The sequence below is a fragment of the Falco biarmicus genome, chromosome 1 (assembly GCF_023638135.1).
Source record: "Falco biarmicus isolate bFalBia1 chromosome 1, bFalBia1.pri, whole genome shotgun sequence".
Lineage (NCBI taxonomy): Eukaryota > Metazoa > Chordata > Aves > Falconiformes > Falconidae > Falco > Falco biarmicus.
In genome coordinates this window covers 23,286,198-23,403,011 of record NC_079288.1, presented here as the reverse complement: position 1 = coordinate 23,403,011, position 116,814 = coordinate 23,286,198, and the positions used below count along the sequence as shown (strand labels likewise).

At 45.2% G+C, this 116,814-nt stretch overlaps 2 protein-coding genes across 11 annotated transcripts; one reads left to right on the top strand and one right to left on the bottom strand.

Annotated features, from left to right (window-relative positions):
- Positions 1-6,527: 6,527 nt before the first annotated feature.
- CLIP2 (CAP-Gly domain containing linker protein 2) lies at positions 6,528-107,584 on the bottom strand. 10 transcript variants are annotated; one of them, XM_056337978.1, is made up of 19 exons: positions 107,370-107,584; positions 102,377-102,520; positions 86,759-86,892; positions 69,823-70,044; positions 47,997-48,535; positions 37,328-37,452; positions 32,660-32,873; positions 31,498-31,695; positions 30,346-30,449; positions 27,881-27,941; positions 24,151-24,255; positions 21,636-22,580; positions 19,520-19,564; positions 19,041-19,098; positions 16,910-16,993; positions 16,324-16,480; positions 15,666-15,825; positions 14,896-15,081; positions 11,478-14,447 (listed from the first exon to the last, which is right to left on the bottom strand). In XM_056337978.1, the coding sequence occupies exons 4-19, from the start codon at positions 69,932-69,934 to the stop codon at positions 14,271-14,273; spliced, it is 3,270 nt and encodes a 1,089-aa protein (XP_056193953.1). In that variant the 5' UTR covers positions 69,935-70,044; positions 86,759-86,892; positions 102,377-102,520; positions 107,370-107,584; the 3' UTR covers positions 11,478-14,270. The 10 variants fall into 10 exon arrangements, 9 of the variants coding, with proteins under 9 accessions (XP_056194119.1, XP_056194272.1, XP_056194355.1 ...); XM_056338144.1 differs by lacking the exons at positions 11,478-14,447; positions 102,377-102,520; positions 107,370-107,584 and adding exons at positions 6,528-10,782; positions 11,409-11,471 and having other exon boundaries at positions 86,759-88,963; XM_056337897.1 differs by lacking the exon at positions 107,370-107,584 and having other exon boundaries at positions 102,377-102,856.
- Positions 107,585-107,727: 143 nt separating this feature from the next.
- Positions 107,728-115,340, top strand: RFC2 (replication factor C subunit 2). Its single transcript, XM_056338513.1, has 11 exons — positions 107,728-107,959; positions 108,798-108,867; positions 109,541-109,582; positions 109,964-110,070; positions 111,251-111,352; positions 111,950-112,050; positions 112,754-112,911; positions 113,288-113,353; positions 113,835-113,915; positions 114,242-114,355; positions 115,033-115,340. Exons 1-11 carry the CDS (start codon positions 107,844-107,846, stop codon positions 115,141-115,143), a joined length of 1,068 nt encoding a protein of 355 aa, XP_056194488.1. The 5' UTR covers positions 107,728-107,843; the 3' UTR covers positions 115,144-115,340.
- The last annotated feature ends 1,474 nt before the right edge of the window (positions 115,341-116,814 follow it).

Sequence of the window (116,814 nt, the reverse complement as noted above, 5' to 3'; positions counted from 1 at the left end):
CATTTTTTGGGGGGGGCACAACAATGAGCCACCCAAGCCCACCCAGCAAGGTGGCTGGCATGAGAGGGAAGGTGCGATCTGCTCTATCTGCAGCAATAAAGAAGTTCCTTGTCACAACGCTGACAAAAGAAAAGGCAGCATCACCAGAAAACAATCCTATCTGCAGAAAGATTTCTTCTTTTTTTTTTTTTAATTTGTTAATTAGTGACTGCTGGGCATCACAAGAATCGTTGTTTTCTCTGATATGCTGATTTCTTCTGTCTCTCAGTGGAATTGGAGATCACAAAAATAAAAAAAAAAGAAAAGCTGCTTCTAAAGAAGAGGGAATGGGGAAAAAGTTTTAGTAAGGTCAGAAGAAATTTAATTGAAGGAATGAGTTTATTTCTTCTTTCCTACAGGGGTATTATGTTCTTTTGCTATAGCAAATCGCTGGTTAAAACGACCAAGGCAAAACAAAATGGTTTTTAAATTATAGATCAAAGAGCGGGACATTTCTGGAAGCCCATCATGGCTCGGTGCCGCCGGGCACATCTTGGTGAGCGGAGGAAAAGCCTGGAGGAGAAAGTCCTTGGGTCTGCAGCTCCGGGTGGGAAGTTTCAGGGCTGGGGGGGGGGGGGCGGGGAGAAGCTTTCCAAGCCATCGCTCACGCCTGTAGGAACCAGACTTTGCAGGCAGCAAATGCCGCTTTCTGCGCTGCGGTTTTGGGGAGTCCACCCCGCACCAAAGCCGGCTGCTGCCGGGAGAGCTGTGCACCAAACGCGTTCTCCTTTCTTTTGCAAGATACGTGCTGTCGAGTAAAACCGGCAAGGATTCCCTGGAAAACCCGAGCTGATATCTATTGGTGCCAAACATATTTGTAGAAACATCAAAAAAAAGCCCCCCTCCACCCCCCACCCCCTGCCTGCTAGGGCATAGCAGTAGCTTCTAGCGAATATTTACTCTGCCCGTCCGCGTTTAACGTATCTGCGGTGCCAGCTGCCTGCAGCCCTGCCGTCCTTTGAATGCCGCGCTGCAAAAAAGTGTTTGCTCCAGCACAACAGATAAAATGTTTTTCTTTGAGTGCATCCCTTGAATTATTTCCATGCTAATGAAGACCCTGGCGAGGTGCTTCCAAACCAGAGCCTCCGGACAGCGACAGCATCCTGGGGAGCAGAGCTGGGAGATTTCTGGTTTCTGCGCTCCCCCAGCCATCCCAGCTCCACGCTGCCTGGCAGGAGGAAAATCAGCGCCTGGCTAGTGCTGGAACCTGGGGCTCATTTTGGCTCATCAGTGCCAGGGGTTCCCCAGCTCAGGAGGGTGCAGCAGGTACCCCAGCATCCCTGCCGGGGGTCCGACAGCCCAACCCTCAGCCCTGGGATCCCCTCCACAGACTTCAGCACCCAAACAGGACCGGGGAGGCCCCACCTGTGGAAATCCCACTCCCTGGCACCGGGGTCAGCCCTGCACCGCGTTTCGGCCAGAGCATCACCTGCTCCCGCCGGTGGGGGACAAGGGGCAGCCGGGGGAGCGCTGGCCCCGAGCCCTGCCCAAGGTCGGGCTCCTGCTCATACATTTTTAACGGAACCCGCAGCTGAGGTTACAGCACCAGCCTTTGAAATCGCCGCGTAATTTTGCAGTGAGGCTCCAGCTTTGCCCGCCAGCACCTTCCCCCCGAGGCCACAGCCCAGCAAAGCTCCTCAGCCCCATTCCCTGCCCAGGCCCCTTCCAGCCCCCGATTGCAACCCCCAGCTCACTGCCCGGTGATCCATCCCCACGGGAGACCCCGGGCCCCCACAGCCTGACCTCTCCCAGGGTGGGAATGCACTGCTCCCCTGCAGGCGTGGGGGCTCGGTGCCCCCCTGGCGCTGCCAGCCCGGCACAGCCCCCCCAGTGCCAGCCAGGGCGCCCACCCACCCACGCCCTTGCAGCACCGACACCAAGGGCAGGAGGCATTGACATTCCCGTTGGGTCCGCGCAGAGCAAAAGTAAACTTAACGACGTTATCCACTGATCTGGTAATTAATACCCTGGATGCTTTTTATTGGAACGAACGAGGGCCAGGACATGCCAGGGGTTTTAATGAAGGGCCGTGGGGGAGAGGCGCAGCCCCCTGTTTCCCCTGGAAGGGGCTGTGCTGGGGGGGGCTGGGGGCTGCGTGGGGTGCCTTGTGCCCCATGTCAGGTGCCTCTGGGGTGGTCCCAGCCTCGCCCCCACCTCACCAGCCCCTGCAACCTGCTCTCTCTGCCCAGGCGCTACAGCTAAGCGCCGCAGCAGACCCCACTGGGTCTTTTTTTTAAATGAGATACTTTTAAGATCTTTAAATATTAGACGAGAAGTGTTTTCCCAGGCTGTCACTGTGCCGCGCTCCACTGTGCCCATCAGGGGCAGGGAGCGGGCAGGAACCTGCTGCCCGACAGCGCCGGGGACACCGGGACCATCTCACTCCAAAACTGCTGTATCTTTAGTTGATCCCACTGCTATTTTTAATACAGATGCCTTATTGAGATTCAAATGAATGTTTCAAATCCTCGCTCCTTTGCATAATTCTTTTTAATTAACACTTCAAAGGTTTGAACACAAGATCCATGCTATTTCCCTAACGAAGTTGACTGAACCTCCTTTCCCCCAAAGCTCCCCTGCCACATTTCCGAGGGCTAAAGCTGGGGACGGGTCTGTCCCCTGTGTCCCCTGCGTGGGGGGATGACGGCGTTTGGGATCGGGCTCTGCAGAAATGGGAGCTAAGGGACCAGAGGGGGTTGACGGCTGCAGCACTGGGGAGGGGCTGCTGTGCCATCACCCATCACCCACCGCCCTGGCCAGCTTGGCACATGGCGGGCGGCAAAACAGCCCGAGCTTGGCACAGAAATGTGGCATTTGAAGTGGATGCGGTCCAGGTCACCACTCCTTCACACCCTGCCCCAGCTGCACCTCTAACACAGCCGTGCCCCCCGAGGTCAAACAAAACCTCCCCGAAAAGGAGCATCCCGTCTCCACTGCGGTCACATTTTCAACCTTCTCAGCACCCAAAAGGCTCAGAGGCACCCTTCTTCCTTCTGAAATGGTACTTTAAAAATAAACCCTGAAATTGTCACACAGTTGCAGTCACTAGTAAAAGCTGGAGCTTTTCCCCAGCTATGCCAAGAGCAGGGAACGATGCAAAGCCCCAAGGTTATAACACAGACACAGGAGAGAAGGAACAAGGCCAGGTCCCTGTCCCACCTTCCCCCCATCCCTGTACCCACAGGGTCCCCCTGTCCTAGCAGGAGCTGCCTCGCTTTGCAGCACCGGGACCCTGAAAGCACCGTTGGTGCAACAAATGGGAAAATGAGCTGCAGTTTTAATTCCTGCAAGTGAAGAAATGATTAGACACAACAAAATTGTATAATTAGTGGGATTTAATAAGAGACTGTCCCAGACATGCCAAAGAAGTAGGCCTTTGTTCAGCTACAAAAGACGTTAATTTGCAAATACTCTTAATATTCATTTTTTGTTATTTAGACTGATATTTTGAAAGTCTCCGATAAAATGAGAAATCTGGACTAAGCATTCCAGTTGCATTTCCAAGCACAGGAATCCAGCTTTGATGTTCCCCTTGATAACATCTTTTTAGAGCTTTGACTGCATCAAATTAAATTCTGATTACCCTGATAGTGCAATACAGCTTCCAAATGTATTCAGGTGACTTTTTGTTCTGGAAGGAAATTAGCCATTTTGACAAGGACACTTGTTAGGCAGCAAAGAGATGGGGAGGAAACAGCTTTGCCAGGGAAGCAGCACGTTCCCGGCCCCGATTTCAGCCCTGGGGCTGCTGGGCTGGGATGCCCCTTCGAGCCAGGCTCGCTGGCACTGGGGCTGCAGGGGGGAGGGGACATGGGCAGCCCCTCCAAAGCACAGTTGCACCTTTGGTGGCCCACAGGGCTCCCAGCACCGAGCAGAGTCCAGGTACATCCACCCCATCCGGAGGGGACATCCCAGAGGGACGTGCCCTTGGGCGGCAGATCCTGTGGGAGCATGGACCACGGGTGGCCACAGGATGTGAGGTTAGAGCAGGGTGGCCACATCCATGCAGAGATGTCACCTCGGGTCTCTGTGGGGGCACAGACAATTTCATGTCCCGCCGCTGGATTAAACACATCCCTAAAGCACCCATCCAGCTCCTGGCACGAGCCAAGCATCCCAGGGGGATGAGGTCCCTAGCACGGATGACGAAGAATGTTCTACCCGTCACCTCTTCCGAGCCACCCGTGATGCCAAGGAGGAGGCAGGGATGCCTGTGCCACCCTCACCCTGTCCATCTGCATGCAGCAGTGCCCAGGCTCCGCTCCTTGGCTGGATGCTAGGATGAAAATAAAGTACAAATATTATTGTTGGCAGAGATTACCTGCTCCCCCACTGTGATTTAGGCATCTTTAAACTTCATGTTTTATTAATCCTCACCATACAAATAACAGCACTGAAATGGGATGTCTGCAAACAAAGGCATGCGCTACAGTGTTATCGCTCTGAGATACCAGGGCTTGGGCACTCGATTGCAAATGTGGACATTAATGAATTATATAATAGAACTAAACAAAAAATGGAGCTGGAGTCACCCACCCTGAGCAGGGATGCAGTGCTCATGGCCTTTGCCTCCTCCCTGGGCAGCCCAGCCCCTGGGAAGAGCATCTTTGATGGAAAACTCGCTTTGGCTGGATAAAGCCTCTTGTCCCCCAAACCCATTTTTCCCATGTACATCTCCCTCAGGGAGCGTTGGCTGCAAAAGGGGACTTGCTTGGGGGGGGGACGACAGCTCGACATGCCACTGGAGTGGTCCTCCCCCTCGGGCTGCAGAGCCGGGACCAGTGGAGCAGAGGGTCACAAACCTCCTTGAAGCAGCTGGCCAGGGCCAGGGCCGAGCCATGCCAGCGGGATCGCACACGGGAGCCACTGCCCAGCCCCCCACGCCAGAGCTGTGTGGCTGGGAGAAGATCCCAGTCTCCGGCGCTGCCCACCAGCAGCATCTTGGGACCCGACGTGAGCGAGCAGCAGCACCTTTGGAAGTGAAGGGCAGGGAAAGTAATGACTTCATCAGCTCCCTGCCCAGCACCGATGCTGGGCTGAGTCCCAATGGACCTTCCCGTGTCCATAGGTTTCACAAGCAAAGCTCAAATAAATTATTCTCCCTCCAGCCACTGGAGGACGGGGTGACTCAGGGACCCAGCTACGATGGGAGACCCTGAGACCCTGGAATGCACAGGGCCAAGGAGCAGAGGGGGATACAGAAAGTCTCAAGTTACTTGTTTTTGACAGCAACTTACACACTTTGGAAAAATAAATCAGCAGGCTAGCACGGACCACGTTACAGCTCCGCAGGATGGCTGCACGGCCAGTTTTCACACTGTTCTTATCAATCACCTGTAATTTTCTTGGGACCTCACTCTGGAACCAACCCGTCACCTGCAAACCTCACCAGCTATTCAGAAAGAGTTAAAAGCTTTCAGGTAATCCCAGTAATGGAGAACGTTAAGCCTAGGAAAACAAGAAGCCAGGTAGCAAGGAAAAAAAAAAAAGCATCTCAGTTTTTTTCCTGTATCTTAAGACAGATGGCAACACTGGGAAAGCTCTGCCTTTCCGTAAAGGATCTACAGCCCAGGGGAGCATTAAAACACGGCAGGAGAGATGGATGTTTCGCGGCTGTATGGGGTGCTGCTGTGCTGGGCCATGGGCAGTCAGGGCAATTCCCCATGAAGAGATGCTGTGCCATGGAAGGAGCACCCAGCCCTGGAGCAAATTCCCCCAGTCCTGCTCCATGGGGGACACCATAACCCCACGGTGCTCAGAGCATCTGTACAGGCACGTGTGGTGGGAACACAGGGGAAGAGGGGCAGGAGGCTGGGGGGCAGCGTGGCTTACCCAGACCCACACATGGGGCAGGCACCAAGCACAGCTCTCCCCCGGGACTGATCTGCAGCGATGGCCATTTCCCTGGGCTCTGAAGGGCTGCACTGGGTCAGCTGGAAGGGATGAGGGTGACCCAGCTGCTGTCTCTGCACCTGTAAAATTAAGGTGACATCACTCAAACGAGTGGGTGCCAGTCTCAAAGCGAGGGGAGAGGGGTCTGGCGCACACGCTGTGACACTGGGGGCGTTCTGGATGCACCAAAGGAGGGACTGGGGAGACTAAGAGGGAAAATCATCATGGATTAATGAATAGCACCACCCCCCCGCAGCCTGGGAGGTACCTGACAGCAGCGAGCCGGGGGAGCTGCCCCAGGAGTGGGTGTCTGGTCAGGCTGTCACCTCCAGCACAGGGGTGCAGAAAAGTAAAGACCATGTGCCAGCTCCCCGGGCACCTCATCGGCTGTTTGCAAACCCTGCTCTTGGCAGGGCCCAAGCGCTTATGGCTCCAGGTCACTGCTGGGGATCAGGGCATGGGGGGACTTGCCAAAGCCCCATATTTGAGCTGTGAAGGGAAAGCCCCCCCTTGCCCCCCAGCCGTTGCCATCTCATCATGGCTCGTGCACTGCAAAACACCCTTAACACGCCCCCAGCAGCCCCGGGGTGCCCGACTTCAGCCACAGAGTTTATTGTTTAGTAACGAGCTCACCACACCAGCAAGCCAGGACAGGGGTGGATGGTACATGAATACATATCTGTAGTAGTTACACAGACTGAGATTTGTACAGCTTTTGTACAGAGGAAGAAATAAAATGAATCAAATAACAAAATAGACATTAGCAGTCAAACCTTTTTTTTTTTTTTTTTTTATATCATACTAACAAAATCTGATAGCCAAAAAATGACTAAGCTACAAAATTGTAATACATACTGTACGGGTAAAAGGTTATCATCCATTTATACATCTAGTATCATCTTTATTCTGGTAACTTACATGAGGCCTATAGGATCTTAGTGTATTAATAACTCCCTACGAGATAGTGCTGAGCTGCTAAAGCTGCCGAACAACGGAGTACTGGAATTTCTGTTAAGACTTTTACAGTGTTACTTTGCATCGTTTTGTTTTAATGAAACCCTCATGCATTTGGTACTGGCAAGCCAGAGGAACCGCTGGTGCTGGGGGTAGGCAAGAGCTGGAAAGCCTTGGCTGGCAACGTGGCAGCTGTCGTTTGGTCCGGCACCGGCACCACGCTGCCCCTTGCTCCAGCTCTCTGGCTGCTGTAGGAGGGATAAAGCTGAAATCACCAAATCAACACCGATTCCTGTCCCTTTGGTCTAGAGGGTTAGAGAAGAACTCGCTGAACATGGAGCAGTCTCCATTTCAAAGACTTTCTTCACTGGATAACGTCTCAGCTTTCAGCAGAAAAGCATCACTAACCGTTGGGATAACACAGCTGGCCGGGAGGGCCAGTCTCACAACAGGGGTGCTGGTCCTTCCCTTGGTGCCGAGGGATCCAGCAGTGGGATCTCCTGCTCCCCGCCCTGCACCCTGCTCCGAAGCGTGATGCTCAGGGCTCAGCTCCAGATGCAAAAGCAGCATGGCACGCACAAGCTGGGAGAGGGGCTGGGCAGAACACAGCCCCCCCTGTACCAGCTCCCGGGGATCGAGATAAAAGCAAGGCTGAAGCCGAAGGGGAAGAGAAGGCACAAACAGGAACCAGCCCCTGACCGACAACAGGAGATGGGTGCATCAGTGCTCCAATGCCCTTGGAAAATCTCCCCCCAAGAACCAAGCCAGTAAGACCAAATATCGTGAAATACTTTATACACCACCACATAGGCAAAAATAGCACTTAAAACTTACAAATAAATAGAGGGGCTGGGGAATCTCCTCCTTGTCCTTTCCAAGTTTGTCCCTAGTTTGGTCCCGTACAACCTCAGAAGGGCAGGCAGTGGGAAGTGCCCTTGGGAAGCCTGTGCCAATTTCAGAGAGGGAGGACACAGTTGGTGTCCAAACGCCTCCTGGCCACTGCATACAGCGTTGAGCTGAAACCCAGATGACACACGTGATAGCACGTCCTGTTGACACTGTTGGTCCTGTTTGGGGAGCAGCTCCCACGGACCTGCACACCAACAGCGGTGGGGACACAGGGGACCTGGCTTTGCCTTGCTGCCCCTTTTGGTACAGCCCCGCAACACGAAGACCACACAGCCTCCACAGAAAGCCAAGAAGTGCCATCAGCTCCTGGCTGATCCTTAGGGACCAGCACAGCTATTTACAGCCAAAGATGACCATCAGCACTAACTTCAAACCTGCTCTGACGCATCGGCTGCTGTTCTGCATTGTCACCTGAGCTGACTGGGAAGACCACAGGTCTGAGCTGCTCACAGGGGATGGTCCCTGGAAGGAGCCAGGAGCCAGAGACTCCTCCACCCCAAACCACTGCACCCTGACAACTTTGGGTCTGATTGAAGGAACCATATACATGGTCCCCATAACCACTCCTGAGGAATCCTACCCTGTGCCAAGCCAAAGGTTCATCAGGGGAGGTGGAAAAGGCAGGTATTTTTCCTCTGCAGATGAAGGCAGCTGGTCACCAGTCACTAGAAGAATCATCAGGGAAAATAAGTTACAAACCAGAATGGACTCTCCCACCTGCAGGCGCCCGGGCAGCCCTGGGCTTGGGAACAGGTGACACTGGAAGACGACCCCTACTAAAGGAGCAGGAGCTGCAGGCATGACTTCAGAGACCATCCAGCCAACAGGAGCACTTTGGGAAACAACAGCCCTAAATCCTTAAAACCAGCAGCTCCCAGCGATGTGTACACAGTTGCAGGCTGTAACAATGGACACTGATTCTGGGATTTTCCTAAATCACCAAAGAGACGAATAAGCCAACCAGGAGGATTTTGGAGTCTACCACTACGATTCCCTGGGAAAGTCCCACCAGAGCTAGGTATAGATGCGGCAATCTTCCTGGTGATTAGTAAGAGCTGAAGCACTTCTACAAGGCAGGATGGGATCCCACTTGAATTATTTCCAGCCAATTCAATCCCAAGCTCTGCCTGCCCCTGCCGTGCCCCAGATTTAAGCTGTGTTTTCTGACCTGCTTCGCTCCCCTGAAGTCGCCTTCCCTTCTCACCTTCCCTCGGAATGGAGGCAGATCACCAACTCTGCAGCAAGTGAGCAGGGCCCAGTGTTGTATCACAGGCCCAGGTCCATCAGCATCCTCCTTACGGCAGAATTGGAGCCACGGAGCCCAAGTCTTTCCCAGGTTGCTTCTGCCTGCCCATCCTTCAAGGAAGCAGGAGTCTGGCAACCCACTAAGAAGTAGCAACACAACTTTGTAGGAAATCAGGGCAAAAAGCAACAAAGCTGACACACTGTGACGTTCATCTGCCTGTGGTATGGCTCAGATCTCCTCCCTCAGTGGTCTCTTCTGTCTTGTTCTCTTTCATAGGTGCCCCATCATAACAAAGAGCTTCTGAAGACTGGAGGAGCTGGGTACAAACTAGAGGAAGCCTGGTAAAAATATTGCTGTGATAGTGAACAGTGAACCTGAACTGGACTCTCACACCCCTTTAAGAGCATATTATCCCCTTCCTCCACCCTACTGTCCCTTGGGAGCTGTGGGGCAAAGTTCAAGAGAAGAGGAAAGCCTTCAGAAGGAGGAATAAGACCCTTGCCTGGGCCTGCACTGCTGTGTACAGACACAAGAGCTGCATGTGCTCCAGTCTTGAATTCCTTCTGCTCCAAATGCTTGTACTCAGGTCACGCACAGAGGATTGCTGTACCCATCAAATACAGCCAGCCACTACTGCATGAATGCTTACAGCAGCATCTTAACCTCCTCCATTCCTGGTGGCAGGGGACAGGCACCATACTGAAGAGCCAAAGGCGGCTCCAGAGAATGGCCAGGTAATCCCCGATTAGCTGTTAAACAGGCAAGGAGGGAACCATCTCCTCAAGGCATCTGCCCTACACTGACTGCAGCCAGCACAGAGCTCTCAGGCCAGCGATGCTGAGATCTAGCTGTCTGCGCTGTCCTGTGCTCAAAAAAGACCCAATAAACCAGACCTGGGTGAGGGGCAGCAGGCCGGGCAGCCTGGCCGTGGCCCAGGGCATCGGCAGGCCTGCTCAGCGACCTCTCTGCAGCAAGAAAGGCCAACCACACCTGAGCAAGGTGTGTCTGTCCTCAAACTCAGAGCCACCACAGCTCTTTCCCCAAACAGCAGTGGGTGAGAAACGAAATAAATACCCCTCTGCAATCAGATTACTTCCCACAACATGCTATGATACAAGTGCAGGTTCTGTGCTCTAGAACAGCAATGTCTTCTACAAGGCGAGAAGGGAAACGTGTCCCCACACCCTGCCTTTTTTCAGCCCACGCATGCCAGCACGAACAGTCAGCCCAGCAGGTTTCACTCGCTTGCGCAGGTCTTCGGGACAGCAGGGTGGGTGGAAGGGACAGACCATGTGGGAAGCGTGCAGCCTCTGGGCACGCACTTTGGAGCTGAACACCACAAGCAAATCCCTTGGCAGCTCCTGCGGGGTTACTGGGACTCGCTGACACTTTGGCCACTGTTTGGGGCAGCTGTTACCCAGACCACGTCAGCTGGTGGGACAAGGGCAGCTCAAGCAATACAGATTCCACAGTCAAAACCAATACAAGTAAGAAACCAAACCCAAAGAGATCTTTCTGCTCCCTCCTGGAACAATGGCTGTCTTGGAAAACTGGACTCCAGGATTGTCCTGATTACATCCGTTAGTATATTATAAACATTGTCCTGCTTTAAGGTGAAAATACTGTGTCTGGTCTTTTGGAGGTGCTAAAGCCAGATGTGGTATCGTTTTTCCTGACTGTGCACAAGGAGCTGATACTGGCGTGAAATGATCCTCTTCACCTCTTCTCTATCAGAGCTTTTCCTGGAAGAAAACAGACCTTGTGAGGCAAAATGAGGGCAAGCACAGAGGTCTTTCTACAGAAGAAGAAACAGAGGCACAGAGAAGAATGCCACCAGGCCTGCTATGTCCTGACCTATTGATCTGCCCAGATCTGCCTCTTCCTCAGGCCGGCCATCCTGCCTGCAAGGAGATGAAGTCTGAGGCTACGGGTCTTGCCCTACATGATGAAAACCATGGGAGAGCAGGACAGTCTGTGCTACAAATGCCACCCAAGTAAAGGGGACAGAAGAGATCTGAGACCAAGCAGGTTCTAGCTGAGACTGCTGGGAGAAAAGTGATACAGGCACCGACACAGGAGACTGAGGGGAAGCCCCTTTCCCGCTGCTTCTCCCAGAGCAAGCACCCATTAGCACCTCAGTGTGTATCTCACTAGCACCTTCCTGCTGGCTTCAAGCGGTTTTAATGGTAAGGGGAGGATCCCCCCACACTGGGGAACTGGGCACAAAGCCCCTTGCTTTGCTGTGGGAATGACGGAGTCAAGCTTTGCTGGCAGAACTGCTTCCAGCCCTGAGCTATCCCCAGCACAGCAGGCAAGAAATCACAGAAAGCAATCACTGTTTTTAAACAGCGTTCAGCTTGTAACTTACCTCTTGCTTGTGGGATTTCTCCTGCTGGTGAATCCCGTTAGCAGAACCAGAATTTCCAACAGTCTGCAATGGAGAACGGACAATACTTACTCAAGAGGGACACAGAGCCTAGTGGTTTTGCCTACAAGTGCTGAAATCTGCCAAGACTGCAGTCTCCTTCCCTAGCAGCCCACTCCACACAAGGAAAGGAGAATGCAGAAATCCCACCCCGCTTCTGGCAAGAAGCTTCCTGCCCTCTGTGCCCTGGCCCAAACCCCACATGCCAGATTGTGTCTTTCCCAGCTATAAAATATCCCCCAAGTTTCTTATGGACACGGACCCGCTCTTCACTTCTGACTCTTAAATCCCAATAAACAAGCCAGGGGCAGCGTTAGCTGCAAAACACAGCACAGTGCACATCCCAGCAAGGAAAAGGACATTTGCCATTCCTCATTTCCCATCTCTGGGGATAAGTCTGGCAGCCAGGATAGGCGGTTCTATCTTTAGAAAACTTAAGAACTTTTAAACATTTATAATGTTTCTTTAGCAGGGATAACACGGAGCCCTTCAGATTCAAAATGACAGTACAACCAGCACAAGCAGAAGAAACCTGCAGCCTAAAGTCACAGCGTGCCAGATGTCAGTTGCTTGGGTCTTGGTAATCAGATTTTGGCGAGTTGCAGATGACAGCAAAACCAGACATTATGGGGAGACAAGACTGCAAGGTTTAAACCCCATCATCAGAGGAGTCCCAGCTACCCAGCTTCCATTCTTACCATCACCAGAAAGGTGCATCACCAACCCTAGTACAGAGGTTTAGTCTGGGCAGGAAAGACAGGCAGAGATTCAAACAGAGCTCTGCTTTGAGAGCCTGAACTCTTTGCCAGGTAGCGGTACCTGCGCGGACGGTAAGAGTGCTGCTGTAGTGACTCACCTTTGGGTCTGCACCCACTACCACGGGTGATTCAGGCCTTGCACAAGGCAACATATCCTACCCTGGCCGCAGCACATCCAATCTGTGCACTAAGCAGCTACCAGATACCAGGAATTAGGTTTGAAATTTGGTCTCAGTACGTGGTCATTATAACGAACAAAGTGGTGCTATTCGCTTGAAATTAAAATAAAAACGCTCCTGGAGCAATCGCTACAAATTTTCCAGCAAAAGGCTTGAGTGCCAAAACCCTTGTCATTTCTGGTAAAGCTGCAGGATCAGGGTCTCCCAAGACATGGAGAAGGCAAAGATCCTCTTCCTCTATTACAGGACAAATACTTCGCAGCTGCAGGCATGGAAACAGCATGGCAGCAATTACTCGACAATGAGATGAAGACACAGTGCCATTATGCTCCCCCAGCTCCTGCACCTCCTTGTTTAACAGCAGGGCCAGCCATGCACATCAAGGACTGCAGAGTGTGGTGGCTGATGAAGCCGGGGAAGGGAAAGCAGCAGCAGCTTGTGGTAATTAGAGATTTCCTTCCTGAGCATTCTGCAGAGTGAAGGCTTTACAGACAAAGGGAGAGAGATGCCAAGGCAGATCCCTGGGCAACAGCTGCTGCTCTCAGAGAGGAGATGGGGGGTCAGAAGGTAGTGCAGAATGGGTTACAGTGGAAATGCGGCTTGTAGGGAAGAATCATCAATTCCCTAACTATCGCACCAGAATGTCTTTAGGCCAGCAATGTCCTTTGGCTCAGCCCGAAAGCCCCTAGTTAACAACTCCCTTTCACGAGGGGAAGGAAGAACAGATATCATACCACAACTAGGGAGCTTTGATCCAGACTTCCTTGTAACTAGGCACTTTAGCAATCTGACATCAATAGAAGTTTGAAGCCTGGCTTCCTGCAATAATCCTCTGTCTCTTAGTACCATGGTTTGTCGTTGAAGGCATAATGCTATCTTGTCGTATCTCTAAGATTTCTTAAGCATGAAGGTATCAAAGTAATACCAGGGACAGATTAGCTGACCTCATATGATCCATTCCGACTCACTTTATATAAGATTAGTTATTTTCTACAGTTGGGGAAGGAATAATCACCACCTGCACCACCTCTGGAGACAGGAATGCGAAGGGGAAGATTTCCTGTTCTCAAGGGACTTAGCATTAAAGCAAACAGAATAACTTTCCCCACCCCTCCCATAGCTTCCAACAGATGAGGTTGTCATGATGCATTTTGACACGCAGCAATTACAGCAGAAGCTAAAGTCACTCTGGAGGTACTGACAGGATTATAGCACATCTTGGACTGCCACAAACTTGTCATCATGACTACAGCTGTCCTGCCTGGAGCTGGCAGACGGCTGCTGCTGCTGCACTGCGGGATACAAAAAGACTTGTCTGCAACATACAGATGCTCAGCTGAGCGAGCAGAGCTTTCAAGGCTGCAGTTTTTACCATGCACCCTCCTCTATACTGCCTCCTGCAAGTACTGCTGCAATGCAAACAGCCATTCGGTGTACCTGCAGACTGTGCAGAAGACAGCGTGATGGGACGAGAAGACTTGATACCCCCCAGATTATCTACCACAACATATCTACACTTGCATCAGGGAAAGCAAGCTCTCTGCCCGTTCTCCGTGTCTAGTGGCTTGTTCTGTACTATCCTAAGGTCTCTGCTTGACTCTGAATGGTAGCTCGTTACTGCAAGAGAAAGATGTTTTTCAGCTAAGAATTTAAATGAGCAAGTATGAGAGGAGCACTGGTGCACCCGGGCTCTCAAAGCCATGACCTGGTTGCAGACACGAGAGGCAACACAAGCTAGAAGGGCAATAAAGGACACGAAGCACAAAGCTTGGCGCAAGGGGCAGGGCACTTCACAGGAGGAATCAGTCCTCCTGTGATACCTCTCTAGACACCACAGAGATGGAAAAAACAAAATGTGGAGAGTCAAGTTATTTGTAGCCTTCAATTTCACAAAGATACAAGGCAAACAACAGAAGCAGTTTTGCTTTTGTCAGAAGAAACAAAGCAAGAGCAAAGGAAGTTGGGAAGAGAAGACAATAACTGGAATAGGAACAATCATGGTCCATCAGCAAACCCAGATCAGATACCAGCTCCTGGAGACATCTCTGTAAGAGAAAGGGAAAACGTTTTCCCAGGGTCACCTCCAAAGTTTCTGCTTATAGACTGCAAGGAAATAAACCTTTTGAAGAACAGGGATGGCAGAAACCCTCAGCTTTCATATTATAAAGGGCTTGTACCACAAGGATACGTGGCTACACATCATTGTACACGTAAAGAACAGTTGTTCACACTGCAACCTTCCCCAAAACACCACATTTAGCCACCATTCTTGCGAAGCACAGAAGGATCTGTAATTACCAACTAGCATGGCTTTTCTTAGTTTAAAGCTCCATTTGACAGAACAAAGTCTTGCCAGGCTGTTTCTAGCAGAAAGGAAGGGAGCCAGCTGACTGCATCACCTCCCGACGGCACAGGGCAAGATCGGAGGAGATTGCTCAAGACAGTTGATCACCGAGGGCTGAGTGACCCAAGAAGTGACTGCTGATGCTGTACCTGTGTTTTCTCAGAAGACAGCCTCATTGCTTCCATGAGCTTTTCCATCTGGTGGCCCTGCTCCAGCGCATTGCGCAGCACATCCTCCGTGCTGACAAGCCGATGCTGCAGCCGGATCACTTCTGACTCTGATGAGGGATCAATCAGGGAATATCGCCGCTGATCCGTAACTGATTTTTCCTTGTCCTTATGCAGCAAAGGGAAAATAGAAGCATGTTAGATTAAAACGGGTAACTACAGAAACTAAGTAGAAATCCACAGTAACTCATGTAACTGTGTTTTGATTTCAACAGTAGATGGGGTCAGAGCACAACTCTGAAGGCAATCGTATCAAGTACAGCCAGCAGCAGCTCCAATTTGTTCCCAGCAGAGCTCAAATAAATTATTCACATTTCAACCACTGGAGGACACCGAAGTACACAGGAATTAGAGGACATTGCTAATTCCTAGATGAGAGAATGTGTAAACCAATGTGGGGTAGCTGACTGACCTTCAGTTTCTCCCACTAATTTTAGCCCTATTTAGCCATGGATCTAAAAGCTGTGGGAACAGAAAAACATTGGACAAGGACACCTGGACATTTTTGCTCTTTAATGAGGCACCACTAAGACAGGCCACAGCTCACAGGTGCCATCAAGAAAGTTCCCATCAGATGCTCAGCAGCCCCAAAGAAAGCAAGAAGACTTGGAGCAAGAGTGAAGGGCTAGGCCCTCCCACGAGCAGCTCAGAGCCCTCCAACCCACAGCCAGGAGGTGTTTTAGTGCCCTCACCAGCACAACCAGCTTCTCTCGAAGCCCCTTGATGTCATCTTTGAGCTTCTGTTCTTTCATCCGCCACTCAGCTTTGTGCACTTCCCGGCTAAGGTCCCGCTCTGGCCCAGGCGAGTGCCGGTTGGCCTCCAGTAGCAACGCCCTCAATTCATTCAGGCTCCTGGAAATAGCAGCGTGAAAAGGTGAAGACATTTCCAGAGCCCACACACCACTGGACTCCTGCTGTGCTCCCTCCCACCTTTGCTACAGATCCAAAGAAAGGCCAGCGAGCAAACCTCACCCAACTCTCACCAGTTTGGGGCCTTCAGACCTCCTGCCCTCCCCACTGTGCCAGCTTTAAGGAGCCTGGGACCTGCACAGGGCACCGTATTTCAGCGCAGGGCAGCAGCCAGCTTGGCTAGCTTGTCAATGACTTCATTCAGCACCTACATAGCACTGAGCTGTCTTGTAGCTCCTGGCAAGCAGTGAAAGGGCAGTCCCTTTGATAATTCACAGCCCAATTTTAACCAAATGCCCACATGAGTATCTCTAAAGAACGGGAAAGCTGGGGGCTGGACTTCAACAATTCACCCTCTAGATTTCTTTTGGTGGTAAGTTACAGCACCCTGAATGAACAGACACAGAGTCCCCTGCCTCCAGCTCCGTCCTTCAGACTGACCTTTCCTTCTTGAGTAGCTCCTGGCTAATCAGGACCAGTTGCCCTGAAGCATCGTGTGTTTTCTTGCTCAAGGCTTCCAGTTCACCTTCCAGCCTCTTCTTTTCTTTTAACACCAAATCAGCCTTCTTTTCTGCCATTTTGCATTTATTTTCCAAAGCTATGAGAGGCAGAGGATACAGGGGGGAAGAAAGGTCACTTAGTCCTTTACTTACATTTCTGCTTTTTGCCTTTCCCCAGTTCCCACTCCTAACAGAACAGACCTGGTTAGCTCTGAATCTAGCCCTGTTTAAGGGGATCTCTCTGAAACAACATGCCCATCTCAATTTACTTCTGCCTCTTTCAGCTTTTGACATTCAATGAGTCCAAATATTCCTAGGGTACAAATATCTTCTGCAGTGTTTGTGTTCAACTCCTGAAAAGAGACTGAAACCCCTGAATGAATTTTACCAACAATATCCATTAAAAGACAGGCAGTGTCACATTTTACACCAGACCATTTCAGCACCTGGGCCCTTGTTCACCACCAGTACAGAGGACGAGCAGGGAAACACCTGGTTCCTACCAGCATTGGATTACGGAAACTTACCACTTACTTGGGCCCTTAGAGTTTCAGTCTGGGACACGAGTGATGACACCTCTTTGTCTCTTTTACTCAGCTTGTCTTGGAGGTCTGTGGGAGAATGAAAAGACAAGAAAAAGATGAGAAGCTCGGAAAATGTTTTGTGCAAATCAGGAAGGTATAGAGTGTATGGCACAGGTCAGGGTGTGACAGGGGCATGGTGGTGGCACCCCACAATGGCAGAGAAACAACAGGAGACAGACAGTAGGTGTTTCTCACTGCACCTCCCCACCATCCAGGCATTAGGAGACAGGATATGCAGCTGGGAAGCCATATCAGCCAGGCTTCAGAAAGCAGCCGCAAGGAAGCGGTGGGTAAAGAAGACAGAATAAAATGTTAATAGAAATATAGAAAGGAACTTTCAGCATGATTAGTGAGGTAGGTGTTGATCTCTTTTCCCAGGTAACAAGTAATAGGACAAAAGGAAATGGCCTCAAGTTGCACTAGGGAAGCTTTAGACTGGATATCAGGAAAAATCTCATCTGATAACTGAATTGCCTGATAACTGAAAGGGTTATCAAGCACTGGAACAGGCTGCCCAAGGAAATGGTTAAGCCACCATCTTTGGAGGTATTAGAAGAAATGTAAGGTGGTGCTTAAGGACCTGCTTTAGTGGTGGACTTTGTAGTCTTAGGTTAATACTTGGACTCAATGATCTTAAAGGTCTTTTCTAACCTAAATGATCCTACGATTCTATTTCTTTGTGTTACCTCCTACATTGGGAGGCAGAGACAGTTTTTAAAAACATTTTCTGGAAGTGATGCGTTTCCACACTCAGAGCTGTGGACGTGAAGTATGATGCTTTTGTGGCTCAAGTCCAAACTGTTGGGTTTAGTACATCTACATATGGCTTATTCAGTGTGGAAACAACACACACATGGACTGAGTGGTCATTTTAAGAGCAGTGGCTGCTGAACCTAGTTACTCTGCCCTCACTAGGCAAGAATACCTGCCAATCGGCATACAATTTGGTATAGCATATATGTAATCTTGTATCTGTGAAGACAGTGACGAGGTCAACTGACATTGCCTAGCTAGCATTGAGGGCAGATAGAAATGGACAAAACACTTATGTCTGGATCCACAAACAGCTGGACAGACACTCAAACTAAACAAAATTTCTATTAACTGAAGTTTAAGCCAGTAAAATCCCCAGTAACCTCCGTTTAGTTTGCTGCATCCTCAGGTGGACTTTAACAAGGGCTTTGCAGAGAACAGACTCCTCAGAAGCAAATAACTGAGAAAAAGATATGCTGTCATAAGCCAAATGGCACTTGAAAAGAGAAGTGACAAGTTAGTTCTTTAGAGATCACCTTTGTGATCTACACTGATAATGTTTTCTGCTAAAAAACACCCCAACCCTAAGGAAAAATGAAGAAATATGACCCTCCTGGGAATGAGCAAGGGAAGATGTCATCTGGAAGCACCTTGGGTGTCTTGCAACAGCCCCAAATCTTTCACAGACCCCAAAAGCACATGCCACGCACAGCAATGTGGTAGGACATTGCCCCTAACAGAGACTACCTGGGCCATCCAGCTCCAGCCTTGCCAGCTCTGCTGTTGCTCAGCCCAGGGGTTACTGCTCACCCTCTTTGTCAAGAAGGCTGAGTGCAGTTCAATCCCAAAGCTACTTTACACAAAATTTCTGAGTGCACAAATTTTATGCTTTGTTAAAAGGATGGATTTGATTTATAGTAAGCTTAATTAATAAAAGTAACCCCCATTATTTTAAGCCATTAATATCTACCATTAGCAGTCCTCTCCTATGAACAAATTACATTTAATGTCTGGATTTCACCTGCTGTAAAAACCAGTGATGGGATGGAATTGTGCCCATCTCCCCAGACCTGGCTCCAACCTTCACCATCTACATGGGGATAGTGTGTAACACAGGTGAAAACATCCACCCTTGCATATGCTCAGCCACATTAGAAGATGAAAAAAAACCCAGACAACAAATGCCATCCAGCAAAATCTGAAAGTTTCCTAAGCCCCTTCCACACAGCCATCGCTGCAAGAGCAGAAAGTCAGAGAAAGGGAAGGCACCCAAGTCACTAGAACAGGGTGTTCCAAGAAAAAACCCAAGAAAATTCCATACCTTCCATAGTCTGCTTCATCTTTATCTTTTCTTCTGAAATATCATTAGTTTCAATCATCTGAAATAAATGTAAAATATGAGATGTAAACCAGCCCTTTACCCAAAGATTCAAAGCAAAGTTAACAACCACAAAAGCCCATCCAAACCAGAAGTGTATCCAGTACTCTGGTTACCACGTTTTACGTCCTTCCTGAGAAGGAAACAAAAGCTTTTGAAGAGTCACTTCTACAGCTGGGTACTGCTGAAAGCTAACTGGTACCATCGGAGAGCACCTGCACACAACAGGCACTGAGCACAACGGTGAGATTCGCTCTGGAGGGAAAAGAGATCAGGTTTTCCTGGGAAGCCCTTGTCCCGGCTTTCACATGCTCTGAGTTTGCACACAGATGGAAAAGCTGCTCTAATAATCATGGCAAACACTCAGGGGCAAAGGCTCTTCAGCATTCAGCTTGAGACCTATCACTCAACAAGTTCCTCACCTTCTGAAAATCTGTGTCCAAAGTTATAGAACCAGGAATAAAACACTGATAAAAGAATATTTATAAGAGAATGAATATATTAATACAAATATTAACAAGCAAATGCCGGTCCATATAGAGGATTCTGCCTTTTTCCCATTCTGTCTATACCACAACAGAGACCACCGAGCTCACGGCCAAGCTTTCCAGTGCAGAGGCCACAATTCAGCCCTTCAGTGGGACCTCAGCACATGCCCCAGGTCAGGCAGCTGCTGCTGAAAGCCCCACAGTCAGTCCCCAAGAGCTTCAGTGGCCCACAGGATTTGTCTAACAGAAGCAGGAGCACACCCAAAGGGGAAATACACTGCCTGATATACTTCTGGTGCGGGAAACCCCCCCCCCCCACTATTTAACTGCTTTTTGGAAGCACAGTTGTGGTTCTCACTTTAAAGGTCTAGGCAAGACTGTCACAGGACACATCTGTTTAAAATACTTGGATAGTCAATACTGCAGTCACATTAAATTAGCTAAGACATTTAAAAATAGAATTTGCACTGTGATACTCAAAGGCTTTCACCCATGCATTTCTTCCCACATTTTCCTGATTTTAATTGACACATAGTTAAAATAATTATTTCAAGACTCCCCAATTCTAATCCAATGTCAATATCCCCCAAAGGCTTCTCATTTAATCTAAAAGGCTCTGGAAAAGCCTCCAGCTTCTTCTTTTACAATCATTCCTGTTTGAGTATTTGCTATAACATGTGACATATTGTAATAACAACCTCCTTTTCCCAGGGTCCTGGCTGTACTTATTGTTCACAACTGTCTTTACCAGATGAAACCTGTTGGAGCAACCCCTGAAACACCATTAAAGCTGTGGATTCCTCCTTCAGCTCTTGCCTCTCCTGTCCAGTTCAGTGTGCCTTTTTGCAGGCAGGAAGCTCTGATTTGACCAAAAGTAATTCATGGGCTTAACTGTGCTGCCTAGAGGTGCAACTGGTCTCTATGGGGCTGTTCACCTGGGCAAATGAAACATAGGCATTACATTCACTTCATTGACACCTCAGCCTAGAACGGTGACTACGTTGCCAGCAACAGATTTCAAATGAGCATTCTTAAAATGTGTACATTTCATGGCTTATTTTCATTTTCTGCACCCCCACAGGGACAACTTGTAAGTTGGGGTTTTGCTCATTGCTCATGCAAAATCCATACACAAATAGGGGTTCAGCCTAGAGCCATGAGTAGCCATCTCACTCTAGTGCAAAGCCAGCCACATGACCCTGTGCCATGCACAAAGGCAGGATGGCATCCTGTTGCAAACAGTAAAAATAATGAGGATAACTTAAAAAGACAACGGCTGCAGAAAACAGACCTCTTCATATTATTACTGCTTTTATTCTGTTCTTCCCTGGGAGGCTCAGGACTAGTATGCAATCAGGCATTTTATTTCCCCAGCCTGGTGCCACCCTGACCTGTGCCAGCAGCTCTTCCACTATAACCCTCAGAGTCAACATACCTCTGTCTCCCACGTACATGCCGTGAAGCCTCCCCACTGCCTCTGCTGCATTGCTGGCACACACTGCCCACCCAACGCCACGAGCTCAGTCCCTGAGGCTCTCAAACCACGCTCCACGTGCTGAGCAAGCTATGTGCTCCATCTCAGCATGTGCAATGACTCTTCTTCCACTCTGCCCTCCACCCACCCCTAAAGGCCCTTGCTCAGTAACGCACTAAGGCTGCTGCAGCTCCTTGGAGGACAAGAGCTCTATTGTAGAAATGATGCTTTTTCAGCTATGAACGCTGCTTGCTCAGGATGAGAGCCCAGCCCTGACAAACCATGATAGCCCTATTCTGCTGCCACTGCACTCATGTGCCTTCAAGCCCAGATGGGGCCCACTTGCTTCTCCTGACTCTTATTTCTTCTAATTGTGCCACTGTACTGACTTTCAAAAGTGGGAAGACAGCATAGAGATGCCGTGCAGAAAAAGCACTATCAATGGGAGGTAAAAACATTCAGATACTCTGAGGCATAAAAGTCTCAGAAAACTGAACAAGGCAGCAGCTGAGGGCTACTCCAAGAACGTGTTACTAACAGCGATGATAAACAAGCAAAATGACCCAGAAGTCATACGTTTGCATGCTGAGAAGGATGCAGGGCCTCCATGGACTGTAGCTTGTTCTCTAAGACAAGCACTTTTTCCTGCAGTCTGTGGATCTCCTGTTTGCTCTGGGCTTCTGTTTTCTGTAACGTTTCATAGTCCAACATCTTCTTCTCAGCCAAAGAAATCTGCTCTTTCAGGAAAGCTATCGCTTGTGTCTGATCTTTATATTCACCATGAAGTTTCTCCAGTTCATGCACCCTCAGCTCAGCATCTCGACACTTGTCCTTCACATCCTGCAGCTCAAGAAGGTGCTGATTGCTTTTTGTTTCCAGTTGCATTTTCCAGTTGCTGTTGCTTTTTTCCACTTCATCCACAGCCTCCTGCAACTTCAGTTTCAGACTCTCTTTCTCCTTTATATGAACAGCCGTCTCAATGTCATGCTTTGCTTTCAGGTTTTCCAACTCAAGTTGGTGCTCCATCTTTATACTCTCCACCACTGCCTTGAGTTCCACGATCTCCTTGTGCTGAGTGTCAGGGCCTGTGTTCAGTGTGGCTTTCAGGTCCTCCAGAGACTTCTGGTGGTCAGAAGCTAACGTGTCCAACTTGGACTTCCAGTTGTCCATGAGCCCCATGTTCTCATTAGTGGCTTGCTGAACTTTATGCTTTAGGTCAACAATTTCCTGTGAGTACTTCTCATTGACTGATTTCAGCTTCTCCATCTCCTGCTGGTACTTCTTTAATGTCTTCTCATACTTCTCCTTTAGCTGGCTGCTCTCCTTCTGATGCTCCTTGTTGGCAGACAGCAGCTGATCTCGTAGCCGAAGAGCTTCTGACTGCAAGCCAAGGTTATGTTCTGGGGTCTCTGCTTGGTGAGAACTCCTGAGGCACTGCCGAAGCTCATCCACCTCACTGCGCCGGAGGCTCAGCTCCTCCTCCAGCTGCAGGATTCTGGACTTCTCTGCTACCGTCGTTAACTGCAACATGACAGAGAAGACAAAGTCAGTCCCCACCTCTCATCCTTGCATCCTTCCTTTTAGAAAGTGTGCTCCAGTGGAAGTAAATCCAAAGTACATTAGTCAGAGTTCAAATAAACAGGAAAATAATACCCAGCACCCTCCAATCTGAGTACAGTTTTGCACCAGGGTAACCATCACCGGTCACTCTAACAGTTATGTCTTTGTGCCAATTGCAATTTGTTTTTTCTCATATGAACCTCTCATATTCCACAGAAAAACACACGTCTTTGAAACAACCCTGGAAATTCGCTAGAGAGCAACAGGAGTTTATGAAAAAATAATGTCCTGAAAGGGCATTACATTTCCAGCCTAGGCATCTTGCCAGATGATGCACAGAGGAAATGTGACTACACATGCAGGAATATCACAAGCATTGAAACCAGCATCAAGCACATCGTGTTTCCTTTATTGCTCAGCAATCCTCAGCCTACAGACCTCTCTTCCGCATTGTAATTTGTTTACCCTGGTGTAAAAAGGAAAAGGGATTTTTACACATGAGTACTTGTTAGATTTTATTAGTAAAGTGAAAATAAGGTAGAAGGCTAGAGGATGCAAGACAATAAATCTGGCCACGGTTAACATTGAGCATAAGGGCTATGGATCAATGTCTTACAATCTGAATGCAACCGAACAGGGCTGAACAACCTGCTCGTCACAGGGAGTTCAGGGTACTGCAGCTATGGATGGAGAAGAAGAGATCTGACTAGATGAATCAGAAAAAAGCAGAAGACACAAGGAAACCAAGCCAAAACACAAGCGATCAATTCCATTTCACTTCAATTGCCATTTTCCCCACTAATCATCAGCCCAGGAGGCTGGGGGATTTTTATTTTAGATGGGCACGGGGGCATTCAAATCATTTAGCCCTTTTGGAGAACCTCACCTTTGTGTTTTCTACAGCTCTAAAAACCATTGGTGAGAAACAAGCTCACTGTAGCAAGTTTGCCCCTTCCCACACCACACCAGGATGAAAAAGCCCTTTCCACATCTGGCTGCTCTTAGGATCGGGTGTGCTGTTCACCTGGGCAGCCTGTCCTGTTGCAGGCATGGCCAAGGATCAGAGCTGGTCCACCTGCCCTCACCAGTATCTTCTGTTTCAGGTGGCAGCTCCCACAGCTGGAGGGGGGACAAAGGGAATGCTGATTGCAATGTTATTTCCCATTACAGCCTGGGAAAGCCTCAAGGCAGGATGAATTGTGCAGAGTGCAGATATTATTCTAGCATGTTAATTGAAAAATGAATTGTGAAGAGCTCATGTGTCAAATGGTGGCATGGGGCAGAGAAGCAAACTCAATCTGAGAAACAAGTCCCCACACATGAAGCAAAGCTAGAAATTATATCATACTACTATTTCCAGGAGAGAGAGCAAACAAAAACCAAACAAAACATCAGGGAAGCTTAAAACCAAGCCAAAATCAATTAACCCCACAAGACCCAAAAGAAAAAAACCCCAAAGCAAGGCATCATGAGCATCAACGCAGGGGGCAAGCGCGCTGTTCTGCAGGCAGGGCAAGTAGGGGTCGATTACCCTGGTGTCCTCTAATTCTCTGAGGAGTTTTTCAGCCTGTGCCTTCTCAAACAGCAGGCTCTGCTCGAGCTCCCGTATTCGGGCATGCTCCAACTGCGTCTGAGTCTGGTCACACATAGGGAAAAAACAGAATAGCGGAGATGGGAAAAGGGGGGTGGGAGAGAGAGAAAGAGAGGGAAAGAGAAGGCTGCAACATCATCTTCCGTGTACAAGACAAGGAAAGGCAGTTCACAACAGGAGGAGAATAAAGATCGAAACAAGCAGGAAAAATCCAACCAAACAGAAAATGGTCACTGCGGGATTTTACATGGTACTCATAGTGGCTATTCACAAGAAAATTGAACCTGTGATGGGAAAACGATCCTCTGCATTAGAAAGCTGCTTCAGTGTTTCCCTGCATCAAGACTATACAGAGGGCTTTTCCTAAAAAGCAAAGCTCCCACCACTGCAGACCACCAGCACAAGACCTTTGCACCACATGAGAAAATGCAAAGATCTTGCAATGATTCTCTGCATCTCTCCTCAAGAAGAATCACGAGGTAGACTGAAAAGAGTTCGAAGTTCCCATCTTCTTTTTGCTCCAGAGACAGCTTGAACACTGCACTAAGCAGGGGGGAGGGGAAAGCAGGTCATGCTGTACATAGCACGTTGCTAAAACCCAAAATACACTGCACAAAGCAAATCAGAGAAATTTAGATACCAAACCTGTTACGTAAATCAGCGCTTTAGGTTTGAATCAGGCTGCTATAAACTTCAAAGTGATTTTTGCACACTAAAACTCTAACAGCCTTGCACAAAAGAAAACAGAACCACCGTTTTATATTTGGGTTTTTTTGTTTTTTTTAGACAGATGGTTAAACTATGCACAAGGGAAGCATTGACTCGGGGCGTTGCTTCAGTGCCCATCACTTTTAAAGCAGAAATACCATATAGCTGCACTCGGTGGCAAACCTCAGGACTCCACAACAACCACTGTAATATCATGTAAAATTTCCCATAAATAATAAAAGAGGAGAGGAGACATGGGAAAATGCATGCAGACTCTGGCCTTCACATTTTTTTAGCTTACAAAACCAACATTTTCCTTGGAATTAGACCTCCTAGAAAACAAACAAATCTGATCAGAACCATTTTTTGCTACCCCCATTTTCTGCCCTTCATTTCCCACGTAATTAATTGCCTCCCCCTCCTTCTACTGGAACCAGTTTTATGGATTTTCTGCCCTTTCCTACAATAAAGGAAGTTTTGGTTAGTTATGTACAAGCAATGGAAACTGAAGTTTGTAAACATCCATGTTTTCTCTTATGACTTGAAAGACATCATTATACATATATTCATAGATGGTCATGGTCTCAACTGCCAGATATATTCAGACGGCTCCATATTTTATATTGTCTATTTGAGCCCTGAAGGGGGAAAACCCCCAAACATTATTAAGACCTCCAGATAATACTACTTAAGTGCAAAATTTGGCTGAACGCATCCTAATAAAAAAAAAAATAAAATAATAATAAAAAAAAAAAGAGACATTTGATGTTATGCCAAGTGGCTTCTCCTGCTCTCCGCAAAGCTCAAAGATCCACATCTCAGGATGGAGGTCCAGGCTTGATTTTATTTACAGGAACAATTATTTTATTGATACCAGTGAATTTGCCCTCAATCTACACTGGTTCAAAATCCCCATATGAAACTTCAGAAACACAAACTTTCGTTATTACCTTAATTGGCGGCAGTACGTCAGATACTGGTTACCTGAAGATAACGACCTACTACAAAACTAACCTCTGAATCTCCCCAAGGGACTCTCTCAAGACTCCTGATTCCCAGCCAAGCTATCTCAATTCCACCTGATATTCCTGCTCAGTATCTACCCATCTTGCTATTTTCCAAGTCTGGAAAAACACATGAAAATAGAGGAGAAAAACAATCAGGGAAGAAAGTTAGATCAACTGTTTTACAGTCCTTGGATTCACATCAAGTCTTGTATTGTTTCTTTCTTTCTGCAGATTGGTTTGCCTAGCCAGTATGACTCAGAGCCTCAAATCCGAAGTTTTCCTGCACTTTGAAGTTCATATCTGAATTTCAGACTTAATTCTAGCTATTAGCCTTAAATTACTATTCACAAATTACAGACTGACTTCTCGCTGGTGTTCAAGGCATGATGCAGGTTCCAGGAGATAAGATTGAGGTAGTTCCTTGAAGAGGTTAGTATTTCCTATAAACCACTGTCTTCTACCATAAAAAGCCTTTCTTAAAAGGTTTGGTTTTCCTGCAATTGCTTTCACCTTCCACAGCACCGTAACACAGAGGTGTTGGGCTCATGGGGAACATCCCAGTTCTCTGGACCGTAGAAAACCAAGCTGCTCTATGACACTTCCCTGAGAAGTTATTTGTTCTCCTGTACAGACAAACGTGGAAGTAAGGACAGGACCCTGGCAGCCTGCAAGAAGCTTAGCCACATCCCCATTGCAAAGCAATTCCTTCCCAGCCCAAACAAAAACCAGATCTATCCTCAGTTTGGGACCTGCAGTCACAGGAGCTTACAATCTTGCTAAAATGTGGTGGCTTGCTTTTTTTTTTTTTTTTGAATATATCTGAACTGGTAGCTAGCCCTGGTCCTATTACCTTTATTACACAGCCAGGCTTAAACATTTAAAGCTTACACAAGGATAACTTACTGCTCTCGGGGCAAATGATGGATGGATCAGTCACTCTTCTTTAAAGCACTGGGAGAAACCTACCATCTAAGCTCAGGAATCAACAGAAACCTTGATTTTGCACGCACACAGTAGGCAGAAACTGTACTTGCTGTCTTTTAGCAAACATCTGCTATCAGTGCATTGCTGATCACTGTCAAACACATTACTCTGCTTCAGCTTCTGGATAAAGAGAAGAGGGTTATGCCAAGAGGGTCAAACCCATAGCAATGTACTCCATTGCCTGTTTTTCCCATTTTCCTGGGCTTTTATTGATATGACTGACAGTGAAGCACAGAGGCAGGTCCCTTGACATTTCTGGCCTAGCACTCTAGCTAAAGATAAGGGAAAGTCCCTTGATTTATATGCGTAGAGCAGAGCCTTGCTTTCGCAGAAATATTTTCTTTTCCTTTTTTTCCCCCTACAGAAAAGCCTCCCACTCGAGGGCAAGCTCTCAACACTACTTCAGCTAGCACAATGTTCACTGCAACAGCATCGCTCCAAGCAGCAGCCCTCCCAAATGGATGGGTATCCCAGTGTCAAACTCCACACTTGCAGGCAGATGACACCACACAAGGATAACGCAGGTCTAACAATACGTGGCATTTTGGCTGGAGCAGAACTGCATCTGACCGGGAGATCGTGCGTGCCCATTAGCTGCTAATAGCAGGACACTGCAGGGACAGTGACTGAGCAGTCAGTTCATTTCTACAGTCGAAAAACATATGCTGAAATGCATTTGGATACAGTCAGACTTTTAAACATGGCTTGGCAGCTCATGATGACTTTAAAAGCCTGGCTGGCTGCATGTGATTAATTCTAGGCAGCTCCTAACATTATTAGTCATTGGGCAACATACGAAAGAACAATCTTCACAGCTTATACCATGGTGTTTCACAGCAGGCCCAAAGCCATCAATAAGGATAAAGTATTGTTGAGAGTTGAGCAAAAGGTGGCAGAAATTACTTGAGTGAGACCCCACATGCAGTTTTCAGGTTCTGACTCCACATTTTGGTAAGAGTGTTAGGAATTACCTCCAGATCTCCCTTTGTAATAGATTCTTCCTCCACACGGAACTGCAAGTCCTCCACTTTCCTGTGGAAGGGAAAAGACACAAAGATCAGCATCCTATTTTTAAGCAGCCATTATACATGGGCCTTCCCTGCACAAGTGAAGTCTGAGAGGAGACTGATACAGACACCCTTTGACTACAAACAGCTCAGCAGAAGCTAAACAGCAGGACAGTTAATAAGCAAGCCTTCCACATAGCAAACGTTTGCCTTCTTGCACAGTACATGCTCACAACGTGTTGTTTCTGAAGCGCCACCTCTCAGCCAGCACAGCTACTGTTCACTGACACTGGGATCATGAAAACGTTGAAAGCCACAACCAGGTTTCACTGAATTACTTAGACCTTGTTATCCTGCAGTCGAGCACTGGGCAATTCCTGTGCCAAATGCACAGGGTCCATACAAAATATTCCAAGGGGTTCAGAGCCGAGGGTGGGCAACGCTTAATGTTTCCACAACATGGAAATGGTGAGCTACCCCGGCAGAAAAGCATTCACCAGATATTGTACAGGGCAGTCATGCGAAAATGCACATAAAACCACAAGCATAAATGCAGACATGCCTAGAACTCTTTTGCAAAGTCTGAAGAGAAAATCCAGTGAAAATACAAAATAATTCAATTTTCTGTTAAATTCAGTTCTCTTCATTCTCCTTATTAATTCTAAAAAAGTCAATAACGAGGATGTTGAGCTGGTAGCCAGATGTCAGGACCCCGATTCTGTTACAGATAAAAATAGCTGTGAGTGTACATATCTAACTTCATAAACAAGCTTCCTTGTCTAAACCTCCTCTAATTAGAGGAGGCATCTGTTGATATTTAGAAAAGTAACTCAGCTGTCTTGGGTTAAAGGGCCTCCTGGAGCTGGGAAAGTGAGCTGTCTGCTAGGAGAATGGAGAGACTTATGCACGAAAGAACAATTCGTCCTCAGGAGGGGCATCGCTCAATTGAAATCAACGCTGTTTTCAGTTACTTAATACACAGAAATGTCTTTCTATTCCCACTGAAGAGTTTAATTATATATATTTGGAGCAACTGGACTCCAAGAATGACAAATTCATCTTCACTCTTATCCAGAGAGGAAATGTATGCATCATCATATATACATGGATGGGGCCTCTGGGACGTGGGGAGATGATGAATCACACACTACAGCAAGGCTGAGTCCAGGTTGACTTCCCTTCCTCAGAAGAAATGCCCTTAAGATCACAAATAGAGGGGAAAGAAGTGGTCTTTCGGAAAGCCAGGTTGTACAAAAGGTTAGGGGTTTAGGATGGCCCAACCTGCACAGTTCCGTTTATTATCCAGTACCGTTATTTTATACTGCATCCTTAGTACTCTTATTTTATACTGCAAGGCTTTGTCACTGTCCACACTCTTGCCACGAGTTAATCCCACCTTTACTGAGTAATTCCATTTTACACGGTGACACAGCTGAGTTTGGTCAGGATATCAGATCTCAGAGTAACTGATATTACTGGAGCCCTTTGCTCCTTCAGGCAAATAATGCTGCTTCTCCTTTGTGTTGGGAACTGAACAACAGGGAAGATGGCTGGAAACCCTCAATAACTTCACTGCCCAACAGGACAGCAAGATTATTTGGTCTTCTGCTGGCAGCGGTAGATCAGCTGTTGGCCACCACTGTATTGTCAGCGCAACATTCACCATGGTCAAATGCTTTTGGACATGCAAACCGCCTGTCAAATATTTATGAAGGTCATCACAGAAGTGCCAGCCCTTAAGAGTCCTAATCAGGAATAGAAGCTGATGGTGCTTTTTTTTTTTCTCCCCCTTCTTCTTAAGAAGTGCTACATGCATTTGGCAGGAAAGCATGTCAAATCACAAAACTCCTTTTGGCAAAAACCAGAGCTGCCCCTATCCCAAGTATAAGTATGAGCTGTCCTGGCTGGCTGTTTGTTTTCTGCTTTTCAATTGCATTGCAACAGTGGGGCAGGTTCAGCTGAGCATATTCAAAAAAACTGAGGCTGGTCATGTCACAAAAATTAGCTCACTGCAACCCCACTGAATGATACAGCATCAAATCTCCTCTAAGACCTGTAAAGACACAGGAATGTACAAGACTAATTGGAAATACTTCACTGCTCAGTTGTGATTAGCAACAGTTTGTCAGCAAAGAGGGACAGTCACAGCAGTGGATGCCCAACCCCAGACAAGAGACATATCGGATGTGCAACTGCAGCAAAAGTGTTGTAGACTTCCCACTCCCTGAAATGGTGCACCCCCTCCTTACATGCAGGCAGACAACAGTGGCCCAGAGAGTGAAACACAACATATTTGAGGTACTGGAAGGCATCCAAAGATGACTTTCCTAGTCACTTTCTTCTAAGATCCAATGAATGATGTTCTTGAGTAAGAGTCTCATCTCCCCCATTACTTCACCTCCTCCACACCCATCCAATTCCTGCTTTACCTCTTCTCCTCTTCCAGCTGGTTCAACAGCTCAATCTTCTCCTTCTGCATCCCATCGACCAGGGCTCGTGCTCGCTGGAGGTTTCCTTCTGCCTCCGCGACGTACTGCAGCAAAAAAAAGAGCCCAAGCCACAAAAGTTAACAACGCTTGAAGTACAGAGTTGTTTAAAAAAGGATCAGAAGAAGGGAACAGGAGGTTCTGGTGATCTGTTTCAGAGGATGCTAGGGTAAGAAGGCAGATTTTTCAAAGAGCTCAGTATATACGTATCAAAAAGAAAAAAATTATTCCATCTCCAGCAGCTAAATTTGATCCATGCTTCAGTGCCTGACTTGAACCCTTTGGAGAATCCAGCTCTGATTAAGACCTTCAAGTCTGAACAGTTTTGAAAATCTGGTCTGAAATTACCAGGTGCAATTACCAATTACCAGCAAGAGAGACATTCCAGACTCGCATTCATTCATTTGTTACTGGTAATTACTGGAAAATACTATACAGAAGGAAGATGGCAAATCAACTGCAAGCTGACAATTTCTCCTGCATTTCTGACAGGCTGGTATGGCCCACCGCACAAAGATATACAGTGCCATCCCTGCTCCCTAGTAGCTGATTGGGCTTTATAAACATGAGCAAGGAATTCAGGGCAACAGCAGTCATTGAAGAGCCACATACTGACAAACAGCACAAACAACTCAAATGCTTGTGCAAAACAACACCCAATATGATCAGCCTGTTTCCTTACAGACCTCTTGACTTTATTGATGTGAAAAAAACATCCTCTCTGGCAGGAAAGCAGTGACACATGAACTGAGCTGATGTTCTCAGCAGTGTCTGACAGCATCAGAAAACCACTGCAATGCAGTCACAGCCAAGGCCAGACTGGGTGGCTAGAGGGAACAAGTTTGCCCTCCACTTGCATTGCAGCGTTCAAATGTATCGATCCACCAGACACAAACTATGTATTGTCTTTTTTCTGGCACAGCCCTTTTTCTGCTCCTGGCTTGGTGCAGAGGGAGCACATGTAACACTAGCAGGAGTGGAGAAAGAGCCCGGGTTTCACATATAGGAAGCCACAGAGGGGTAACATCATGACCTGAAACTTTCAGAGGATGCCAGATACCTGAGTGCTAGCAATAAAGCCACATCATCTCCTACCTGCTCGTGTTGGGCTTTCATGATGGCAATCTCTTTCTCCACCTCACAGATGTGGCTAGTGGCTTTAGCAACCTCAGCCCGTTCCAGGTCACGCTCTGCAAGTAGCTGCTCAATGTGCTGCTGCTTCTCCTTCAGTGCCTCCTGGAGAGCTGTGGTGCCAGAGATTTTTCGGGCATATCGAGAAGAGGTCTCTGTCAGCTGGAAAAAGAGTTAAAAGACAGACAAGGGTAAAGCTGTGTCCTTTCTAGTCTAGAAAGGCTTGAAGTCTCCTGTTAACTCTGGAATAAAGCTCATTACTGATCATCTATTAGGCTGTACAAAGCTGCAGTTCCAGCTCTGGACCCTACAGGTGAGGTTAAAAAGTCCGCAAAACATCTGGACACTGTTCACAAGCTCAATAGCTCTTCTACACTCCAATGAAAGGACCATTTCCCAAAGGACAGGATGTGGGGTGGGAAGTAGGTCAGGAAAGATTATCATGTGCCTTCTTAAATATATTTTATTAATGACCTGCACCAGTGCAGTCCCAAACAGTCAACTCAGCTGGAAGGACTGATCTCAACTGGAGACTTGTTTGGGCTGCTTGGATGCACTCCCAGTAATGGATACTGCACCCTCATCCCCAGCCAAGATGACTGCAGGTGCTATGCAGCACACACTACGGCAGTCAGAGCTTTTAGTAATATTGCTGCCTGCGCTGGTGCCTGCCTTCTTGAGTACCTGCCAAACAAGGCATGTGATCCAGGACATGCCACCCCTCCACAGTAAGACGCAGTCATTGTAGGGGCTTTTGCATAGCTGTCCACTACAGCAGCACACTGCTACGCAACCACGTGGGACAAGAAGCAATGGCATTTTTCTGCAGCGATCTTATAAAACCTGCTCTTGACAGCAGAGCTGAGATTTATCCCACTGCAAATAACAGTTCAGGCTCTTTTAACAGTCAAAATTGCTCCATGCCTGTTGCGACTCATGTCCACGAAGGAAGTCCTGTTTGTAAGATGGGTAAGTGTCCCAAATCACTCCCCTCATCTCATTAACTGTGAAGGAGCAGCTGCCCCAGTGCAGCTGCTGAAACAAAATCCCAACCTTCCTACTTTGTAGAGCCAGGTCACAGAAGAAGTCGGTCGAGGCTGCACAGTCTGTAGAAAGAGCCACTTACCAGCCCGCTGCGGCTGGGCCTGCCCCCAACAGATGATGCCACTGAGCTGACAGAGCTGATGGAGGAGCTGCTGGGGCTGTGGGTTAAGGCAGACACTCCCATGGCCATTCGTTTGCTCTTCTTTGCCTTGGCAGGGCTGGTTGACGGGAATCCAATCCGGATCACCTTGTGGATGGGAGCAAAGAGGCCAAACTTGGGAGGACATTGAAAATACCTGTAATGCAGGAGATGCACAGAGTCAGAAGCGGCAGAGAATCCATCTCACGGAAGCCTCACCGAATGGCATTGCTAAGCAACACGCAGCCCCAGCCCTCAGCTCATCTCTTGGTGCTTTGCCGTGGCATACAGGAAACAATGTAGTGGTTGGATTATTCACCTTTCCTGCCATTTACAGCAGCGGCAATCTCAATGTTTTCACTTGTGGTGCTTAAGCAGGGAAACCCAAGACAGTTGCCATGCGCTAGTTGCTGCACACTTTGATGAGATGCCAGGGAAGACCCATCTGGTAGCCTGGATAACACAAAGATCCCAGCACATAAACACAGGGAGAGCACATGCACTCCTTCCTTATAAATAAACCTTTCCAACCAGCCAGCCTTCCCAAAACCTGTGTGTTCTCTAACCTGCTTTGCAAGAAAGTCACGTAGTAAAGCGCACTGAATAAAAAGATCTGAATCACACAGCTCTGTATAAATGTTCTAACAGGGTAAAAATCTTTCCTTCCGAAACAGAAGGGGAAAATGGCAGCTCCTAACTTTGAAACTAAAAATATCATTATAGCTAACTTCAGTGTGTGTGCCATCTCCTCTAGGTGGCAGAGAAACTGGTTCCCAAACTTAGAAAGAAGCAAGCATAAAACAGGGAGGATCAGATAATTACAGTGCAAGCTCTCTTCCACAATCGCAGTGAGCCTGATGATTATGTCTCTCTGGAGCCCTCTTTCAGGATACAAATGAACCAAAACCCACAGTGTCAAACCTTGGAAAACTCTTCAGAGCTTGGGTTGACTGGCTAAAGCCAGGGTTTATCTGTTGCTCGCCAGCTGCACTGCAGCAAGTGAAACCAGCTCGTCTCCAGCCTTTGCATTCCCTTGTTTCAAGGCAGTAGCCAATGCAGAAAACTGTCACCTTTAAGAGTTCTTCCTCATGGGCTTTGTAGCAAGGCTAGGATTAAACACTGGGCCATATAATAGTCTGTCCTATGTTAACATAAAAAACAGGTTCTAATGAATAAATGACACAAATCCAGCTTTGCCAGCACAAGTCCTCTCTCTCCAGATGTGTGCAGCTGCTTCCCCAGCTCCCTTTTATTTTTAAGTGCTGGCAGCCACATGGTTGTATCACAGGCAGACCTCTGTGTGCTCGAGAGGCCAGAAAACAGCCTGATCTCTGGCCAGATGAGAAAGTGATTCATTTGCAAACATCTGCTCAAGCCCAATCTTTTAAAAAAAATCCAGCCCTCTGCAACCCAAAACCACTTAGCCCCTTCTGCTTGCCGCCAACACAGGCCCTTGGGTTTGGAAAACCAGCCATACCCCGCAGGCTGACCTTGCTGCAAAACAGGGACCCAAGGCGGCAAAACCAGACTGACCTCTTGCAAACCAGCCAAAGCTGTACTCAGCACCCTATTCTCAAACTGCAGTAGGCACAGGCAGACCAACAGCATGGCACAGCCCCTTCCACAGGCCTATCTGGTCTAAGCACTGCCTGGTACTTGAGGCCACACAACAATGCCAAAGTCCCTCAACAGCCCCCCGACAGCTCTAAGCAAGTCCAAACTTGCATCACTATGTTGGCTCATTTTCTTTTAGTCCAGACTGGAAGTGGTTGCAATTAACTTTTATAGTTCAGAAGCAGGAATTGTGTCCAGAACACTTGGCAAGAAAAAAAAATAAAGAAAGTCTGCTTGAAAACCAAGAGGTGCTCTCACTGAGTGCTAAGGAGCTCTATACTCACATTACAGAAAAGAAACAGGAAGAAAAGTGATGTTGTGATGGCAATGCAAGCTGCAGGTGGGAAACAGCACAGAAAATTTTGAAATATATTTAAAAAAAAAAAAAAAAAAAGACTTCAGTGCCAAAGCCTGACCTGTTTCAGCCTGTGTGAAAGCAAAGGTATGAGCAGTTTAGTGGGCAAAGACTCTCATAGCAGCAGAGGCTGAGAAGGAGGAACAGTAAAATAAGCAGGTAAAGGTTAATATACTAGAGATGAGTAAAGTGGAACTTGCTTGGCTTTGTGGATAAAAAACCAAAAAACTCGTCACCAGCACCTCTTTAGTTTCCCATGCAGACAGGAAAGCAGATGCAGCAAACCTCAAGAGTCTCAGCAGCACCTGTGTGATATATGGAGAGGGGCTCACTGCAGTGATATCCTGTCTTCTCGGGCACTGCTACTGAACCACAGCCCGCAGGCAGCCTCCACCAGAGAGCCACAAGCTGCTTGAAAAACCCCTGACCATTCAGCCTTCCCTTAACACACATCCAGACCTGGAGCCCCTTCCTGAACCTGCAGGAAAATCAGAGTGACCCTCCACACATTTCAGCCAACGCACCACCACCTCAAGTCGAGTTGCCCATGGCAGCAAAGATGGTGACGGTGTCCTTTGCTCGCTCATTTGCCCACACGCTGCCTCTCCTCTTTCCACCAGCTTCCACTGCCTCAGAGTCAGCTCTTTGGATTCCACTCTCCTTTTGTAGCAACCTGCTACTGCAGCAGCAAGGCTGGTCTCAGGGAGCCAGGCCAAGGATGCTCACTAGATGGCAACAACCACCAAAGCAGAGACACTCCAGAGTCCTGGAAGGTCTCTGCCAGGCTGGTTCCAGCAGGAGAAGCTCAGGGCAGTATCAAGAAACCCCTGTGGCTGTGGCCATGGGCATGGCAAACCTGGGGAAGCCTGAGGGGTGTCTGCATGCACCACCAAGGGTGTTGGGTTTACTACGTTGGCTTCTCCTCCAAAACACTGCTGTCGAAATCGGCATGTGCTATAAGAAAGTCAGAAGGTTGGATGAAGACTCAAAGGATGCGCAGGGACACAAGTACCACTACTGTATCTGCTACTATCCATTGCTGCTAGAAGATCTGCAAAATCAGCCTGGATACAAAGGACAGAGATGCCTTACAGATGTCCCTCAATCTCCCCTGTTTAATCCAAACCTCTTAATTCACTCCTGCTCCCCGATCCCCACTGTGGAGCTCAATTTTTGCTTCTCTTGACAAAGTGTGAAACAAAGCAGAAGCCTTGCAGACAGGGCACATACCGTAACAACCTCAGCCAAAACATAGCAGTTTCAGAAGGTAGATGACTTCCAAAAAGCTGGATTTTCAAAACACAGCAAACAAGGTGTGAGGATGAGAGGCAGAGAGAGCACCCTTACACTCACATCTGCCTTCCATACCTTCCACGTGCACAGACACACATAATAATTTCTGAGCACCCTAAAGATTAAGCTTGAAGAGATAATATGTAGCGCATGATAAAGAGAGCAGGGACTTGGATTCACTCCATGACCTATTCTCTACCACCGCAGTTCTTTACTTTTGAGAATAGGCTGGAATTCAGCCATCTGCTGCCAATCATTTACTGCTTTCTTGTCCTGACATTGAACAAGGCAGCATTTCTCTTATTTTAAATGAAAACACATGGCTGCTGGAAAAAAACAAGGCCGACCCAATACAAGAACCTTTTATTTCAGAACCCGAGATCTAGCAAAGGGAGGAACTCTCCGGTTCTCAGTTTCAAAGTTAAATCTTGCCTCTAATGCAAGATTCCCTTAAGAAGCTCCAAGAAATCAACAGTACTTCCCACTAAAGGACCTTGTGAAGGACAAGGAATCCATTCTGCCTGTATGTGAAGCAGGGTCAAAGTGCTGCTGTGTAACTCAGATTTGAGCATCCCCAAGCTCAAGATCTGAGGCTGGCGGCCATTCCCTTACTTAACTTCCATGTGAACAGAAACAGCTTCCCAGCAAGCCTGCGACATGTCCCTGCCTAGCTTTATAGATACAAACAAGGGCTTGTTTGGTGTTTTTTTTTCCCCTCGTTTTTTTGGGGGGTTTTGTTTTTTTTTTAAAAAGCAAATGGTGGAGGTGTCTATGGAATCAGAGGTGATAAGATCAATCAGCAGGCTGCTGTCACACTACAGAATTAGTACAAGGACAGACAATGACCACCAATTGTTTCAGATCTCTGGAAATCTGTCCCCAGAAAGAACAAAACCAATAACATTAAGCTGGGCGCAGGGGGTGGTGGTAAAGAGAGTCAAATCTTTGTCTTCCGTAGTTCTGAGAGGGTGAAATATAGATATAGTGCAAGAAGAAATTTTATGAATGGAATGTGTGGTAAAAAGCAGAGAATATAATCACAGAATCAATTTCTAGCAAAATCTAAATCTAAAACTCTCTCCTGTTTCCTGAAGTTACTCAGGTTGCTTCTTCACAGACATTATCTGATCCTGCTTTAAAATGCTCCAGTGATGAAGTTTCTATTGATCTTCCTGCAAAGTCTAAAAGCCTACAAGACTCAAAACCGGACTCTTCCTCCCAACACGCAACACCCAGCCAAACACAGCCCTAACTCTTCCTCCCAGGTCCAAATGGCACGTGGCCCCAGCCACCCTCGGAGGTGTGTAGGACCCTATGTGCCCCAGTCAGGGTTTGAGAGTGCACAGTACCTTGTACCAGCAACTGCTCCATCATTCTTCCCTAGGGGTTCATCCAGCTCCACACCACACCACTCTCCTTTGGCAAAATCCGTCTCTCCCACGTAGCGCACAACTCCTGTCTTTGTCCCACCAACCTGTAGGGAGATAAAATACCGAGGGTTAGAGATGGCAGCACTGGCACTGCCACGAGGGGACTGAAGCTGGGACAGTTACGGAGAGAGGAGGGGGCGAGGGGAAAGACAGCAGTATTTTCTGCTTCAGAACTAATGAAACCAGAACAGAAAGTTTTCTTATTAAGTTCTCCTAGCACTAAAGATCTCTCTCCAATAACTACAAGCAAGTTGACAAGCTCACACTTTTGGAGCTGCCTGCCTAGAAGATGTATTTGTCGGAACAAATATAATGAAAAAGTATTTCAAGGCGTCAACTAATCGCACAAAGTTACTTGTGAGGCTATGAAGGAGTTTAAGTCCTCCAAGCGCTTATATACCTGCCTTCTGTAAAGAACCAAGATCTGCACTAACTGGGTTTCAGCCCTATGCTCCTTCAGCTGGCAGTTCTGAGCAAGACAGGGACAGGACACCAAAGGGGCAAGCTGAGCCAGGAAGGCACTCGTCACTCTTCAGCTTGTTCACATGCAGGGTTTGCTAGGGCATAGCGAACAGCCTTCCCAGCAAACCTCTCAAAATAGAGGTGTTTTGTAGAGGAAAAAAACCCCTCTGCTTTTACCTACACATCCTACATCAATTCGCAGTGCTAACATGCTGCATGGGAAACAGTCTCATCTCTCTGCATGGCTTCCCCTAGCACTGAGTTTTTCCCTGATGGAGAAGAAAGAATAAATTGCACCCTTTGCTCCCGTATGTACACTTACAAGTTTTCAGTGTGCTGAGCAGACTCTGGGAGAGCATAAGTCAGGAATGTATGAAGTTGTGTTTTGATCACTGCTATAAGAGTACATTTCACGGGCAGCAGCTGCCTCAGTCTTTGCACTAGAGGCTCCTACTTAGATACTTGTGCTGAGAAAAGAAAGATGGAAAAGTAGGAGCATGGTTCTCAAGGTTCATACTTCAAGTAAATCAGCATATAGTTTAAACTGGTTTTAGCCTACCTCTACTAAAATCTAGGTTCAAGGAATATGCTTAAAAAGTAAGTTTAAAATTATATTTGCAGCTTTATCTTGAATGACCTGTAGTTAGTTATTTTCTTAATATTAAGTTTACATAAACAGGTATCAACACAGTAATATTCTCCTACAGAAAACAGTAAAAGTTGAATGAAGAAATCTCCAGTTTTCCGTATTCCAGGATGTTACGGATTTACCAGCTCTGAATGCCTAAAAATTCTGAAAACTGCTTATGCAAAGGAGAAAGTGTTTTCCCAGCCTAAAAATATCTACCTGAATGGACTAGAGAACACAGCTCTGCAGTCTGGGTCCTACCTGAAGTCCTAGGAGGCTGCGCTGCAGCACACAGCTTGAGTTAGTCTTCTGTAATTTCTCTCACTAGGGATTCAAAGTGCTGCTTATGGAAAAAAGCTTTGTTGATGTTGTTCTCTTTGCTACAGGAAGGAGGAAAACATTTGCCAGCAGGAAAAGTATCACAAGAAAGCTTTCTGGTCCTACACTGCATTCAGGAGTAGAAAGATGATTCCATTTCAGTATTAGGTACTTGGCAAGTCACAGATGTGAAGAGTTACATTAGAATTCTTTACCTGTCACTCACAGTCAAACAGCAGTCCTCTTTTTGATTTATTTGAGTTTATACAGACTTAGCTTCTTAATATTAACGTAAAGATTTAATGTTATGCTAACACATTTCTTTAGCAGCAAGTTGAACTCAATATAGGTGTAATTCATCTTAATGTCATTTATAGGAACTTACCATTGCTAGTAAGCTCCCTCAGTTTTATTTTTATTGGGTTTTAGTTACAGATATTGAGCCATGTTTCCTTTACCAAGCCGCATGATCCTGACTCCACAAAGCCTCATGAAAACACCTTAAACACTCAATGCCCTCCCTCCATCAGTGAGACTCACCATGCTACTCTGGGGCACCTACTAGAGGGCCATGCGCCTGCATCCACACAAACAGGGCTGATCAATTACATCCCCATAGATATTACCGATTTTGAGAAAGCTGTTTCCAAACAGGAGAGAAAATAACTAGCCCTATTGACTTCATACACACATTACACAATGATGCCAATACCAAAACAGTGCAGCGAGGCAGCAGGTCACGTTCCTACCCAGAAGCCGTACGTCAGAGAAGATGCTAAGTGCAGATCAGATCTAATGCTGCCCCAAATGGCAACGTGATTCCCTGCTTCCAAAGCAATGTATTTTATTTTCTCTTTCAAGTATTAATTATTCTGCCATCTTTTCTACAAAACACACCCTTACCATCCAGCATTATCTTCTCCCTCAAGCCAGAATGGACACATCTGCTGCCCGACAGCTGAGACTCCCCACATCCTGACAGGGCTGGCAGTACAGTCAGAAGCCAGTATCAGGCTGTCACACTCACATGCCAGCGCTTGACCCTCTTGTTGAGCTTCCCATCTTTTGGCAGGCATGCAGGAACTCTTATGGATGGAGAGCCTAGAAAATTCATCCGACTTAGACATGCAGATTTATTCAGCCCTGATAATCTGCTAATGCTGCTAAAATAATGCATTTTGGAAAAAGCCAGCTGGTGGGTCATATCAGTGCCACAAAACAGCCTCATCAAAACAGAAGCATTTGTTTTTATCAGACCCTTCAATAAATCAGAGGTATCACCTTGGAAGGAGGATAAAAGGCAGATTGTGAAAACCAGGGAGGTTAGCAACTGTGAAGCTTAACTCATGGTAGGTCACAGCCAGCCCTTCCACCCATGCCTAGCTTTCATACCATGCTCCACAACCCAGGGACGGAAGAGCTGAGCATGGCTGGCTCCCTTACTGCACTAACACAACTGCCACTATCATGCTAGAGACCAGAGCGCTGCCCTCCCATGAACATCTCAGCCTGCCAGCAGCACCAGTACCACCCTTAGCCACAAGTTTCTGTATGGAAAACTTGCCTGCACCTCTCAGCCTGGTGCGTTTATCACAGCCACAACCACACCTTCAATTCGCCAAGGGTCTGGAGTTAAGCAGAGGCAAACTGGACAGGGCAACCTGTCTCTTTGCTAAAGCACAAGACAGCACAGAGCTACAGCTGCAAGCTCAGCTACACCCCAGCGGTTCAGACATGCCAGAGCTTTTATAGCTGTCAAGTTTCATTCAAAAGTGAACAAAACTCCGAAAGCTTTTCTGAGAGCCTTTAACAGTTACCTTACCAAAACTATTCATGTCCAAGAGAATAGGACTTTACCAAACAAAGTGTTACTGGTTTTAGTTATAATTATTTTTGAAAGACAATACAAAACTCCGCTAAAACCAGCTCTTTCTTGAAGCTCCAAACAATTGAAACAATATTGACATAGTGATACAGGATTTTTTGGTTTGGAGGGTATTTTGACCAGCATCAATGTTCCAAGTTTCTCTACTTCAGGTAAACACACTTGTAATTAACTTCAAACAAGTTCATGGTGGTCCATCATCTCCAGCTGGATTCAAGCAGCCTCAAAGCCAGGCACCTTTGATCTCTTGGAAAGTTCAGCTCCAGACTGAAGTTCTTTGCCTCAGCTCTGATGACTTTTTCATGCCTTTGACTAAACGCCATCTTTCTGACCTGGCTTTTCCTCAGTGAAAGATCTCCAATAGTTTCAAGAGACAGTCTTGGGCTTGACCTTCACAACAAAACAATGCCAGGAATACTTAACCAGTCTGCATCCTAACTGGTGAGTCAGAAGAGCAACATGCACTCAAAGACAGACATCCACATGCCTTCCCTGCTAACTGTATCATCCCTGACATCATGTTTTACTATGGTTTTCTCATCAAAATGAAAAAATTGGATTCAGACCAGTATCCCAGGGCTGAAAAGACAATGATGCTAATCCTTCCAGACACTGTCTTCAACAGAGCTGCTAATGTATCATTTAAACAATTTACCAAATTAGCACCAGGCCGTATCTCAATCTGGCTGCTGCAAGTCAGGCTCCCTCCAGCCTATGTTTGCTCTTTTCCCCTTATGTCCTCCCTGTTCACCCCACAGCAGTTTCTCGCTTTCAGCAAGAACATCTTAACAGCTGTCCTCAACCCAGGGCCTGTGGGCAATGCAATGCTTGCAATACATTCCAATACTGCTCAGGGAGAAAAGAAAAAAGTATACATGTCATTCAGGCCAACAAGGACTGTACCTCACCACGTCATGCATGGTTCAGGGGCCAGCAATAGCTGTAGATGCCTGCTTGAGCATATCCCCAGGCAGAAACCACAGAGATGATGGTGTGCCGCCTGCTTAAAACTATAATTTACCCATGTAAATTTATTTTCTTAGCTGCTTTCCAAAGCATTTCCACAAGACAGTGCTGCTGAGCAGAAGATGGAGTTGGGAACAATAAATGCCCAAGTACAGCACACTGACATGCCTCCTTTGCAGGGCTCCCGTGCCTCATTGCTGGGTCCTGGTGCAGTTGTGAAACTCTCCTACCGCTTGCCTATAGGAAGAGAGAGGAAGGGGACGGTGGGGAAAGGGCAGACGTGGGACACTTTCTTTACTCTGAGGACTTTCAACTGCTTTTAATGTTCAGCACATAAGCTTACTCTACACTGTTACTGGATGGTACTAACAAGAAGTTGGAGCTCACCTTTATCAGACAAGCGCTGCTTGCTCCAATTCGAGCTGTGACTGCAGGCTGCATCCAGCACGTAAACTGAAGCAGCCACCCTTTCCCTTGGTGAAAGGGGTTTTTCCCCTCTACACTCATCCACCCGGAAAAGGAACCTATTTCCACCCAAAATGAAAGACTGTGTCTTCCCACCACAGATAACTTAGCTCTTCCAAGCCCTGATGGCAGAAGATCGTTGTACAAGACTTGATTTATAGAGGGTGCTTTTTGCAGCAGCCTGGGGGTGTGGGTCCAGCCATCGAAGATGGCATGAAAAAATAATCTGTAAGTACAAGGGGGTAAATGTGTATACCTATGGGAAATCCGTGCCATCGCTTACTGGGGCTGACAGCCAGGGACAGCGTTCAGCAAGCTGGTGGTAAAGTGGAGATCTGGCTTGTGGTCAGGTTTGTCTGTAAATACAACTTATTTCAGGTGGCATCTAACCATCAGCAGTTTCATCTGAGCAGATACTCACCATGTCATCTGTGAATGCCAGAACTGGTTTGTATGGTGAGGGGAGAAAGAGACAGGCAGGAATTACAGGACAGTCCTCCCTATGTGAAGTTACAGGAATTTTTATAGTTTCTTTTAACCCAACCACTTATCTTTGTGCCTTCCCATCCCCACAGCACAAGTCAGCATTGCACAAGGACGAGTCTAACAGCACTGCTGATGTAAGACATTTGTGCACATTTATATTTCAGGCATCAGTGAGAAAATAATGTCCTAGGGATGTGGTGTAAGAGGAAAACCTAGAATTACAGCATCCCCTCCTGAGGCTGTCTCTGATACAAAGTCCGCCCACGTTAATAATACAGTTTGCTCCACCACAGGCCACTTACAACTCCTATTTAATGACAGATATTGCACACAGAAGACAACAACTGTCCAATGCATCAGCCCAAATGAATGGTTAGGAGGGTGTGTGCGTGCACAAAAAGCCTCAAAGGGTTAATGTGGCAGCAGGACAGAGTGATTGCTTCGGGCTATTTATTTCCTCTTAGTTTCACTGCAGTGACAGGAACACTTGCTCCTGTGACAACAGCAGTTAGGCTGTATTTAACACCACAGAAGGGCAACAATCTTACATGGCAAGGAAAGAGCTTGGACTTGGAGACCTGAAAGTTTTCCTGGCTCTTGAATCCTGAAATCAGCTGCAAGACTGCACTTCCCACTGCCAGTCACAAACCTCCATAGGGATGGAGGTCCATCATTCCCATGCTCCTGTACAAGCTCTTGGGCTCCATTCTGCTGCTGTGCTCTCCAGTCATGACACAACTGCTGGTCTCCTGATGAACTGAGCTTAAAGCAGACAACGAAATACTAAAAGCACCTTCCCTGAAAATACTGCCTTGGTAGAACTACAAAACAGGATCCTTCTTTCTTTACTGCCTGGTTTGCAATAAAGAAGTAGGTCTCGTGATTGTCTGTAAAGCCTATGCAGAAGCATCGCTGCACCTTGAAGACCCCAGCAAGCTGGGAGAGCTCTGATGTTTAACCAGGAAAATAAAGAGCATGAATCCTTTCTTCCTAACACCTCACATGCAGCAACAACGCTTCCACATCTCAGGCACTCAAAGTGAGCTGGCAGCGACAGAGCAAGTAGATCTCTCTGCCCAAGGAGGAGGGTTTAGGCTGCAATTCTCCTCACTGGGGAGATTCTAATGGAAATTATTTTTCACTCGGGTGGTTAAAGGCTTTCTGCAGCTTCAGGCTGGCAGGGCAGGGTTGGGGCAGGGGTGTGCAGGGGGGTTGCTAAAGAAAAGGACACGATTAGTTTATTCATGAGAATATTCTGTTATTTGTCAGGAGCCAGAGGTTGCAACACCACAGGCAAAAACACTTTGCAGCATACAGAGGAGAAAATGATTAAAATCACACACTTGGGAGGAGCCCAGAATCCATTTCCACCAGCCTAGACAGCCTGCCACGGCAGTCCTGCCTGCCCGTCAGCCGAGGTGCTGCTCCATCGGTATCTCCCTGCTAGTGCTGCTTCTGCTGTTCTAGCATCTATTCTGCTTTTTCCACTCAAAACTTCTGGCAAAATCACAAAGCTAGAACCCATCTGAAGAGTATCTGCAGCAACACCCCACAGCAACAGTCAGCCAGCCACTGGGATGTAACCTGGCCATCAAATAGTCTTGTTTATCACTACATTTCAGTACTGAAGAGCAGAATCCTGCAATCCCAGTTAGGAGACAGAAAGATGGTTAAGGGAAGAATACCTTTATTAAGAGGAATTTTTGTTTGGCTTTTTTTTATATATATATAATTATTTTTCATTTAGACTGACATTGAGAAAACGGCTACCTCCTTCCCATCCTTCTAAAGAGAGCAAACATATCTAGGGTGGAATGAGTTCAGCTGCTGAGAAAGCCTCCCACCAAAGCATGTAAAATACATTTTCTCAGGCAAAAAAACACAGCAGAGATTTCTCCTCCAAGCAGAAAATATTCAGCCGCTCCATTGCTGTTTCCATCCATTCTTTCCCTGGAAAAAGGCAGCAAGCCAGCCTCACATTAACAGCAGCACTCCATCAATTATCATACTTTGGGAAGCTCCATTCTTACTAAAGCAAAGGTTAATTGTTCCACACTTATTTGCCAGACTTCAAGAGACAAGTTCTACAATATTAGGGTGGCTTTTTCATCTCTTTAATGTAATTTTTGCATCTCTGGGAAAAAGTCTGAGTTAGAAAATGCCAAAGGCAAATATTATCTAATTCTTCTAATGGAAAGCTTCTAATGGAAAGCTAAAAGTCACTTTTTGCAACTGCTGGAGAGTCAGAAAAGGTCTCAGAACAAAGTCATTGAAAAGCAAAAGTGTCTTCAAGCTATAATGGACTTTAATGAAGTTAAAGAAAACCGCTAGCAGGAAATGACCAGAATGCAGAGCAGCAAGGCATTGGTCTTACAGACCTGGAAGGGATCCCTGCAACCTTGTCCTCCATCCACTGAGCAATTACAGAAAACACATCCTCCCTCACTTGAAAAGCCTTCGGTGGATCCCATCTGCCTAAAAGCCATTCTCAAATAAAAAGATAATCTTTCAGAAAAGCATGGACCAAGAGACTAATAAAGACAACTAAAACTGTAGCAATCCATAGAGGACAAGAGCAAAGATTTACTCAGGGAATTTGAGGCAGCTCAGGTAAACCTAGAATTGTTGTTCTTGTATTCAAACACCAAACATGATTAGCTGATATCTCCATTACTAAAAAAGCCATCTGCCAAGCCAAGCACATGTTACTGAACCATAACAGCAAATTATTTCTTCTTGTCATTATCTGTTCTTTTCCTGGACCTCTACTACAGCATGCAAACAATTCCCGATGTTTCTGTAAGCTGAGTATTCCTGCTAGAGCCAGTGAGATGCTGAGCTCATTCCAGATTCACTCTTTTGGAGCTACTTATTACATTAACAAATCACAGCACAGATTTTATCTTAGAACATCTGGGGTGGATAAATCAGCAGGCAGAGAGGGATGTCTCCTAAGGATAGACCTTTAGTAAAAGCAAGCAAACAAACAAAAAAAAAATCTAAAACGACAACCGACCTCCCCAAAAACAACTCAATAGAAGCCAAAGGGTAAGATGCTAACAGTTTGTGTTGCATGGGTATGCTGAAATCTCCATCTGCATGGGCCCCACCGAGGTACACAGAGCATTAAGTGGACAGACCCTGCCTCGGTGAGCGTACAGTTGGGAGAGAGGGTTTAAACAATTAAGTCTGGAGAACGCTATTCCATTGCCTGGCTGGTTCAGAAAGAACAGAGCCAAGTTTACCCTAGATTTTATATTTTGCAGTTTACTTTCTACAGTTGCTGTTCCTAAAATGGGAAGTTCTCACCTGAGCACTCTTCCCATTCCCTGCAACACGTAAATGAGAAAACGACAGCAAACAAACAAACTAATCAAAGGGGGACAGATTCCTCAGGTTCATTTCTCCCCATGTGTAGCTGCTTTAAAAGACCAACATTAGCACAGGTGTAAACAGAGAATGTCTGCCACCTTTGCCTTGCTCACCCCTGCCCCTGGGACCGGCAGGGACAGCAGCAGCTTTGCTGGCAGTAGGGATGGGGAGGGAAGAAGAGGCAGACTCTGGTGAAGTCAGGAAGATGACAGACCAGCAACAAACCCTTGAGCAGCTGCCAGCTCATGCTGTGATACAGAATGCAGTGCACATTTTGGAGAAAATTTGAGAATATAAAACTTTCTCACCTCTACAGCTAGGTCTACAAGCCCACGTGTTCACACTAAGTTTGCTAAGTGTCACATCCAGTGGGCACAAGCAGAACCCATCTTCACTTCTCCTCCTCCAAAAATGAACCAACTTTAAACTGTTTATATTTTATTTAATAAAATGAAAACTATCAAACAACCCAACAGTGTTTTGGTGTGCAAGTGCATTGCTAGCTTTGAAAGTGTATTCATAATGACAGATATGCCTGACATTTGGACACAACAGATCCTGAAATCCTCTGAGCAGACTGCGCCACATGAAGTTTTGACTCAGAAGACACATGTGGTCTGTCACAGCAGCTCAGTGCTCCCCAGCCACCTCAGGGCTGCTCTAACGTGGCCCGGCTACCCAGGGTCCTTGTGGGGCTGCAGAGAGCAAAGGAATCGACTCCATCAGCTTGAGCTGCAGCCTGCCTAAGGTTGCTGCTACCTCCAGCAGAAAAACTCACTCTCTGAGGCCACAAAGGACCTTTGAGACTGCCTCTGACACTCCCCTGCACACACTCCTGATTCACATCAGCTGTGGAGCCAAGTTCTACCAAACCCCTATTATTAAACAGATGGCAAGTCTGCCTACACTTCTCTCCTACCACTGTTGGTATTGGAACCAGGTGCCCCAAAAAGGAAACGCTACGTAGCTAACTTTAAATGGGAGCCAGACTGCCCAGGATGCACAAAGCCTAACCCTCTGCAACCTGTTGGTCACAGTCATCTTCATTTTCTAGATCCAGGAACGTTACTGGGGATACAGTCACAACAGATCTATACTTAAATGCTTGGCTCTTCCAATATTTGATATCACAGCACATATCATACACGCTAAACAAAACTAAACTTTTTTTACAGAACTGCAGAACAAAACTCAGTTTGTCCTCTCTCTGTGCTTTGGTATCTTTCTTTTCCTCCACCACTTCCACTGAAAGCACTACTCCTTTGCTAGGACACAAACCGTGACAAGCTTGATGGCAAACTTTCAGTAAGCCGTTCTTAGTGCAAGTGTGGCATTTTGGCTTGAAGTCATTGGGTACTCTATTCTACATAAGGAAAACAACAGAAATCAGATGTGGAGAACCCATCCATCACGTACAGTAACCTCTCCTCAAGTCCTGCCCTTTTATAGAAATAACTGCAAGTTCCTTTCTGTACAGGAAAAGAGTTAGTGTCATATCCAACATCTAAAAAAATGAAGCACCGAAATGGCAGTGACCACCTACGAGAGATTCTTGCAAATACTTGCAGAGTACGTACAACCACACACAAGACACGCTGTTGCAAATTCCTCAAAAGCCCCAGTACACACCATTATGGAGAGCATCACTGGATTAGAATATAAGAATACATTATTTTTCTTCTATGTCCCTGTCATGTTTGAGTTGTCTCTCTGACCTCATTCTCCTGCTCAGGATTTGTCCAATGTAAGAAATGCTCTGGAATATGTTCTCTTGCATTACTGTGAAAGAGAGAGATGTCCAGAAGACACAGCATCCCAAATAACAGTGAATGCAGAAGGTCAAGGCCTGCTTGGTCCGGGCATCCTCCCTCCAAGACCACACTATCCCATACCTCACCACCAACTCTGTCCTCCTTTTGTCTTGTCCTGAACCTCATCAGGGACACTTAGCTAGGGGACAAATTCTCCTCCTTTGCCTTTCTAGGGGGACCCCACGATCAACTCACCAGCACACGATCTCCAAGCCGTAAGTCCTTCTCCCCTTTTTTCACAGACCCACTGTCCGAGAGGTTAGATCCAGACTCGTTGCCTGTCTTCATGGCGCTGTTCAGGACGCTCTCCCGCAGGGGGATGACACGAGTGGAGAGAGGTGGCGTGGCTGTCCCCGAGTGCAGTGACAAGTTCTGAGCCGTCAGGGAGTCCACGGAGGGGGCGTCGCTCCCCGAGCCCTCGGCCACCGGCTGCCGCGTCAGCTTGGACGGTCGCGTAAAAATCCCCTGCAGTGGCTGGCATTCAAAGTAACGTACTCCACCGACAGAGCCGTCATTCTTACCCACCGGGTCATCCAGAACAACCCCTGCCCACTGGCCCGGAGCAAATTGCGTCTCCCCAAGATACTGGATCACACCTGGCTTCACTCCATTTACCCAGACACGTTCGCCCACCACAAAGTCTCCCAGGAAATCATCGCCCACCTCGGCAACCTTTGAACCCGACTTCTCGGCGCTGGCGGTGGAGGTGGTACCCTGCTTGTGTAAAGGTGAGCCTGTGAATCAAGGGAAAAAAGGTTTTGGTATGAGGAGAAATCCTAAAAGGCAGCCAAAACACCAGGAAAGGGCATTTACAAAAAGGAAACATCTGGGACAATGACTTCGGTTGCAGGTTTACACCGAGTGAAGGTTAAAACCTGAGTGACCCCATTACTTACATATCTTCCTCAGCAGGAAAGCAATCTGCACAGAAATCTCCATCTGCTGCCCAGTTTCTGCAGATCTCGCACAAAACAAAGAATCGACCCTACGTCTTCATCCCCCTTTACAATGCCCACTTACCCCCAGCCCCATCACAGCACCAAAGGGTATTTTGCATGGCAGCACTAGTGTAAGCTCAAAAGGACAGGAGTGGTGGTAAGTGCTTACGGGTCAAAAGGAGACCAACGAACGGCTGCTTTGAAGAAAGATGCCAAAATCATCCTTTCACCCCCCCAAAAAAATAAAAAAATATAATTAGCAAGGCACTGAAGTCTTAGTACCTGACACTGTGAGAACTCTGTGTGTTTGGATCCAGGCAAACAGTCCAAGCATTGAGAGTCCCACCAAGGGCACTAATAGCTCCTGTGGGACCACACAGCTGCCTTTGCAAATTACTCAAATTTTCCCAGCTGCTGCTATGCCCTTTGCTGGAGCAGAGCCCAACAGTGAGCAGACACCTGGAGTATGTTCAATATAAACAGCACATCTATAAACAGGAAGCATCTACAAACCCTTGCATGCACAGCCTTCCCAGGGCTGACACGCTGTGCGCTGAACTCGATAAAATCTGCAATAAGGGACACTTCTTCCAGTCCAGCAAGCCAAAGCCAGACCTCCAACGATGCTTTGCTGCACTGGGAGACCAAAAACTGCAGGTGATGCTGGAAATTCACAGTCCTGTTCACACTCTCCAGCACACCCTTGATCAGCCAAACTCTCCGTAACACACAAGGAGGCCCTTAAATACGTGACTGGCGTCTGAAGGGGAACAAAGACAAGCAAATGAGATAGCACTGACCCCACTCTTGCTGACCCAAGCATCAAACTCCTATCACAAACTTCGGGCTTTCAGTCTAGGCCCAGGGGAATGAAAGACAAGGACGTATGGACTTCATTAAAACTCTTGGAAGGTTAAAGGGGGAGGTTAAGCAAAGCACTAAAAGAAACCGTACAAGAGACAGAGGAAATAAGCTTGCAAAATAATATCCAGCAAGTCATATACCGTGAACCTTCAGTCATCCTCAGCTCTCAGTAGCACTGGGGTCCCCAGTGTGCTTCTCTCCCACAGCTGGCGTACGGCAGGCGTGCATGACACTGTCCCACACATCCTGCACTCAACAAAAGCTACTCGGACCCTTCTGCCAGGCTTTAAGCTGAAATTTCTGAGTGCCACCAAGCAGAAAAGCATAAAGCACACGCAGGAAGAAATTTTTATTTGCCACCAGAGGAGGCTGACAGAAAGCCTAATCAGCTGCACAGGCAAGCCCAACTTGAGTGCTTATCTGAAATGAACTGTGAAACTTGTTCAGCCTCAGCCATCACTATGGCTCAGTCTGAACCATTTCTACAGCTCTTTCAGAAGTAATGGGCCTGACAGATCAGGCTCAGCTCCTAGAATGCCTGAAGAACGTAAAAGCTCTCAAACCAAGACACTTCAAAGCTTTGCTAAAGGTGTAATGTCAGGGGAAAGAAAAGAGCATCAGTGCGTCAGCACTAGCATAAAGAACCAAACAGTTTCTGCTAAACCAGTTGTGTTAACAGGGATTAATACTGACACTTTGGTACTCATTGGACTCCAGAGTCAACAGTCTTGACAAAGCTCTATGGCACAATTGCACCAGTTAGTTTGTGGCTCCTGGAAGTCCACAGAATGTCTGCCTGGTCTGAACAAGGAGAAAGCAGCAGTTAAGGCACGATCATGCAAACATCTTTTATGAGCAGAATTGCCTCCCACCTGCTCACTAGGCTTGGTGGGCTGGAGCTGGAACAACTCTTGAGAAAATTAGCCAAACGGAGCATGCACAGCACAACACAGGGCACATTCAAGAGGCCAATCCCATGATGGGCACAGGAAGGGCAGTAGCATAAATACCGTTCCCACCCAAAAAGGTCAGTGGCAACCAAGACCACAGTGCTCCCAGCAGAGCTCAGCCAGCTCCCTAGCAGAAACCTTCTCTCAGCCTTTGGGCCCTGCTCTGAAAGTTTCTTCAGCCTCACATGTTCTTCATTAACTTTTGGGTTTGGTTTTTTTTCTGGCAAAATGTCTGACATTCAAGCTTGTGTTATTCTCAATCTTGTAAAAGACAGTACATCAAAACGATCCATTAGAGGGATGGCACTACATCCAAGAACCAGTTTCACCTTAAAAAACTGAAAACCAAAGACTATAAGGATGCTTAGAGCTTTTGATCTTTACAAAAGACTTTAAATAAAAAGGGGTGGGAAGGAAACAGAGCTCCATCCATGTGAACCATTAAAACAACCATAAGCAGAAAATAAGGCCACCATGCTTATTAGCACAAAATAGTAAAATAGCCAGATTAGGAACCAGCAAGTTGTATTTTAAAGGCTTTCCATTTAATAACCAGAGATGGCTACAGAGGTCCATCACCAACACCTGTGATATGTATCTCTCCTTTCATGAGAATAAATTAAATTAGAAACACAACTTACATCCTGGTTTCATGCTCAGCAGAGTGCCGTAACACACAGATCTCATGCCGCTGACATGTTTGCAACACACGTATGCAACATGCCAAGTAGAACAGCCGAATTCAACACTCCAGGGAACTATAAGCACAGAAATGGGGGGGGTTCTGCATCTGTATTCACAAAAGATCAAAGCTGCTTTTCTAGTCCTACTGGAGCCTGAGTTTCAGCACATTAGAAGGCTTTATGATGGCTGGTAGTTAACGATCAAGATACAGGTTACATTTGCTCTCACCAACACCTCTGCAATGTGGGTAGGATAAGCAAACCCTTCAGCAGTGAGGCTCAACAAAGAAAGGCAGGAAGGCCGCCCAAGGCTGAACAAACAACACAGCAGGATTTAAAAACTCATCTAGACTCACTGTATTTCACTGCAAGAGCAAACACCTTCAAAAACTGACTTGGACCAGAAAAAAAAACCCAGTTCATTGGACTCCTGGTGCAACACTGTACTCCCAAAAAATCTAAAATTTTAGTAGGACTTAATACACTCCACTCATTTTAGGTATCTATCTGACAGGCAGTGCTGCCAAACTACAGTAATTATAACATCTCAGGGAAACAATCTAATTACAGGCTCCCGAGCAGAGCAGCGCAGTCAGAAGCACTATTATTCTTTAGCACAAGATGAATTATTCAAAAAGATAGGATTTAAGTGAGGAACCACCAGAGGGTTTACCATCTTCATTATGGCCATGTTGTAGAAACTTGGTATTTTACACGACCTTTATTACCAACATATAAAATAACTAAGCTACCAATTTTCCTACAGTGCAGCTAACACGCTTTTGCGCACTAGGTTTTCAGGGAAGCCAAGAGTCACTACGATCAAGCTAAACTCATTCTTCTTGGCTTCAGGACTCTTGGATCCATTAACTAGATGGCCAGACAACATCCAAAGTAGTCTGAGTAGACTAAGCTCTGATCCTCCCAGGTAAGTATCTACTCACCAGCCTTCAGAAGGCAAAAGGCAGCGATGAGCAACTTGTCTTCAATGCCATGAGTATCTTAGGATAGCCCAAAACTGACACCAGCCAAAGGCACTGCTCTCTAAGACCTGACATCTGGAGTTACCCACTCTCCAAGCAGCTGTTAACAGCCTGGGGGAAAGCACACCAAAAGCCCAGGATTCCTGAGCCTTCAGGCTCCAGGCACCTAAAAAGCTGGTCTATGCCTCTGTCGCTTGGAGTTGCTGTTTCTGGTGAAGAAAAATCTTGTTCTAGTCAGACTCTCCAGTTAAACACCCACAAGTTCCAAGAAACTCACTAACAACAAAGTAAGGGTACAGATCTCAGGTGCGAAGTTGAGAACAGGTACACAAGAGAAACAAATGCAGCAAAACACAAAATCACTACTTTCTACTCCAGCCCTACCGTTACCTGTTGACACCAATTGAGAAGCCACAGGAACCCTCTGAATGTCACGTTTAAGCATCTAATGCAGCAGCTCACCTGGAAGCCAGCAACGGGGAAAAAGCTCTTTCCTCCTTGGTCCAGGAGGATCTCCCTCTGCTGCTCTGTCCAACACAAACCTTGCTCGCTAGACAGGACTGTGACAGCAGCTCCTCCCTCCCTCTCACTGGGACCAGGCTCTAAGACACAACAAGCAGTAAGCAGGATCTCTTCCACTTGGGCTTTCCAACTTTACAAGTCTATTGTGTTCATTAGCCAGCTCATTCTTCTTGGTTTAAATGGTCTTCCTGTAGGTCACAGCTTTCAGGACTGAACAACAACTTATAAATCAGTCATACTCAGCATCCGCTAAACGCACATCTTATCCAACTCTAAATCTCTATTTTCCCTTTAGCATAAAGCCCACGCATGATGCATTAATAACCCCCACAGCAGACCTGGTGTTTAGGGCCCTTTTTGCAAACTCATACCACCGGTTTTAGGGGCCCACAGTGACAGGGTACCCGATGCTGACAGTGCACCAGTTCTTCAGGAGCCAAACAAATTCCTATCAGCCAAGAGCTGGAGAGGTTAAAGGTTTTAACTAAAGCTTCAGCCTGCTCACATGGCTCTTGTTACGGTGTCAATGAAAGCCATGTGTCTAAAATCCCTGGAAGCACAAGGACTTCCGCAAACAAGGGACGGACTCCAGCTCTTGGAAACGTCTGCTGTAGGAAGGGGGCGGGGGGGGGGGCGGGGGGGGGGGGGGAGAGCTTTGTTCAGTACAGGAGCAAGAAACCACCCTTCAAGTAGAGTCTGAAAGTCGAAGCAAGAGGAACAGAGCACTCGCTCCGCAGCATCCGCAGGAATACCCTTCTTTGCAGCATCCCTGATGAGATACTCAACCACAGCGTTAGGCTAAGTGCCATCCACATCCAGTGAAACCATGCATCCCCTCACTCCCTCCACATCTTTTGACCTCCCACAGTATTTCAGTTGCTCACTTCTTATCACTAGGCAATTGAAACAAAGGGGAAAGGAAACTTATTTCTAAAGGGGAGGAGGAAGAGGAAGAGAAAAATAGTTCAGCATGAGAAGTGGTGCATAGTGAGTGTTGCCCATGTATTTCCTACTCCCCGCAGAACTCCTTTGTAATCTTATGGCTCCTGAGACACATGCCAGGCACCACAACTGCCAAAGGAATCAGAAATGCAACAGCCTGTTGTGTTGCCATGGGAATCGGGAGACAGGCAGTTAATTGATAAAATGGAGGTACATTAGATTTAAAAGAAAGAAAAAAAAGAAGGAAAAAAAAGGGGGTGGGAGGCGGGTGGGAAGATTTATACCAGAGTAGCATCTTCAGCAGGAAGGGAGGGAGAAACAAGAACACACATGGCATTTACAGAAGAGCTTTACAATGCCTGTAGGAGAGGTCTTTTTCCTTCTCCATTTTAATTTTCAGAGGATTTTACCCTCAAATCCCACCACATCACAAGACAGCCTGACATGCTGCACAGAATTGCCTGTCCACTCCCAGGCTGCGTTCTCTCTACATCGATCAATAAGCTTTTCATTCACTACCCAGCAAGAAAAACTGTATCAGCCTGGCAGAAGCATCACTGTCACAAGACCTGAAGACACGACATCTTTACCTCACTGGCCCACGCTACAGAGGTCACTAACCTGTGACAGAGCAGCATGCCTTGCATCTCTCAACGTGCAGCCCTGCGACCAAACTAACTAGTCAAAAAACTCTGGTACCAGCTCTGCTCCCTCTCAGCCTGGGCAGGCCTTCAGGACAGTCCCATGACCCGGGGACCTACAACGCCCACTTGAAGCCAAGACATTTTTGCCAGCTGTAAAACTCTACTGCATGCCAGCTAAAAGGAATAACATATGTTTTTCTGCCACAAGAATTAGGTGAGAGCCTAAGAGGCATTGCAGCAGCCTGGCTCACTGCTTGTTTCAATGCTGAGGTGATGGCGTGGGGATGTGGTCTCAGTTGGGATGTCAGACACTGCCCCTGTTCAAGCTGCAGCCTGTACTCAGGGCACTAAACGTTTGTGGTGGATAGTATTTTCCCATTCAGCTGGCCACCGCCCTCCACTACAAACTGGAGCTGTAGAATAGCAGTGCGTTGTCTTTACAACCAAGTACCCAGAAGCTCCTGGCTCTGTGTATTCTACCCATTGCTTTTACACAGCAGTTACTGTAAGCTTCTTGAGGTCTGCAATACCACTTCACCCCCAAGCACACCACTAGATAAATTCACTAACCGATGGAGAGCAAAGCTGATCCCTACAGAGAAGGGAATGAAGAAGGACAGTCCAGAGCATCTGTTGTCAAAGATTCAAGCCTCAGTCCCTATTGACTACAATAGCTGGTCTACCAGGCAAGAGCCAAGGAGGTACAACCTGCTGCATCCCCAGAAGCTGCCACCCACACAGGCAGGGAGACAGGGCTTCGCTTGGCAGTGTCAGCAGCAGCCACGCAGGCTGACAGGGCCTCCCACGGGAGAAGGGCTGGCTGCCTGCTGCCTTCACAGCACTCGGTGGTGGTGAGGCTTCACCACATGTAATTTCGAGGTTCCTACACAGTGACTGGAGCTTCTCAAAGCAGCTTGGATTACATAAACATGACGCTGTTGGCAATCAAGTGAAAGCCAGCCCACTCTGCCATACCCAAATTCAAATCATCGAGCACAGCAATGAAGCAGCTGTTTCCCGCAAGATTTATCACAGCCCTTCCAAGCTGCAGGATAAGGCAGAAATAGAGAGGGAAGAGGTGACTGCAAGAGAAAGCAATGCTTTGCAGGCAATAGCCAAATGCCTGGCAGCACATTGTGGGAGGAAGCAGCCCAAGAGATTTATGGCTGACTTGGAAACAACAACTGAAAGCTCTGCAAGTTCAAAGCTGAAAAGTTGGGGCTGTGATCTGGCATGGAGACAAGCTCTGCATCTGCCACCCTGGAAATCTATTGCCCCTGCTGTTCCCTGGAATAACCCCCCTGGCGTGGATATTACAATCCATTGCAACTTCAGCATCACTGGCTCCAGCTCCTTTAAAGAGAGGAGACATACCTAGAAAGAAACTTGCGATGAGGAGGAAGGAAAAGAGGACAATAAGAAAGTGAACAAGAACTATGAATGAGCAAGCAAAATCGAATGAGGACCAATGCAAAGTTGCTTTGCACTGACTGCAAGGAGATGCCCATTGAGGCAGATATTTGTCTTCACAAGGGCAGCTGGGAAGGGCGCTGAACCTCAAACAGACATACAGAACAAAGGCCTTCTTATAAAGGTCTCATTCAGGAGGCTGACTGGTACGAAATCTGCTCTGCCACAGGCGAGACGTGCATTCTTGGTGCCCGCTGGAGACGGGAGGGATGGAGGACCCTGGGGTTTGCCTGCTACACTAGATCAGATCCACTACAATTCTTAAAAGAAACAAACAGCAAAGTTATGTTTGTTATTGTGTGAGGATTTCAAGTTTTTCAAATAATGGCATTCAACAAAATATGCAAAGCAGATAGGTTTTGGCAGCACAGGGCACTAGAGAGGGAAGTGACTAGTAGAAAACGCACAAAGTTTCTTTCACTGAGCAATAATTAACTTGCAGCATATGGTGGACCTATTAATCTCAAGATTACAGTCTTAATTTTTACATAGTTATTATTTTTAACACCGTCAGTATATTCTTCCAACATTCATGTTTCAACACCCTATCCAGCATTTTCCAGCCTGAACACAGGGCCCATCTATCCCACCTCTGAGGCAACACCCTGTTTTCACAGAAAATAATGAAAATATAAATCTCACAATTTTAAGCATGTTTCAAGTGCAACAAAAAGAACAGAGCACCCATATGCCTTCCTCCCCAGCTTGTGCTACCCCCTGCCTCTAGAAATAAGCCACAGACACATTTGAAAAACTAGGACCATGCTAATGTAATATCTGGTATGTTACAGAATAATACAGGCTTAATTCTTCCGTAAATAAATAATAAAATCACTTCAACCACTTGGAAGTATTATATTCACTTGATTCACCATAGCTTATGCTAGCTAGAGGAAATAATTTTCCATGTAAACAAGCCTTTAGCTGTAAAGATTCAGTATGTCCTTTCCCCCCAAGCCCCACATCCGAACTGGGTTGCCTTGCCCAGACCATTGCAACTGCTGGAAGACTTAAGGACAGAAAGGAGCATTAGAAAGCAACCTGGGGTAGCCCTGACAGCCCCGAGAGCCAGAATGCCAGCTGGGGAAAACAGACTTACTGGGAAGGCTCCTGCCTCGATGGTGAGCTTCCTTCCTTCCAGCAGCCCAAGCGATGTACCACGTAACACAGCCTTCCCTGGAATCACCAGCACGCACTCACAAAATCTCTGGCTCTCCAGTTGCAGAGCTGTAGTCACACCATATGTTCAGCTTCTTTATAAACCTAGCACAAAGCTAACTTCTTAGATTCTTTTATTTTCAAAGCACCACAAAAAAGCTTGGGAATGAGCTCAGTCTAAACCCACCATGTCTGCAAACCCCGACACATACATACATGCACAGTTGTCCACAGTTTCTGAGGTTGTGGGAATTTGTAAGGCACAAGCATTGGTTTCGAGGCTGCTATTACGGAAGTGAAGACAGCTGCTCTCAGTGAGCTGATCCGATGACAAAAAGAAAGAAAAGGAGGCAGACACAGGTCTTTAATGAGACATTTATAAATGATTTCCCAGGCAGAGCACTGGCACTAGCACAGAGAGAGAAGCAGTCTCAGGACACCTTCTGAACTGGAGAAATTTATCTTAAGTACCAAACATTGTAAAGAGCAGCCAAGCAAAGCATAGTGCTTTCTCTCTCCATCAGAAAGGCACTCAAGCAGCAGGGTTTTGAAGTTTCATAGCCTTTTTAAGTGTAGGATTTTTGATCAGGCATCATTCTCACATAAAACCCACTCAGATGGACTCTGGTGCCATTCCTAACCAGCTACAGCACTAACTGAAAGAGATGAGCAGCCAAGCAGCACATTGCTCAAGCAGGTGCACACAGAAAGGCCATTGACTTATTCACTCAGAAATGATGGAATTAGCTCACTACCAATAAAACGTAGAAGAGAAGTTACCAAGAAATAGCCTGGCTTGGTCTATCAAAAGAGTAATTATTACTTTATGATCAGACTGGAGCCAGACCAGTGGGTCAGCAGCTCCAAGAACAACAGCCTGTACAGGGAACGTGATGCAGAAGTTGCTGTGTGTGCATAACTCAGCATGTTTACTCATGGGAGGTAACCTAAGCAGCCATGCACAAGCAGAGTAGCCGTACCTCCAACAATCCAGGGGAAAGAAAGGTTAAATGACCAGGAGAGCACCTAGTTCGACTCTGACTTTGGCATAGACTGCCTTTGGGCATAGTACTTACTCCAGCTACGTAAGCAGCATTATAAACCTCTCTTACATCCTTCCAGCACCCAGATGATCCGGTTACCCCATTCAAACCAGATTAGCTCTACTGTAGCACCACATTTTGCCATGACAGCTGAGGAGCCATGCCACTCATACCTGTGCTCCTGCTGCACCGTCAGCTTGCGACCAGCAGCACTTTGGAGGCCTATGTGTCCACAGCTCAAGCTTAAAGCATCCTTTAATTGAAGCCAGGGGTGCAGCTAGAAGGTGCAAGCTCAGGCAGTGAGTGCTCTGCTGGCACCCAGAGGTCTTCCCTGTGTGCAGAGCTAGATATGTAGCAATAAACCACATCAGTAAGATCCTCCCTAGCTTTTCCTCTTATTGACAACAACTTCTTATTTCTGCCTGCTGAACCTCAAAAACATTTCCTAGGTACAAGCACAAGTTTTTATCCAAGTTTCCAATATTAATTTGCTCTGCTTCCCTCTGGCAGGAGTTGGGCTAATCTTCAGGGTGATTGCTCTTTGCAAAAGCTCCCAGCCTGCAGCTGTGAAAGGCACTTTCTCACGTTCTGTTCTCAAGGAAAAAAAGTACAAAAATTTAACACTGGACATGTAATAACAAAGAAGGACGCTTGGTTAGCTCCTTATCAGCATGCTGAGAGGCTTGTTTTCAGTGTAACCAGCCATCCTGGAAGACAGCAGAGTTAAGCCACTGTTAATTGAACTGCTGGGATGGTATCAGCAGAAAGGCAAGCATCATGCTTTCTGTCTTGTTTGTATGTTTTCTCCCTTGTCATATAAACATGATATCAATACAATTATATCACCCCTACAAATCATCCATCCGACTTGCCTGAAAGAGGGACACTTTGGGGGCCATAAGCAGCATCCCCAAGATCCCAGGGGAACTGTAGGAGAGGTAAAGACCAACATCTCTTAATTGCCAAACTTGTGCCCAACCCTAGGGCTGCACTGTGCTGAAACACAGCTGTGATTCATTAATTCATCAGCCATTTATTTGTTCAGCCATACATCCATGCGCAGATCACACAGGCTACACATCTCCTGCGAAGGTCATACAGTAGACTGATTGTACACAGATCCACACTATGCAGAATGCAGTTTGTTGGGCTGTTTTAGTTTTGCCTAATCTAATAAAAAGGATATTTCAGAGCAGATTAACACTGAGTCATCTACTTTATTCCAAATATCTGGCTTAAAAAGTTAAGTATCCAATTGAAAAGGCCATGAGCTGTACATGAACAGACACTATTTGCAGAAAATCCAAATCACTTATTTGCAGTGGATGTCTAAAGTTTTTTTTGTTTGTTTTGTTTTTTGAGGAAAAACCATGATCATGATCCAGACCTGACCCTAAAAAACCATGTGAACTACAATATGAACATAGAAACCCACAGCAGGCATCTCAAACCCAACAGCTCTTAGTCTCAGTGATCACCAGAAATGATACATTATACCCTTCCAGGGTGATGGTGGGTGAAGTGAGAAGCGATGGTGGTGGTGAAATCCATAATGTGAAGCGAGAAATCATGGACAAAGCTGTGGGAGATGACTAGTTGAGTTGTACAAAAATCTCAGCACATGGTCCCACCAGGCACCCTCTCTACCCTTGAACACACAGTACGCTCCCAGTCCCAGCACATCTCACTGGTTTGAAAGACTCACATGTGAACTATCCCTCTCTCATGCCACTTCATCAAAACTTTGTTAGATGATCATTTTTATGTTTTTCTCCTCTGAGCACATCTGGCCAGGACAGCAGTCAGTCAGTCAGGATGATGTTCCCACCTCCTTTTTACAGGTCAGGATTTTCTCAACATCATACCATCCTTATCTGAAATTGTTTGTGCAAAGTCTTCATTCTGGCAGACTTCTAAATTCTGGCAGGTTTTTTTGAGCAAATACCTCCAGATACAATAATCTGCAATAAGCAATTATGTGAAATAAATTATACAGCAATACATAAGGCTCCTGTCATCCTCAGGGATGCTAATCTTAAACAACTGTACAGGTTCAAGTGTGAAATAAGACAAGCACAACCCAAGCACAGGACTGAGACACTTGCCCTATATGTTCAATGACTGCGTACCCTCAGCCAAATTACAAACGCACTAGTGTTTACAGAGACAGCACTTTTGTCAATGAAAAGGACTACGGGAAGCAGCGTCAGAGGGAAGCTGCTGCTCCTGGTGCCAGAACCAGGAGGGCAAAAGGCCAGAAAAACCTGCTGGCCAGGATAACTGTTCCACTTTCACCTCTTGACACACAGGATGACATGGAGCAAGACCTAATTGTCTTGTGTATAAACCACCAATAATAATGACCTACCTCACAGCCCCAGGCTTCGCAGGTGGTGGTGAAGCATTCAGAGTGTCTAAACAGAGAGGTTTCACATGTGCATAGCAGGCTTATAGTTACAGAAAGTGAGAAGGACTTACAGCTCGTGCTTGGTAGGAATTCATAAAGCAGCTTGGAAACACTCCTGTAGCAGCAGTTAACTCCTGAGTAACACTGCCCTGAAAATCAGAGCACTGGCAGTGTGCTAGATCACCTAATTCCTGAATTCTTGATGTAGATTTGGTTTTTAAGAGGTACTTATGGCAAAGTTCATCGCTGCCTTCCTCTGCAACCATTTAAAATCCCCAGGCACAAATATTTCCTTTCTCACAAAGAATTCTGTAAACAAAACCATGCGAATAAAGCACTCTGCTGCATCCTCCAGGCCATCGATGACCCAGACGTAGCACACAGGATACCTATTTACTGTGCTGGAAAAAAACATTGCCGAAATGATCACATTTGGTAGTAGAGAGACCATTAACTGTGTTCTGAATGGGGTTGCTTAAGTCCAATTTTGACAACTCTTATTATTTTATAGTGAGTATTGCGATATGTGGAGTTTTCTTACAGACCTCAGACCTCACTACCGCATAAAAATCAATTTCTTTCTTTAAGGGGACATTACTTTCTAGCACCTTTATTAAAAAAATAAGCAAATATCCCACTGAACCCAAAAGAGAGGAAGTTTTCCATATTCTAAATATTTTAAGGCTTTTGTGGAGACCACTTGACCTATTTAACTGCTTGCAAGAAGGATGCTCATGCAGGGCCAGTGTGTGATGGTTAGATCCCACCAATTGCCAGTACTATGTAGCAAGAGCCTGATGCCACTGTAATCCTATGGATTCTCATCCCAAATACATCTATGCCAAAGGGAATCTCTCCTTTGATTTCAATGAATATTGGCTCAGGCCTCTAATGATTAATCTGCTCTTGTAGGATTAGTTCAGTTGTTCGCAGTAGAACATGCGGGAGCAGATTCTGCCCCGAAGCTGCACCCTTACTCCAATGGGTGTAACCACAAGCATACCAATGTTACTGCAGGCTTACACCAGCCCAGCTGAATAGGATTTGGTTCATTATATCCAAACCACCATTAGCTGAACATCTGTGGGAAGCAGATTTTCTTTCCCTGCTGTTCTGCAAGGAGCTACAGACAGAGAGCAGGAGGGCGTCTGACCTCCATATGCCTCCAGCGTGTGCTCACGTCTCGTTCTACAATGAGTGCACTGAATATTAAGGATTAACTGTATCAAATCCTTCTAAAAGCATCTAATGATTAAGACAATTAAAATCAGACTCTCATTTGTCTCTAGATGTCACCTGTAAAGCTGATTAAATCAAGATTGATTCAATGCCCTTCTATATTGCCTGGAATGCATCAAACGACTTCTTGGGAGAGGAACACTGCCAAAGGTCCTTTCCCTTTTCAAGAGGGGAACCAGCACCTCCAACCCCTGCCTAGAAACTCCAGTACAAAACATATTTCAGACTGCAGGATGGCAGATAGAGTGGCTCATGAAAGGGACTTGTGAGCTGAATACAAGCCCTATGCAAACAGTCAAATGGTTGGTCCACAACCATGCCAGAAAGCATTTGGCTTCTGGATATGCAGTGAGGATTAGAAGCAAATACGCAGCATCTCACAAGAGCATCACTCTCCACAGCCAAGTAGATTTGTATGGAGTGATGTGACCTACGTGCAGGGCCTTTCACTCACCCCACAGTAAAAATGAACACACACACTCAGCTTCTAACAATCACTCAGCAAAGCTTCTCCGGTGCTTGCTGCAGTTCCCACACCTCAGCTGCACTGACCATCCACCACCACGTTGCCCTCCCAGCCCTGCTCCCCCATTTGCACTGCACATCAATCTTAAACCAGCGACTCTCATTAGCAGTTTTTTCTGTTCAGCCCTTGAAAACACACTCTTGTTTTCTTTAGGTATCTGATAATTTCTCATACAGATGACTGTGTGTATGTGGATACTGTAGCTCTTACGACCAACTGACAAATAATCTGCTGATACTGAGGTGATCAGAAGCATTTGATCTTAAGCCATGCGGGTTGGCACCTTGTCCTCCCAATTCCCCTAGAAACTGAAGATGCTGTGTAAGCAGACCCATTATGATAAAGCAAGACTTCATCAAACTTCGAAGACACCAATGACCCATTTCCAGCAACAATCACTAATCTCACTCAAGGAATATCCATTCACACTTGCAGCGTGGATTAATTGAGGATGGTGCTCACAAAGAACTGACAATACCAATCGCTCCATGAGGCCCGAAGCAAAACCAGCAAAAACAAATGCTCACTACAAATAATAGCAGCCTCGGGCCCCATGATGTGGGGTCTATTCTCCCAATTTGCCAGTGCACAACACCCCAAGTTAATATTAATCAAGAGCCACAAAGCCTTTGAATAGACAAGAATTAGCTCCCTGTGTCTGTGCCAGTCAATCAGCTGCTCCGGACACTACAATCCCATTTCTTTTGTTTCATACAAAACAGTAGTTCAGTGTCTTTCATATTTATTTGGGAATGAGAATTAATAGATTGATACAAAACCAGATAGCCTCAGCACTCTTTCTTGCAGCTTTGCAAAAAAGCCTGTGGTAAGACACTGCCAAACCATCAATGATTACTTGAGAATAACCTGCCGAAGCTCCCTCTTATTATCGAGGCACAAATTCCTCATTAAGGACACCTTCCCTCCTATTTTACTGCAAAATAATCCTAGAGGCAACAGAAATTACTTCTTATTGCTATGCATCCAGTCAATTTACTCCAACATAATCCTGAGAAACTTGAGCGGCAAACAACTGATTTTCAAGTTAATTTACCAAGATGTTGCTGCTAACCTTGCTGCAGATAAATAAATGGAATGATTTTCCACTGAGGAAGGCACTAATCTCATAGAGGAGCTAAGGCAGTGGTGAGATTTAGACTCCTCCAGCAGAATTCATGCAGGTATAGTTCATTAATGATGGGGCCAAGGTATATGCAGAGACTTAGCCACACACAATTGCTGAGTCTAAAACTAGAAGCAGCCCTCAGACGAGACCTGCATTTCTAGAAAACAAATCAGAAAAAAAATAACTCGCTCCCCCCCCACCCCCCCCGAAACAGAAGACTCAAAACCAGATTCAACCCTGATAAGAAGATCACACCACACCATTTGCAAAGGAAACCTCTGTTAATTGCAAAGAGGCACCTGGGAGGTAACCCATGGAGTCTGTCCAACTCTCTGTTGGCCTCTTCTCCTTATCTGCTGGTGCTAGGAGTGACTGATCACATTCAGGTTGGAGTGACAGCTCTGATCACGCATCCCACCTAATGCAAACTCAGCAACTGCACTCAGCAAACACGTCCCAGCTGCTGCATGAACAACATGAAGCTCATCCCCTCAGCACAGCAGTAATCATCCCCTGGGGATGAAACCAGCCTCAGCTGATTAGCAACCAGAAACCAAGCGCAACTAACTACCCCAAAAACTAGCACAGCTCAAGCTTATAAAACCCTCATTACAACATACTTAGTTTAATTACTCTATGGAGCCAGTCATCTAGTGCTCTTTAATAGCCCTGTGAGCGCTCCAGTCCACTTTGCTTTTATTTTTAGTGAACAAAAGTCTCATACAGTGCTTGCAAAGGCAGATATTATGCCAGCAGATATTAATAGTCCTGTGCATTTATTTTTCATCAGAAATAATGTATGTACACTTACATGAAAATGAGAAGGCATTCCCAGGCTCCTGGCAATGCTGTATAGTTTAGCTGTCAAAATATAGTTTTTGGCAATAAAACTCAGCACCCACTGAAAAGCAGTTTTAGTACTCATAGCCATGCCTAAATATGATATTCAGGTCACAGATACTTGCATCTGCCCATTCAGAAAGATGGGATCCGTCTGTAAAATTCAAGATCGAGACTGGAGTCAGACTGGATGCATTTAAGTCTCACAGAAAGTGTTAACAGGTTTGGGCTTTTTTGCCTCCAGTGCTGAAGCCCCAGTGTTGCCCCACTCCATCTGCAAATACTAATTTTCCTTTTTTCCCTCCTCCTTTTGCCGGAATTCTTTAATTGAAGAGATTTAAGAACCATAAAAAACACTGTAAATGAACACCAGAGCTAGCTGACAGCAAAATGCAGTATGAAAACCAAAACTTTCTCCTCTAACCAAGTTACTCTAATGCTGCTCTGAGCAGACAAAAAAGCAGCCTGAAATGTGAACGCTTCCCTTCCCAGTGGCTTTCACCTGTTCCACCAGCTGGGAGGGCCGTGTGGACCCATTCATCACAGCTTCCATTCTCTCTCCATCTTGCAACTCCAGGCAAAAGCAGGCTTTTCCAGGAGGAGAATCACAAAGAAACCAAGACATACGAGCTTTGTAAGTAACAAGAGTTCCAAACATTATATTGAGCCCTTTGCTAGTGACCCACACCTCTTGCACAGAAACCTCTCTTGTGCATGGGGTTGAGAGCAGTAACTTTCTTCACTTGCAGCATGGGAAATAAGCCAATGCATTTGTGAGAAATCCTCTCCTGAGACAGCTAGAGATGAATTTTCAGTCTATTTTTAAGGAAAATAATTCCCACAAAGCAGCAGAAATTTTTTCCACTGTTCCAGCTTTATGGGAGAGGAGGGAGGGGGATAGCTGATGTGGAGACCACTCATTAAGGTTAACGTTTTCCAAGAATCCATGTCAGGTGCCAGTCCTCCACTGACTTTCAGTGGAAGTGACTCATTTCAGCTCTCTTTCACAATAAAAAAAAAAGAAAAAAAAAAGGCACCTCCATCCACAAGAAGCCAATGCACCTAACCCAGAATACCACCACAAAAAGCCCTTATACCTCATAGGTCTTTGGAACTGCCGGCTCAGATAGGAGACCAAGTAACTCTCCGCTCTAGGAAAGTTCAAAAAGGACACTCCATGAGCTGGTAGGAAACAGGGGCTCTGAGTAAGTTTTCAGGAAAAGTAGCTCTGACATACTGAGCCAGCTTGTCACATGTGCTATGATAGGTCTACATCATATTTGGTCTCTATAGAAACCTACATCTATGAACTATGAAATTATATATGCATGCACACACAGCATCTTACATTTGCATCCGTCCTCTGTTCTGTTATGTAAGATGTGAGTTGTCAAGAGTACATGGAAATGTTTAACAGGGTACGTCTCCACTGCCTGGGAAAAAAAAAAGAGTCAAGAGATGGATGAAAGACACTTGACTTTCTACAACAGAATATGAACAGAGTGCTGGGGAAAAGAGAAAGAAGAAATCAAAAGCATCTTTGTGTATTCCAGACTAAGAAAAATGGGAAGTAGATCTACTTGTACTTTTGCAGACAAGGCCGATCAACTTATGGTCTGAGCTTAAGGTAGGAGGAAGAAAGTATGAAGCTTTTAAAAATTTATTTGCATCTCATGGCTCTGACAACTCTCAGGTACAACTGGAGAACAAGCACCTTCTTTTGACACCCAGTCTTCCAGATGTAACCTTGATGTGGGGTCTTTCTGAGCCAGTCCCAGGCTACCAGAGCCAAGAGACAGTCAGCCAACAGACTGTACGTTGTTCCAGTTTAATTCTGCACTTGATTAGATTTATGGTTTACTTTTGCAACTATACCTCAAGCTTTTGAAATTTCTGTCTTCCCCCAAGGTAGCAAATTCATAGAGATCAATGTTGCAGAGCTCTGTATTTTGTAATCTAAGCCACACTGGTTTTCTTCCATCAAGCTTCAGGGATCAAGTGGATCACCAAATGCATTTTAAAAAAAAAATGGCAAAGTCTCTTTCGGCATTTCTGGCAAGAGGCAGGTTAAGTGTGGAGGCAAGACATAAGTTCAGAAAACTCCAGTACAATCAGATCCCCCTGGAATCAGGCAAACCCTGACAGTCTCCCAGGAAGCACCCTCAGTGCACAGAGCTCATGCAAATGTTCAAAGATGGCACAAAGCGGAGCTCATGGTTTCTGCTGGGCTTCTCAAATGCCTTGCACATAGCCTCCTTCATGCAACTTTTTAAGACCCGATGTAAAGCTTGGTATCTTTAGAGGATCTTTACTTCCCAGCAGACACCCAATGTACCACAAAGGCACTTTCTTGGACAGTGACAGAAGAGGGAAGCAGAAAAAGCCTTCTGAAATATTAACATTAAACATACAGAAGAAAATGGTTTTCAGCCTCTCCATCTCAGCCATGGTCCCTCTGTACATTAGAAAGGCTCCAAATGCCATGACACTGGGGAAAGCGCTCAGCGCTGACTGCACAGTACCAGACCTAACTACATGCCAGTCTGAGGGCTGTTATTTCCTCTTGATAAAGCTGGGTTATCAGTACTGCCATGAATTAACAGCAGTGATGCACTTAAAGGCCACAGGGCAAGTGACAGGTTAGCAAGACAGAAGAATGTGAGGATGGAGCAAAGCTCCATCACCCTCCTGTGGCCCAGTCCTGATCAATCCCAGGAAAGGTAATGAAATCCAGTTCCACAGCCATCTACCACCACATACTCTGCCTGCAGGCATCCTCAAAGTTTATGTCAGTGCCTGCTGTGGTTACTATTTTAGTAATGTGGACACTTGGCTCTGAAATAGAATTAAACCACTCTGACAGAAAGAAAAGAATATTCTCTTGGAGTTTCTCCCCACCAAAGGCTGAAACTCATGATTGCGCTGCAGCCAGGCCCCACAGCCAGCACAGACACTGCCACTCTCAGAGAAGGGCGCATAGCCGAGTCAATAGGATTTTGGGATGCACGCTTTGCTCACCACTTCAAATTACCCTTGGAAAGGAGAGGAGCAGGAGGCAGCGAGGGCCTGGCCAGGCCTTTGGAGAGATTGCCAGGAAGAACAGCAGGTACAGGCCCTGCGCAGACACAGTGGTAGCTCTTGGGCAGGACACAGAGCAAGATGACACAAGGGATGACACCAAAGATGATGCTACAAGCCCTACTGCAGTTATCCACCTCACATACACTGGGTGAGCAGCCCTGTCGTGCTCTGTTCTCACCTTCCAGGTAGGACCAGCTGGGTGCTGTGATTGCTCCAGCAGCTCCGTAACTCCTGAAAGCCCCCCTGCACCACCCTGACAGGTAGAGGAGCAGCAGGCTGCACAGTACCAACCCACCACTCCGAGACTTCTCCCCTTCTCCATACACTCATTTGTCCAGGAATAAAGCTCATTTTAGAACTACTCAGGCAAAGGTCACACTCAGTTTGGTGCAGATTCTGCCCACGCTCGGCCGGCGTTGCTGCACATCTATCACAGTGACAAATGGCTGTGGCTGAACAAGGCACAAAGAAGCTCCAGCAAACAAGCACCGCATTCAGCTGGAAGGCTGCATCGGACCCCAGTGCTGCCTATCTGCGCTGCCTATCCACGCTGACTAACTCTTTCATACTGCAACACACACGCCAACTGTGTTTGCCAAGACACCTCTGTGCAAAGCCTCCGAGGGGAAGACAGGCCTCGGATCTTTTCCTTCATTTTGGTGTTGTTTTAAAAGTGATAAAATCAACTGAAAGTAACTCCATGCCACACTGCAATTAAAAATCCAGCGCGAAGAACCCTGAGAGATTCACAACTGGTAGCTATTAGTTACTTCACTGGAGTCCTCCATTTCTCAATCACAGCTAGGTGCGAGGAGAAACAAGGGGGAAATACAGAAACGGGTCTGGGGAATAACTTCAAAATAAACAGCCAAACCTGGAAACCTTATCCTAAGAATTTCCTTTGTCAGTTTGCGCTTCTCTCTAGCAAACAGATATAAGGATGTTTCAATATCTTTGATTTGGATACTAAATACAGAAATTAGTCTTTCTAATATTAAAACCCACTGAAACACAGAAAAGTGCAATTCAAAAAAATCTCTACATCTAAGGCCAAGTCCTCAGCCAAGGAAAAGCAGTGCTGCTCCACTCTCTACAATACTGTATTACACCAAAGGACCTGGAACTCAGCCCATGATCTCATGCAGTGACTGGCCCCTCAAACAAGACCTTGCACATGTGCAAAATACCAAGTTAAGACCATGATTTTTACAATACTGTTCAAGGAAAGAATTTACTGAGTGGGAGAGATGATATATACGCTATCAGTCACTGAAAGAAGAGAAAGCTCAGTTGAAAAAATCCATGAGCAAAGCAGGGCTGCTGATGTGTAATAATGGAGCAGAGCCAGGGTCGCTCAGCAGCAAGCAGGGTCTTTGCATGGAAGTCCTGTGGAGGGTGTTCATGGGACAAGGTCACATGCCCCAACACAACAGAAACTTCAGAGATGGGGGGGTTTTTTGTTTGTTTTGTTTAAATAACTAACACTTCCGCATTACTCTGACAAGAGAGAACATTGCCTGGTGACCCTCATTTTTACAATGTCATTATCATAGACTAATTTATCCTAGCATGCTAAAGGATATTTTGTCCAATATTATCCCTTATACTAAAAATGTTGGCTGAAAGGTCAAAGCTTTCCTGCTTCTGCCAAATGCTATGTATTTTTTGGACTGAGATATATAGCAAACTAACCAGGCATGTGGGCAGTGGCCTGAACTATTATGGGACAAAAGGCTGACAAATCTCAAAAAGCAACAAGTGACATTTTCAAATGGAAGCGTAACATACTGAACATACAAGCAATTGATCGGACATACATAACCCTGATGCTTTTCCCCAGAACCAAGCAGAAAGCCTTTTGTAACACAGTGAAATAAAATGCATTACATGCAAAACTTGCACCTTTAATATTTGCTAAATTATTTCTAATTAAAAAAAATACCCAGCAATCAAAGAAGCCAGAATGAGTCTTAAGCAAAACACATCTCAATCACTTTTGAAGTGTTTATTATACTGCATAAAGGCAGTCTGTATGGCTTATTTATACACTGGATATAGATCAACAGACAGCAAAGCATGTACAAGGATGTCTAGATAAGTCATTATTCAAACACCATTGTTTCAAATTATTCTGTTCAAAGGCACTAATTCAAGGCAACCAGCAGAGGAGAAATCACCTTAAGTGCCTGGTTCTTACTGTTGTGTTATCACAGGCCAGAAGCAATGGCTATAGGACAATGTCTAAGAAAGTCATGGGTGAGGTTCTCATCTGCCCAGTTATGACCAGCTCTTCAAATGTTACCATCTGTAGAGTACACACATGCAAACAAGCAAGACAGGAGGCAGCATCTCCCTCTATTCGCTCTAAACACCAGTGGATCCATCTGCCTCCCACCCACTCCACAACCTGCCTGTTTTGTGCATTACTTGGGAGAGGGAGGCTGTTTACTCACCCCACTGCACTTGTTTTGATCCATGCTCACAATCAGTCTAGGTACAGATGAGGAATTTCACATCCTGCTGAACACTGGCACCTTTAGGCCTTTGCCTTTAAGCCTGGTAATCACCTGGGTCAGCTCATGCCTCTGCCAGATCAAGTCCTTACCTTCTTTTGAACCAGTGGTAACAGCAGCTGCAGTGGTCCCTGATGCCCGTCCCACTGGGCTGGAGTGCTTCCCAGCCCTGCCGGGGATTTTAAGTCCACTTGGCTTCAGCATGTTTGCTGCCTCCTGTATCTCAGGCTTGTGTTGCCAGTGCCTCGAAGGGTTGTCCTGGTATCACCGTTCAGGCTTCTGGATGATAGACCTCATCTTCCATTGTCACGGACCTGGGAGATAACAGCACAAGGAAATCAGATTGAGAACGGGTGGGAAAGCACTGAACAGGCTCCCCAGAAAGCAGTACCCAGCTCCCTCCTCACATCCCTAGAAGAGTCAGGATCTTTCATTTCTTCTCCTGTAAAACAAGGGTGATCATTTTCTTCATCTCCCATCTCAATGTTACATCCTTTTCTTCAATCTCACAGTCTCACTTTAAACCTGGAGTCCTGGACCAAAGCTGAAATCTCCAAGAACCACTCAACAAGAACATAAATTCAGTTTGGGATTTGAGTGACTGAAACTGTTAACTGCTTTTAAATTCTAAAGCCTCAGTTCACGCATCAGCCAGGACCCAGTTCTGCTGTCAGAGCCCTTACCAAAGGCACACTAACAACCCTCAGCACAACACCTTCGGGGCACGGCCCCCATTTTCACAAGACTTCAAGGCAGCCTCTGAAAATTGACAGGAGAAGGAAGGAAGAAGCCAGTGTCCAAGATGGGGCTTTTAGCTCCTCTCCTTTAAAAGCAAATCCAAAACCTTGTTACAGAAAAAGGGCATCCGACCCCATGGATTTCCAGCAAGACTGAAAAAAACCCAAACAACCCGACTTTCTGAAACGTAAGCATGACTCTACCAACTATTTATTAGTGAAGTCACATCACCCTTCCCGGCAGGCAAACAGAATAAAACCTCCAAATTCCTTGCAAGGATGTTGCATTAACAAGCACACAAGCAAAAAGTTTTATGCCAAAGAAAAGAAAAACAAAGGAAATTATTAAGTTGCTTAAAAAAAAATACGCAAAAACATTCCTAATGGATAAAGAAAAATAATCAAAATATTGAGACCATCAGCCCAAAGGAAGCTAAGGCTGGCTGGCTGAGCAGGCTGGGATGCAGAAGGAAGAAGGTGGCAGCAGAGCGAGCCAGGGACAACTCGGATATAACTGCAAAGGGAATTGCAAGGAGAGCAAACCAAGGAGCAGCCAGAAGCTGGGGGACACCCAGACCTACTTCCTGGGCCAAGGAAGGAGGCAGCCTGCTGCAGGCAGCCCCCCTGAGAATTAATGTAGCAAAGATTTGCAGATGCTGCTAGGCGGGGTGGGGGAAGGGGGGATTGCAATAGCGGGATCGGGAAGTGATTAAGGCATGAGTAAGGATTTCAACACAGGCTGGGTCAGTGAGGGGAGAGCTGGCAGGGCTCCAGGGAAAGCTGCAAGCAGACACAGGGGAGGAAAAACCACAAGGAGAATTCCAAAGCTGTATTCCTGAAGAATATCTGAGACACCAAAGACTGTTTCAACAGTAAGAGTCAGTTGTCCCACACCGGTTTAGAGACAAGGAAAGGCAGGATCGGCAGAGACAGCTTGGGGAGGGTGTCCGAGTGAAAACCCAAAGGATCAAGCCTTGTCTCTTCCCCACGTACCCCACAAAGGGTGTTCAACACCTGGGGTGGCTTCAGACACCTGCAGACAGCACCAACTGGGGAGTATTTAGCTTACACACAAGTCAGGGCTGTTCACAAGGAGTGGGATGCTCAGATCACATCACCAGCAAAAGGAACAATGGATAAGAGCAAGCAGTTCTTATTAAGGAAGAGAGAAAACAGCCCTCCTGCAACACAGCCAGCAAGGACCAGATGCTGTCACAGAGCTAGACTGGAGGCTGCAGTTTCCAGCTCTACTTAGCATAAAAGAGGGAGACAAGTAACAGAATCTGGAGGTGAGAAATATTGATCAGCCTGGCTCCTCCTATCTGTCAAGCCATCAGACACCTCCCTCCCTCCCTCCCACCCACTCCCATCTCACATGACACATTTTGCCCAGGGCTAGCTTTGATTTTACAGAGCAACTCAATTTCTAGCACTTCTGGTGGCAGGTGATGTGGTCTAATAAGAGAGCTTGCCGCATCTCCATCACCTTCAACCTGCAGGTTTGCTTTCTTCACGATATGCCCTTACTCCTAGATTCACACATCGCATCGCTCCGTCCTACCTTTTGGTTGCAAGGTTTGATGCTGTACTTGCAATTAAGCAAGCTGGGGATTCTGGTTCTTCCACATAAAACATGATGGTTGGTTGAATCCACAACCAGGAATATGGATGGGGGAATGAGGATATAAGGACATGGGAAGGATAAAATAGTAGTAGAGAAGAATTTAAGCAGGGAAGCGTGCAAAAGAATAAAAATATTTTACAGTGTTTTCAGGCCTTTGTTAGAGGGAGTCTCTAGATCCCTAATTTTACAGCCAGAACCACATAAACTTTAGGGAGACTGAATTTAGTCTGCTCCTCTATTTTGTTGCCCATCTATGAAGAGACAGGGAACTTCATTTCATTCTCCCTCTGCTACTCATTATCCCTGAAGATCAGCTGGCCACACAAATCACAGGATGTTGGGATATTCTGCTCATTCTCAGAATGACTGGATTTTATTTTTATGCAGGGGGAGAGAAATAAGAGGAAGTGCATTCCCACTGCATAAAGATTCCTGCCAGAAACCTTTATGCAAACACATTTGCCTTCAACATACTAATGCTGAAAAACAAATGAACTCCACAGGCTGCTAATTAAGCTACCCTCCAAACAGATAGCTTCTTTTATCCTGAAATACAATCACTACTAGTTCACAGCCACACTCATTGGGGTCTCCACACTCCACAACAGATTCAAAAACCTCTGAAGTGCTACCCTGCATCAGTCAGATACCCCCTCTCCAGCTACGCTCGCTGCATAGCGGGTCACAGAAAATGGGGGGGAACTCACCTATCTGAAGGGTCATTCCCATCTCCACAAGCTGCAGACTGACTAAAGCCAGGTAACAGGGACAAGTGCCTTAGTGTATACCTGCACACTCATTACCACACAGGTAAATGAGGATGAACTTAAGTCAAGTTTACTATAAATGCAGCTTGTTAGAAATAAATACATTAAAAAAAAACAAAACAAAAAAACAAACATACATACATCTGGAACATTTTTAAAGAAGTCTATGCCTGCTGCTAAGGATAGATCTTCCTTCTCTGTCACTAGTTTCTCCCCTATTTCAACACCAAAATGTGAGCAGATTTTTAGGAAGCGCTGAATGCCAAGCATGGAACTCTTCCAAATTACACCATTAGGTCATCTTCACCACCCAGAGCAATGCTGCTCTGAACCATCCAAGTCCCATGTCAGCTCCCAACCAAGTGATGCAGCTTTTGTGCTGCACAAATAGCCTTGCCCTGGGACATAGGCCAGTATCTCCACAGGGCTCTGCCCTGCTCCATTAGAGATAACAACCTGCTCTGAGCTCCTGCATTGTACCTTCAGCATCCCAACAGGCTCTATTAACAGAGCCTTTCTGGAATGGAAAAAAAAGAAAAAAAAACCCAACAAAATCTCTCCATTTCCAGTAGTAGATGCTGAACACAGGCAAATATGATGATGCATGTGGCCTAAGAAACACATGACACATTTTCTCTTTCCTATTCCCTATATTACCTGCACAGGCTGTAAGCTTTGCCTTCCCATATAACTTCATGGAGATGTGACTTTCTCCAGAGACACAGTAAAAGAAAAAACCAACATATGCCCCTGTGGATACTCCGGGGCCACCAGCTCCGCTTATTTTGTTTTTCTTCCTTTTCTAAGATGACACAGATTAAAAGGATTTTCTAGGTCTCTGCTAGATTCTTCCTGCAATCTTTTCATACTGGGATGAATGGTTCTGTCTGTTCCCACAATCAAGAAAAGCATCCCAGGAATGCACAATATGAAAGCCTGCTTCAAATGGCCAAAATATTCTGTTCTCCATTTTTCCATCAGAAAAGAGGACAGCTGGATCTGAGTCACCCAGGCTCAGAATCAAAAAGGGGAACAGTTCTCAACCAAGTACAGATGTACATCCAAAAAATATCTTTTACCAGGAGCAACACATGGATATGGACATACAAGTATCCACAATGCTGGCCAGGCATCAGAACAGCACACAGTAAAACAGAAAAACAATTGGGAGGTGCTTAGACTTCAATTATTTCTCAAATGTGGTAGAGGAATAATAACACAAGGGTTGGAAGCAAAAGCCTTTGTCAGTCTTGGCAATATAGCTTAGCCACAAGGTTCTTTGCATCATCCATCCCTCCTGCCCTCGACAAGGCACATGAGTACTGGCTTGCCACGTGGAATACCATCCCATTCAAGAAGGACATAACAAAGCAGGCTCAAAGATTCAACATACTCCCCAGAAGAAAGCCTTCATGGGTACACGCCCATCAAAGGATCTGTTCACCTCAACATATTGAGCAAAACAACTGCAAGACACTGGAACAGGTTTCCAGATACCAGATTGAGTCAGCCCGAATCCCATCCTGCGCCTGGTGGCTCCTTCTGGATGGATCTAGACATAAGAAGAGTTTACCCAACACAAAACCTGAGGCAAGGCACAGGGATTTCATTCTGAATGCAGACCCAATTGGAATTTAGATCAGCTGTATCTGAACATTACTGTAACAGTTGGGTACCTGCAATATTTTGGGAAGAATTAGCTCCTTATTTCTTAAAATTAAACATGTAGACAAAAAAGTGAGAACCAAAATTTAGGTTTCTAATTTTCTGAATTTGGAAATCCACATGCAAGAAATAAAATTTTAAGTTTGCAGTCAGTCATGCGCACACCTTTTCAGGGCAAGGGCCAATTACAAAAAGGTAAAGAACAGCATCTAGTTATCAGACTGAGGAAATTGAGGTTATGTTGTACAGAAGGTTAATGATAAACAAAGACAATGCAGGGAAGCACTAAAACACTTTTTTTTTTCCTTTTAAATTATCTTGAAGTCATTGATTATTTGCATGAGTCAAAGACAACTATTTGGATAGGGAAAGGTTTACACAATAGAAGTCTTTCTGTTTTTAGCCACTCCCATCTAAGATAATCTTTTGACAAGTAATTCTTTGTGCCGTTATTCAAAACACTATGCCAGCTTTCCTCATGTTCGTACTAAAGACGAGGAACACCAGGACATGGGACGCAGCCCTATGGCAGCACATCTCCAAGCAGAGTTTCAGCCATTTCAAGGGCTATCATAAGACGTGGTGGTGTGGCTGAATCTGCACAAAGACTCTTGCATTAATAATAAAGACACAGCTTGGGAAGACCAGGAATTCTGTCTGCAGCTGCTCCGACAACGTAATAACAGTGACTCCATATGGAGTAATGGAAAGTGCATTTCACGCCTGCAAGGTAAATCCCCATCATCTATAGGAAAGAGAAATAATCCCACATGCTGCTGTACAATGCGCAGCTGGGGAAGATCCAACAGCACTTTGGTTTCCACACATCCTTTGCATGCATGTTCAGGAGAGTTAAATGTTCAAGCAGGAACTTAATTCTCTATCCATGTTCTGGCTTTGTATTTCAGAAAGAGTACAGAGCCTTGAAGAGATTTCTGGATTCGGTCCCCTAGCCTCTGTAAGACCCACAACTGCCCGTTCCAGCAATTCACTCTCACATGTGTCACACTACCCATGCAAAATTTCCCAGTGAAAACAGCATTACTGCTTGCAGAAGCCTTCAACATCAGGCACTGTAAATGCTGAAAACAATACCTGAAGCCCGACACCTCCCTGGAAACAAACTGCTAGAGAAGAATTTGGTCCACTGATTGCTGGAGGAGCTTTGCACTCACTTCAACAATAAGCAGACAGAATAAAGGCAAAAAGCTTTCAGTGCCAACCCTGGTATTCATTTATTAGGCCTTACAGAAATCCTTTACTCACCTAAAGATATTGATTTTATTTTAAGTTACGTAAAGTTATTTCATCTCTTGTTTCTAAGCATTTGGTTGCATCCGCTTCATATTTCCCAGCTTTTCTGCACCTTCCCCACCCCAGGAAAATGAGATTTTCAGGCAATAAAGCTTCATCTCCTAGAGTCATTACTCTAGCATAACATCACTGCCAAACTGATGGCATGGCAGAGGCAAGGGCAGGTCAAGATGTGGTGCCCCAGGCTCATGACCCCACAACGCTGGCCATGCTGCAAAGATGAGCCAAGGGGTTTAAGAACGGAATTTTGCCTTGAAATCAAAAATCCAAAGGCCAGGCTCAAGCGGCTCAGTCTTCTGCAAAAGGGACAGGAAATGAATCCAATCAACATAGAGACAGGATCTGATAAAGCCAAACTGCAGCTTTGCTAATAGAGACCGTGATTATGCTGAGAAGAAAGGGCAATTTTATCTTTTAATTCCTTAAGATGTTCCATCCGATCCAAGGTAATCATACCATCATCTTCTCACTTCTCCGATTAGTTACTCCTTCCGACAAGCAATCAGAAATCTATTTCTGAAGCACGTGGCAGATTAGGATTAAATCCTTTCACTTAATTGAAGTACAGAGGAAATAAGAGACGCTCATTCTTAATTCATGTCAGACTCTTCTCCCAAGAAAACCTTTCCTCCTCCCATAGAGGAAATGGAGGTAGAGTACTACAGGAATGAAAGGAGGGAGTATATTAGCTTAGTTACACACAGGGAAAACCAGGGGAACCTGTATCCTCTGTCAGTTATCAGTAGTTTTTTCTCCCTTGCAGCTGAGAATTCACACAGGTTCTTCAGCCATGAACTCTGTTGTTAGTATGTAGCCTCCCTTATACATGTCTGAAAAGTTGTTAATCTCTAAAAAAGCCTGTGTTCGCTCCTCTTTCCCGCTCAGGTTTTGTAATAATTAGCAAGAATGCAAAAGGTCCTAGAGGTCTTTTATTTAAAAACTTAAGACATTTTTTTAAACTAGCTTTAACCACTATGATAGACTAATCAGCCTGTGATTTGGTTACAAAACAATGGTTATTAAAGGAAGAATGTGCAAAAACACACCACTGCACTCCAACTAAAAACCACAATGCAAAACCTGAGGCAAAGTGGGGCAAAAAAACCAAAGGACATTCAAGGAAGTCATCACATACAAACTGGGAAGTAATTATGGGCTTGCTGATGAGCTCATGCTCCCCAGGCTGGCAAAATGCCTACTGAAAACTGGCACAGTAGATCGCAACAATTCGGCGCTAATTGCAGAGCAAAACTATCTCTAATTTGTGGGGGGAAATCCTGGGTATGGTCTTGGATCTACATAAGTTTATGCACCCTGGAGTTAAGCCCTGGGGGCAGGGGTCACTGCCTACAGAAATATATAGGGGCATGACAGCAAAACTGCACAGTTCACATGGGAAGGGAGCAGAATATACACAGAGATTTCAGAACTGCTATTCCTCCAGGACAATTCAGATTTGGCCACTCAGTTCCATGAAAGGTTTCCCTACAACTCAAGGGGCTTTGACAAAACCCAATTTTCCTATTCACAGAAAGTGTTATTAGTCATTAAGCAGTATCTGGAAAAGAAACATGCGGAGAGCAGGCAGAGTGCAGGAAGCATTGTGATACATGATAAGCATATTCCATTATAATGGTTTGGTATTTTACTATTGGAGAAACAATTTCTTTAATTGAATGTGAGCTATACAATAACTCAGCCATGCTACGCACCCTGTGCAGAACTGCAGAAGGATCTGAACTTTAGGAATTTCCTGGCTTTTGATGGCTTGATTTAGTGCAGCATTAAAGCTCAGCCTGGCACTTAATCTGTTATTCACTGGAGTTCAGGTTAACGTAAAAGATTTTGATTTGTGCACTTCTGTAGTCTAACCTCTGCCCTGGACTTTGATTATGAAACAAAAACAGGACCCAGGTCCCTCCTGCCCTGATTTTTTCCCCCCTTTTTACAGCCTACACCTGCAATGTGCAGGCCAGCGTGGGTTTGTAGACTGTAACTGAAAGACTGGAGCAACAGAGAGCTGAAAATGGAAAACAACTGGCCTTGCAAGTTTCTTCTCTTTCTCTTTGTACGTTTAAGTTTTTTTGAAACTAGGAATTTTGTTTTCATTTTCAGTGCAGTGTTACGACAGCCTGTCTGATGATAGCGCAGTTGTACCAGTTCAAACTTCCAAACGATACAGTGAAAAGCAAAGAAAATAGGGGTGGAATGCAGTATGTTTCTGGTGTAATACAAAATACCTTGGGTCACATTGAACTTGGCACTGAAGCCACCACTGTGACCCACTAATGCTGTCCAATATCCTCACACCCTCAAGTGTACTAGGAAAAGACATCAAGCTAATGCAGTCACACATTTAATGCAATTCATTATGCAGTGGAGACCTGGTCATTATAGCAGGGACAAGAACAAAGCCTTGCCCTCGGCCGCTGGTACTGTCAGTGTAACAGCTGGTACAGAAAACCCCTCAGAAGTACCCCAATGCAACGTCACATTAAGGGACAATTGACCCTGCCTCTCCACAAGCTGCTGAAATTTCAGGCAGGGATGCAAGATAGGAAGAGCCTACCCTACATCTGATGAAACCCCTTGGGTTTTGTTGTTTGGGGTTTTTTTTATTATTTTTATAACTGCTTAGTTATAAAACCACCTTACAAGAGTTTTTGTTCCTGGAGTTCAGCAGCATTAGTTTCAGCCTCCGCTGGCTGGGAATCGCCCCAGCCAGTTGCCGGTCCAGATTTATTCTATCCAACTTTCTGCCCACATACCTACTCTGCCCTTTGCACAACTCTGACACTCTCTCTTTGTGTCCAGCCCCCATGAGACAGCTTTGCCCCTTCTCCACCTTCACTACGTCATTTTGAACAACCAATGCTCTCCTTTGAGAGGTCCTGAGATATCAGACTCATCATTTCCTGGTTCATCTCAGAAGACCTTCACTGAACCTCCATCACTTGAAATCAGTCCATTTTAGACATGGCAACCCAAAACACACGCTGCATCCCAGGCGACGTCTTATCAGGCCTTGGACAAACTCTGTGCCAAATAGTATGAGCTAATACCATCTTAATCCTCCAAACAAAGCAAATGTTCCCCAAAACTGAAAGAATAACTAACCCACCTTCGCACCCTGACTGTTAAGAGTAAGATGAGCAACAACAGGAGGTGAGCTAAAAAGGAAATACAGACCATCATCTCACAGTTGAAATGTAGCACTGACAGCCAGGACTGCTGCTTTCTTCTTCCACAGTGGTCAGTAATGTCCTTGCCACGTCAAAAGGGATAATAACAGTACCAGCTTTTGAATAGAAGGGTGGTAGACCAGGAGGGTTACACCACCAGTACCTATTGGAAGATCTCAGATCACCAAAGACGCTAGAGAGAAGCAAACCCACGCTCTCTCCAGAGCACCAAGGCACTGCGTAAGCCCCATCCCCTCTCCCCACGCTCAAGCACCCTGCTTCCCATCGCTGTGCTGGCAGCAGCAGAGCAATGCTGGATGCAGTTCTTCCCTGGAGCATCCCCCCCCCTCCTCTCCCCTGCTGATTCACCAGACTGCACTCAGCCTCCCACTTCAGAAGTTGACCTCTGGGCTACATGCACTAATTGCTGCTTTCTCCTGAGCCTCTCTACAAATACTGCGATTTCCCCGACCTCAGCTGACAGCAACACATCTACACAGCTCCCACCATAACCAGTGGCAGAGACAGGGAGGCCAGTCATCTAGAAAGTTTGCTTTCTGTCAGTATGCGTTTATCGTGGCATTTCCTACCTTACAACCTGCAACCCCAGTACACAGGTATTTGACTTTGACATTTCCATGTCAGTGTGCTGGAAGTGCTCCCATACCTTCCTACTGTCTAGCCTATGTGCTTTGGAGGGATTCAGAGATAAAAAGGGAAAAAGTGCTTAAAGATGCTTCAGAGACATCAAAAAGATGAAAAGCTAGGAGTTTAGACAGCTTACAAACCTTATAGTACAAGAAAGAACATGTCACTTATTCAAATTACATCCCTATCAATGACCAAAACCATAATAATTTTGGCAAGTTGTATGGAATTGGATCTTATCTGTCAATATAGTTATGTTAGCCCTCCTGCCTCACGATTCCTTTCACCCACAACTCACAATCTTCCCCCCAGAGGCTGTCATTTATCTTGGGTTGCACCGTATGTAGAGAAACGGAGATCCTAGCTCAAAGCCTCTAGGCACTAAGCCACATAGCAAGCCACAGCAGCACCATAGGATGGCCACCTAGCACGTTACACTGGAGGAGGTTGGAGATTACAGTTTCTAAGGGGTGGGAAAAAAAAAAAAAAAAAAAAAAAAGAGAACACCATCCCACACAGACAGACTGCAAAGCAGGTGTGAAGACTGAACATGCCCAGTGTGCTGTCCATGCTCCAGTGGGACTTGTTGGGCTGGCGAGAAGAAGAGAGGCTGTCACAGTCCGGGCTGCATGCCTCTGGGAACGGCTGTCAATCCCAGCCTCCTTCAGCAGCAACAGAGACCTTGCAAGACCTGTACTGCTCCACAGCCTGGTTTTAATCAGCATTTCTATCGATACACTACCACGCCATCGAGAAGCACACATACAGCAGTGCTTGATGTATAGATGCAGGCAGCCAAAAGGAACAGGTCTGGCTAGATGAATCTATGTTAAAAACGGGATTTAACATTACATATCTCTGGAGATGAGAGTGATGCTGCCAGGGGGAACCCAGCCTGCACACAGGTAGGCAGGACAGATGGATCAACCCACCGTACTCCTGGAGGACCGCAGCACTATATGTTCTAGCCAGAGCCACCACACGTCCCTAGCTGCTCTTTCACTTCTTAGAGAAACAGGTTGTTTCTACACCACAAGTGTTGTTAACCTCTCCTCTAATCCAGGCATGACCACAATCATGATTTTATACAGAAATCAAGATATAATCTCATCTAGCCAAGCAAGTGCAGAATCGTTACAAGCATTACATTACAATGCAGAGCAGGCACAATGCCTCTAATGCAAACTAGTCCTGTTTCATCCAAAAAGGATGACAAAAAGCAAGTTGTCACTTCTTCTAACATGGCAATCAGTGCTGCTGACACCCTAAGGCAGAGTATATCATAGCACTATATAAACTTGAATCATACGATCACCCAAAATCACCACTTGACTTTGACATTTCCATGTCAGTGTGCTGGAAGTGCTCCCATACCTTCCGACTGTCTAGCCAATGTGCTTTGGAGGGATTCAGAGATAAAAAGGGAAAAAGTGCTTAAAGATGCTTCAGAGACATCAAGATTAAGTTTGCAGGAAGCATTGCTATCGCCGGTATAATTTACTAGAAATATATATAAATATACAGACACATATAAGCATGAAGTTTTCCTACAGAAGGGATTTAGCAAGTTCAAAAAGCGACTTCATAGATCCCAGCAAAAGCCTAAAGAAACAGACATGTAAAAGATGACTAGTGTAAGGCAAAACATCAGCCTCTGCTGCCTGAGCAGCACATTCCACACAAGCCTACCTTTTTGGGCCATATTAGCCACCATTAAATATCCATTAGGAATGGCTGGTGCATTGGTCATCAGCTGAAACATGCCAAACTTACCAGCTGGGAAACAGAAGTCCAGAGGAAAAAAACCCCACTTATTCAAGGTTGCAGACTGACCTACTCCAGTTTGCACAGGAAGGATCTTGGTTATAAAACAAATAGTTATATGCTAAATATAGCTAAGGAGCAGCCTTTAATCACCAGGACAGACTTCATGCAGAGGGCCACTAAGGTAGTATAGTACACAATATATGACAGCCAAATACAAAGTTAAAAAGCCCATTAAACACATCTTATGACCTAAGTGCCTCTCTGCATCTCCCAGGAGAGGCCTCTTTTCCTAGGGAGGTTTGTTCCCCAGCCAGGACAGCCCCTGCATCGAGGGGAGGTGCTTGCAGGTCATGAATGGGAGTATTTGCAAGGGATGGGGAAGTGCTGGTGTTTCAACAGGCAGCTGCTTTTTGCGCTTGTCAGGATTCACTGAAAAGTTTCCAGCACTAATTGGCGGACACAGAAGTTTTCAGAGCATGATGCAACAGATAAAGGGGGGAGGAATACGTCAAAGAAAGAAAAAGAACGGATCAACCACAGAAAGCCTTTGTTACTGACTATGCCAGAAGCTGATGCCTCAGTTTGGAAGCCTTCCTCTACCCCTCTGAAAGACGTGCTGCAAAAGAAGTTCAAGCTGCAAAAGAAGTGTTGGTTTTGTAAGTGAAACAGTTTTGTACAGTAACAGGTAGATACACAAAATGACAGTGACAACAAACAAAAGGGGAAGACACAGACTGTGCAGTTCTAACTACAACATCAGTTTGAACTGAGCTAGACTGTCCAGAGAGGATGTAGAAACTCCCTCATTGCTCACACTATTCTTTAAAAAAAACAAAAGCCAAACAAACAAAACCCCAGATATCTTCAAACCTCCGTCTTGAATGACAGAGATGAAGACAGACCTAATCTGGAACACATGGATGATCTCAAAGTTTCTGCCACCTTCCAGTGTAACTAATACTCATGTAGTCTTTACTACACAATGCAAGTTATTAACTAAAATAAAATAGGATTAACTTTGACCAAGACCTCTGACACAAGCAACACAATTTTATTTGCATTATCTTTTTAAAGGAACCATGTGGGCGAGCACAGGAGAAGAATTAAAAAGCACCAAAGAGTGATTAAAAATTTCCAAGATCCACATATCAAACATCCACAGAGCGTTTCATACAGGGAGCTCAAAGGAGGTCAGAACTGCAAAATCCATTTTGTGCCTGCGAGAAATAGATGCAGAGAAGGAAAATATTTTTCCCAAGATTACTCAAAAAACAGTGGCAGAGATGGATAGCAGCCTAACTCTATTAAGCACCACTATCTCTCTGAACATCCAACCTATCAAAGGACTTGGGAAGTCTTTCTGAAGTGTTTACTTTATAGACACAGAGTATAAATAGTTTTCAAAAATACTCATTTGGCTTTCCCAGGCACAAATGAAGTTATCAAGGGAGTCAACATCAGAGTTCAGAACATTAACTCTCAAAATAAACCAAACAGACTTCAGATTCCCTTTGCACTTCAGCACAGACAGGGATGGGGAGATGGGTACTTCATGGCTGGCTCAGAATCTGCAGCAGGGCATTTTGCTAGTCTGTGCCACATTTCTCTGCAACTATCCAGGTGGGTAAATCCTAGCACAATAAAAATAAATCACTGAAAGTATCACCTAATTTCAGTGCCAATTCAAGTCAGCATCATATTTTACTCCATCATACTGAAGTAGAAAAAATTTAAACTGCAACAACAAAATACAGTAATGCTTGGGGTTTTTTCTTCCCACATCTCTCTTTGCTTACGCTGCATCCGAAACAACCATGGCTATTTTATAGGGACAGTTTCACTCTTTTAGAAGGAGATAACAAAAACCATGACAGTGGATGGGAATGATTTTCAAAAAGTTGATGCAGAAACATTGAGGGTTTGTGTTTTGAGTTTTTTGGTTGGTTGGTTGAAGGGGGGTTTTTTTGTTGTGGTTTTTTTCAAATCGGGTTTCTTTGGGATTTTTTCGCAGGAATAGCAGTAAGTATCAGTTTAAGGTGCCAGACTCAGAGTCACATGCAATGAAGTAATTTTTCCACTGGTAGCTACAGCAAGAGCTACTGCACAATCATGTAACGGCAAGAAATTAAATCCAGCTATGAGGAAAATAAATTTGCTTTGTCCTGTTTAGTATCACAGTTCAACAAAGTACAAGAGACAAACAGAGGACACAGAGTCCTCACAGCAGAGCAGGGGGAAATGTTCTGAGAGCACGGTGGTACTGCAGGAAGAGACTTTGTACATCGATGCACTGACAGACTGCTGTGTGTGTCACTATCTGCCACAGAGATGAGAGCTTTCATGTGGGACGGAAAGGATGGGTGTATGGAGAAGGCAGGATTACAGTAGGACTCAGGAAGACCAAGTCCAATTCCTTACTCTTAACCTGGGCTTCTTGAATGACCTTGGACAGTTTGTCTTCATTATTCAGCAACTTACCTAATTCGGTTGTTTTAGAAAACTGACAGTAAACCAAAACCCCAGTCTTGCTGGGGTCTGACAAGACCAGTACTATCAGCCAAAATGCTCTCCCAAGCAAATAAGACCTGAAATTCTACCATAAATATCACAAGAACAACAATAAAAGAACAACAGCTAGAGACCATTGTCCATCTTTAACTCAGCTCTACAGCAGCAGAAAGAAAATACTTCCTCGCCCCATGTCTGCAACTTCCTTGGTCATTCTTGTGCTCAGACCCCTTGGGAGATGGAGGGGGAAACAGGTCACAAGGTATTTATAAATAAGGCATTTCTGAAAAAAACATACATTTCTATAAATATCTCTAAATAAGTGCATACCAGTGTCTAACATAGGTTAGCAACAGGTCACATTCAGGTCTAGCTACCTGTACCTGGGCTTTCCCAGACCTGTAAAAGTATATAAACCTTGCCATGCATTGTACAAACTCTGCAAAGTTGTACAACACCATGTATCTCGGGGATGGAACTTGCTTTATAGACTGTCTCCTGTCCTCACCAGAATTATCACACACACAGACACAAAATTATACATTTCCCTGAGTTACATGATTAGAGGAGACATTCTGAAAAACAAACGCAGCAGTTCCAGTCAGGAGGTGGAATCTGTGCCCTTACCCATTTTAACCACCCAGTAACACAAAGGAAGAACTGTCACGCATACCCCTACATAGCCACATCCCTTGACACTGGAAAAGCCCCTTTGGGTCCTTCATCATTTCTTCTGCCAAAGAAAAAGCACAAGTGAGGAAAAAGAGGAAACACACTGGCAGCTGCTACTTGCTGGAGTAAATTACAGCAGCCTCCAAGGCTAGTGGCAGCAGAAAGCCAAGCAGCAGAGGAGCACATACCCACCCTTGGCCTCAGGAGATAATCTGGTCCATACTTAACCTAAGAGCATCTCCAGAAACACACAGGTTTTACCTTAATTGACGGCAGGCCCCACACACGAGTGCTCTTGAGATGACAGGCTGGCTCCAGCACAGCTTCTCTCTGACATGCCTGTAATGGCTGATGCTAACATTTTAACTTGTGGCTTGTCTCAGAGCGGAACCTTTGAAGTCCTGTACTCCCAGTGATTTCTGGCAGGCAAAGCGACACCTTTTCGTACAGCTGTTTGAGGCAGACGCTCTCGTTCCTAGCTCTGGCAGGCTATACCAGCAGGCAGGTAATTTCTTAAAATGCCCAATCCCAGACTCAAGTTTAAGAGCGGGCAGTGGCACCACATTTTAAAGCATCACCTCCCCAGCAATGATGGGGCAGGACTGACCTGTGCTGATTAAAGGGGCTCTCTTAGAGCACTGCTGGCTAGAGGAACACTGCCTAGCAGGTGGGAGGGCAGAGGCCAACAACCCTGGCCTGGCACCCCAGATATATCTGTCCACACAGAGACCAATTCTTCTCAAATTGCAAGTCACCCTCAAGGAAACACTTCTAGCCAACAATAACCGACGAGCTGGTGAAACTTGACATCCATTCCAGCGGGATGAGTTTCTGAGACAAGGTTTGCAGGCCTATGAGACTGATGCTCAACAGAGCAGCAAATAACAGTCGGTGCTGACACAGTGCTTTGTCTCCCAGCACTTCCCGAGATACCACAGAGATAACAACGCGTGCCTCTGCCTCCATCCCTGGATGCTTGCTTCTCCAAACAGACCATTTGCTGTTTTGTATCAGGAGATGCAAGGGGCAGAGAGCTGCTGGATCTTCCCTGCCATTCGCATCCTGAGCAGTACGTGAATGCCAGCAGCCCAGCCCACCTGGGCCTTCTCAGAAGCACATCTCCTTGCTAGAGACAAAAAACCCCCATCAAATCCTGCAGTATGTAGTTAACGTCGACATCTGGATCATTAAAGAACACAAATGCAGAGAAGAGACTGAGCCCAGCAAGCAGTCCAGCTTCCCACAGACAAAAGAAAATTTTCATCTCGTTTCAACACCAAAACTCGCCCGATGCTGACACCCACTCTTATCTCCATCTTCCCAGCATCAGGCCGCTGCCTCTCCAGCTGCTCCCAAGCAGAGCCATTTGCTGTGAGCCAACGGGCGCGTTTACCTCCAAACGCCCACCCGGCGGCGGCGGGGCCGGCCGGGGCAGGAGCCCGGCGTGTGCCCGCAGGTGGGTGCGCGCTGCCGGGCAGCAGCAGAGCGGAGCCCCCGCCGCACGCTCCCACCCGCCAGCCGGCAAGGGGAGGGGACCGGCCTGGCTGCAGCACCCCCCCCTCCCCCGGGATGAGGCCGGTGGCTTCCCTCCCCGGGCGGAGGACAATGCTCTGCCGCGGCCAAGCCTCCCGCAAGGCGCCCGAGCGGCGGAGCCAGCGCCACGGACCCCGCTACGCCGGGCACCACCTCCATTCATCCCTTCCATCGTGGCCGGCGCGGGCTCGCAGAGCCGCTGCCCCCCGGGCCCTCCCCGCCGTCCCCCCTTACCCTGCGGCAGCCGGCCGGGAACGGGGCGGGGGCTGGGTGCCGGGCTGGGTGCGCCGCAGGCTGCAGCCCTGGCAGGCGGCCGCCCTGCCCCTCCCTGCGGGCCGCGCCGGCGGCCCTGATTGGCGGAGGCGGATGCCGGGCCCCGCCCACCTCCCGGCCGCCGCCTGCGGGCGCTGCGCGGCACGGCCGGGCCCTGCGGCCCGCGCGAACAAAGGGGCCGGTCCGGGGCCGCCCCGCGCTGAGATCTTCCTGGTTGCCGGGCCCCGGCGCCGCCGGAAACGGGGTGGGAGGGTGGCAAAGCAGCGACCAGGCTCCTCCTGGCTGCCCGGAACCCTACCCGCTCGTCTCTTAAGAAAAGAAATAATCGTTAAGTTCACCTTTTTGCTCGACGCAGATGCGGTCTCCTCCCTTCCTCGCGGCTGTGGAACGGAGGAGCTCTCTAAGCACATCTGAATTTACGTGGTAGCGAATTCGATTGATACAGAAGGGCAGGAGGAGTTGGCGGTGCTTCCTGGAAAAAAAAAAGGAGAGTGCCCCAATTACCGGGGGTTTTCCGGGGAATGCAGCAAAGAGAAAACACCTGCAGCCTTGAAAACTCATTCATTCAAAGCCAGGAGGGGTGGGCTGAGTGGATAATCACCACTTGTCCCTCACCACCTCTCTGCATGTAACTCCCGGAGCCGTACCTGAGCTGATATTATAGATGTAACAGTGCAGGGTCCTACCTAGTGCCTCTGCCCTGAAATTGCATCTTTTTGATGCAAATTGAAATTCGGACAGGAGTGGAAAAATGGTTGTGACTCTATTCACCATACCTCACTAGCGCTGCAGACACCCCACGTCACCCAAGGGGCAGCGGGTGAGATCCTGCACATCAGACACGGTGGTGGAAGGGCCCGGCTCAGGCACAAACAGAAAAGGGTCCCACCTGGCAACAGCCCCAACACTTGCGGCTCTGCCCCTGCTCTGTACCCTCTGCGTGGGCCCAGGAAAGCACAGCAGAGACGCAAGTGAAGGAGATGTAGGCAAGAAAGCAGAGAAGAACCAAAGCTGAGGTCAACCGAGCATCATCCAGAATATGAGATTTGCCAGCCCTGGCCTCAGCAAGGCAATCCAGTCCCACGAAGCAGCCACAGGCATCCTCATTTTCCATCTTGCAAAAGGGAAGCCAAAGCAAAGTGAAATGGCTGGTCCAAGTCAAAAATAGAACCTGAAGCACCTGACTCCAACGCCTCTGCTTCAACTGTTAGTTCACTGTCTTTCCCTGACATTTTCCCTACATCCAAGCTCAAGTCACTGCTTTGCAGTTCTGGATACAAGATTTTTTTGCCTCCTCTCTAATCTGTAGTTGCCTAGGGAGACGGTATGTCACCAAAGAAAGAGCTAGACAAGAAGGTGCCTGTTGAATCAGGCTTGGACTCCAATGGGACATCTCGCTTCCCTGTCCAGCTTCACCCCTGGTGTGCCAGCTCTGCCAGTTCATATCCTTAGGTCCCAGTTTCTTTCCTTCTCAAAATGGTGATGGAGTGATGACGGTGTGACCTCCCTTTGTGAGTTCCAGAGAGATTAACGAGAAGTGTTACATGCAGCCATACATTTCATAAGAAGGAGGAGTGTAAATTTAATGCAGTTTGGGGGAAAGAAAAAAAAAAAAAAAGGAATCCTCTTTAATGTTTTCAGATGCTTCAGGGTAGGATTTCAAATCAGGTATTGCTCAGAAGTTAAGCCTTCTCATTTTTGATCAATTGCACAATTTTATGCTGTATCTTATATATGCTAATTTGTTCTTTTACTAAACTTCCATTTAAACATTTAATTTACAGCCCTACGTCTGCATTATGACAAAGAAGGTCAGCAAGTCTGGGGTTGTATTTTGCCTGCCAATAGTCTGTGGTACGCGCAGTGGCTCGATGCCATTTCCCATCTTCAGTCCTGAATTACAGCAGGACAGGGGCCCAGGACTGCCACACTACGCTGCAAACTAGCGCATTTCTCATTGCTTCTCCATTTCAGCAACAGAAGTCTTGAATTTTACAAGTGCTTTTGTTTTCTTCTTTAGAACTTATTTGTCCCAAGGGCTCTGTGTGCAAATAGGAATATATCGTAATGACTATTCTATTTTATGTTCTAGTAGTGACTGAAGGCGTGCTGCGATCTGAGGCCGTTGTGCCAGGCACTGCACACTCCCTGAAGAGGAGGCAGAGACACACACACACACACCCCCCACCGTCAGGTTTCCCCTCACGCCCGTGCAATCTGCAATGCTGATGCACAAGCAAAAGGAGAATTGAGCCCACTGGCTTCAGTAAGATGAAGCTAGAAAAATTTCACAGCTCTTAAGTAATTTCCTTGAATTATTTTGACAAATCTGCTTCTGACTAAACTTTCTCAGGGGAATTTCCAGGGAGAGAAGGAAAGATCATCTGGGGCCAGAGCTCTCACAGGAATGTGGCTGAAGTACTGGGTAGACTTGAATTTGTGTCTTTGCCATCAAGTGCTCTCCCACAAAGCTATCCCTCAGCTTCTGTTGTACCTGCCTTTCACAGACAAAGCCTCAGGATGAAAATAAATGTTAAAAACCCATCATTGTGCAGAGTGGCATTACTATTTCCCAATAACCATTTATTTATTCACAGGGGCTGCGTGCAGACAAACAGCCTTGCACTGATGATCCCAGACACAGAGAAGCACAGGAAACACTCCAGTTTCAGCCTGTGAACATAGGAGGTCTTGTTAATTTTACCCAGGTGAGCAGAGCCATGACTTTCAATTAAATCATTATATGTAGAAAGCTGGTATGCAATCTCTGACATTTCTGGGCTATCACATTTGCCTGATAAACCTCTTGCTTCTCTACTACCCTCCTATTTTATGTGATATGATATATATCTTGTTTTGAGAAGTGGCTTCTCACTGATAGTCAAAACTGTCTCCACTTGACTGATCCATTATTCTGATTTGGTATTTGCATTAGCTGTTAGGATCACTAAAAAGCTTCACAGCTGTTTTCTTTTAAATTATCCTGACAAACTGAAACACTACACAGAGTAATGTAAAAACCAAGGCAATACTCACGCATACATCTAGGGAAACAAAAAGAGCGAACACTTTATGTTTTGCTGTTATATACATTATATGAATAAAGACAGTAGATAAGAAATGGCCAAACCGTTCAAGTACCTTTCCATTTTATTACCCAGCAGCAGGAGATAAAGGAGCTCTCTGCAAAGAGATGATGAGGCACTTGATTTGTCACATAGCAGTAGGTTACACTTCCTAAAGCCCTGGTCTTGCACTTGTTCCCCAAAGGCAGCTACTTTTTAAAGGCTATAGAGAGTATATATAGGCGATATGAAGTGATGACATCAGGACCCCAGAAGTCAACAAAAGCTTCAGAGCTGAGTCCTTTCACTCTTTTCCCTACCACATGCCTAGAAATCCCTGCCAAGTATCCCTTTGCCCTGCCAATGTACTCTTGAAACTGAGTGGTGGCAGAAACAACTATATTCGAAAATACTCTGCAACTTCATTACTGTCAACTTTCAGTTATGTGATTTCCACCATAGTTCTTACTATTCATTCAAGCTGACACTATAAATAGCCTGCTGCATTTGGCAGCAGAGCACAAAATTCCAGCATTCGTGGGAGAAACAAGATTAAAGCAGTGATTTAAAGAAGAGCTGGTTTTTTCCCTCGATTACAGAGCTGCTGAAAGAACTTCTTATCTTGAGGATCAGTGACTGCTTTAGGCCTTACCCATTCTAGGCCAAGCCTAAAGTTCAGAAACTTCTTGTAAACAGCTTTTAAATTGTTAAGATCTTACACAGTTGCAACAGTTCAGCCAAGTGGCACCATGTTTTCAGGCATTTGTTATCCAACCGAGCACCACTGCAAAGCCTCTAATATCCAGCAGATTCTGTTGTATCTCCTCAGGTGAAAGAAACCTCTCATCTGTCTTCAGACATCTATATCTGAGCCAACTGTCTAGACTTCCTGAATGAGTGCAGAGAAACAGGCACCGAGGCGCAATTCCCCTCATCATATTGCAGACATCTAAAATGGATTAATTGCTCTCTAACAATGCTCTCTTCCATCCATGAATTACAGGGGTGGTCGAGAAATAGGCCAAATGAGATGTTTAAAATTAAGTGACACGAATTCCACTCATCTTCCTTCCAGAAATGCCCAGCATTGATGATGCTTATTTGGGTGCATGTAGATCAGACATGCATGTTAGGTACATTCTTGTCCGAAGGCCTGATTTTGTTCTGTTTCACTGGAAAAAATGAGACTTGGCCAGGATTCAACACAGGCAAGATCTGGCTCCAGGACCCTTCAGGGGAGCGCACGTGGCTTGTACAGTGTGACGGAAAGTGCTCTGAAAGAAGGCTTTCTGCTAGGCTGACTGCTGTGCGTTCCTACACACTAGTTAACATAAAAGAAAGTGTGGGTGGAAATAGGTTGAAGGATCATGGCAGGTCTCATTAATTATGAAAATCAAGAGGAGCTCTTACTGCTTTTTTAGTGTATTTCCTATACCAAAATTAGTGCATTAACTGTTACTTAAACTTCAACCATTGGTATAATTTAATCATTAGCACAGCCTGGTTCCTGTTGTTCTACATTTTTAAAGTAAACTACCTTGCTGCAGTAGCAAGGACTCTGAGGAATGTGAGACAGCACTTCATACAAATGCAAAACAATAAAATGGACCACACTGCATAACCAAAGAAACAGTGTAATTTTCATCACAAAAACTGTTGCCTATCCAGCCCAAAGGCAAGTGGTTTTTTTATAGAAATTTAGCATCCATTAAGTACAGGCCTTTTGAAATTCTGTCCTCTGATACCATGTTTTTCCAAACAACCTATACAAGATCACAATGGCAGTGGAGAACTTGGAATAGCTCTTTTTTTAAAAAGTTCATCTGAAGATAAAGCTCCTCTTTACAGATAAAGTGAGTCAGTCATGGAGAGAAAAAAATAACATATCTGTGATCATACCGCTGAAACAGAAGTATGTTGGTCAACATCTACATTTCGGTGTCAAACATCTATAACTAAGCGTGACCAAAAGAAAGTAATACAGGAGGATCAGAGAGAGCATGGAGACACTGACAGGAGATCTGGCACTAATGAGTATAACTTCTTTTCATGGGTGGGGGGGAACAACACAGCAAAAAAATAGAGGTTAAGTAGATAAGCCATTCTGAGCAGCCCTCCCATCCCAACACAGTACCCCATATTTATTCTGGTTTTCTTTGTTATTGCCCTAAAGCCTGTTGCTTGTCTGAACCGAGACTAAATATCAGGCTGTCCTTTGCTTAGTCCTTTTTTTAAAGATCGGGACAATTGACAGTTGCACTTAACCAGGCTTGCACCAATAAAGGGACTTTTATGCCTACTGCCCCCAAAGGTGAGCAAACATCACCTAGGTTTTGTAGACTCAGGAACTGAAATTGGGTTAGTTTATCTTCCCAAGGCCCATCTAATGCAGCAGCACAGCTCGGGGCAGAACCTAGGTGGCCAGACTCTGGGCATTATCGTATTGTACTTCACTCAGTTCATGCATTTCTTTTTATACACATTCAAGTCAGAGAGTCAGAGTTCTGCTTCAGCTCCAAGTACGTGCCACGAGACCTTTCTCACTGTTGCCAGGGGTGTGAAGATTTATTGTTTTTTCTGACCTCTCAAATAAAGTCTGTAACAAATTGGAGCCAGCCTGTACGTTATGAAAAAAGAGCTGTCTATTTCCCTGTTGTTTGGGCCCCGACACAAATACTATTTCAGACCAAAGAGAAGTACCAGATGTTTTCTACCAGAGCTACAGAATGTGCAGTGCCTGGGAGAGACAAGAGTCCCATTTCCTTTGCATGAACTGGAGTGTGTTAGAAGATCAAAGATGAGGGATGGGAGCCAGGATGAAAAAGCTTCCTATTTGTGCCTAGAACTTGAAAAATGATTTTAGTACCTACAACCAAAGCTGTGTTTATTGGGGAAGGGGAGGAAAACTAGCTCTACTTTTAACACTTAGAAAAAAGCCAGACTTTTAAAATGTCTTCAGCAGGCAATGCATGGAAAAGGTTTGGACAGCAGCCCTGACTGTGGGTACTGACCACCGAAATATCCAGTCCTGCCACTTTGATTTCTTAGCCTTTAATTCTCCAGAAAAGCAAGGCTATCGCCAAGAAGGCACGGACACTGTAATTTAACATAGGGCACGCTTTTCCAGATGATCCCAAAGCACACAAGGAACAATCTTTATAACAATTTACAGATGAGAAAACTGAAGCATGTTTACATGCTTACATGATAGTCATGGTTACATGACTATCAGTCCCATGAGGATCACCTCCAGTCCACTAATTTCCAGTCATTAAAGAAAGTGATAAGCTAGTTATTCCTAGCCAGCTTTGCATACTGGGTGAGATGTAAGCCTACGTTAATGAGCTCTGCTAGAGCCATGCTGGCTTCATACCGGGGTGTGGAATATTAGCAGTTTTCTTGTGTAAGGCAGAAGGAATATGAAGAAGGTAGGAGGCCATCAACAGTACAACTAGCTGCCCTCTACTTCCTTCAAACATATGTATGTTTTTAATTAAGGAGAGGTTTCAACCAAAGACTCTGACTGACCTAACTTAAATACCACAGTAAAGAGCATAGCATAAATACATAGCTCAAAACCCACAGCACATCTTTTTCAGCATTGATGCAGGGGAATGGGCTGCTCTCCTGTCTCTGGGAGAGCACTGGATGGTAATTAAACTGTGTTCTGTTCCATTTCCACAGAAATGTCCATTTGCAACAAAAGCATGCTATTCTGGTACAGAGGAACTATCTACCACGTGTTAGAATTTCAGTTTTCCCACCATAGTATCAACCCATTCAACCATCCACTGATCCCAGCTGTCTTTTTTTCAGTATGACATTCAAAGGCTTAAAGAATGTCTTCATAAAAAATAGGTTATTTCTTTACGCAGAAATAATAGGTCTTGTGACAGCGGAGTAGCAAGATGCCCCAAACGATTTCACTCACCGAGTGGATATTGCTGCAGTGATTGCCAGGCAGAAAGGGCAGTCATGACTCCCTAAAATCCTAATCCCACAAAAATGCTTATAGAAAGGGTGAAAAAGCATGATCCTTTGCCAGGCGTTCATATTTATTACAGAAAATCCTGTATAATGTGGATTCTGTCTGTCAAATGCCATGATATAACCCAGATACAGGAATGCACACACTTCTTCAGCTTTCTGCAAATTTAGTTTTATTAATTGCACTACATAACTTGTATTATATGTTCCAATAAGGAAGAATCGCTGCAAGAATGCTGCCAGTGTTGCTTTCTATGGAGCACTGTATAGGGACACATGACAGTTGGAGTCTAATCTAATTTCTGATTTTACTGCTGGTGTAAAATGGAAATTCCCTCCATCTCAACAACTATTTTCACTAACAATGAAAGAGGAACAATGATACCAACCTGATCTGTAAAGTGTTTTGACTTGGCCAGACTAAATGTGGAAGATACATGTTAAAATAGCTTATGCTGCCTAATCTAATATTTGTCTCAGTCTTAAACGCTCACAGACAAGCTCAATGCATGCTGCAAACGTTCAGTCTTTCTCAGTCCTGTGAGAACTGAAAACTAGCCCTGTTACTCAGGGTGCACTACAGCCACTAACCTGACAGTACTCACAGCACCCATAAAGCACACACTCCACTTCATAATGAAAGGCATGCAGACACACAAGAGTCACATTTAGAAACAGGGAATGCAGTAATTATGCCCAATATTCCTGACAAGACTGCGCTGTGTGTCCCTCTCTGCAAATGGCAGGGCTCGGTAACACCAGCATGCATGGCAGCCCTAGCTTCAGACAATGCAAATGCACTATATGTGTCTTGGATTTGGCTGGTGGAAATTGCCAGTTTCTTAGCTGTGAAGATATAAAAGAAAGGAAAGGAGGTAAATTCTGTGTTCTTTTACCTTCTTTAGAAGAAACAATCTGAGGAGGGTGCCAACAAACATAAAGTTAACAAGTGGAAAAATACAATTAAGGTAAATTAACTTGTGAAACTCAATGCCAGAATATATTAAAGGAAATTAAGATAATCATGTTGCAGCAGTAGCTATATTAATTCTAATTAGAATAAAAAAGTATGAGATAACCCTTAACTCTTGATGAAAAATAAAATTCTCTGAACAGATTCTATAATCGTTTGATATCACACATAAGGTTTACCTCCCCTTTCTTTGAGCCTCTGATAAGATTCAGATTCTCAGAGGGGATGTTCACTTGAACAGGTTTCTGATCTGTTCCAGGAGGTAATTTGCCTGTACCTTTTGTTTTATATTCTTCGCAATATGTCTAAGAATGCTTGTGGCAAAAGAACAGAAATAGCGGGTTACTATCTAAGCTATTTACTGAAGAAAGGAAATAAGGAATTAATAGTATTTTTTGTGTGAGAAACACATACAAATATTAATTAATCCATGCCACACTCATGTAGCATGCAAATCGTATGTATAGCTAAAGAAAAGAGATGAAGATATTTGCAAACTGGGCTTAAAATGTCATGGAAACAGCTGCCCTCCCAACAGACTGAAAATTCATTTCCTTGCTGTATACAGGCAAGCATGACAGAGAAACCCACCCACTCGCATCCACACCTACGTATCACACCAAAGGCTATGATATTTAAGCAGATTATAAATACTGACCTAAAAACCTAACAAGTGATCAAACATTATTGCGTGTTTTTTGCAAGTGGGCTTGTTTTAAGACATTATTAATACTTCGTGACATCAAGGTCATAAAACAAAGCCATGACCATATTGCAATTCCAGAGAAAATTGCCTTGAGAATGACATACTGCAGTGACCTTCAAGTCCCAATAGTCAAGGAGTTGAAGTCTGAAATTTCCCTACTTAAAATCCTCAGCTTATGCAGATCTCCCTTCACAGGGCTGACATTATATTCTCCTGGGGAAGAACAGCCAAGGAGATTGCCCTGGCTCTGCCCTGCAGTTGTTTCTGTAGAAAATAAAGAGGATATTAGATGTTAACCTCTGTAAACAGCACTTCGAACTTGCAGGGCAGTTTCACTCTCCCTATCCCCACATTGTAAAAAAATCATATATCTATACTTAAAGATAATTTTGTATACCTGGTAGATCTAGAAGTATGTAAGCAGGTCAATCTGGGCAGCAGATGAATACAAACTAGAATCTTGTTGGATTCATTCCATCATTGCTGCCTTGAGACTGTATTGTTTTGAGAGGTGTGGAGCATCTGAAAAATACCATAAGCCTGTATCACAGAGGCAGAGAGAAGAGTGAAATACTTCTGTACCAGTATAGACTTGAAGGAGGGCAGGTGTCATTCCCAACAAGACCTGTCCCACAACAATTTTGGCATTTTTTTTTCCACAGGAACTGTGCCTGCAGGCTGCCAAAGCCACGGGCTTAGCTAGGACGTGCTGCCACCCAGCTAAACTGGGAGCCAGTCTCTTATCTCTGCAGTGGCAGATTATTCGCAATCACCTTCCACCTCCACAACCCTCTGGCCTACAGCAGGCTGTATGATTATATCAATGAGAAAGATGTTTTTGTCACCCGTTGCAATGAAATCGTGTACAAGCACCTGGTGCTGAGAAACATATGCTCCCAGTCTGCCAATTTTCAGAGGGAACCGAGGCCCCAGTTTAGCAAAAGTCGTAAAGTGCAGGTTCAACTTTACAGGTAGGAGCAATCCCCATGAAATTAACTGATCAGAGACAGCATGAAAGGCAACTCCATACCAAGTGTGCACTGTTGTACTGTGGCTTGCAGGTGCACAGCCCTCTATCAGGATCAGGCCTTTCCCTGCAATATACTGTTTTGAGGCAGCAGAACACAGATGCAATGGGATGCCATTACAGACAGTACTAAGCTTTCAGATTCTAAACCCTTTATTTCTTTTCAAGGAAGATCCATTTCACTGCAGCACTTGATTTTCCAACTATATTCCTGCCTTTTACCCTGTTTTCCAGCTGCACAAGGAAGTCAACTGCCTTGCTCAGGGTTACACTAACTGATCTACTGGGGAAATAAAGGCTATTTCTGGCAGCTGAGATGTCTTTCCAATCATTCATTGCCATAAAATTCCAGTTCTAATAAACCAATTTATAACCTACAATGTGCCAGATGAGGTGTGTCTGGTTCATCTGCACTACTTTTGCCCGATGTGCATGTGTATGCACACTACATTGTGTAGTGCTTTATCATGAGGTTATTTTCAATAAGCAATAATAATATTTCCATTATGAGATGAGATTTACTAAGGACAGTTGTGTGTACTACAGTGCACTGAAACAAGCAATGTTCCTAAAGGCTATTTTGCTCTGTTCTGGTTGTATGGTGTCAAACCTTCACATCCACTAACAGTTAAGCCCAATGAGGCGGTTGACTGATAAACTGTACAATCAAACCTGTTCGTATAGCTGCTATATATTCATTTTACAACAAAGATTGTATGTGCAGCTCTGTCTTTCTCTATTCCCTCCACCACATCTTGTAAGCTGAAGTAATTCAGTGCAGGTGGCATTTGTATTACTGTATCATCTATCTACAGGAGAGGAACTCCTGAAAGGCAGAGCAAGCCAACAGCTCAAGCCCAGCTCATATTCACCCTAATGACAGTATGTAAGATTTTCTGGCCTTTCAGCAACTTTATCACCTGATGTCAGCATGCATTTCAGGAGGTTTTTAACTAGGAATTCACTGATCAGACAAAGAGAATTGTCTCTGAAGAACAGTACAGTCACAGAGGACTTACGGCACGCTCAATTTATATAGCCCTATCTGCTCAGGAAGCAACTTACCTGATTCAGACTCCTCATATAATGCAGCAATAAACAGTGTCTTACATTAACGACAACTGAAATACTGAATAAGCAACTTGAACAACTGCATTTGTTCCACCCAGAGAACAGGGTGAAATAACCAAATAATCACCAAATAATCACTGTAGGGGTGGGGGAATCTATATTTTATGTTTACGGGTTAAAAGTACTATTTTTCAATGTCTACGACCTTTTTCTGAGCTACTGGTCAATTTGTATTTAACCAAGTAAATCAATATAGTGTCATATGCAAATATCTTGCATGTACAAATATGTAAATACATGCATATAGACATGCTTATTACCATGCATAAAACCTGCACAGACGTAACTGTGTAAGTAATTAAAGGAAGAAGTCAATTGTACCCAATATAGAGGACAAAGGCCACATTCTAAGCCAAAACTCTCTCTTCTTAGGCAAGACATTTTGAACTTTCCCATTTCAGTTTTGCTACCTGTATATTGACAGTATCTTTTTTCCATTAACTGTGCTGCTTGGATGAATATAGTTTTTAGCCATTCAGTTAAAGATTCTACCAAAATATTACTAGCAAGCACACATGCAAAAAGCTAAATCCCAGGGTGAACTTGGAAACTATTATAAAAATATACTTATATCTAGAAAATCGGCCTGCTCTCAGCTGATATGAGTACCGAATACAGGAACTATGTTAAGAGAATGATCAAAAGAGGGAAGCAGTAGTGGTGTAGAAATCAGTCTCTGTTCTCAGCTCTGCTACCAGTCTAGCAGTCAAAAGCAATACCTGTAAGAAAAGTTGGCTTGGCAGCCTAGAAATCTCCAGGACAAATGATGTTTAGGGAGATAATAGTTCCAAAAGCCCAGGAAGAACATAATAATACCTCTGTGGGCAAGAGAACACATTGCTGTTTACTCATATGGGTAAGAAAGTGGCATTTGATACCCCTTCACCTCACCCATTAAGTTCTGTCTTCAAAGCATGGGAGCACAAGTACAGTCACCATGAGGGTAAATGCTATTACTTAATATTGTTATTTGCATATCATGTCTATTAAATCTGAACAATATGCCAAGACAAGAGGAGCTGCAAGAGAAGCATAAAATGAAGCTAATGCAACACATTCTAGATAAACTGTGGAAGCAGATGGAAAAGTCAAAATACAATTCAGATAAGACAAGTGATTGTACAACTCTACATTCATCTGGACAAATTTTAAAAAAGGCAGGGGGGAACACCAGAGAAATATCCACTGGTTACAACATAATGAAAACCAAACATTAGCCAGTCATGCACTCTGAGCAAAAGAGAAATCATTGATCATTTCAGTTCTAACAGAAACATATAAGTTCCTCAGGTACAAACTTCTTGAAAGAGGGTATTACAAAGCAAGCTGTTCCTCAGTATTGACTCCAGACAGCACAATTCACACTGGGAACAGTCACTAAACAAAACCCTGGAGCTGTTTCCTCTCTTTTCTGGTCTCTGTGCCTGCAAGGGCGGAGGCACCAGCAACCACAGCAATAAAAAGCAGTGGCCACATCAGCTGGCAGTGGTTTCCTCCCTTCATGGCTCTAGGAGAACAGCTCATATTTTATTCATGAAAAATGAGGCCTCTGGAGGTCTAAGCAAAAAACCAGGAAGTAAATATTTCTTGGGGGCAGTCAGTCACAAGCTGGCAAGTATCCAGGACATCAAGAAGGAGAGGCAGGGGTGGAGGATGGAAGCCTGAAAGCTCCCTTCCTACCAGCCTTCCTGTGATGGAGGATCACAAGGGGCAAACTGCACCCTGAATGTGCTGTGAGGGTGACCCAGTGCAGCAGGGAACTCAGCTGGTGTCCTGTAGTGAGGGTCCCACAGGGGGTCACTGCATTGCAGGGGGAATGCATGCTGCACAGCCAGCGTGGATGCATACCAGGATGGGAACCTTCCAAGGTTTCGAGAGGCTGATGTTTACCCCAGCCATATACCTAAACTGTTGCTTTGAGTTCTCCAGGTAAGCTCTTTTCCCACTTTGCCCCACTCTTCTCACACCCTAAAACTACACCACCCTAAAGGCTGATTTGCACGTGGCTTCAGGATAGGAGCACATCTGAGCTCAGAATAAGCACCTTCCTGGGAAAAGAGGTCTTCTCTTCCCACATAGCTAGACAGCTTCTTCCATTTCCTTGTGCCCCCAGTAACAAAGACCACCCTTAATATCAGAAAATGATCTTCTGCAGTCCTTCACTTTCCTGAGAAGACAGATGTGAAGCTGCAGATGTCATTTGTCGACCACTAACTGGAGACACAGAAGTGTCCTGTATGCTCAAACTGTGTGCAGAGGAGCAACCGTCGGTCCCCTCACAGCTCAAACCTAACACACAGCACTAGCTGCTCCTGATTTCATAAACTTTACCATCAGGTTGACTGTTTCTGAACTCGTAATTATTTTGCACAGGACACAGTAACAAGACCTGTCTGAGAAGTCTGAACTCCTCCTTGCAGATTTCTGGAATCTGCAGGGAAAGAAAGAAGCTACCTATTACTTTCTAACAGACTTCCTAAAGGAGGGCATGTACACGGGAAGATTCATCTCTTGAAAATTACAGAAAAAATGTAGCATTTTACATTAACATTCATCCTTCACTGTTTTAATTACCGTCTAATGAACATTAGCCCTCAGAATATGTCCCCTGCTGGGCTGGGCAAATGAGAAACAAGTTATAGCAGGGCAGTCAGAATGAAAGGAAGGAAAAAACCCAAGACAGTAAACCCCCACACACATCAGGAGAGGCAGCAAAATGCGCCCTGGGATGCAGCAGCCAACATTCATTTAATAATGTCAATGTTTTATATGCAAAGCTTTCCTGGGTGGTAGTAAAATATATGGATTAATAATGCCATGTGGTGGGATTAGATAAAAAAAATATCAATATTTAAGGTGCTCTTTATGGTATGGGGGAGTAAGGGGAGGAAGAAATAATCCTCTATCAGTACAAGCATCACCTAAGATTACTGTTGCAGAAGAAATTTTTAAACAATAAAACCCACTGAAAACCACCCCTAAATTAAATCCTGGTTTTACTCAAGTCCATGGGAGTTTTCACCTGCACTGCCACAGGACTGGGACTACACTTATTTCTCATTAATTAGTTTATTTTTAAAATCCCACTCAAATGCATCCAGCTGCCTCTAGCATGCAAACACACAAAGCCCACTGGAAACTGAAGTTCAGACAAGCAAATTCTGGTTGGTATCGGAAACCTCATCCTTCAGAACCACGATACTTCTTTGCTCTTTAGTTACTAACCAATACATGCACCCAACTTCCCCCTCAACAAAACTTAGCCCCAAATACCTACAACAGAGATTACAAAAAAACCCCAAAATCTACTTTAAAAACTCTCAGAACAGACAAATATTTTAAGCACTCTAACTAGAGGCCAATTTGAACAGGCTTTTTAAATTCAAAGCTCTTTAAAAGCGCTACTAAAAATCAAGCTATTAAGAAAATAAACATTTAAATAAAAGGTGAGCAAAATCCTCACATCACAAATGTTTATACCAGGTGTACCGTAGCATCTGTCTGGCCTCTGTGAAAGTGTTAACAATTAAACTTATCCAGGGGGAGCCCAAAACCATTTTGCAAAATCTGACACCAAACCTGCGATGTATAAGCATATCTTTAAGTATCTGGATATATCCTAAAGACAGCCTGTCAATTTACCAAATAAAAAAAGTACTAAGCAATCTCTATGTAAGATGTGGTTTCAGACTTCTCCAAGCCAATTTTGACAGAAACACTTTATCCTGTGACTTGCAGTGTGAAAGCTATACAACCAACCAAGGAAGCTGATTAAGCACAGCTTCTATGACACCAAAGTGGTCTAAGGTGCTTTGGATGCGTGTAACAAAGAAGACTGATAGAAGGCTTTTTCCTTCCTGCTACAGTTAAAACTGCTTTGAGAAAGTGCAGGTAAAAAAAGTTACAAAAGAAGGGATATATACACTAATGTTTAACTTTACTTGATTAGATTAACTGTGTTACTTTGACACACCATTAAATAAAGATTTACTGGAAACTAGACAAGATAGGTATACTGCCTCATTTTGTTTACAATGTCCTGTTCTTACATAGCACTTAAATGCAGTATCAATGAAGTGACAGATTACTCTGCTGCTTCAATGGAGCTCTCTCAACACTGGAACTTACTTAACCCTTTCCTGTTGAGTTTGCATTTTAACAGGACCATGACCTTACAATGAGTCAGTAGAAAAAGAGCAACCCAACTGCAGGGAAATCAGGTGTTTTCAAGGAAGTCACTAAACACCAGGACATACACCAACCTGATCATCTGTGTTCAAACCTGCAGATGAGTCTCACTCGGTAAGACATGCTCTCATAGGATTTGTTGACTTGGAAGGGGCAAAGCCAGATGACTAATACAGGAAAGAGAAACTTTTTCTCTCCTCACCCCCCATTCCTCAGACTTCTGTGATAACTTCACTAATGTAGCACTAGAAACAATGAACAGCAAATGTCTTTAATAGGAGGATATATGGAACCTAATTAAGGCGAGGGAAGTTTAGGGAGGCAGCCCTAAATTTAGGGAGTTTATTTAGACCAGGTGGAATGGAGCCTGGATTGCAGGGCTAATATCCAAAGATTTTCCTCCACAGGAGTGTCCTGTCACATCTCATTTGAAAGATGCTGCCTGGAGCTCTAGGGCTGACCAGCACCATGCTGGACTGCAGCCAACTCTGACTGTACAGTGCCAGCTAGCGCAGTACCTGGGCTGTGCTGGACTTTAACCCCATAAAACAGAATACACCTTCACCCAGTAACACAGGACTGTTTCTTTTCACATTCTTCCAGACTAAGGAAAGGTTCACAAGCCATTTTCTCTTGGGACAATCAAAGTCCATGTGCATATTTGCTCTAGACTTAATATACCAAATCATCATATAAACCCCAAATTGATATGCAGCCACTAAAACAAATCTTAGGAGTACAAGTGCTATTTTTCATTGCATACCTAGGCAAAATTCAGCCATACACACAGAGGTCCAAAGATAACAACCACATTGTTATTTTTTTTAGATTTTTTTACTTCATCTATTATTCTACAGTGAAGCCAGACTCAACTCTTACCTTAATCTTTTGCTAAATTCCTCCTTTTTGCTTTAGGAACATCCTGGTTTGGAATACTGCAGCTCTTCCTTCTGGTATTTCTAAATCCACACTCTGCAGACTTGCAGGAATCCACAGTGCTACAACCTGGTAATTCCTGCACTCCTGATAAACAACAACATTATTGCATTTTCATCTTTGACATACAGAAAATGAGTGCAATTTAACGTTACTTAAGATCTGTTTTGTTGCATTCAGCCAAACAAGGTCTCTGATCAAGTTTTGCCCAGCATTTAAGAGACTAGATGCAGCTGAAATGGATTGCATAATGCCATACAGTACCAATTAGAGGCAGTCAGTAGAGAATATTACCAGACTGCTGACCTAAGGAATGAACACAAGATGCAGTGGATGCACTACACAGAAATATCATGCTGTGTCATGGCTACACTGTGTCTGACCAAAAGTCAAGCGATACTGTAACTCTTAAAAAAATAAAATCCACTTTGTATCAACTTCATTGCAAATTTCCTTTGAAGTTTCTGATAAACATCAATCAAGTCAGTCCACATTCCTATCATTATGGGAAACAGAGGCCGCGGAGACCGAGTGTTGCGTCTGAAAACACAAAGCAGCACACTGGTGAAAGAATAGATGAACCCAGACCGTCTACCTCGATTTCAAACTGCTGGATGGTATCATTCATCAGAGCTTAGCTGACACCATCCTCAAATCACTCCCCTGCTTTTATACCAGCTTGAGGCTGAGTCTTTAAGGAGAAGGCTCACAGAGCCATTAGGATCGTTCTTTTCCATCAAGATCCTTCCTCTTATGTAAGGGACTCCCAGCAAGGCACTCGCTGCTGCAGGATGCTCTTTGCAACATCTACATTTAGCAACAGAAGACATGCGCACAATCGCTTTCTCAGCTTCCTCAGCAAAAAGAGGGAGTCCGTGTTCTCCCCAGAGGCAGACGTTACTAATGGTGACACAAGATCCTGACACGGAGGAGAAAAGGTACTGCTCCACGCCAGCCCCAAGCTGCAGGTACAAGCAGCCGACTGCTCACAGGGTGACTGCCACAAGAAGAAAAGCCTGGCAAGCACAAAGGATCGTTCCCCTCTCCTACACTTTCAGCGTTATCAACAGTGTTAGTAACCAGCAACTACATTTTGGCATCTAGGAAATTGCATGCTTGAAGAGTTTACCTTTTTTTTTTTTTTTTTGCAAACAAGTGAGGAATTCTAGGAGAAAGTCTGTTCTCTTGGGTGTCATGGGTGACCCTATGTGGCTTTTAATACAGGTGTCCGTACTCCCTCTACTGACTAGAGCTGTAACCACACAACTGGGCTTGCACTGGACACTCCTCGTTCTCTACTACATGCTTAAAAAAAAAATAAATAAAAAATTCAATTACATTGTTAGTCTTAAGCATCCAAGGAGCAGGAGAGTAGGACTAGCAGTTCACTGCTCCTGAATCTTTTTCTTGTTACCTAGTGTAAAGCACTGGTCAAATTATAATTTGTTCCTCAACACATGCATAACAATCATAATAAAGCTTCTCTGGCTTAAAATTGCAGTGAGCTAAATCCACTCTTTTAAGTATTTTTAGGTGCTTATAGAAAAGAATTGTAAATATATACAACATTAGAATGTGCTGGTAGCGATTCAGCTGGTAAGCTGAAACTGATCTTTCTGTCTACTCTGTCACAACAGCCTGTGACTTGCCTCACTTCTAGCAGTATGAATTTCCTAACTGCAGACTGAGATGGCATGCTGCTTAGAATTTCATGTGACAGCATTAAAAAAACATTTAAAGGTATTTAATGAAAATGTAAAAAGCAATGAGATGTCGTAAATAAAAGTGCTCAGGTAACAAGGCGGGCAGATGTCTGGCTGTATTTACCCAGACTTCTGGTAAGCTGCCGTTGCTCTACAGCTACTAAAGATGGTAATGAGAGAGGAAGGATGAGGCAGCGGGAGGGGAAATAAACTAGGATGTGGCAGTTTGCTGGTGGAGTGTGAATGTGTGACTTCAGCCATTATATTTAGGAAGAAATTTTAAATGGTACACATAACATTAGCTCAGATCAGCACAACTGTACTTCCCAGGGACATCCTACAGATAAACGTATGAAGAATGGAGGGGTGCTATGATGCTACAAGAACAAGGACAAATTAATACTGGCATACACCGACAGCATCATCCTCAGTTTTGCTCTAGAGCTCAAGAACAGCAGCTCTACAGGAATCAGGGCCCCTGTCAGTCTGGGTGCAGACACGTTGAGCCAATGAAACCGCCTAATATGGTGATGCCCTGTTTCATAAAGCACCAGTCCAGCCTCCCTTGTAACCATCCCATCATTACTTTCACTCTCTGTATTTTTACCAGCTTCGCTTTATGCTTTCAGCCTCAGTGAAAGCAAGATAAAATGGTTGGTAGCATCAGAATTCATTTCACTGTCTCCAACCTAACTGTGTGATTAGGAGAGCGAGCAAACAGGGAATAGCCTTAAAGGGGACTGCAGACTCCGCATTTCCCTGGCAGCAAGACCATCTGTGCGACGTGACCTACTTGTGGCTGCTGAACACCAGCACGCTGCAATGGGAGGCGACAGCTTTAACTGACTGCAGGGCTGGTGGGGATGGGGAATGGACAGTTGAAGGAGCTTTGCACTTCTCTTAACACTGTAATTTAAGATCACAGCCCCTGGCCTTTTAGACCTGCTGGATAACATATATTAGTGTTAGCCCTAACAATAGTGGTAAGCTGAACTCACAAATTTAACTCAAAAGCAAAATGACCTTGAATATTGAAGAGTTCTCTCCCTTCCAAAACCACTGTATATAAGAAACTTTTTATTACTCATCTGTACCAAATATGCAGTACAGATATATACTTTCAACTAACGATCACCTAAAATTAGTTTCTGCTCTCATGCTTCATTTCTATTGCCTTCTGGATTTTACACCTCACACCCCTCCACCATAATTTCATCACTGTTGCCCTTCGCTGTCTTCAATTACTGCCTCACTTTTAATGTCTTCACTGATTTCAACTTCTTGTTCAAACTAAAAACAAACTATCCTCAGTTTCACCAACCATAGCATGCAAAACAGCAATTCTTTTGCCACAACTTCTGCATTTACCCAGCCCCCTGACAAAACACATTGCATTGGGCTTCAGTTGTCCTGTAGAGGCTAGAGCAGAAGCCCTTGACTGAAGTTGATGTGAGAAAAGCCTCTATACAGTCTTTAAAGGACTTATTCCCTTCCTCAAGCACCTGCAGCTGGGACTTCCTCGCTCCTGTGATGACCACAAGATCACCACTTACTCCTTTGATGGTGATCTCCATTACTAGTAGTATAAGCTCTCTGAATACACTCAAGAGGAACATTCCCCTTGCTAAATCGTTAGCAAAAAGCCTTTATCCGTACTCTATACCGATTACAAAAAATTAGTAAGCTTTTGTGGTGAGCAAGAGACAGGACAGAAAGAATAATCTTAAATTTAAGATTATTCTCCTTTCAGGATGATACAGTACATCTGCATGCAGGTGTATTCAGGTACCGTTGATGACACAACAAAAGAGTTCTGCCATTTCAGCACTGAATTCAAAATTTATTTTATCCTGGATGTATCCTGCGATGTAAACAGACAGACTATGATAAAAACATATGGGATGGATGGGGTTTAAAACTTCCAGCTCATGTACCTGCCACACATCCCTATCAATATTGTGTTTTCAATAAATGCTTGTTCTGTGTTTGGTAAGCTACAGAACCACTGTGAGAAGTTACTGCCTACAAGGGGTTGCAGTGCTTTGGAGACTGTATCAAAAAAATACCTATTGCACTGATTAGCAGAAACTTATCACAAAATCTGTCATCAGGCTCTCTGCAACAATTCTTATGAATGGCGTTTCCTACTGTCCTTTGGGGGCTTATCAGCAGCAATCCTACACACACAGTGGGAGAATGCTGGCCAGGAAAATTTTATCTTATCTAGACGTTGGTACTTCCTAAGAGCTTAACAACTGTGTAATTTGGCAAGAAACCAAAGCACGTCCAGTGTGCTGTACTGACAGACTTTTATGACCAGCAGTGCTGTATGCAGCTGCAGTATTTCACTGTCTCATGTTGGGTTCTGCTGAGTACTGCAGTAAGTTAAATCCAAAGAGAAGAGTAACATAGTGAGTTTGAGGTATTACAGGAAAAACGTAGTCATCTGGTACGTGTTCTACAAACAGCCCGAATACTGAAAAAAGTGCCAACTATCTCACCCTCACATGCCACATAGTTGTGTTATTTAATTTTCTACTTTACCTCCAACGGAGGCAAAGTTAATCCACAGTTAATTCTGCCAGCCGTATAAAGGTACGGACCACTTACAATTTCACCCTTATGTATCCTAAAACCACTAGGAACCATGTACAAATATTAATAAACCCCCCCCATGCAATACAAGATTAAAGCACTGACCACCCTGCCTACACAAAAACTCAAGATATAGGACTGCGCTTTTTGTAACAGAAACTTTACCCTCCGGAGCTTTAGAGCCTTAGAAGAAACTCAGCAAACGCTATCGCTGTCAGGCCACAGGCAGAACCAGTTCTACAGGCTGAAGGCTATGCTCTTATCTGCAAATGCTCACATACCAACCTCAAAACACTAAGTAACAGGTTCTGACAGTAACATCGCAAATGTTGTTGCAAGTGATAGGAAGTTAACCCCTTAGAAGAGCATCACTGCTCACACAGCGCTTCAAATATGATGAGTTCCAACTTCCTACCTCCCACCCACCTTAAATTAGAAACATGTCGCAAGAAATCAGAGGCCAGACTGAAGGACAGGTCCCCTGCTCACTGAACTAACTCAGATGTCATTATGTGGAGCACAAGCTGAGCTTAAAGACCTACCAAGAGGCCCCATTAACTACTGAGGTTTAAAACTAGTGTTGATACACCAATTCTAACAGTCACACTGGAACCAGCCCTCCCATTATAACTACTTACAGTATTTTGCGATGCACCTTTTATTGTTTTCATTTTAGGGAGGGAATAAAGGTAGCTAGAAGAAGAAACAAAGTTTTAGACTCCTGACGTGCAAACATATCGCTGGCTTTATTGATGAACCTGACCAGTCAGTAGGCCAGGGGAAGCAGCCGGACTCAGAAGAGCCGCGCACAAGCCCGCCCAGCCGTGCCGGGAGCGGCCCCCAGGCCTCCCCGCCAGCCCACCCTCAGCAAAGCCCAGCGCCCCAAGGGCCCCGGGCCCGGCCCGCTCCCCTCAGCGGCCCCACGCAGCTGCCGCAGGCGCCGGGCCGGCCGCAGAGCACCTCCAGCGCCCACTCCCGAGGAGGCCGCCCCGGTCGGGCCCTGAGCGCGGGGGAGGGCTCATCCCGCCGGCCAGCCCCGAGAGGCGGGCCCGGCAGCGCGGCCCTCCCCTCACGGAGGCGGCGGGGAGAGGGGCCGGGCCGCCGCCGGCGCAATGGAGGTGGAGGTCGCAGAGGACGAGAAGGCCGGACCCGCTGCAGGCGAGAAGCGGGGATCTACCGACCCTTCGGGGGCCTCTTCGGCCGGCGGCGGCCATTACGAGCTGCCCTGGTGAGGCAGGGAGGCGGCGCGGCCTGCGCGGGGGACCGGCTGCGGGCGGGAGGCGCGGGCGGCCATCGAGCGCCTGCGAGATGGAGTCAGGGGAGGGAGCAGGGCCGGAGGCGCGCGACCATTGGTGCAGAGCGCGGCGGGAGGTGGGGCTTGGCGGGGCTCGGCCTATGGGGCGCGGGGCGGGGCGGGGCGCGCCGTGCCTTTGGCGGGAAGGTGGGGGTGCGGGCTGGTCTGTTGGGCCTGTATACGTACAGGGCTGAGGGGATCGGGTAGGCCGGCCCCGAGGCTCCGGCCTCGGCCAGGCCCGAGCGCTTAGGGCCTCTGCCCGTGCCCGCCAGAACACAGTAGCTGGGTCTGACTCGGAAGCGGGGGTGTCCCCGCAGCGTAGAAGGCTCTGCCTGCACCCAGTAACCTGCCCGGGCAGGACTGGGGCCTGTGTAGGCGGGGGGAGTGGGCACCGGGCAGCCTGGGGTGGAAAGTAAGAAGTCCCTATCGAGTCCAGACACAGTCAGCCCTGCCTTGTGTTAACCGTGAGGGAGTGCACAGCGTGACATCTCCCCTTAGTCCCCATAGCAGACTGAAGTGCCAAACTCGTGTCCGAGTTAAGCATTTTTTCCTTCCTTTTGCTTTTTTTATGCGAATGGAACTAACAACCTTTCAGGAATTAGTGTTGTGGAATGCTGTGCTTAGCAATGAGGGGGGACCCTGCAGCGTTTGCACTGAAGACACCTCAAGTCGTCTGTTCTGTGCTATGTTAACATAATCCTTTTCTGTCAGTGTAAAGCACTGCTAAAGTTTTATTAGATGTGCTGAAGTGTGTGGGGTTTTACTTTTACAGGGTGGAAAAGTACAGACCCATGAAACTATGTGAAATAGTTGGAAATGAAGATACTGTGAGCAGATTGGAGGTTTGTAGCTGTCCCTTTATGGATTAGTTCAAAAAAATAGTTCTGCCTAGATCCACAGACCGTTACAAGCACTTTTGTATTTTTACATCCATACTTGGGTACGTGGAAAAAAAACTTCATGATTTACTTGAGAAATCACACATTTTAGAACATGTTTGAGTGGTGTTCTAAGGAAATATGCTTCTTTGAATTGGGATGTTGTTTAAATTGTCCTTGTTTTGATACATCTTAGAAAAATGTAGCTGTCATAATAATATTGTTTTGGTGAATAAATATAATTTATATAACAACAGAAAGAAACATAAATATAATGTTTTTCTAGAAGAAAAATCTTTTTCTTAACAAATTAGTTTGTGAGCACACAGTATTTGTTAGCAGAAGGCTTGTACTAGCAAGCGTGTAATTACAATGAATGCAGAGGAAAGGCAAGAGTACTAAAGACCTGTGGGATTAAGTGCTTTTAAGTTTTTCCATATTATTCTAGGGACTGAGTTCTAATGGTTCAACTGGGAAAAAAAAAACCAACACAAAAGCAGCCAGGTTTAAAAAAAAAAAAATGAAAGCAGGAGGGGAAAAAAAGAAGCCTGTTTCCCATGCTTGAAATAGAATAGAATTGGAAACTATTTGCTCCTGTTATTTTATTATGTAATTTGCTGTTATTATTCTTTCTTAGGTCTTTGCAAAAGAGGGGAATGTACCAAATATTATAATTGCTGTAAGTATTGTTGTGTTGTACTGTATTTCACTGTGTTGGTCCTGGCTTCTAAAATCTAGCTACAATAGCCTCCCAGTATAGATTTGCATCATGCCTGAATGTGCTGGGTAAGAGCGACAGTGATTGCATGGTCAAGGAGCAACGTTCTTGGCAGAATACACAGTAAACAACCTGCTGTTAAAAACTAACTTGCCTCTGAGATGCCTACTGCAGTGTGTCTTGTGCTTCCCTCTGTGGCATTGCCTCTGTTGGAGGCAGGATCCTGAACTTAGCCAGCCTCTAGTCTGATCCACTGCTGCAGCTGTGAGGAGTGTTGTAGAGAGTACAACTTAGAAAATTACATTAATCTTACCAGCAATTGCTGCATTGTTGCATTTCTAGGGCCCTCCAGGAACAGGTAAAACCACCAGTATCCTCTGCTTGGCTCGTGCTCTGCTTGGTCCTGCATTGAAGGATGCTGTTTTGGAGCTGAATGCCTCAAATGACAGGTGAGAATGAATAAACCTTATCAAACTTTTAATGAAGAAGCAAGTATCCATTTTTATTTTAAACTCAGGCCAGCTTGATAGGCCCGATGCCATAGTAAAGGCCTCTGGTACTTATTTTAATGCAGTTTTCCCAACTAAAAGTTAGGCAGTCTTTGGTGTCCACCTGTCAACATAGGTGATATTACTTGATGTTTTATAAACTTGATAGATATTTTCATACACAAAAATGTAAACAAATGGAGTGCGGAATCCAAAATGGTACTGTTTTCTTGAATTGAAAGAGCTAAGCTTCCCCTTGCCATCATGAAGATACTCCAGAGAATGAAAAGTAAACAAGTTGGTTATACTGAACCTTTTCAGTGTTTAGGAAAAAAAGCAAAGTGAGAGAAATTAAGGCAATAAGGGCAGTTGAGGATTAAAATGTAGGGTATGGGTCTTAGATACGTAGAGGGCACTCACTCTTCTCCAAGGATCAGGCACTGAGGGCTGATTATATTTCCTGAGTTCTGTATCAAACCCATCCTGAAGTATTCTGAGAGTGTTTCCTGGGGGGCTGTTGATAGATTTTACCTACCTTTGTAAATATCAGTTGTAGAAGAGCTATAGTATTCATTTTCTAAACAGAACAAAACAGTAAAATCCTTTATTTTTAAAATTAAGTCTTTGTTGATAGTCTGTCTAGGAAAGTGTCCAAGTTGTGCTAATATGTTGCATTCTATCCCGCTGTTTTTCTTAAACTCTTCTGAGTTACCTCTGGGCCTGTGGATGTAGGTGTGTGAAGTACTGGCAAATCGGTCTTAAACGCTTCTGCACTTGTTCATTTATTACCCCTGCTTTTTGCCAAACATAACTCATTTTGTGGCAGTACTGCAGGTAAAGGTTGCAGTTTTTAAATATATATATATACACACACACATATGTATATATGTATACTGCCACTATTAAAATATCTTTCCAAAACCTCAAAAAATGAGGATTATTGGTGTTTAAATTTGAATTAGTTAGGGAGTCTGGCTTACAACATGGTTTCTCAGCAGTTATACTGGCACAGCTGAAGGAGCAGGAACAAATAGTGGGAGAACAGGGAGCTCAGGAGCGCTTCAGCCACTGTTGCTGCTGAATAAAATCTGTTATGCAATTTCACCCAACTGATCATGAGTCACTTGAATTATTGTTCCAGAGGCATTGATGTTGTGAGAAACAAAATCAAAATGTTTGCCCAGCAAAAGGTCACACTTCCAAAAGGTCGGCATAAAATAATCATCCTTGATGAAGCAGACAGGTGCGTTGTTTTTTTCTTGACTTTAGCTACTACGTGAAATGTGTTGCATCTATCCTGTTGTATTAGGCAGTCTTAGATGTTTCTATCAGGCCATCAAAAATAATTTGTTAGGAAATAAATATGCATTCAACAGTGTTCTTAGGAGATTACTCATACCAAGCAGAGATCATTGCTTCAAAGGAGATGCTGAATATTGAGGTGAAACACTTTGTGATTTAACTGGATATGAAATAGTGTCTTCCAGTTTACTTTCTCTTTGAAAACAGTCTGGCTTGCCTAGACTATTTCACTGGAAGAAAACAGGACATTCTCCTCCATCTGCCTATAAGTAGTAGTATTCGTAGCAGTTTTCTTCAGAGTATTAATGATTTAATTTTGCACGTTATATTTATGGAGGTCTTGGTGACTGCCTGCATTGTTGGATGATTTGGTCACATGACTAAAAAAAGCTGCTTCATTTATCGAACCAGAATATCAAGTCATTTACAAAACACTGTTTAATATCAGTAAACTATGAAGCTTGTGTAAAAATAGTTATTAGGTTGCACCTGTAAGTCATGAAGGGCAAAATCTGTCCTAACTCCTTTTCTCCCCTAGCATGACAGATGGAGCACAGCAAGCACTGAGAAGAACAATGGAAATTTATTCCAAAACAACGCGCTTCGCGCTTGCGTGCAATGCCTCAGACAAAATCATAGGTAAAGTGCTGCTAGTCCCTGAGTGTTTTTATCATATGTTCTCCATACTGTTGGCTAACTTCCAAGGCTGTTTTCAGAAATACCTTGGACCTGCTTGTTGCAGGAAACCATGGTACTTCTGAAAAATCAAGCCACCTGTACATCCAGCTAATAAAAGAAGAGTGTACTTATGTAGCAAATGAACCCTCTGAATAGCTGGTTTTGATGGATAGTGCTGTGCGTGACTGCAGCAGCAGATTTCTCATACTTAGGGCTTAATCTCCATCCAACTCTGCTACAGTTAAAGCTGTTTGATGTATTGTTTACGGGATATTGCACACCTTTCGTTGTCCTTTCTGAAACATAATCTTTAAGTTTACCTATAGGCTAACACATTGTTGACCTTTAGACTTTTCTTGTTTAGCCGTTAAAATAGCATGATAAACATACATTCAGAAAACCCAGAAAACAGAAGAAGCTGAGCTTCATATATATTTGCACATATCTGGAAAAACTCAAATAGCACATTTGGGCTCAAGAGAAGGACTGAAAGATATGCTTAAGGAGATGCTATATTCTGTTTGGAGCTGACTTGTTCTTTTTCTTTGAAAGAAGACAAATGATGAGTTGGAAACTGAGATAGCTTCTTCCAAGATGAAAACAAATGGTTGGGGGATTTTTTTGAGAAAAGAGGGAAATACTAATTATACATCTCTGCCCTCAGAACCTATTCAATCCCGGTGTGCAGTGCTGCGTTACACCAAGCTGACAGATTCACAGATCCTTGCAAGGCTACTGAAAATTGTTGAGAAAGAAGATGTACCATATACAGATGATGGACTGGAAGCCATTATCTTCACAGCCCAAGGGGATATGAGACAGGTAAAAGAAGGGCAATGAAACAAAGGCTTCTGTTTAAAGCAAAAGAACCTTCGAATTGTGGCTCTGGAGGATTTATTTTTGGAGAGGTAAAGCAAAGGGAGGTGACCTGTGGCACAAAAGTAACTAAACTATTTGGTTTTGTGAGGTTTTAAAGTGGATCTGCTCCTGAAAAGTGAGTTGATGGGAACTGGATACTGAATTTGTGGGAAGGAACAAAAATCTGTATACATTTGTAGTTTCCTGTGTTGCTTAATTGAAAACTGCTTATTTAGCATCATTTTCTGAAAAGTGTATTTCATCCTGAGGGGAGTTAGAAGTACAGCACTTCAGAAAATTATTTCAGAAAACAAATGAAGTCTTATTTTTTCTTTCACAGGCTTTAAACAACTTACAGTCCACATATTCTGGATTTGGCTTCATAAACAGTGAAAATGTCTTTAAGGTTAGTTATAGCATAAAACAGTGATGCTAGAACTTGAGCACTACAGCTGTGTGAGAACTTTGATCAGGTACATAACCCTTTGAAAGTGCTTTGTCAGTTTGCAGACAGCACTATGTATGTAGCAATTGCAGCACTGGGGTGTAAAAGAGGGCATGTGCCTTTTGAAAAGGGAGAGAGCACTTGCGGTCCCTAATGGCACATCTGAGACTGTGGTTTTCCAGCTCTCTCAAAGCACGTGAATCACAACAGCTGGGAAATTTCACAGTGATCACTTTAGAATCTATTACCTGGGTGTTCTTGTTTCGTGCTATTGTGCCTGCCATGGCAGGATAGCTGAAAAGTCATATTACTGAAAATTAATTCTGTATTACAGAATATGTCTGGTTTAGTACTTGAACTGTATAGAAGCTTGGTGAAAATACTAGACTTTTAACATAGAGTCTTCTAATATTTTGAAGCGTAATATTTCTCTTTGATATAGGTATGTGATGAGCCTCATCCTCTGCTTGTGAAAGAAATGATACAACACTGCATAAATGCAAATATTGATGAAGCATACAAGGTTAGTTTTCATGCATTGTGTCGGCATAGACAATTTTTCTCTACAGAATTCTTGTTTGTTTTGAAGAAATCATGGTGTGTGTTGTACTTTAGGGTAAAGGCAATACCATGTAGGTGAGTTGATGAATTAAGTCCTTTTTATGGAAGAGTTTTTCAGATGAATAAGCCAACAAGCAAAAAAGCCATGTATTGAAATTGCTTGCTAAACAATCGAGGTTAAATCATCTGATAAATAGTGTGTGTCATTCCAGTAGTTATGTACAGCTATTCCAAAAGTGAATATACTTGCCTTGCCAGGTAAGTGAGAGATTATTCTTGCCTGCACAGATTCTTGCACACCTGTGGCGACTTGGATACTCTCCAGAAGATGTGATTGGCAACATCTTCCGTGTGTGTAAAACCTTTCAAATGCCAGAATATCTGAAACTGGAATTCATCAAGGTTAGTACTAACCTAGCTCCTGGTAGGATCTTTTGGGCCTTTTTAAGAGGATGTGATCCGTAATGCAGGGGCAGCCTCAGGGTTTTCTGTTTGAGATTTGCTGTACATAAGCATGAAAAAAGTATTTCTTAACTCATTACTGCTTCCTTTCCCACCCTGCATTATCAGTTTGTCAGTAAGAATGGTCACTAGAACTTTTGACATTTAATCACCCGCGGAAGGGCCGAAAGTCACTTTAGTGATCGACTAGAATTAATAACAGATGTGATGCTGGCTGAATTTATTATTTACATCAAAGCCTTAAATAACTCCTTGAGAACTTTCTTCAAGCACATACTTGAATCTAGTGTGATAAATAGTGAGATACTAAATTATATGAACAGCCAACTGACAAATGGTAAACTGATGTAGTGGAATCACTCTTCATATTTAAAACCTGTCCTCGAATGTATGCACCTTGCTTCTTGTAAAGGAAGTGGGGAAATACAGGCTTCAATTTAGGAAAAAAAAAAAAAAAAGCATTCTAGTTGGTTTCCATGAGAAGACACTTCCATGAGAAGTGAAGTTTAAGTGACTTGGTCTCTTAGCCGTAAGGGATATGTTCTATTTAGTCATTACTGATACTATACATAGACTGGGGGAGAAAACTGAAGTTTTTACGATGTCTTTATCTCTAGGAAATTGGGTACACTCATATGAAGATAGCAGAAGGTGTGAACTCACTTCTACAAATGGCTGGACTGCTGGCCAGGCTGTGTCAGAAGACTGCAGCCCCTGCAGCGAGTTAGGTATGTCACTGAGCTGAAGCGTGCATTCTGGAAGGTGAAGGCCTGGCGTGCAGGCTCAGCAGCTCTGTGTGTGTCTTGAATTCTGCATGCAAAGAGCCTGTTCCCTTGGTTTTACTAAATTGCAGAAAATAATCAGGTTCTGTTGTAAAAATGTTTTGTACTTTTTTTTATTTAGACCAATAAAGCTTTAAAATTTACTCTTACATGTTTTATAACTGAAGTAGAAAAAGAGAACTCTGACAGTCCAGAGCAGTAAGGTCTGTCTAGTGCACTCATCAGAACTGCTTATGTCAGTGGTACATAGCAGAGACTTAACAGCAGCAGAAACAAAAACTGAATCCCGTTGTCAGTGATTATACTTCAAGCCTGGTCATGAGTGGTGGTCTTACTGAGAACATGAAGGAAAAACTGCACAAAATAAGGCATTAAATGAAGTTACAATTGAGGTATGCTGAGCAGGTGTTACTCCTGGGTGCTGTGAGTAAGGAAGATATTTTCACTATACAGGAGAAATATTACACATTTCTTAATGGTGCCAGCTATTTATTTTGGATATTCCTTTCGTAATCTTTAAAAAAAACCCTAAATTCTGGGATGCTCTTCATTTAAGATCCCTTTTCTGTTCTTGCCTGTCCAGGTTCAGTAATGTCATTTTACCATAGTTTCAGCATACCAAAAACCATCATGCTTTCCTGTGTGTTCAGTTTTGGAAACCACCTTGCTAGTGCAGATGAGCAATAAAGCGTGAAACGCAGAGCAAAAGCAAGAATAAATTGAATTTGACCACTTTCATTGCAGATGTGAGATGGGTGTCTCCAAGCAGAGCCATCTTTATATTAAGCACATCCTGGTTAGAGCGGTGAAACAAAACACAGTAGAGGTACAAGTTACCGGTGCCTGCACTTTGCCCTGCCCAGTCTGTTGATGCTTTCCACCCCAAGCGTTCAGATGCCCACGCCACAGCTGACTTGGGGCCAAACTGATCTTCACTGGCAGGATGTTGGCTGGCCCCTCACTGGAGTGAGGGCTGGGTACACCCTCCATTTCACTGCCTCAGCTGCAGGGATAGTGAGTTTCAACAACGAGAGCTGCTAGCATCTTAAATTGCCCCATCAAGACTTTCTGCAGCTCCTCTGACGGAAGCTTTTTTAATTCAAAGGGCAGGAGAGCAAGTTAGTCAACAGCTAAAACGTGGATGCATTTGAGCTTATAAAGCAAACAAAATAATGGATGTAATGCTCAAAGTACATCCTTCCTTCACTAGACTTTCATCAAACTTACCTTTGGATTCCCAGCCAGTGAATTGTCACTACTAGCACAAACACTGTTAAATATACAACTAATAATTTGGTATTAAGGAAGTTAAGCTGCTGAGTTCTTTACTGACACAGCATCACAGCTTTTGTCTCCACAAATTTAAATAAGGCACGTTTAAACAATAGGTTAATTTTCCTTGGCTGTACATCACTGTCTTTGCTTTCTAGTTAAATATGTTCATTGCTGAACAGGGAATGAAGAGGTGTTACTGCAGAAGTTTCGTAAAATAGCAGCTAGTGTATCTGGGGGACTCACAAGGCTGGGCCTCACCCCACTGGATGTACCTGCCTGGGCATCGTCTGGTTTGCTCTGTGGGTGGAGGGTGAGAGACACGGAGAGTCACAGTTCCTCTTC

Excerpts from the sequence above, each read along its gene's own strand:
- CLIP2 (XM_056337978.1), bottom strand. The coding sequence starts at position 69,934 with ATGCTGAAGCCAAGTGGACTTAAAATCCCCGGCAGGGCTGGGAAGCAC. Across the intron at positions 32,874-37,327 it reads GGAGCAGTTGCTGGTACAAG|GTATTTTCAATGTCCTCCCA; the intron begins GTACTGTGCACT and ends CCTGCATTACAG. Across the intron at positions 14,448-14,895 it reads TGTCTTCTGAGAAAACACAG|AGATGTCTCCAGGAGCTGGT; the intron begins GTACAGCATCAG and ends TTTCTCTTACAG.
- RFC2 (XM_056338513.1), top strand. The coding sequence starts at position 107,844 with ATGGAGGTGGAGGTCGCAGAGGACGAGAAGGCCGGACCCGCTGCAGGC. Across the intron at positions 109,583-109,963 it reads TACCAAATATTATAATTGCT|GGCCCTCCAGGAACAGGTAA; the intron begins GTAAGTATTGTT and ends TTGCATTTCTAG. Across the intron at positions 111,353-111,949 it reads ATCCTTGATGAAGCAGACAG|CATGACAGATGGAGCACAGC; the intron begins GTGCGTTGTTTT and ends TTTCTCCCCTAG.